At 39.2% G+C, this 128,736-nt stretch overlaps 1 protein-coding gene and 1 long non-coding RNA gene across 3 annotated transcripts; one reads left to right on the plus strand and one right to left on the minus strand.

Moving 5' to 3' along the window:
* The first annotated feature begins 587 nt into the window (after positions 1–587).
* Positions 588–51,984, plus strand: LOC136884241 (uncharacterized). Its single transcript, XR_010861321.2, has 3 exons — positions 588–678; positions 15,228–15,399; positions 50,743–51,984. It is a non-coding gene; the product is annotated as an uncharacterized lncRNA (long non-coding RNA).
* Positions 51,985–52,189: 205 nt separating this feature from the next.
* LOC136884240 (uncharacterized) lies at positions 52,190–102,374 on the minus strand. Of its 2 annotated transcripts, XM_068229771.1 has the most exons (8): positions 102,132–102,374; positions 99,674–99,746; positions 96,750–96,822; positions 90,788–91,032; positions 86,823–86,895; positions 86,600–86,657; positions 72,922–72,994; positions 52,190–52,335 (listed from the first exon to the last, which is right to left on the minus strand). In XM_068229771.1, exons 4-8 carry the CDS (start codon positions 90,844–90,846, stop codon positions 52,302–52,304), a joined length of 297 nt encoding a protein of 98 aa, XP_068085872.1. In that variant the 5' UTR covers positions 90,847–91,032; positions 96,750–96,822; positions 99,674–99,746; positions 102,132–102,374; the 3' UTR covers positions 52,190–52,301. The 2 variants fall into 2 exon arrangements, 1 of the variants encoding a protein (XP_068085872.1); XR_010861320.2 differs by lacking the exon at positions 90,788–91,032.
* Positions 102,375–128,736: the final 26,362 nt, after the last annotated feature.

Raw genomic sequence — 128,736 nt, forward strand, 5'->3', positions numbered from 1 at the left:
TAAGTCCTGTCGATCATATCATTTTTCAGTGTCAGACATATGAACATCACCGTCACGCATTCGTAGCTAAGCTTCTACATGCGGGTTGCCAACTGCCGTTAACTGTTTCGTGTTTAGTGTTTCAACCGCCTTTTCGCGTTGTAGTCTTAATATTTTTATTTTTTATTTTTACCTGTAACATTCAATCCTAACCTTTTCCTTCCCTATAGGTACGACCTTTCGTATCCCAACCCTTATTTGTGGTCCGGTTGAGTTTGTTTGTAGTAAGACGTCGTGGCAGACCACACAGACGTGAAGCATTAGAACCCTGTATCCCTGTGTTTTTGGGTTATCCTAGTTAGTTTAGCCTCCATATTATTTGGTTTTTTCCTCAGTTTTATTATTACCGGATGTCATTCACTTCATTACATAGCTCACCCTTCTATCTTGTAGTGTACTAATTTCTTCTCATGTTGGTACCTCTCCCAGACATTAATTATTCCGCAAACCAGTGACTGGACGTAGCGTCTTACGACGATGTCCAAAAACTAACCAAGAAGAAGAAGAAGCCTTGAGAGCTTTGCATCACGCGACCCATCACTACAGAACAGACTTGTAGCTTCGCACTTCGCAGTCTAACTCGGCAAGTGCTAGGAGTAGGAGTCGGTTTCAAGTGTATTCGTAACAAGAAGATAACAGGTAAGGCTATACATGTGCTCTTTTGAGTCTTAAGATAATTGATTGAATGTAATCTAACATTAATTGCTGAAGGCTGTAAACTTTCGTTCTACGTTAATCTTAGATTTGCAGTTGACCTAAAATATTGCTGCATTGGACCGCTGTGATGTGATTGAAACCTGGAATAGGCCTAGGTTTCTGTCAAATTGGTCTAGTTGGAACTTAAAGAAAATATTCCCATAAGGCATAAGCCTAGTGTAATGCTGTCGCTCGTATAGTACGCGAACCTAACCTATCACTGTTTTTCGGTGAATTACAATTGTTTTCATAAGGGATGCTAGAGGCTTGTTGGCTTGCTTGTCCCCAGACCAATGGTTTTGCCACCAGGCGGACCTAACCAAACCAGACCAATGCTTTTCGTACTTGCCGGACGTACCTCATACTCGTTAAGTTTTGGTCACGTCAGCCGCATTATATCGGACCGTTAATGTCTCTTTTAAAAATGTAAACATACTCTGGGATCGGTTTAAAGCAATTGTTGAGGAATGTGAGAATAGGTTTGTACCGTTGAAGGTGGTAAGACATGGTAAGGATCCGCTATCTATATATATAAAATGAGTTTTGTCTGTACATTGCTCAGAATTTGAAAAGAATGGTATTTCTGTATCGGCCATGTCCACAGTAACAAGGAAATGCAATTTTTACTTTTCCGTAATTTATGTCTGTCCTGTCCTGTCTGTATGTAGGCTATGTACTATACACGCATCACTAGAAAACGGCTGAAGAGAATTTAATGAAAATCGGTATGCGAAGTCGGGGAATAAGTCGCTACAATCTAGGCTATAAATAATTTTATTCACGCTGAGTGAAATGGTAGTTTAGGGGAAGGTCAAAAATTTTATTCTTAAATATTCACGGTATTAGTGGTCCTATCTCATTGAAAATTTGTATGCAAAGTCGGAGAACGAGCCACCAAAATCTAGGCTGTACATAATTTTATTCACGTTGAGTGAAATGGTACTTTGGGGGAAGGCCTAAAATTTAATTCTCAAATATTTATATTAGTGGTCGTATCGATAAATACTACATAACGAAAGCCATATAGAATTAAATTTCCGACCATTTATGTCTTATACGGGTATAGTGCGCATTGGTATCACCTAAATATCACTATAAAATTTGTCACAAATGGAACATAATAATTACTTTTACACATATCAAATGAAAAATCCCTGGCAAATTAAGAAATATGTTTTTTTGGAGAATATTAATACGTACTTTACTACTTTACAAGTACATTTGGTGTTGCGCTCATACCCGTCTTATACATTGATAATGAGAACAACCTAAATGAACACATTGCTGAAGACAATCAGTTGTTTAAATTGGTAACACAATACCCTAGTAAGAGGCCAAATGATGTCAAGCGTGTAAGGGGGGAAGTATGACTGTAGTATCAGGGGCGGTTCCTTCCACCCCTCCTTCCATCCAACACGCAACCCAATGTAATTCTGTAACCAGTTGCCAAACAACATCAGGTGCCTCAACATCTATCTAATACATGCATGCCACACGTAATATTTACATCATCACACTGGTAAGGTTTAATATTTTTATCCCGTAGTATTCTCATTTGTTCATGTCGGAGCCTTTTGTTAATTTTCAATTCATTTCCTTTTTATAGACCATTTTAACGTATTTTCAACCTGGCTGCATAATACATCTATCAACCGAAGATAATGGCAAGACTCCAAGTTTTAACGCAACTTCATTTATTCTTGTACAAATCCAATTGAACTACGCAAGATAGTATTATAATTCCTAGGACACCGCAATTTCACATCATTATACGACGCTGTGTCCAATATTTTAATTTAAATAGACATCATTTTAACACCCATTAACGGTGGATATCGGCAGGACTTCAAGTTTTAATGCAATTTTATTCATCCTTAACTCAACATTTTTGAACTACGCAAGGCAACTTCAAGGACACTGTGAATTCATATCATCACAAGACGTTGTATTTAATTAGACATTAATTAGACTATATTGTGTTTTTAATTTGTACTTGACAAAATGGGATTTTAATTCTATGTTTGTACTATCCAAAATTTTTAAATGTCACATTGTCATACTCATTGTTTTGAATTTTAATGGGGGCCCCCGTATTTTAGTCAGGTCTTATTGTGTAATGAATTTTAATCTACTAGCTGAGGAAGAGAATGCATTATATTCTCGAAACATGTACTAGATGTTAAGGTGAAAGGTAAATAAATGAATAGTATTGACTAGGCGGACTATCTTCCAACATATTCACTGTTACTAAGTCAATACGGATCCAATCCCGACCATCATGGTCAAGATTATTAATAATTATACATTTGTATCGTACTGGCTATGATGATGCAGATATTCATGAATTTGTATTTTTGATGCTAAGTCCATATCAACGTCGAGCCACGAGAAAATGGGTTAACAGAATTCAATGAAAATCGGTATATAGAGACGGCGAATAAGAAACTACAGTCTAAGCTATAAACAATTTTCTTCAAACTGGATTAAATTGTAGTTTAGGGGAAGGCGCCTAAAATTTAATTTTTAAATACCTATGTTATTGGTCCTATCGAAAAGTCCTACATAACAAATGTTGCAGAGAATACAATTTCCGACCATGTATATTTTATTCAGTTTTACCTTACCGACTATGATAGGAGTAGTATTTCAAAGTCGGAAGAAAACTAAATGTGAAGGCCTACAATATCGAAAGCGCATAACATTGATGAACAATAACGTTACATTGACCATTGTTAGCGGCGGTGTTCTTTCTCTTATGCTGCCTCTCAACTCCGATAGATGGGATTACTGCTGCGTACAGAGTATAATAGCCTGACTGATTGAAAATGAAAATGAAAATAGCCGGGGAGTTAGAAAACTTTCTTCTTTAGCATGCCATTCCTCTGGTTCATAAATTTTCTGATACAGCTGGTACGTAACACACCGGTTCATCATAGTATTCCAGCTGTTCGATCCCCACGCTGACGCGCTGTTTTGAATGAGCAGTGTGCGTACTTAAGGTAGAGGCTCACTTATTAGTAGTAGTAGTAGTGCCGAGCTCGATAGCTGCACTCGTTTAAATGCGGCCAGTATCCAGTATTCGGGAGATAATAGTTTGGAACCCCACTGTTGGCAGCCCTGAAGATGGTTTTCCGTGGTTTCCCATTTTCACACCAGGCAAATGCTGGGGCTGTACCTTAAGGCCACGGCCACTTTCTTCCCTCCTAGCCCTTTCCTGTCCCATCGTCGCCATAAGACATATCTGTGTCAGTGCGACGTAAAGCCAATAGCAAAATAATAGTAGTAGTAGTAGTAGTAGTAGTAGGCCTATGGCCTGGTATAGAATAACAATTTAGGCCTATTCGAAATTATAGCACCACAATTCACTAAATGACTCAAATTTCAACCCTGAAAAGAGCAGTTTCTTAAGCTTCTTCCTCCTCACCTTTATTAAATTCTACATTCATTTTATTCCAATTTTTCCTCCGCCAGTATAGTGAATTGATATTTACCCTCTCATTGTGTACTCCTAGGAAATATATTAGTAAAAGGGCATGATTTTTGCCCTAGGAGTCTCCACTATTCGACCTTCTCTCCGCCGAAAAAAAGACGAAGAGTGTTCACGGATCATAGCTGTCTGCGGCTTGGTCATCCCAGCTCTGAAACTTTGGACTGTAATATCGGGAGCTTAGACCTGTTCGTTGAAAGTGAGAAAATGTGTGGTTTGTGATTTGATAGAGTATTTCATATGAAAGCATTGGTTTTAATTGCGGCATTCTTACTGACATCACTGTAATGTTTGTTCATTTCAGTTGTCAAAACCAGGTAGAAAGGCAGGTGGAGAGTGAGTGTCTACCATTAAAATGAAAGCTTCCCAACCTTATTGTGACTGATGGTATGCAAGCGGGTCTACAATTACAGTGAAAATTCCCTAATTCAGTCTTCATATGAGAAAAGATGTTTGGCGACATCGCTCTCGCGTTTCTAGGGTAACGTTAAGAGCTTTGCAATTTAATACAATCTTGCTCACAACGTGTACACTAGCTAACCTAGAATTCTGTATGCATTGTAGAATTCCGTAGCGAAGCACGGGTACATCAGCTAGTATTATAATATAAGTGAAGAGACTAAGGAGGTGCAGGTTGGATAGAAATGGCTGTGGAAGTAAGGAGAAATTGAAGGAACTTACTAGGAAATAGAATCTAGCAAAGAAGTCGGCTAAGGATAACATGATGGCAAGCATAATTGGTGGTCATACAAATTTTAGTGAAAAATGGACAGGTTCCAAGAAGGCCATTCCAGGAATCATTCATGAACAAGGGGAGTGTGTATGCAAGGATCTTCAGAAGACAGAAGTGTGCAGTTAACAGTACGTAAATACTATTGCCTATGCTGCTACCTGCATGGCTTGGTGTGAATAAGAATTCAATAACACATTGCCACTTGTATGATTCTTGGACGACTGGCGTGTTTATAATTATTTATTATGGTGTTTCAGTAAATAGTTTTAAATTGCAATTTACTAATGCAAGTATTATGGCTGGCGTTATTTGTGCAATTCATAATTGCAGCAATTACGGAGTTCTAAACTGCTCAAAGTCATATTTATATTTCCAGAAGACCATAAGACTTTGATGGATAGATTGAGTCTTAATACCTTAACATAACTTTTACAACGAGATGGAGGCTTAACTGATAATGGCAACGTTTCTCTTAATTTGTAGCCGTCAACAATGGTACACGTATGTAAAAGGAGGAACCAGGAACTCTTAAATTTTAGGAGCGTGGGTTGGCGACCACAGTTCTCTTTGCTGAGTCTGACATTGCTTCCACTTGTGGCAGTCTCCTCACCTTCACTTTTACCATTCGACCTTCCTCGGACAACTCTTATTCTTTTCTGACCCCGACGGTATTTGGTTTACGAGGTCTAGGGAGTCTTTCATTTTCCCACCCACTGTAGCCCTTCCCCTTTTATAGCCTATACCGGTACCTTCATTTAAAAAAAAATTTTTTTTGAAGTGTTGGACCTCTTCCATTTTCCCCTCTTTAGAGGTAACAGAGAATGGTTGCCCAGTTACATTTCCTCTTAAAAGAGTAATCAGTACCGCCACCCCGAATCTCGGATTAATTCTACCGCTTCCACCCGTAGGGGGTTGTATATAGGCCTAATAAATAAATAAATAAGTAAATAAATAAACATGCAGGTACAAAACATCAGTGGCCACAAGTTAGTTATTTATTTAAATGTATAGTTCCCATAAATTTTTACATTGCTTTGTTCTTCGTCAATCCTATTCCTTAATTACAGCTTCTCATTTCCAAAACCTTAATAAAACATGTTACCAAATACAGTAGACAATACGCAACACTTCCGGATTTAGCCTTGTTAAAATGGGAGACAATTCGCTAGTGGCGTAACCTGAAATTTAGCGCTAAATTCAAATATCAATGGAATTGCATATACGGAAATGGATAAATTAGATATAGAAAGAAAGTGTTACTAAGATATTAACTTCAAAGTTGCTAAAGCAATTCTGGATAAATAAATGAAAATTTATTTAACAGGTTATTACTTAAAAGAGTGAAATTAGACACATAACAAAGACGTGAAAGGGCTTGACCTTTCATTTATGCATTACTTGTTTACCTTTAGTATTCCTACTTGAACTTTCACGGCTAGATTTGTCTTTTTTCTCATTTAAAAGCATTGAATCATCACATTGAGACACTAACCTTGTCAAGAAAAATATCGGCACATTCCTTACACACATGATTCAATGAATTTATATTTAAGAGCTGGACAATTTTCCTTTTAACTTGAAGCCTACTAACAGAAAGAAAATCTATAAATTTGTCCTCAAGAACATTCAAACTTTCCTTATAAGAAATACGTGCCATTACATTAGGTTAAAGCAAATTTGCATCATCATATTGTTTCAATAAAATATGTACATTTCTTAAATCACCCACATTTCCTTCAGTGCTTGACAATGCATTACGGCATTCCAAATGGGGTAACTTGGAACACAACCAGCCACACACATACGCATATGCGTTTTCTTGAATTAAATCAAAACCCACAGATCACACTTACAACAACACATCGGTATTAAAGGTTAACTGCTGCACTATACAATAAAATAAGATTATATTTTAAACCAGTTAAAATATGGATCGTGCAGGTCAGAAATGTTAGAAGTACTGTATAGATCTCTTTGTAACTGGAAGAATATATATGTGCAAACACAATATTTACTTACATTTTCTTGACACGAGGGAAACGAAAGAAAGACTGCGAATCCTTCTGCATTTCATAGTCATTGAGAGGAGGTATAAAGGAATGACACATGCTACTATTATTATGTCTACTTAATGCAAGCACTTCAATAACGCCAAAAACTTCACAAACATATACACGTGCTCTTATGACAGAATCAGTAACTCCTAGGTCACTCTGCTAGACAGAGCTCTAATCACTGTTCCTTGATGTGTCGCGTATTGTCTCTACTGTATTTGATGTTACTAAGTTATCCACACTGGGCGAGTTGGCCGTGTGATTAGGAGCACGCAGCTGTGAGCTCTCATCCGAGAGATAGTGTATTCGAACCCCACTGTCGGCAGCCCCGAAGATGGCTTTCCGTGGGTTCCCATTTTCACACCAGGTAAATGCTGGGGCTGTACCTTAAGGCCACGGCCGCTTCCCATTCCTAGGCCTTTCCTGTCCCATCGTCACCATAAGACCTATCTGTGTCGGTGCGATGTAAAACAAATAGCAAAAAAAAAAAGTTACCCTCCCCGTCCGGTGCTTTCGGCTGAATGGTCAGCGTATTCACGCTCGTTTCAGAGGGTGGGTGTAAAACAAATAATAATAATAATAATAATAATAATAATAGGGGCCTAATTATAAGAGGCTGGGTGGATCCTCAAAAGAATTTGGCTTTTAATTTCTATGACTTTAATTATACATCAATGTACCATACTAGACTGTAACACCTGTAATGCATTACATCACTCCATATTTTATCCATTGTTTATTTAGTCCTAAATGTAAAATTGTAACCATTTGAACTTTGCATGTATCCTGCCCATCTTGTAACTTCAAGCTGAAGATGTCACTACTATGCGTCGAAACCGATACTTTAAACTGATAAATAACATGCTGTAAACATCTTACGACATACTTTGTATTGAATAGGTTGAACTTTTCCTCAATTCCAGTTGTGAATCTCAGTTCAATATGGAAAAATGAAGTTTTTAACTTATAATTAGTACACTGTGCAGAATACCATGTGTTGGGAGGATGGATCACTATGGATTTACAATACCCACGTATCCGCCACTATGACAAAGGCTTCCCTCTGTCCAGCTTCGGTTAGAACACCCCAAGGACAAAAGAAGAGGCCACACTCTCTTGGACCCAATCGCTATATTCAGAACGGTCTTTATCAAGACCAACACTAACCATTATATCTGTAAATATTGAAGGTTTATCTCCATCTAAAGAAGGAATATTACACCAGCTTTGTCAAACTTACAAATGTGATATATTATGCCTTCAGGAAACTCACAGGGATGAGCAACTACGGCGACCAAAAATAGCGGGAGTGAGACTTGTGGCCGAGATTCCCCACAGACAGTATGGCAGCGCTGTTTTTGCCAAACCAAATTTACAAATTTTGTCTGTTGCAACCACCAATGAAAATCAAATCGAGATAATAACTGTGGAACTCAGTAACTGCACCGTTTCGGGCATCTACAAACCACCAAATGTAGATTTCTCCTTTAAAATTCCAGATAACTACTTCAAGCAAAAGACAAACTTTGTGGTTGGAGACTTCAACAGCCATAACAGTGCATGGGGATATACAGATGATGATAATAATGGAGAAGCTGTGTTAGAATGGGCTGATGATTACCAATTACAACTTATTCATGACCCCAAACTACCTCCATCCTTTAACAGCAGTAGATGGCGACGAGGCTTCAACCCAGACCTGATATTTGTGAGTGAACACGTGGCACAGCAATGTGTGAAATCAATGTGCAATCCTATTCCAAATACCCAGCATCGGCCCGTAATGTGTCAACTTTTCTCTGCAATTCAACCAATAAAGGTTCCGTTTCGAAGGAGATATAATTTCAAAAAAGCAGACTGGGAGAAGTTCAGCTCAACCCTTGATAAAATATCAGATATCCACCCAACACCAGAGTTTTATGATCAGTTTGTTGAAGCTGTGAAGAAAGCTTCCCGCGCTTCCATACCACGAGGATGCAGAGTTAACTATATACAAGGTCTAACTTCAGACACAGCTGCCCAAATGAACACATATATTTCACTGTTTCAGGAAGATCCACTAAGTGAAGACACTATCTCAGCTGGAAGGAAACTGCTTTCCTCAATTGCAGAGGCAAAGAAAGATGCTTGGATCAAACTTATGGAGGAAACTGACATGTCAAGGGATAGCCGAAAGGCTTGGAAGCTTCTCAAACGACTTAGCAACGATCCAACAAAGGGACCAGTCCATGCAAATGTTACGGCAAACCAAATCGCAAATCAGCTTGCCATCAATGGGAAAACAAATCACCCAATAAGGAAGATGGAACATAATATCCTAAAAAGCGAGGTAATGAAGTCCAGTAACCTATCCCGGCCATTTGAAATAACGGAATTACAGAAAGCGATTCAATGCGCCAAAAATGGAAAAGCGGCAGGATTAGATGATATCACAATAGAACAAATAAAACACTTCAGTTCAACCACACAGGCATGGCTTTTAAAATTCTTCAACAACTGCTTTACTTCCCTAAAAATTCCAAAAATATGGAGAAAATCCAAGGTGATCGCATTTCTGAAACCTGGAAAGGAACCTTCGAACCCTAAAAATTTAAGACCAATCTCCTTACTCTGCCACCTATACAAAATAATGGAAAGAATGTTGCTCAATCGCTTAATGGGAGTAGTAGACCAAGTCCTAATCCCTCAGCAATGTGGCTTCCGCCCAGGAAAGAGTTGCACAGCACAGGTTTTACATCTAACCCAGCATATCGAGGACGGGTTTGAAATGAAGAAGATTACTGGTGTGGCTTTTGTGGACCTCTCAGCCGCCTACGATACAGTAAATCACAGGATATTATTACACAAACTTTATAGAATGATTACAGACATCAAGGTAACCAAGATGATAGCTACTCTCCTGGAAAATCGTCGCTTTTTTGTCGAATTCCAAGGACGCCGAAGCAGATGGAGGAATCAAAGGAATGGACTACCTCAAGGCAGTGTACTGGCTCCTGTTCTTTTCAACATCTACACTAATGACCAGCCATTACCAGAAAATACTAAAAGCTTTATCTATGCCGATGACCTTGCACTTACTACTCAAACTGATACCTTTGATGAAGCAGAGATCTCTTTAACTGCTGCATTAGAAGAGCTAGGTAACTATTATGAGAAAAACCAACTCAAACCAAATCCAGCTAAGACTCAAATCTGTGCGTTCCATCTGCGGCATGCGCAGGCCTCTCAGAAACTCAAAGTACTATGGAAGGGGAACTTACTGGAACACTGCTTTACGCCAAAGTACCTGGGAGTTATGCTGGATCGCACATTAACATATAAGAAACATTGCCAAAACCTGAAACAAAAGATAGCTGCCAGAAACAACATTCTACGAAAGTTATCAGGAACAAGTTGGGGAACACAACCACAAACAATTAGAACATCAGCTCTAGCTCTATGCTATTCTGCAGGAGAATATGCCTCCCCAGTTTGGTACAGGTCAGCTCATACGAAGCAGGTCGACATAGCTTTAAACGAAAGCTGCAGGATCATCACTGGATGTTTGAAACCTACACCCATTGAGAAGGTCCAACTTTTAGCTGGTATTGCTCCCGGTGAGATTCGTAGGGAGGTAGCAGCTAACAAAGAAAGGCTCCAGGCATCTTCTTCAGAAGCACATCCTCTCTATGGATACCAACCAGCCACACAGAGGCTAAAATCTAGGAAAAGTTTTCTCCGCACATCAGTCAACCTTGAGGGGAAAGCAGAGAATGCTAGAGTCACAATGTGGAAAGAAAGAATCCACCACCTTTCCAACTGGATAGAGCCAAAGGAAAGTCTTCCATGTGGACACCAGGACAAGTGGACAGTATGGAAAGCCCTTAACAGACTCCGTACAGAAGTCGGCAGAACCAAAGTAAACTTGCGGAAGTGGGGCTTCTCAAGTGATTCATCACTTTGTGATTGCGGAGAGCAGCAGACGATCCAACATCTATGTCAGTGTGTTTTATGTCCTTCAATGTGCACTATGAAAGACTTGATTGCAGCCTCCCCCAACGCTATTGACGTCGCCCAATACTGGGCAAGCATCATCTAGCTCTTGAATATTGTTGCTCTATCTGTGATTGTATAATAGACTTGTATATTTGTATAGTAGAAAAGTAGATGTTGCTTTTTGTTAAATATCTATAAGTAAAGTTGATACTTCTGACACGAATAAAGAAAGAAGAAAGAACTCTCTTGGATGTTTCATAATCTGGTTGTGGACATCGTGGGTCTGTGAATTCCCTGTGATTAGTACCACTATATGAACAACGCTGCGGGTTTGCATTGCTTGTGAATAGTACCCACCATGTGAGAAACCCTGTGGAATAGTATGGGTCCCTGTGATTAGTACAGGTATGTAAGGAACACCACGGGTGTGCATTGCACATTAGTAGCGCCATTATATGAAAAGCACCATAGGTCTGCGTTACGCTGTGCGTAGTACATTACCTGTGAGTAGGACCACAATGTGAGGAACACCACAAGTCTTACTTGCGATAAGTACCATTGAGAGGCCGTTGACCTGAATTTTGGACCGCTTTAGACAATAAGCATCATCGATTCAGGATTGTACTTCGGAAGCAGCCCCCTGGTTAGTAGTAAAATTAAGTTATTTTAGGGGAAGGTGGCGCAGTGTGGGTCAGATCCACTGATTGTTTTAAATTCATAATCATTGTTCTTTATAATAAAGTTTTGAATTCACGTTAGTGGATGAATTTTTTTTTTGCTTTACGTTGCACCAACAGATAGGTCTCCTGGCAACGATGGGACAGGAAAGGCTTAGGAATGGGAAGGAAGTAGCTGTGGCCTTAATTAAGGTACAACCCCAGTATTAGCCTAGTGTGAAAATGGGAAACCACGGAAAACCACCTTCAGGGCTGCCGACAGTGGTGTTCGGACCCACTCTCTCCCGGATGCAAACTCACAGTTGCACGCTGCTAACCACACTGCCAACTCGCCTGATGTGGATGAATTTTGGAATTTTAAATTGTTACACATTTAGTATTTCGTACAAATAGGGGCTGATGACCTAGGTGGTACGCCCCTTTAAACGACAAGCATCATCTATTAAAATACTATGTATTTGTCATATTTGTTCCGGGCAGGTTCAGAGATGTCATCGTTATTAGCAGACTTTTTTTTTTTCTTCAGTGTTTGGTAGTATTTCATGCGTACTGGTTACTCGGGTAGTTTGACATGGAAGAACTGATCTGACTTACATAATTCCATTCTGTATAATAGTTGTTCACCGAGCTCGATAGCTGCAGTTGCTTAAGTGCGGCCAGTATTCGGGAGATAGTAGGTTCGAACCCCACTGTTGGCAGCTCTGAAAATGGTTTTCCGTGGTTTCCCATTTTCACACCAGTCAAATGCTGGTGCTGTACCTTAAGGTCACTGCCGCTTCCTTCCCATTCCTAGGTCTTTCCTATCCCATTGTCGCCATAAGACCTATTTGTGTCGGTGCGACATAAAGCAACTAGAAAAACAAAAATTGTTCTACAGGTACATAGTATTGAACATTTTAAAGAGTTTGGCTGCCTACCTGTGTAAGCATGGAAACCTCTCTAGAAATGTTTTGGTAGAAGTCAAAGATTTTCGCAAGACAGGCAATGATTTCTTACAAAATTGTACAAAACTATTTTAATCCTAGTCTGTACTATATATTTTACGTCCAATTAGGACGAAACTTCACGCATAAATAGACATGTTTCAACCCAGCATTGGGTCACCCTCAGTAAGTATGTAAATTGAATTAAAAACCTAGGAAACACACAAAGCGAAATGTTTGTTTAAAAGTTTTTAAAAAGCATAATGAAAGTTATAAAACCGTGAAATGTTGATCGTTAAAACAGTCTGGAGCTGGAGGTCTTTCTGTTTCAAAGTTTTGTTGTCCTTTGGTGTGGTTCAACTGGTATCTGTATATTGTTGGCTTAGTTGTTGTGTTCCATCATGGGCTGATACCTTCTTCTTCTTCTTCTTCATGTTATCCCACTTCAAGTGGGGTCGATGTTTCTGCCAAGTCTTTTCCACTTTATCCTGTCCCACAAATATCTTCCCCTAATTTCTCCTCCATATCTTCTCGTACATTATCTGTCCACCTCCTTCTAGGTCTCCACCATACATCACTCTCCTCCTCCCTACATAGCTTTCATCCCTTTGCATAATGTCCATTCTATGGAGTCCAGCTGAGAACACAGGTGATATAAGCGGGCCACGTAACACTAAAATCAGACGGTTCAACTTCAATAATGCAAATATATATCAGCCCAACTAACATTTTATTTTGTGTGTTTACATATCTTACTGAGGATGACCCAATGCCGGGTCGTAACATGTCTATTTATGTGTGAAGTTTTGTTTTAATTGGATGTAAATTATATAGTATTGGCTGGGAGGATTAAAATAGTTATGTGCAATTTTGTAAGAAGTTTAACCATCAATACAGATTTAACATGAGATTCATAGTTTGTAAAGACAATGGTTTTTCCTGGATTTGCTGGTCTCTTTGTGGAGCTATAGACCTGGCATACAGTCAGCAGATGGGAAGGGGCTGAGAGTGCTGGCAGGAAGGAAAACATACAGCAAGAAGGAAATGACTACCCTCCTGCAATTGTTTCCACCTGATTGTATCAAATTCCAAGATGTTAGATTCCAAGCTTTCATCAATGATAAAGTAGTTGGTATAGGCCAGATTGCTTTCTGTATTTCCACCTAACTGAATCATTTTCTGCAGCTTTGACTTTCAGCAGGTGATTCCATGTAAACTGTAAACAAAGGTGAAAGATTACAGCCTTGTCTGACCCCTGTTCACAAGCCTACAACATTGTAGTAGCAGGAGGAGAGGTGATACTACCAGGTGGCGTTCAGTTCACTATGGAGGCAGAAAACGAGGGAAAGCTCCCTTTCCTCGATGTTCTGGTAGTGAAGACTGCCGATTTGAACTTGGGACATACAGTATACCGCAAGCCGACCCACACAGACCGCTATCTTCAGAAGACATCCAACCACCACCCACGACAAAAATACGGAGTGATTAAGATGCTAGCTGACCGTGCTAAGAGAATTTGTCAACCTCAGTACTTAAATGAGGAACTCGGCCACCTCAATAGGGCCCTATTCGCTAACAGGTACAACCATAAAGATATCCAGTGAGCACTCCATCCCAGACGTCCAACAACCAAGAAGAAGAGAAGCAGCCGGCAGCTAAAGCCTTTCTCCCGTATATTGAGAAAATAACTGACAGAATAGGGAGGCTACTGGAGTTCCATGGGGTTAAAACCATATACAGGCTGACGAAGAAAATACAGGTACTACTTAGGTCTGCCAAAGACAAGCACCATCCTCTCTCCACAGCAGGTGTCCACAAGATCCCGTGCAACTGCAGCTAGGTATACATAGACACTACCAAACGCAGCATTGCCACACGATTGAAGGAGCATAACAGACATAGCCGGCTGGGACAGACAGACAGATCATCAGTCGCTGAACACTCGCTGCTAGCAGGCTATGGCATACAGTACAGCAACACCGAAGTACTGTCAACTACTCTCTTATCATGCCCAGCCACAGAGGGAAGCCATTGAAATCCTGAAGCACACCAACAGCTTCAACCATAAGGAGGAATCTGAACAGGTAAACAAAGCCTGGTTTCCAGACCTGAAAGCTTTAAATCCTGAAGGACACGATAGCCACAGCAGACCAGAAAAAAGCAACGGATGATCAGTTGCCTGTGTCTGCCAAGGCAGGTCCATGTACACCGGGCTCCCTAATGCTTCAACCACTGGCCGGAGAACAGCTAATCATCGACCGCGGACTCGTTGAGCTGACTCTTACGTAGAGTAACTTTTACATATGAAAATAACCGGCTCATGTTAACAGCTGAAATTCAGAGTGGCGACTGCTAGGTCGAACACGTGCATGCTCCGTGCAAGGTCAAAAATTGTGTGCGCCTTCCATACTGCTGTTTAAGTCTTGGAGATTAAAAATGCTACTGGACAGTCTGGGTTTATGTGGCCCTGTATACTTGTCTGAGGATAATGGTTTCATAGCCTTTCTTTGGAACAACTTTCCTCATACTTTGTTAGAAGTTAGATCATTTTCGTTTGGGAGGAGAGTTTCTTGTTACTGCACATCGTGCATTCTTGAGTCAGCTATATAGGTGTGACTGACTGGTTTTTCTTGTATTTTCTAGGTAAGCTGGACATGGAAGGTGGAATGTTCAGCTCAGAGAAGACTGGAAGAGGCCCTGGTGTCGACAAACTTTCCATCCACACTCAACAAGCTCAATCACCATAGTCTCAAGTTTATCATGTTACTTGCAACAATTTTCATGATGGGAAATGATTTTCTCTGTACAGAAACAGGTCTGTGTTGTTCCATTTTGACTTTTAGAAGTAGCTTTACTTTTAATACCTTGAATAGATTGTTCCAATTTGTTTTTAATAGATTGTACATAAAGAAACCGGTTCTTGTTTTAACGACAGAATGGCATTGGGTGTGTGTAAGCATCTGTTAAGTGGAGATGAAATTTGCTAATAGCCATATCAATATTCTTTCTATTAACATACTACAGTGTCTTTTTCTTTGAGCTTTGGTCGCAGCACCACTCAGAGCACGGCATGGCTGGCGCAATGACACTTGATCGCTAGCCAGTATAATTGAGAGAAGTAAATCAATGATTCCACCTAGTAAGTACTAATTTACTAATACAATGAACACAAAGAATTTAATGATCAATTATGAAAACATTCATTTATTTGGACAAACTCTTCAACAAAGACAAAAATTTAAATGACATTGTAGAGCACAAGTCCCCTGTATTATAATATCCATATTTACATAAAGATATTAGGAAGGAAATATTTCATTAATAACAACATAAACAAGCTAGAATGCTCCAATTCTCAGCTAGAATCTCCCTTCCCCACAAGAAATAGCAAACAACGGAGATGAGGACACGCCTTCTTTCCCCACTTCCCTGCCACACTGCGATAATGAGCATGTTTACACACACACCCCGAGTACAACAGCAGACAGAAGGCAGACAACAGCCAGAAGACTAGAAATGTAAAGGGAAAATAACACTCTGGGTGTTGAGGGGGTAAGTTTTTTTACAGCAATCAAAATGACTATTTTTTTCCACAACAGTTTCCATCATACATAAATATATTTCTCCCATTTCTTCCCAGTTACAGATTGGGTTGCAAACTACCAGCTAACTTATAAATGCAGTCTATTGCCAAACAATCACTAAGATTCTTTTCTGGAATGCAAACTCCAATGAGGTTATAAATTTCTTCGACACGCATTATATAAATATAAATTTTGAAAACTTTTTTTGAAACAGGATCTACTGTCTTAAAAAGATAACTCATCACATTCCCAGGATATCTGAGACTCACGCTAACATAAGATCTACTTAACTTGAAAAACTGCATTGTATATGACATCGAAAGTATTTTTAGCTATAAGCCATTTTTAACTGCTAGAAGTTTTTAAACCATAATTGGATAGTTTCAGCCTATTCCCCTTTCCATAACATATTCCTTAGTTCGAGCTATGTTAATTATTTAAAAGGTTTTCCAATGTCTTGTAGGGGCCGATGCCCTTCGATGTTAGGCCCCTTTTGAACAACGAGCATCATCAATGTCTTGTAAATAGCAGATCTAAACAAGAGTAGCTCTAGTCTAGTCACTAGACAAAACATTTACTACAGTGTTTAGTTTGCCAAAGGCAAATAAATTGGTATCGATTAGGTGGAATTTATTTGTCTCAATAGTATATCACATTGATACGAATCATGAAGATGATAGTTTTCTAGCCGGTATAACGCGCACCTTTCCTCCTCACCACATTGTGACAGTTCATTTCTAGAGAGTTATTTCTAGTGAAACTATTAGTCTAAAACCTACCTGGCATTACATTTGATGTTCAAAATGTTGTCCCCCAACTGTCGGACACACAGGCACCTAGTAAACAGGTTTGCAGACACTTGGCGATTCTCAGCCCGAGTGATGTTTCGAATTAACTTGTACAATGTTCTCTCGTGTGACACATACACTTTCCACTTCAGCATCCCCCACAGGGATTTAAATCGGGAGATCTAGCGGGACAATTAACCACTCGATCTTCGAAAACTTCCCGTATTATCTCCATAGTTACAGTACATGATATCAATTTCATTGTTGGTCCGTGGTGGATATATAGTCTATATAATCAAAACTTGTAAAATAAAAATCCTCCTTTCTACCACAGTGGTAATGTCTTGACTATTTATTTCTACATTAAATCCACATTAATTACAGCATTGTTATTCAAAGTTTGGTACGTGTACCACTCGTGGTTCGCAAAATTGTCGCTTCTGTTTTCAGAGAGCAGTTCAGAAAAGAGTTGAGCCTGCTCATTTTCCCTTTTTGCCTTGCTTGTATCATCTCCTTTAGTCTTACTTCTTTATAGTACCAAGATGGGAACCCCTGGTGTGTGTGGGGGGGGGGGGGGTGCAGGCGAAGAATAAACCCACGGTATTCCCTGCCTATCGAAAGAGGCGAAAAAAGGAGCGACCAAGGGATGATTAAAGTAGAACCATGAGAATAATTGTGATTAGTACAAACATGTGAAGAACACTATGGATCTACGTTACCTAGGAGTAGTACCACTATAGGAGAACACCATGGTTCTGCTTTACCGGAGGGGTTGGTGACCTGGATTTTGGACTTTTTCTGGACAAGCATTATCTCAGAAAAGAAGGCATTGTGAATTGGACCCACTGATTATTTTGGATTCATGGTCATTTTTTCATTTTCATTTCATATTTTAGTCAGTGAAGTTTTAATTATCTTTTCATTTCGTTGCACCTTGTACCATTAGGGGTCAATGACCTGGCTGTTAGGCCCCTTTAATCAAAAATCAATAAGATGGGAAAATCGTAGGGTTGTAAGAAGGGAGAGTTTCAGTGGTACTGGGTTTGCCTCCAATGCAGTCTACAAGGTTGCCATGGAGACCAATCAGGGCTGTCATCATGATCATCAGCCAATGCTATCATTTCATGATGTGGCTTCTTTGTCGTGAACTCGGGTAAGTCTTTAGCAGAACTCTGCAGGTAGAACTGTCTCGCAGTTCTCTGCCAGGTAGCACCAGCTATTCTCTTGATGTCTTTGTCCCATCTGTCTGGAGGTCTTCCTCTAGGCCTTTGATGATCTCTTGGACTAGATTCCAACACTAGCTTTGTCCATCTGTCATCTTCCCTTCAAGCAATATGTCCAGCCCATTGCCATTTTAAGGTGGCTATTCTCTCAAGAATGTCATTAACATTAGTGACTAATCTGATGTCATCTGCTCTCTTCTTATCATTCCTTGTAAAACCGAGCATTGACCTTTCCATGCCTCTCTGCGCTGTTCTAAGTTTCCCTTTCGTAAATTCCTTCAGTGTCCAGGGGCCTGTTCCACGAACGAACTTTGCAACTTTTCAACTTTGCACTTTTCACTTTCCAATTCTTGCAAAGTGCAAAAAGTGCGAAGTCTTTCTGCTCCACCATGAACTAGGCTCAACTTTTCAATTTCTTCGCAAAGTGAAAAGTCTTTGCGAATGAGTGATCCGATCGAGTTTATTCCATGAGCAAACTGTATAGGCCTAATACCCTATGATTTTAATGCTTTACTTTTCGCGGCGAACTTGGCGGTATAATTGTCGTAGGTACCGTTTAAGTTTTTATCATGGGAAAGAAAGGTTATTATAAGAAGCTGGTTGTGCTGGAAGTTGTCAAGGAGAAACTTGACATCCCTTTTTGACAACTTTAAAGATAACCTCTCAAATGATGACACACATCAATGTTAACGAGAGTACCGTCAACACATATACACACAGAAAGACATTCACCCTTCATTAGAAATCCCGTCGCTATATTAAGTACTGTTAGGAAATATTACATTTACTATAACATCTAAGACTTTGGTAACAGTTCTGCAAACAATTGATTTTGATGTCCCATGCATTGCTGTTACACAGTACAGCTGGGTACGATTTACTAAAAAATGTAAACACAAGAATTTGTTCTTTTTCGGAAAGGAATTTACTTCTGTTTCAATAAATGACCGATCATTTCAAGAATATAGTCAGCCTCTGGTGGGATAATACGAAATCACTTGCGATAGTACGTTGAAGTGAGGTTATGAAAATTAATCCTGTCTTTGTACGTTCTATTATTGGATTCTTCATCACTGTCCTCACTTGATGCTAACAAAAGCTCACGTCGTAACGTGTTTATATCACTAAACCAAATTCTACGCCGAGAAACTAATGTACGTACTTGTTAATTAACATATGAAAAGGGAATCATCTCTTTGCAAGATTTATGAAAACTTTTCACTTCATTTCTTTGCACTTTGCATTTCTGTACCAGTGGAGGGACATAACAGGCTTGAAAAGTGAAAAGATTTCTAATTTTTCACTTTTCACTTTGCAAGCTAAATCTGAAAAGCAGTGGTGGAACAAAATCTGAACTGAAAAGTGCAAAGTGAAAAGTCGCAAAGTTCGTTCGTGGAATAGGCCCCAGGTCTCACAGCTATTAAGTCAGCACAGGTAGAATTCACTGATCATAAACTTATTTCTCCTGATTTACTGGCATATCTGATCTGAAGAGAGTTGAATTTCTTCCATAAGCCTGCCATCCTAGCTTAATGCGTCGAAAAATTTCTGGTCTTATCTTACCTTTCATATTCATCAACTCTCCCAGATATTCACTGACCGGCGTGTTGTTGACTTTTGTTTCGGAAGGTTCATCTTCAAGCCGACTGACTCGCATTCCATGGCAAGATTGGTAACTAATGTCTGGAGTTTGTCTCCTTCCCGATTTAACTTCGACACTGCCATCTCCAAAACAGCTGAGAATAGCTTTGGAGAGATTAGATCACCTTGTTTAACACCTCTTCCGACAGAATTCTGAAGTCGCTTCACCGACATTAACAAAGGATGAAGAGGTCTTGTAGATGTTATTGAGAACTCTGATATAAGCCACTTCAAATAAACATTCAACGTATTGGTGTTCAGTACGTATACAAGAGACAGATAGGGCAGCTTACGTGAAATCGAGAAGTTATGGGTTCAGATCCTACAGGTGTCTGGTTTGCCATTTTTGTTCTGCAAGGTATTTAATATCTCTGTACGTAAGGTGATGCATTAAAAAGCAAATATCGCAATCCTATTCTCTTTTTCTAATGGCTCATCACTGCTGCCAACTTGACTAGTTACATATTGAAATCACAAGGCATAACCACCAAAATTATCAATAATGGAGATTCCTTTATGCAATAAATTATTAATTAAAATGTTCATTATTTAAGTCTGTTTTCAAGCTTAATGAGGAATTAAGGAAATAAACACACTTTCTCACCTTCACTAAATTTAGTGTTATATATTTCTGCCTTTATTGTGATATATGCATTACTATAGGCCTAACCGTATTCTTCAGTTTGCCTTGTGTAAATAATTCAGCTCCCTTCTTGAAATTTGCTATTGTCAGAATTACGTGAAACCACGCTGTAATAAGACACACAAGCATATACGAAGGCTGATCAACAAAGACTGAGAATGATTTTTTCCTGTAGCTTCCGTGACAAGTTTCCTATCTGTAACATAAGATATTTGAAAAGAGCAAATTTTTATGTATAACGTCCGTAGGCGGCAGCACTCTCGCATTGGTAGGTTGGTAGTAATGCTCTATTTTGTAGATGCTACGTGCATTTTGCATACCAGACAATGTAGGTGACGCGAGAGGAGCAGTACAGCGCAATCAAGTCTTACGAAAGCTGAAGCAAGCGTACGGTGAACGTGCACTACCTTGTGCAGCAGTGTTTAGGTAGTTCAAGGACTTCAAAGCAGACACTCTTCTGTGCTAAGCAAGGTGGGCCTAGTGTTTCGGCTTCTGCTGTTACTGAAGACATCAACACAGCTGCTGTGATTGTCCGTGAGTCTCAAATCAAGTCATCCAGTTTCTGGCTTGATTCAACATTACCTGTGTACTGCATCCACCTTATAGCCCTGATCTTGCATCCTGTGAATTTTTTAATTCCCATCACTAAAGGCAAAGCTTAGGGGCATTCAATTTGAGAACTCTGAAGCAGTGCCCAAGAAAAGGTGGTTCTCAAGGACCTGACAAAGAATGGTCTGCAGCATGTGTTCAAGGACTGGCAGAGATGCTATAAAAAGTGCACTGAAGTAGGAGGGGACGACTTTGAAAAAGATCATGTAAACATTGAAATGGAGTAATAAACATCTGTGAAGAATAATCTGTCTCGGCCTTTGTTGATCAGCCCTCGTATATTAGATGCACATATGCCGTAAGTCAATAAGGCGAATGAATGTACCATTTCCACTTCTGTTATAACGTCTAAATTCAAAGCTCATTGTTTAAGAAGCCTTCCTGGACAGTCTATTTTCTTCTGATGATGCAGAGCAAGTTCTCTGCGAAACTTAACAAATTTCACCTTACTTTCTTGACATGGCATAAGTCTTACTTTCTGTCCCTATTTGACTGGTCCACTTTACCTGGTGTTCCTGCGAGATGTGCTGCCACAGTTGCTGGAGACTGTACCCCTTGTCTGCGAAAGTTTGTGGTTTCAACACGTCTGTGCACCAGCCCACTTCGATGTTAATGTCCGCGAGTACCTGAACATTTACCCTTATCGTTGCGTTGGAAGGAGTGATAATGTCCCATGTGCAGTGCGATTGCCAGATCTCACACCCCTGGACCTTCTCCTCTGGGATTACCGGTACGTCAAGTTGTTGGTGTATGAAACTCTTGTAGAAAAAGGTCCAAGCTGCCTGTCTCCTGGTACAGCAAACCAGGGATCTTTGAGAGAATTCGGCAGATATTCGTGCGCCGCTGCCATGCTTGCATTTAGGCTGGCGGTCGTCACTTTGAACAATTACTATGCGCTTCGTTGTTATGTAGTGTACTCGGTGTATGTCCATAACACAATAAATATGAATTTCCAATCATTGGCCCCTATCTCAATATAATCAGTTGTGGACCCTCTATTACCTGTTTCAGTTTGTCCCAGAATGTTTGACACAAACTGTATACTGCATGTCCACAATTAAGCTGACAGTAGCCTGGCTGAGTGGCTCAGATGGTTGATGACCCCTGTGGGTGGGGACGGTAGAATAACACCCACGGTGTCCCCTGCCTGTCCTAAGAGGCGACTAAAAGTGGCCCCAAGGGCTCTAAACTTTGGAGCATGGTTTGGCGACCACGGGGCCCTTAGCCGAGTCCAGGCATTGCTTCCACTTATTTGTGCCAGACTCCCCACTTTCATCTATCCTATCCGACCACCCTTGGTCAACACTTGTTCTTTTCCGACCCCAACGGTATTACGTATGGAGGCCTAGGGAGTCTTTCATTTTCATGCCCTTCATGGCCCATGTCTTCCTTTGGCCGATACTTTCATTTTTCGAAGTGTCAGACCCCTTCTATTTTTTCCCTCTGATTAATGTTATATAGAGGGTGGTTGCCCAGCTGTACTTTCTCTTAAAACAATAATCACCACCATCAGATGGTTGAGGTACTGGTCTTCTGACCCCAACTTGGCAGGTTTGATTGTGGCTGTCTGGTGATATTTGAAGGTGCTCAAATATATCAGCCTCGTGTTGGTAGATTTACTGGCACGTATAAAAACTCCTGTGCGACAAAATTCTGGCACCTCGGTGTCTCCGAAAACTGTAAAATAGTAGTTAGTGGGACATAAAGCCAGTAACATTATTATTATTAAACTGATGGTGTTCAGCGTGGCACAGCACAGGCTGTAATGGTCGTAGGTGTCTGAAATTTCGTAGATATGTTAACTAAGCAATGTGCTCATGAATTATGCCACAAAAATTACTACCAGGCGAGTTGGCCGTGTGCGTAGAGGCGCGCGGCTGTGAGCTTGCATCCGGGAGATAGTAGGTTCGAATCCCACTATCGGCAGCCCTGAAAATGGTTTTCAGTGGTTTCCCATTTTCACACCAGGCAAATGCTGGGGCTGTACCTTAATTAAGGCCACGGCCGCTTCCTTCCAACTCTTAGGCCTTTCCTATCCCATCGTCGCCATAAGACCTATCTGTGGAAATTCTAAGTTCCCATGGAGGGAATTAGATTCTTTTCCACCAATAGAGCATATCAAAAATCAGATCAAAAATTAGATGGATGGCTTTTCCGGCGTTTGCTCTATTAACCAGCGTTTCGTCTTAGGTCTGACACTAGACTCTTCAGAGTGGGATGTGTCAGACCCTACCCACTGACGCTGGGGTGTATGCAGGTGAACTTATCAGAAGCTTATTTTATGAAGCACAGTCTGATAACTGCATACTCCATTGTGGAGTTTTATCTCCCGTATGCAGTTATCAGACTGTGCTTCATAAAATAAGCTTCTGATAAGTTCACCTGCATACACCCCAGCGTCAGTGGGTAGGGTCTGACACATCCCACTCTGAAGAGTCTAGTGTCAGACCTAAGACGAAACGCTGGTTAATAGAGCAAACGCCGGAAAAGCCATCCATCTAATTTTTTACCTATCTGTGTTGGTGCGACGTAAAGCCCCTAGCAAAAAAAATTACTAGTTCCATGTCTTGCCACCAGATGCAAAATATGGTGCTGTAATGAGTGGTAGGTTTGCAGAAAAAGGCAGGAAAAATCACACATGAAAACGGTGATTCTAGCATATTTAGGATTTATGGTTACAAACACTGTTCAATATGGCCTCCCAACTCGGCAACAGGCTGCAACCGTAACGCGGCATGGTCGACAGCTGCCCACAGCATATCTGGTGAAATCGGAGTGACATCTTGTTGATTGCTAGCCTTGAGTTTCGGCAGAGACTGGATATGTCCCTGATATCCCCACAACCAGAAGTCGCATGGATTTAGGTCGGGAGATATTGAAGGTTGCGCATCTGGAAAATGCCTAGAGATGATGGGGTCTTTACTGAAGTTTTCTCACAGCAAATATTTCACCTGGTGAGTGACATGTGGTGTTGCCCCATCTTGCTTGAAAATAGTGGTGTGGTCACAGCTGCGTTCTTGCAAAGCTGGAAATGCATGTTACACAAGGTGGTCCCTATAAGGTGCACCTATAACAACCAAGGATCTGACAACGGAATTCCACCAGAGGAACTTAACGTCAAGAGTTGGAAAAATTGCACGTTCTGAGTGCTTGCAACGCCATATTTTTACCTGGTGCAAGACTGGGAACTAATAATTTTTTTGGCATAATTCGTTAGTGCATTGGTTAGTTAGCATATCTACGAAATTTCAACATTCCTATGATCATTACAGCCAGTGCTGTGTTGTGCTGAATACAGTTAAATTGTGAACACCTGATACTATTACAGACAAATATATCTGTAGGTTAACACCACAGTTGTGTTATTTCAACCAGCCTGGGCTGCACACTACTTTACAGTTTTACCACCTTTAGTGTTAGCAGTCATTTGGATGCTCAAGTAAATTATCTAACACTGACATCTGAGAAAAATAAACTGACAATGCAGACATTTATTAGGCTTAGGGCCGGTTCGACCATCTGCTGGTAAAACTAGCTGGCAGCTGCCTGGGAGGTAAACTACCTGGGGGTGTAAATCAGCTGGTACTTTGGCTTGCGTGCAACCACCTCCGCACAAGCGCTACGTAGCTACCCGGAGCTAGACACAAATATACGGAGTAGGCTAGACTGATTTTCAGCTACTTCTCGCTTTCAAGTGTGGTGCTATCTATCATGAGATGTATGAAGCTCATTTTGATTGTCTTACTTTCCTGTGATTTGCTGATAATCACCAAAAAGCCTAATGGGGAGTCTTAAGAGTTATGGACAACGATTTATGTCAAGCTTTCGTGATTTTAATCTATGAGCTTCAAAATCAATACCTAATTGGGATTAAAATCTCGATTACATTTTCTTACGCCAGTTATAACCTGTAAGGCAGCATTTTTGGAAAGTATTCTCGTAGTAGATTGGTCAAGTCATTTGCTCCATTATAGAAGGTACGCAGGTTTTCATAGTCTTTTTTACATTTAATTATTTCTGTTCCCTGCCGTTGTTCTTAACTCTTTTATGCGCTTCCATATACTTACACATCTTCCATACGGACTTATTGCCTGTGAGCATTCTATCTGCAGCCTTCTGTGAATGAAGTATCTCCATGATGCTCTATTTGCAACTACGAGGACGGTTTGAAAAGTTCTTGGAATCACCGCTAGATGTCAGTGCTAGAGCAACGAGGTTCCCGCGCAATAATCACACATCCTTTGTGAGTGAACACGTGGCGCGTCAGTGCTCTAGCTGCAGGAGTGTGGTAGTGACGACTTTGTTGTTGTTCCCGCGTAGTGATTTGTGACAATGGAAAAAACTGAGATTCAAGCAGTGATTAAATACTTTGTAAAGAAAGGTATGAAAGCAAAGGAAATTCATGCAGATTTTCAGAACACACTGGGGGACTCTGCTCCTTCATTTTCCACTGTTGCCAAGTGGACAGAGTTAAATTTGGTTGGGAGAGCTTGGATGATGATCTGCGTAGTGGACGGCCAAAAAGTGTTATGACCCCAGAATTTATTGCAAAAATGCATAAAATGGTCATGGAGTATCGTCGACTGAAAGTGCGGGACATTGCTGAAGCTGTAGGGATGTCTTCTGAGGATGTATAAAAAATATTTGACCATATGAAATAGTGGATCATATTGTATTGTATTGAACAGATGGACTTATAATATTGTAATAATACTTGAGACATATATTTTAACCGAAGAATAGGGTATGAAAAAATTATCCGCAAAATGGGTGCCGCAGCTCTTGACATCGGACAATAAACGCACCAGATTGGAAATGTCCGAACAAAGTCTGGCCCATTTTCAGTGCAACCAACATGATTTTTTGTACTGGTTTGTGACTACAGATGAAACTTGGGTCTGACTACTATACCTCAGAGACAAAACAGCAGTCAAAGCAGTGGAAACATGTTGATTCACCACCACCAAAGAAAGCAAAGGCAGTGTGTTCAGCCGGAAAGGTCATGGCCTCAGTTTTCTGGGATGCAAAAGGCATTCTGCTGATAGATTCTTCCTACTGGCCAAACAATTACGGGGCAATACTATGCAAACCTCCTAGACCAACTACAGGAAAAGATACGCGAAACAAGGCCTGGTTTGGCAAGGGAAAAGGTCATCTTTCATCAGGACAACGCTCCGCCGCACACAAGTGTTATTGCCATGGCAAAACTTCATGAACTGAGGTACGAATTGTTGCCACATCCACCTTGTTCACCTGATTTGGCACCATCAGACTTTCATCTATTCCCCAAGCTGAAAATTTTCCTAGGTGGACGGAGATTTTCTACAAGGGAAGAACTGACAGCCGAATTGGAGAGGTATTTTGCAGGCCTGGAGGAATCTCGTTTTCGAGATGGGATCAAGGCATTGGAACATCGCTGGACCAAATGCATTAGTCTACAGGGAGACTATGTTGAAAAATAAAAGCAGTTCCACCGAGGTAAGATACTTAATTCTAGTACATTTCGAGAACTTTTCAAACCATCTGTGACCTCGTTTAGTTCTGCATGCTTCTATTTATTGGTAATACATTTCATTCTAATGTTTAGCTTTATGAAGATAAAGTTGGAAGGTACTGTATATGTAAAGAACTGGGGTAAATATCCATTCATAGGAAGAGGAATTCAGGAATGGAATAGTTCCCATTTTCTTCGAAATCATTTACAAGAAGACTATGAAAACAACTGATGGGGAATCTGCTACCTGGGCGACAGTCATCCCTATGCTATATTAAGTATAACATCACTTTCTATAAGTAGCACTCATATAAAGCATTTACCTAGTAGACATATTGTGATTAAACATTTCAATGAAATATATTATTAACAAAAGAACGTATGAAAACAGGTTTACAGATTAATACAACGCTAATAAAAATAAGAGATTCTTCATAATGAAGACTTGAACCTGCATACCTCATATTATGAAGCAAGGGCGTTAGCCATTATGCTACGAGAAGGCTTGGGATAAGTAGAATACATACACTAAGTTATACCTGTTGTCTGAAAACTGAAAAAGTGGAAAATTAAAGTCCATTTGAAATGATTTCCAAATAGGTTTTGATTTTATATCCTTTTAGATTTTCTTTGCGAAAGCTTGACGTATAAAATGTGTTCCCTACGCTATCGATGCGAGAGGCTGGTGTGACCGTTGCAACTCAAGGGAAGCATTAATGTTCAAAATCCTGCAATACAATATCGATCACTGTTACAGTATCATGCTTTTTTTCAGTATACTAAGCTAACATAAGTTGTATGTCACCAGAAATACAGCTAATAATTGCAGCTTTCAAAACTTGCCCGCCAGGTAGTCTTACGGGCCCTTGAAGTGGCCGATAAATGACGCGCCAGGTAAGTACGATTTATGCTGCCGATAGCGCTACCTGGGAGTGGTCGAACGGAAACATCCTTTTACGCGGAGGGCAAGTTACGTGCTACTTTACCAGTAGGTGGTAGAACCGGCCCTTAATGATAATGTTTAATGTAGTAATAGATAAACTGTATTAAGGAAAACTATGCATGTATCCAAGAAACGATTTGGACAACAATAAATTATCACTCCCTCCCCAGTTTCAGGAATTAGGGGGATTGGAGTCTTATATTCTGTGCCTCTTGCTAGGGACCTTAGGTGGTTGATTGCAGAGGTTTTTCACTGGGTAATGGATGTGGCATATCCCTGTACAGCAGGGATTCTAACGTTTTTTGTTCACAGCACACACTTTCGCTGTGCTGAGTATAGCGGCACACAACAACGTACAAGTAACTATGCCTGCTTTAGAGGAATTTCGAACGCTACAGAGCAGTCCCGAAAGATTGATAACCCTAGCAGAGGGTACACAAACCACTGGAACGTTAGTAGAGAAACATGTCTATCACTCCCAAACCATAGTGGAGCATATATAAAGCAATCAGTGGTCACCTGCAGTCAGTTCAGTACTTCAATTGGATTCGGAGAGATGTTTAAATTTAGTGCGATTGATTGTCGAATAAGTTGGAATATTTGGGGTTATTATAAAATTGAAGTAAATATACAGAGATTGTGTTCTAATATGAAGTTTTTTAAATAAACAACAATGATTAAAAAGCAGTGCAGAACATCAGAGTGAAAATAGAAAAAGTGAATTACCCGGATTAAGTTTCAGTAAGAAGCATCGTCTGGTGCTGTGCGCAGGTATCAGGATTCTTATTTATGCGTCCGATTTACATTTACTTAATCTGAAAATTGTGAACTTCCTGTGTGTTGTATGTGGTGAAAATTTAAGCAGTGAATGTATGGTTCCAAGCAAACTAAAGAGATTTGAAAATGAAACAGTCACTTGGAAAATAAATATAAAGCTTATTTAAATCGTTTATACTCTCTCATCAAATTAAAGAAGGCAAGGCAATGAATAAAATAATTACAACTTTTAAAAAAGTGCTACTAGCTAGCAATAAAGTACTGTTAGCAGAAATAATTGCCAAGAATATGCAGTTACATACATCCCCCTGTGGGTGGGGGCGGTAGAATAACACCCACGGTATCCCCTGCCTGTCGTAAGAGGCGACTAAAAGGGGCCCCAGGGGCTCTGAACTTTGGAGCGTGGGTTGGCAACCACGGGGCCCTTAGCTGAGTCCTGGCATTGCTTCCACTTACTTGTGACAGGCTCCTCACTCTCATCTATCCTATCCGACCTCCCTTGGTCAACTCTTGTTCTTTTCAGACCCCGACGCTATTAGGTTTGCGAGGGCTAGGGAGTCTTTCATTTTCACGCCCTTCGTGGCCCTTGTCTTCCTTTGGCCGATAATTTCATTTCTCGAAGTGTCGGACCCCTTCCATATTTCCCTCTGATTAGTGTTATATAGAGGATGGTTGCCTAGTTGTACTTCCTCTTAAAACAATAATCACCACCACCACCATGCAGTTACATACAGCAGCAGAAACTTTGATTTTACCTGCTTGTAAAGAAATAGTTAATCCATGTTAGGAGAGTGCTGAGAGAGAGACATCAAAAGTACCTTTGTCAAACGTTACAATTGCTCACCGCATAGGAGACGTGTCAACTGATACTTTAAAAAAGTAGTGGAAAAATTACATGATGGTAGAACATGTGCACTTTAACTGGATGAATTAACATACATAAATAAAAAATGTCAATGAGCTACATTAGATTTTTAAACTAAGAATCACTTACCAAACAGTTCCTATCCTGCAGAGAATTGCTTCTGACTCCAAAAGGATCAGACGTATATAATTCTGCAACAGTGGCATTGGAAGAAAATGGACTGAGTTGGAACAATAAATTGTATTTCAGTGTGCACTGATGGGGCCCCAGCAATGACTAGTCGAATGAGATGTTTTACTTCAAAGTTGAAGCAGATTTTGCACACATTGGTGTGTGGGATTTTTTTTTTTTTAATATCGGGAAGCTTTGTTGGCAAAAGCCATTCCTTCAGATCTAAGGAATGTAATGAGCTCCCATGATTAATTACATTAAAAGTAGAGTTCTAAAAAAGACTTCTCAAAGTAATGTATCAGGAAGCAGGAGCTATTCATGAAATTCTGGTCCTTCACACCTAAATTCACTGGTTGTCCAAAGGAGGTGTACTTCCCAGATTTTATGAACTTAGAAATGAGTTATTACAAATATTTGCCACAGAAAAACCAGAGTTTGCTGACCTCTTTAGTGACAAAACTTGGTGTTCTAAAGTTGCGTACCTAGCTGATATTTTTGGGCATCTAAATAACCTCAAATGCCAGTATGCAAGGAAAGAAAGAGAATATTCTTACATCAACTGACAAACTGAATGGATTCTTAAGAAAAATTACATCAGTTTAGATCAATACACCAATCCAAATTTCAATTTAAATGAAATTACAGACAGAATCAATATTCTTTTCAATATAGTTCCCAAACAAAACAAAAAAAACCAAACCCCTCGGCACTTAACGCCTATGAAAGGGCTTTGGCCTGCCCAGTGACTGCTGCTCAGCCCGAAGGCCTGCAGATTACGAGGGGCCGTGTGGTCAGCACGATTCCTCCTCTCGGCCGTTATTCTGGGCTTTCGAGACCGGCTCCGCCAACTCGCCGTCAGATATCTAATCACTAGGGCCCGGATTTTTTAAAAATGCATATGCAATTGAATATTTTGACATATTTTGAGGGTTAGTGCATATTCTAGACGTAACAGCATATTCCGGGATATGTCTGAATATAAGGATAATTACAAGAACTACTAAAATCTGTTTTGTACATCCCTAGCTAGTTGCCTATTTTATGTGCATCCGTCGCTAGTTGGTATTTTCGACTGTCTGTGTAACGGCACTTTACTTTCACAACTGAGAATGGCAACAGATAGCTTAGGTGTGGGTAGGCAGGCTGGACTTCCCTGAATTCCTTTCTCTACCACAGCAGATAATAATCTTGGGGGGCTGGGCACTTGGTCAGGATAGAAGTATCTTCAGTTCACTAGTTACGTTCCATTTTAGTGCCCTGCATCTCATTTCTAAAAGTGTTAGTTTTTAAAAAATGCTTAAGGAAAAGAGCAGCAGAAGAGATTTACTAAATCAGTGGGTGTCGGGTAATAGGGACTATTCAACAGATGGTGTCATCGTGTACTGTCAAGTTTGCTCAAAGGAAGTGAAATGTCAAAAGAAATTTCAGCTTGAACAGCATTCAAAAACTGCACATGTTAAAGCAAAGGAGGAGAAGAACAGCACACCACAACAACTACTTTTTACACAGGTAAAGCCCAAGTCCTGTAGTCTTAATACATTTTCAAATGATCTTTGTCGGGCTTTCGTGTGCAGCAACATTCCATGGAATAAATTAAACAATCCAGTTCTGCGATCATTTCTCGAGAAATATTGCGTAAATCAAAAAATACCAGATGAATCAACTCTTAGGAAAAATTACCTACCTCCGCTATATGAATCTACCCTGGAATTGATCCGTTCTGATATCGGAAGGAACTGTGTCTGGATATCGGTGTATGAGACAACGGATTCGTGTGGCCGTTACATAGCAAATTTCGTGGTTGGTAAATTACATCCAGACGAACCCGGTAAGCCACATCTTCTTGCTTGTAAAGTACTAGAGAAAACCAACCATAGCACAATAGCAAGATTTGTAAATGATTCTCTGCGACTATTGTGGCCATCTGAAATTGAGACTAATTGTTGTAAAGTGCTTGTACTACTCAGATGCAGCTTCGTATATGTTGAAAGCAGCAAAGGCCCTCCAAGTATTTTATCCAAAACTCATACACATAACCTGTTTAGCGCACGGATTACACCACATTGCAGAAGAAATACGCGCACAGTTTCCAGCTTTTAACAATTTAATTGGATGTGGGAAGAAACTGTTTCTGAAAGCACCAGCTCGTGTCCAGCTCTACAAAGATTCTCTACCTGAAGTTCTTTTGCCACCTGAACCTGTCCTGACAAGGTGGGGGACATGGTTATCTGCAGTATCATTTTATCAGGAACATTTTAATGAAGTGAAAGAAGTGGTTACAAAACTTGAAGATGAACATATTGCGTGTGTCCATGATGCAAAAGGTGTGTTTGAAACTGCTACTGTTTATCATGATGTGAATTTCATTCATGCACATTTTTCTAAACTTCCAAAAGCCATCGAGAGCTTAGAATCTTCTGGTACTCCCCTCCATGAATCACTTGATCTCGTTGAAAAACTGCATCTTCGTTGATTTACGCTCCAGGCGAAATTGGAGAGAAGATTAAATGCAAGGTAGAAAAGGTGTTGAATTCGAACCCAGGACTGAAGAAGATTAAGTTAATTAGTCAATACTTGAGTGGAACTAGGGTATCCTTGCCAGACGTATGCTCCGAAACGTTGGTGCCCATGTATAAGTACTGTCCAATTACGTCAGTTGATGTAGAACGATCATTTTCAGCCTATAAACACATTTTGACGGACAACAGACATAGTTTGTCTCCAGAAAACATTGAAAGACTACTAGTTACCTATTGTGATGCTTCTTTTTGCAATAAATGATACCTGTAAATAGGTAAGTGAATAAAATTGCATGTTTTTAAGAGCATATTTCCTTATTTTCCGTGCAAATATTGTAACTTTAGTGCATATTTGCATGCATATTTTCCGGTTTTTAGTGCATATAAATCCGGGCCCTACTAATCACGTAGGCTGAGTGGACCTCGAATCAGCCCTCAGGTTGAGAGAAAAATCCCTCACCTGGCCGGGAATCGAACGGTGGGCCTCCGGGCGAGTGGCAGGCACGCTACCCCTGCACCGCGGGGTTGGCTCAATACAGTTATCCCTTCCCTAAATAATACTTATCTAAAAAGAATCAAAAACAAAACCCAACTCACATTAAAGAACCGCCAGAAGACATGTCCCGCTCCACTCCTACTCCCTCAACAGCTGCTCCTCCTACCCCTCCACAACCACAAGCATCAGCTTCAGACACACACGAAACGGTGCACGACGTGCTCCCTAGTAGCACATACCAAGATTCAACAACAGCAGTAAGTACATGCACACCTATCCCACGTTGAATAGACATTCCAACCTGGCTGGCGTAGATTTCTTACACTTCATTTTCTTTTTTACAGATACTAAACATGTCCAGCACCACAAAGTGAAGGAGCTTTCACATAACATAGTGTACCCGATAATACTAGACAACAGCTGGAGAACACTGAGACACCTCAGGGGTGCTCAGTTCGCAAATAGGACGCCCAAGCAGAATAACCAAGGATGTTGCATGCGTAGGATAATGAACTGAAATTGTGGCCTATAGTAAAGAAAATGCGGAGTAAAATTCATATATGGCATGGTTTAATAACAAAAAAAATCTGATTGTCATCCTTCAATAACTATGATTATGGAAATGATCACTAATAAAATTTAAAATGCAGCTCTTGACGTACAAACCAAATAATCAAATGGGGTGGTACACGATTTTTCTCCCTATCTTGCTCTAACAAATCACAATTGCACATTAATTTAGATAATTTTGTTCAGGTAAACAGATTTCATTTAATTCACTGAAAGCTCTGGGTTCTGATGTTCCACTCTGAAATTTTAGAAAGAAGAAAATTAAATTAAATTTTGTACAATAATCACATTAAGTTTTCAATTATCTACCCAAAGTTTACATTTTTACCATTACATAATTTGATGCAATAATTTCTCTTTAAAACTTAATCGACTCAACGAAATAATGATCTGTTCAATTACCAATCGCTTACTGGATTAGCGAAATTAAATAAATAACTAAAGTCTGGAAATATCATGATAAACATTTTAAATGGTCTGCCTAACACAAAATTGAACATCACAAATCCTGGATGCGAATATCAAAGAAAGTAACACTGCCCACATAGTATAACATCTGAGACAATAAGATAAAAGGTGAACTCAAAACTACCATAACCATGATAACAATACTGTCACGCTAATATTTACACAATATTTTACAATATCTACACATTTGGCTACACGGAAGATGATCATAGCGTCAGAATATCATCGAATACTTCTAGGATAGCTGAGTGTACCTTAAGGTTTCTAATGTTCAAGCAGATGACCTGGATGCAAGTCCTTGAACATTCTCGAATTCAGGCAGATTCTCAAATATTGTTCCAGAACCACCGTGAGTTAACGCGAACATTACAGTTACGAATTACGGAGAACTCGGGATAGAACCTAATTAGATATAATTCATCGAAGACGTAGCCAAACTCAAATATACGTAGATTCATCATCCTAAATCACGCAAATATTCACCATATTACAATACCTAATTATCACTTGCCTCGATGATCTTCTATAATCGACGTGACTCGATTCAAGATCCAATCCACCTACCGGTTCTAGAGTCTTGATTTAACTATCTCTACTGTACATTTACATACATGGGTTCTGTTTAAAAGTGATTGAATCATTTTTCAAGACTTAAGTTCAAATATCACACACCGTTATATTCCAACGGATACCATATACAAGTACATTCCGCTTCTGTGCAACAACTGTACATCCAGTAAAATCTAATCTACGTACTCGAATGTTCTATCATCATTCTCCACCAATCATGGCTATAATAAATTTATAAGTTGAAACCACGAGAATTATTACCGCCTGATTAACCGAGGATAATTCACAAATCACGTATACCATTCAATATCACATGCCTATCTAACGAAGATAAATATGTGAAGATCATCTATTGGCACTACAATATGGCAAAGTACTACAACTACACAACTGCGACAAACTGTAAGACCATTTACCAATTATAACTACATAACTATCTCACTACAGAACAGATATTATACGATTGCGTTGACTTAGCTTTACGATGTCTTCATGATGCTGGACTGCTGGTCGCCCTCTATAGAACAATTATGTGTCTTCCTCTCAACCCATCGCTGCCAGCTATGGTCTCATAGTTTAGGCCTCCATCTCAGCACCCACGGCGTTAGGTAACATCACCATGATGAGATTCGTAGCTGTCCTCTTCTTGTATTTCAAGCTGAAACTGGTACAATAAAAATAAACTTGGCACACCACCAATTCCTGGAAATATTGTCCAAATACTATAAACTGTAGGGAGCTCAACTTATCTTGACGTCTGTTGTATTATGTGCGTTGACAAACAAAATATTCCAAATGATATGTTTTTGGGGTATACAACTACGTTAAATCAAAGTTAGACTTCTTCAGATCAATCCTCGGGTATACCCGTCCGCTATCAAACCCAAGTCCTTGCCTGAATGTTGTGTCAAAGACTTCTCACGTACGGCGATTCACTGAACCAGTAACCTACTTTCACCCTCAGCCGGTGAGCTGGAGTCCTTGAAGCTTTGCGCCGCGTGCTCAGACTGGAAATCTCGTCAAATTCACAACTGTAGTAATTTCCCACGTTTGTTTTACTCATAAGATAATCAGAAATGTTATCATTATTATAATTGTTATTATTGGAATACACATTACCTTTCCAGCACACTATTCAATAGTATCACAAGTCGTTCACATAGTTGGATACTGCCGGTGTTGGTCTACAGGTTTCATACGAGCGCGAGGCATGCTCTCTTTCTTTCTCCTTTCTTTCATAAACGGGTTCATTCCAAACCGCCGACACCAGTATAAGTCTTATGGCTTAAATCGACTAATTTACTAACTCCACAGGTGAAGTCGATGTGAATGCAAAGAGTACTAACTCCAAGATATACCACTCGGTTCATACATTCGAGCCATCCGGCCTATTGAAACTGTCACAATATGATATGTCAAAATCAAGCAACACATTGTAACAAAAAATAGATAACGTAAAGACCAAGGGAAACCCGTTGTAAGACTAACGATCTATCCATAATTTTACACAAATTCTACTAAGTATGTTTTCTGGTAAAGTTATAATTTAACATGGACTGCAAGCATTCAAATGTAGATCGACAAAGTTCCACATCAAATACCAGACAACTACCTTGACTTCATAAGTGTTAACATTACTTCAAGAAACTTGCACCTTTATACCATAAGTAGACAAACACAGCTGATCACATGATAAAACATAGTTACAGAAGTACAATAGGCCGTATGAACTCATTTGTGCCTCAATGTTTTATTCAATCTAACTACAAGTTTTAATGTGGGGCAGTGAACGTTTATAATTTAAGAACATTGTATTTTAAACATATATCATCCGTGTACATAATAGTAATGTTAAGTTTTAATTCTCGTATCATTTAACGTAGACGATTGCTTAAGCTAGGACGAAGAATATTGCAAATTGACAATGTTTTCACCTATACTATGTGACATTCTTATTGTATAAGTGATGTTTTAATTACATGTTATGTTAAGTCAGCTGAAGATGACCTTCACAAGGTCGAAACTGCTACTGTAAAATAACAATACATAAATAAAGTATTGATTAGGTGGAAGCTTCAAAGCTTCATATCTGTTAATATCAAAAATCAATATGGACATGAAACTTACACATTATGACAATAAGAAACGTAAGCGACTTCTTTCTGTAGACCAAGAATTACAGGTGTGTTTTCTGCGATTCCTACCAGCATCGAACAGTTTTGCAAAAGTAAACAAGCCCACATTTCCCACTAAATTGCATCAATAGTATAATATTAACAGAGCATCTTATTTTTCGAGTTCTTTCTGCATGTTGGCTTATGCCGTTATGTAATTTTAATAAATAGTATTACTAAAATATTGAATACACATGCAATTTTTTCGCGGCACAGTCCAACAATTTCACGGCACAGCAATCAATATTTGAGTGAAAGTTCTGTTGATGGATCCCATGACATGTGCTACTTGTCTATAGTTGGGCCCACGAGAGTTGGAGTCTGACGTTTAGTGCCACCAGCGAGAAAAGGTTTACTGACTCTGCTCAGTGGTCTGGTGCTATGGCAACGATAAGATGCCACATTTAAGGAAGCTGTCGCCATGTTGGCAAATATGGTTCAAACTTGGAAAATGCTAGGATGTCTTTCGCAGGTGAAGCGCAGTTCTCCAGATGCTGGGGGAGCTGGGAGAAACGAACGACCAGCATCACATTGTATCCGAATAGCGACAGTTAACATTCTATCCCTGACGGACAAATCTGAGGAGCTAGTGGAGTTTATGAAAGAGGACATAGCTATCGTAGGTCTCAGTGAAATGGAATGGAAAGGGGGAAAGGAAACTAAAAGGAGGCAAGAAATGCAGTAGGGATGATAAGAAAGGATGTCCTAGAGTATGTGGAGGAGGTGAAGAAGATAAAAATAAAATTTGAGAAGGGGACAAAGGATCTGTTTCAAGTATATGCTCCGCTAACGGGGAATAAAGAGGAATCCTTAGAATAATTCCTTGAGGATGTGGAAAAATATAAGGATAACCCCCCTTTCCCAAACCCCACGGCACTTAACGCCCTTGAAAGAGCTCTGGCCCACCCAGCAACTGCTGCTCAGCTCGAAGGCCGGCAGATTATGAGGGGCCAAGTGGTCAGCACGACGCATCCTCTCGGCCGTTATTTTGGGCTTGCGAAACCGGAGCCGCCATTTCACCGTCAGATAGCTCCTCAATTCTAATCACGTAGGCTGAGTGGACCTCGAACCAGCTGTCAGGTTGAGAGAAAAATCCCTGACCTGGCTGGGAATCGAACCCGGGGCTTCCAGGCGAGAGGCAGGCACGCTACTCCTATACCACGGGGCCGGCTACAGAGGATAAGGAAATAATAATAATAATCGGAAACCTAAATGTTTAAGTGGGAAGAAACAGACAAGGAACAGAGGAGATCTTGGGATCATACAGTTGTGGAAGTAAGAACGCAGAAGGGGATGTTTTAATGGACTTCTGTTAGCGGAACCAATTAATTATAGGGAATACATGGTTCAGGAAGAAAAATAGCCAGAAGATAACGAGGTATGGATGGGGAGATAGAACAAAAACTCTGGAAAAAACCAATCGGAAAGAGCTAATGAATGTTATAGCCATGCTAGAAGAGGCCTTTAGAGTCATCATAGGGCGGTAGCAAAATTAAGAGTGAGAAACGTCGTTAAACTGCGAGAGAAAAGAGGAAGAAGGATTTAAGGTCTGGAGATTAAAAGAAAAGGAGGTTGGAGAAGTTTAAGATTTGAGAGTACAGATACCACTGATGTGGAACAATGGGAAAATTTTAAGAGGGCATTTGTAAGTAGTGCAGAGAAAACATGTGGAAGAACATCAGGAAAAGTAAGAGAAAAGGTGACAAAATGGTGGAATGATAGAGTGAAGGAAAAGGTAAGAGGAGGAGGAGGAATGGAAAACTAAAAACTGAAGAAAGTAAGACAAAATATATAGAAGCAAAAAGATTGCAAGAAAGTAATTGCAGCTGAAAAGAAGAAAAGCTAGGAAGAATTCACCCAGGAAATCAGGGAGAATTTAAATTGTAGGAAAAAATTATTTGGAGTTGTAAAAAATAGAAGGAATGAAAAGGTGAAAACTGGGTTTGTAAATAAACAGAGGAGAAATATTGACTAAACCAGAAGAGATATCAGATAAGTGGAGAAATTACACAAGCAAAGAAAATTGAGGAGAATCAGACATTACTATGATTGAAGTGGAATGGGCAGTTAGTAAAATGAAGATGGGGGAAAGCTGTGGGAATAAATGAAGTGTCAATAGAAATGATCAAAGCAGCAGGACCAGTGGGATTGCAATGGACATACAAGACTTCTCAGATGTGTGTGGAGAGATAAGAAAGTTCCTGAAGACTGCAAAAAGGGAATATTACCAGTATTCAGAAAAGGAGATAGGAAGATATGTGGTAACTACTGAGGAATCACAAGCACCTCACGTATTGCCAAAGTAATAGAAAGAATACTAGAAAAAAGAATCAGAATAAAGGTAGAAAGCCAAATAGAAGAACAAAATATGGAAAAAAAGTTGGGAATATGGGAAGGATATATGATAATGACCTTTATTGATTTGAAAAAGGCGTATGATAGCATCCCTAGAACAAAAGTTTGGGAACGCCTAATAAACAGAGGGATTGACAAGGAATTCAGAAACATGATATATGCAATGTACAAAGATTGCTACAGTAGTGTGAAGAGTACAGTCGGAGATCGAGGTGGCAGCGAATGTGTACGAACCTGTTATTGATGTGTGCCAGTTTTTACCTAAATAAACATACTTCGAGGACTGGACTTGACATAATTTTATTTAATTAGAGAGAAATTGATTGTTTTCTGTTTTACATGTACAGAACCGTTAGGAAATCAATAACCAACAGTTGAACATCGTAATTCAGGGAGACTTCAAAGCTGTCCACCCTTAAAGAAGTGGCTTCTTACCAAGGAAATCAGACCGTACATAACCTTACCGACAGTTCTACCCATAATGTTCCTAAACAGTCGCAGAAGAGTTATGCTTCTGTAATGCAGTTAACACCAAAAAAAGAACAGGCTATTATTATTGATGCTCACGACGGAATCCCAATAAGAGACTACATCCTTGCTGTAGGAAAAATAACAGATCCAGCTAACATACGTTATATATCTCGTATTTCAAACTCAAGAATTTGCATATTCCTATCGAACACAAAAATTGTTCAGGAATTGTCACTCAGTCACCCTGTAATTAGAATCAGTAATATTGATCTTGCTCTCAGACCGTTAATTGTCGCAAACAAGAGAGTGATATTATCCAATGTATGTCCTATTTTACCCAACAGTCATTGAAGAACATTTACAACAACTGGGTATCAAACCAATGTCATCTATATCCAACCTAAAGGCTGGAATTAATATTCCAGGATTCACACACATTCTTAGCTTCCGCCGACAACTATGTTAAACTCGACGATTTCAATAAACTACCGAATGCACTACAAATGTTTTGAAGGAACCTACACTTTGTCAGACGTTCCCACCTGTTTTATTTGCAAAGAAGAAGGCCACCTGGCTCGAGTATGTCCCTCACTACCTGAGATTCTAGAAGAAAACAACCAGCCACCTGATCAACATTCAGTTTCCTCCAAGGACACCTCCAACCCAGCAAATGCAACTATGAATCCTCAGCAAATTATTGAACATTCTAATGACTCATCATCTTCCTCTAGAAACCTCTCTCAACAGGGTGTCTCCTTGAACACTTCAGTCCCAGTATATGAAGTAAATAATCACTCATAACTAAAACTCAAGAATAAAATGACCCTTCCTTTCAAGTGACTCTTCAAATAACACTTCCAAGGCTGATAACTCCTTAGATAATTCTTCTATCTCAGGAGATGATAAAACAGATCCCCTCAGTCTTGAAGAACTACTTCCTGTTAAGGAAGTAATAGAAGCTAATCCCTCAAATTTTATTCTTAATTTCATACAACTCAAAAGTTTATTTGAAAATACTAAAGGAACATCAGCAACAAATATCTTACCTATTACATTATCTTACACTTCCCATATTGAAGATCTTATCGAGACCCTGCATAAACTATTCCCCCACTATCAGGACAAAAAAAATTAAAAACCAGAGTACCAGACTTAAGAAACTACTTACTGCCATAAACGGAGAAAGCAGTAGGCCTGCCCCAGATCAGACAATCCCAATAACTGATAAGGATCAAATCTAGTAAATACATCTTTAAAAAGCCTTCATGAATTCTTGGATACTGCAGTGGAATATGAACGGATTTTACCCTCAGTACGAATATCTACAACAACTTATTAATGAACACCAACCCAAAATAATTTGCTTACAAGAAACTAATTTTCGAGATAACTACGTAGCTAATGAGACATTTCACAGCATATCACAAAAACTGCCACAATTCCATTCATGCAAGTGGAGGGGTTGCTACTTACATTCATGACAATGTTCCTCAAAAAGAGATACCACTGAAAACCAATTTGGAAGCAGTAGCAGTTACTGTCTTTCTAACATTTTCCCTATCCATCTGTAATATTTATTTGCCCAGCAGCCAGAACACGGATTTAATTAGTAGATCTGATAAATCAACTTCCTAAACCATTCCTCCTCTTAGATTTCAACTCCCATAACACCCTATGGAACTGCCTTTACACTAACACAAGAAGAAGAATAATTGAATCGTTGCTAGATTCTGAAAATTTGATCCTAATAGACTTGAATGGTCCTACTCATTATGATATCCAGCACGGAACTTCTAGTACTATAGATCTGTCTGAGCACTGCAGATGCAGCAACGATATATACATCATCAGCTAGCAAAACCCTTTTCGGAAGTGATCACTTTGCTATCATAATAAATGGAAACAAGCAGCCCCACCCAAGTGTATGCCCAAATAAATGGAATACTAAACATGCTAATTGGCAAGAATATAAAGAAAATATTAAGGCAGAGTTATATAGATTACCACCACCTACCCATTTCAAAAATGACAACATTGACTATATTGTAAGAGAATTCACCAATATCATACTTAAAGCTGCAGAAAATTCTGTTCCAAGGACCAACAATACAACTTACAGGAAATCAGTTCCTTGGTGGAATGATTCCTGTAAAGTTGCAATTAAAAAGAAAAACCAAGCATTCTATAAGTATAAACGCCATCCCACTTTACAAAACAAATTACAGTTCCAAGAAAGTCGTGCTGCAGCACGAAAAGTCATAAGAGAGTCAACGAGCATCTTGGCTGAAGTATGTGTCATCTCTTTCTCATTAGACCCCACAAAACACAATTTGGGAACACCTACGAAAAATAAGAGGGCTTAAAAAACCCTCACGTATCATAGCCCCCAATAAAATGACTGGATCAGTCACAACTACACATCACGATATTGCAAATGCATTAGCAGAGAACTTTGCAAAAATTTCAAGTGATACCAACTATGAACAAGAATTATCCTCTTGTGAAGATTGTCCTGATTTACAGTCACACATCCACCTAAGTGCTGACCAATGCTATAACGATAATATCAGTATTACTGAAGTACTATTTGAACTTAGTAGCTGTCGAAGTACAAGCCCAGGTCCTGACGATATTATACATGACTTCTTGAAAGAACTTCCTCCTGAAGGCCTAGCATTCCTCACTGAAATATTTAATTTCATTTGGTCACAGAAAGTCTTCCTGTAGCTTGGAGGAAAGTTATAGTAATTCCAATACCTAAGCCTGGCTGCTACCACGTTACCCAATGACTATCGATCAATAGCTCTAACCTGCACTATGTGCAAATTAATGGAAAAAATAATAAATAAAAGACTAAAATGGGTTCTAGAAAAACAGAATTTCTTCACTGCAGAACAGTGTGGCTTACAACAGTTTCACTCAACAGCTGACACCTTAGTAGTATTGGAGTCAGAAATCCTGGATGCCTTTCATTATGGACAACATCTCCTTGCTGTCTGCCTAGATATTCATAAAGCATATGATATGGTGTGGAAAACTCACGTTACTAAAACTCTACTGCAACATAATATTAAGGGAAACATGATCAGTTTTATCTATAACTTCCTGCAAGACCGACGCATTCAAGTTCGAGCTAATGGTGTCCTGTCCCAAGAAGTCAGTGTAGAAAATGGTGTCCCACAAGGCTCAGTTCTGAGTGTAACACTATTCTTAGTAGCTATAAATGGCATCACGTCACGTGTTAACCCTCCTGTAAAAACTTGCCTCTTTGCTGATGACATGACTATTTTTTGCAGAGGTCGCAACCTGTCAACCACCCAAACAATTATACAAAATTCCCTTGAAGATATTGCCAAATGGGGAAAACACACAGGCTTTACCTTATCTTCAACCAAAACCAAATGCATCTTATTTTCCAAACAAAAGAGTGATAGTAACTGCCCAGAATTGTTCCTCAAGGGAAATAAAATTTAGATAGTAAATGAAATAAAAATATTAGGAATGACCTTTGACAGAAAATTAACATGGAACTCCCATCTAAAAACTGTAAAAAAAAATTGCCTACATCGAATTAATGTACTCAAATCATTGACAGCTAACAACTGGGTAGCAGATCTTCATGTATTAATGTGCTCTTACAAATCTATAATTCGCACCAAACTGGATTATGGTTCTATTATATATAATTCACCTACAGCACCCTCATTGAAAATGCTTGACCCGATTCAAAACACGTCTCTCAGGATTGTCCTGGGAGCATTCAAAACTAGCCTGATCTCAAGTTTATTAATAGAAGCTTCGGACTCGCAGAAAACTATCAACTATGCAGTGAAGATAGCGGCCTCTCCTCACTCCAGAGCACACGAGTATGTTTTCCCACGCTATCAGTCTCAACGCTATTCCTCGCAACAAGACATATACCCTTCCACATTAGGTTTACGCAATACTTACAGGAAATTAATTCTTCAGTTCCTCTGATTGCTTCAAGAACTAAGACATCACATTCCCTCCATGGAAAGCTGAACCACCACCAATAATATTAGATTTAAGTGAATTCAATAAAGAAACAACAGACAGTACCGTATTTAAACAAATGCTATCTGAAAAGTGTGAAAGTCTGCCCAGACACTCCTATATACATTGATGGCTCAAAAACCAAATATGGTAGCGGCTGTCCTGTTGTCCACCCAGATCATACAATGAAGAATGCACTACCAGCTACATGCTCCATATTCACATGTGAACTGTATGCTTTCCTAAAAGCTATGGAATCCATAAAGAGTTCCCCCAAAAAAGAACCTTTTCTAATCCTTAGTGATTCTTTATCAACAGTAAAACTAATTCAAAATGCATCATCCTCAAATACATTAGCCCAAGACATACTGCAAACTTACAATACTGTGAAAAATAAAGGATAGCAAGTTACCATAATATGGACCCGCACATAAGGGAATAAAAGGCAATGAACAAGCTGGCATATCAGCTAAAGAAGCAACTCGTCTTCCTGTACATGATCCAAACTTTCTAATCCCCTACACCGACGTTGCTTCTTTTCTTACTACAAAGATCCGAAAACAGTGGTTAACTGGGTGGACAAGGGAACAACCCACAAGACTTCATGATATCAGGCGTGGATCTACAGATAAATTTGATGTTTCATTCCTTCAGTGTCAAGAAAAAGTGCTCATTACTAGAATACGTATAGGCCATAGCAAACTGACTCATGCTCATATCTTCTCTAAGAAACCACCACCAATATGTGACACCTATCAAAAAAGAACGACTGTTGACCACATTTTACTAGAATGTCATCTATACGATCAACAAAGACAGTTGTGTAATTTAAACCAGAATAATAGAGTATGTCACATCTTCAACAAAGATACTCAGTGTAAAAACATAATTTTTTTAGACAAACAAATCTATTCAATGACATATAACCACTATCTGATCAATATGTACTGTTATTTTTACAATTGTAACTATGTAATCAATGTAATAATCCTGTATGTATAATTATGAATGTCGCGATATGATTTTTCTAAGTTAAAGCTACAATAAACTTAATTTTTTTTTTTAAACTACAGTCGGGGCATCAGAATGGTTTAGAATTGAGAATGGACTAAAACAAGGAAGAGTGTTGTCACCCTTACTGTTTTATGGTAATGGATGACATGAAGGCAGCAGTGAAATATTCCAGTAGGAAGAAGATGAAGGTGATGTTGTTTGCAGATGTGATTTGGGGTGAGGATGAAGTGGAGGTTCAAGAACAGTTAGATGCAATAAATAAAAATATTGAAAAATGGGGATTGAAGATAAATGGTGAGAAGAGTAAAACAGTGGTAATGAGTAGAGGGGAGAAAGAAGGAAAAGGAATTATCAAAGTGGGAGAAGTAGTAAAACACTTCAAATATTTGGGAAGTGTACTGCCTGAAGATGGAAGAATATATTTGGAAATTAACAGAATAATACAACTGGGGAGTGCTTTCTATCAACAGGTGAGAGGACTAGTATGGAACAAGTCAGTGACAGCGCGTCGGCCTCTCACCGATGGATACCGTGGTTCAAATCCCGGTCACTCCATGTGAGATTTGTGCTGGCCAAAGCGGAGGCAGGACAGGTTTTTCTCCAGGTACTCTGGTTTTCCCTGTCATCTTTCATTCCAGCAACACTCTCCATCCTCATTTCATAGCATTTATCAGTCATTAATATATCACTTTGGGAGTGATGACCCCATCGTACTAACAGCCTATATATGCTTCATTCATTACATTCCTGACCTGGTCAATGACTAGAAAACATGGTGTAGGTTTTCAGTGACATATGCAGCAGAAACTTGGACAATGACTCAGAGGGATGATAACAGAGTACAAGAAGCTGAAATTAAGTTCATGAGAAGTATGGTAAAAAAAAACAAGGAGACAGAGTAAGAAACAAAGATATATGGAAAGAACTGGAAGTATAGAAATTAAAGGACAAACTGGAGCAAAACAGATTGAAACGGTTTGGACATGTCAAACGGATGAATGAAGTAAGACTACCAAAACGAGCACTGGAAGGGCGGATGACAGGGAAGAGAGGACGAGGAAGACCAAGAATGCGGTGGATGGACTAAGTGAAGAGTAGCATTAGAAAATGAAACGTGGATTGGAACTTAGTGTCGGAAAAAAGGATGGTGGAACGACAGAACAAAGTGGAGAGGAATCATATTTGCTCCCACCTGGTGTCAGCTGGAAATGGGGAAAATGATTATTGCCATGTGGGTTGGCTTGCTCTGTCACTTTTGTGATATTTGGAATGGTACTGTGTTAGTTGTTGCTGGTTTATGTAATTACTAGCTGATGTACCTGCGCTTTGCTATGGAATTCTAGGTTAGGTAGTGTACACGTGAGTAAGATTCTATTAAATTGCATAGTTCTTAACATTACCCCAGAAGCGTGATGGGAAAGTCACCATGTCTTTTTTCATGTAAAGACTGGGTTAGGGAATTTCCATTGTAGTGGTAAGCCCTCTTGCCTACCATCAGTCACAATCAAGTGGGAGAGTTTTAATCATAATAGCAGATACTCTCTCCACATGCCTTCTTACAACCTCAGAAAGACTGGTTTTCCCAACTGAAATCAGCACAGGTCATTACAATGTCAGTAGGAATGTCTTGATTAAAAGAAAACACACATTTTCTCACTTTTAACAAACAGTACTATGCTGCCACTTGATGCTATTATTCTGTTAAGTTTGCACACTGCTCATTCCAATCAGTGCCTCAAGAGTAGGGATTGAATAGCTGGAATACTGTGATAAACCAGTGTGTTATGTACCAGCAGTATCAGAAAGTGCATGAACCAGATGAGTGGCATGCTAAACTAAAGTATATCATATTACACAATAAAATGTGCTAATTACCCGTTCAGTGATAAAAAATTCTTTGTAGCTTGATTTGCACCCAGCGGCTGCTTTTCAGTGTAGGTTTTCTTGAAACATACTTCCCCCTGAGATGACAATTTTGTCTTCAGAACCATAAATGTGTAGGCCTGAATTCTGTCTGATTTTTCCTAATGCTGAAAACTTTCTGTGGGAGTTACTGTGAGGTACACTTAATACTGCAAATACGACATTAATTAAGGTTTTATACTTAATTTGTCCACTTCCATTTTTAAGCTCTGCAATGTTGCCCAAGATCACATCAATGCTAGGTCCATGTACAATATATTCAGGGAAAGTATCAAACTGGTAAACTGCAAATTCCTCTTCAAGTTTGTCACGTTCACTTTCCTTGACCAAACTTGGGAATCTTCGAACGAAATATTCAAGAGAGGAATAGAAAACCTTCATTCTGAGAGAGATGTCTACAACTTTGGCATGATGAAGAAATTAATCAAGGGGAAATTTTGTGGTAATGTAACTGCAAGCTGCCATATAAAACTCTCTTACATCTCTTCATGGCAGTTATCTTTCAAGTATGCCCTGGCTTTTGCTGCAATTACAAAGTCCTCATTGGCTTTCTGGTATTTCCTCCTCTTGAATTTAACACTAAAAAGGGAGGTAGATTCTGACTGAATAGAATATGGCTGAACAAATCTGACCAATATAGGTCAGTTAAAAGACCAGTAAGTTTCCTCCTAAGATGCATGGCTGTAGCATTTTCTTGTAGAAATAGATTCACTGAGTTAAAGACAGGAAGTGTACTCTGAAGAAAGTAGCAAGACTATTGTGTGAGTCTTGTAAGAAAGATTTTGCAGTTTCAAACTGCTTGGTGCTCTCATTTTTATGGTGGGGCTCATTACAAAACATGTGTCAAAGCTGCCCACTGCTCAAGAAGACTGAAGAAGCGAGAGCCAATGTGTACTGACATATTTCGAAATTTTCTGGACCTCTGTGCCACAAACAGCCTGATGATATACTTTCAGTGTGTTTGGCCTTTTAGAACTCTTATCAAGGCAATAATATAACTGAACCTAAATGTTCTCTACATTGACTGGTAATTGGGAAACATCTTTATTTGCCAAATGAAAAGGTGTTATTTGCAAAAGTTTGCTTATTTTCTTTTTTGCCTCATGCTGTGTATTGAACTAAAGCAGAGGTTTTAGTTCTTGCACAACCATATTTCTGAGATATTTTAGAGTCGGGGAACATTGATCAAATAAATTTCCAGCGTGGTCTGAAACTAACGGAATATTATACTCCAAAAGAAATTATGTGAACAGCAATTTGGCATATGTCACTGCAGTTTCATTACTTTTGATGAATGATGAAACAGACTGGTTTTGTAATTTTGATTTACCATGTGTGATATTTCTTGGATTCTATGAGTCGTCTGCAGTCATCTTGTCCACCATGAGCCACAGAGAAATCACACAAACACACACTGCAGAACACTTGGTTTTCACTAACACGTGAAGCAAGTAGGCATGGCCATTTGTTTGTGTAACTGTGTCTATATTTCTGTAACAATGTCTTCTTAGAAGATGATGCAAGTTGACAATTGCTCCGCTTCATTTTACAAAACCAATCACTTCTTTTCGAATCAACGACTAGGATAATTAGAATTGAAACGCACTAAATATACCTTTCCTGTCTATGCACACAACAAAGAGCCGAACACATGCACTGGAGAACAGCAGAGCAAGGAGTAGAGCCTACTTCACGGCTGACTTGATGTGTCATTTTAGCTAAGAGAGCAGTGTATATCTGTTGTTGCTAGCCGTGATTTCACAACGCTCGCAGGAAACAAAGAATGATGACCAAATAGCTGCCAGATATGTTTAGTTGCCAACTTACAAACATTGAAACAAGGAGGGTTGACCAGTAATGCTCTAAGGTGGTGGTGGTGATTATTGTTTTAAGAGGAAGTACAACTAGGCAACCATCCTATAATACTCTAAGGGGTTGAACATTTTTTTTTTACTTTTTGTAGAAATTAATTTTTATTGTGATAATGTTGCTTTTCCATAATTTCCTCTTTGACTGTAATGCCGTAATCATGAAGTAAAATCCGTAACCATTACTTCCTACCAATATTCAGGCAGGCTGTTATGCTCGGTATGCAGCAGGTATGCAGCAGTAACCCCCATCTATTGGAGATCAGTGGCAGCATAAGAGACAAAGAACATCACAACAAATAATGGTCTATGTAATGTTCTTGTTGATCAATTTTGAGCCTCTGATAATGTAGGCCTTCAGATTTTCATTCCAACTCTGAAGTACTAGTATCATTATAGTCGGTGCGGTAAAACTGAATAAACCGAGCTCGATAGCTGCAGTCGCTTAAATGCGGCCAGTATCCAGTAATCGGGAGATAGTGGGTTCGAGCCCCACTGTCGGCAGCTCTGAAGATGGTTTTCTGTGGTTTCCCATTTTCACACCAGGCAAATGCCGGGACTGTACCTTAAGGCCACGGCTGCTGTCTTCCCATTCCTAGGCCTTTCCTATCCCATTGTTGCCATAAGACATATTTGTCAATGTGATGTAAACCAAGTAGCAAAAAGAAAAAAACCTGAATAAAATATAAACGATTGGAAGTAGTAGTCTCTGACTTTTGTTATGTAGTACTTTTTGATAGGACCAATAGCACACAAAAAATTACATATTGGGTGCCCTGCCTTAAACTACCATTTCATCCAGGGTAAATAAACTTATTTATAGCCTATACTGTAGTTTCTTATTCCCTGACTACATACAGATTTTCATTAAATTTTGTTTCCCATTATCTTGTGGCTCAGCGTTGAAATGGACATAGCAACAAAAATACAAATTCATGAATATCTCTGTTATAGTTGGTACGGTAAAAATGTATAAGACATAAATGATTGGAAATTAATTATATATACCTTTAGGTATGTAGTATTTATTACATGTAAATACTCTCATATTTAGGCCCGTATTGAAATTCATTAAGAAATAATACAAATGCAGTAAAACCTCGTTAATTCAAAGTTGTTGGGATGCAAAAATTGGATTTCGGATTGAACAATTTAAATAACATGGAAAACTAAACCTCATATTTCCGGGAACGAGAGCTTCTTCGAATTACGTGCGATTTTGAATTAACTGATTTTGAATTATTGAGGTTCTACTGTACTTATTTGTTTTCCACCTGTTCAATACATAAACGATTAATTAGAAGTCCATCAAGATTATAACTTAACCTTGAAATGTTGTAATGGCTGAAGACACCAGCAAACTCTTGGCTGTGACATCATACCGGACTGTCTTGTAACGAGTGAAGAGAGGCTATAAAGATGACTGCCAATGTTTCTGTGGTGCGCTCGGTGTCAAGAAGATCCCTGGACAACAACTTCTGTTGGCACTGCCACGGAGAGAGAGAAAGAAACTCTTGGTCATGTACTGGGATTCTGCACACGCAGGGAGCTCCTAAGAAACACGCGGCACCAACAGATCAGATCCTTCCTTGCTGAAGAACTGAGAAAGAAGGGATTCAACGTACATGAGGAGGTACACGGACTGACCATAAATGGTAGTTCGCAGAGAATTGACATCATAGCCTTTAAAGACAGCAGCTCTCAAGGATTCATTTAGATCCGACTGTCAGGTTCGAGCACCATAGCGGTCAGCCAGAGGAGGCTAATCTAGAAAAGATTAACAAATACAAACCCACTATCCCTATCTACAAATCTAAATACCACCTTCAGGAAATCAAAATAATACGGATAATGATCGGAGCTCACGGTACTGTACCTCGTCACTTCGTCGCCACATGGAAGCGCTTCCAACTCCCAGCTTGTCCCCGAAATTGCGACCCTCATCCTCCGAGGCTCCATCAAGATCCTGAGACACCACCTCTACAGGTACAGCTCTGAAATGACATGCTAATTATGCTGTTCCCTTATAATTTAGAGTTTTCTCAATTGACAGATCTGTACAGAAATTTGATATGTTTTACCTTGTCCTTAATGGCATCCTGAAATACAGGCGGTTGTTCCTAAATAAGCGGAAATATATGTATATGTCAAGGATAAAATCCTAACAATAAAAACATTTTATGTATTGAATAGGTGGAAAACAAATATTTGTATTATTTTTATGTAGTGTTATGCCTTGTCCTGAACTACCATTTCACTCAGCGCTAATAAAATTATTTATGGTCTAGAGTGTAGCGACTTATTCCCAGACTTTACATACTGATTATTATTAAATTCTCTTCAGCTGTTTTCTTGTGGTGTGTACATACATACAGACAGAAATTATGGAAAATGAAAAAATGAATTTCATATTTACTGTGGACATGGCTGGTATAGAAATAAAATTCTTGTTAAATTCTGAGCAATGTACAGACAAAACTCTTATATATAGATTTACATGTTTATTTTCTGAATATTATTTCTGTTAGGTTTCTTTAAATTAATCAGTGGCTAGTTGCACAGTTCTATTCTCTATTTAAAACATGTGCATTTGTTCAAGATATTGTCACTAGTGATTATGTAATCTATGTAATTTATTGCCAGTGATGTGTTCTGTCTTAAATGCTGAAATTATTAGCACGATCTTAGGAATGGGTCAAAGTTTACTGAATTGCATTAGGTGTAGATATTTGATTAAACATTCAGCCTATATGAAAGGGTGATATGCTGCAGATAGAGATAACTATAACAACATGGTGTAGTTTGTAGTTACTGCTTGTGCTGCTCAAATGTTGGACTCCAGCTCTTGTGGGCTCAACTATAAATGAACCTTGCCACATTTCTCATTGGTGTGATTGTTTGGATGTATACTGAATTATATACAAAGTAATATTCCAGTTTAAGGGATTAATTTACAAATATATTTTCTTTGTTTCCAGTTGCTGAGAGCTGTATTTTGCTGTACTGCATGGATGAGGTGAAGATTTGGTATGGCAGTTGGAAAATTGCTCAGCAACCAAGACAAAAAAATAGTGGCTTGATTTTACATTCATGAAAATAAGTACGGAGTTGCAAGAAAGTTTAGGGACACATTTCTTCTTATTACCATGCGATACAACAATGTATTTTAACTGTTAACATTGGGAAAATGATGGGGTTTTTTCAGCTGAAAGTAGACTTTTTGATTGTTGTTACTATATGCAGTAAATTTTATACTTTATTATTTTGACAATTAAATGCAAAATAATATAGTAACTGTGGAACAGTTTTATTTATTGTTGGATTGTTTGTAATGTATAATATTTTAAATTGATAATGATATGTCTCTTCAAAATTTTTATGAATGGCTGAAAATTTTCAATAATTTTTCTAGATGAGGGTGGAAGAAATAGTGGAGTAAGTTGTTTGATATAACTTCCAAGGGGCTCATCAGACTTACAGTACTTATCTGTAGTGTCAATATCTTGAGATAATGGTACTAACATTTTTTTATGGAAATACTCTGTTTTGTATAAATTATTTTATTTATTATTTTGAAAATCAAAAAAGTACCTTGAGAAAATAAGATGTACTCAAACATGCTTCATTTGCTATTGTATTTTTGTAAAGTACTTGTCTGATTCTCAAACTAACCATTAGTATTTAATTTGTAGTAGGTTTAAGGCTATTTGTAGTTCCATTCAAGAAAATGAAGTTAGTGCCATTACTGAAAGTGGAAAGACAATGTTAGGGGCTGATGACCTTAGAGGTTAGGCCCCTTTAAAGAACAAGCATCATTATCAAGAGAATGAATGTTATCTTGAATGGTTCATGAGTATTATTCTGCTAAGTTGTTCACCTGAAATAACACAAATTTTTTAGCATCCCAGTATATTATACTGTTTGTTGGAGTGTCTTTTAAAATGTGGTTCATAATGCCAGGGTTGCAAATAGGGCATTTGTTTGTGGTTTTGCTATTCTGTTAAGGTGTTCACTTATTGTGACCTGTTTGTAATAGAAAGCTGGCAAACTGTTTCCTTCCTACATTTTAGAGAACAATTTGTTTTGTCTGGAAATTTTCACAAAAAGTAAACTATATTTATTGTATGTAACACTGAAAAAATTATGTAATAAAGGATAGAAAAACAAAGGACTTGTTTTTATATATATGCTTGTACTTTCCTTTCCATGTAACAAAGCAAGTTAAGTTGATTACACCAAGAACAGCTTTGGCTCAGGTGCCTGTACTGAAATGAATAAAAAAGGACTTAATATTTCTTCAGGTTTTCCATTCTGAATACATGAAAATTATGGAAAATTGGACTTGGTTTTTTTTTTTTTGTTTATTTTTCACAATTGCACTTAAACAATAAATATTTTTAAAAACTTCAAATTTTTCCATTAAATTTATGAAAAATTACAAAAAATAAGCAAATTTTGCTATAAAAACTGCATTTTGAGCAGAAAAACAGCTTAAAAATATACCCTAAGTCCAACACCTCATTTCAAGTGTCCAGGTTCAGCGTCGAAACTTTGATGAATCACGGACTTTCCTGTTCAAGAAAAAAATATATAGGAAAAATTAATATTACTAAGTACATGAAATATAGTACTGCTATTGCACAAGAAGAGCACTTTTACTCTCCCACTTGTGCAATAGCAGTACGAATACATATATCGAGGCACCTACAAAAACTAAACTACTGTGCGATGTCCGAGAATTCTTTGAGGCAACTCTCAGTATTGAACTGTTAGGGTTTTGTTATCTCAAGTGGAAACATTTCACACAGGTGTTTCCGCAGGTGCAACGATAAGCTGTTGTCGTTATGAAAACCTTAAACGTAGCAGTACTGCCAACAATTGGAAGTGTGTATGTAAATAATGGACACAATTGCCTAGTATGAAAATTCTCAGCCTGTTTCCAGTCATTTGAGCAAGTCACGAATGCAATGTCTAGCAGCGAGGGCAGGAACTGTGCCGGCTGCCGAAGCATATCGCACTCCTGGAGCAATAATTAATGACTGGCAGGTGAAATGATATTAGAGTGTGTTGCTGGAATGAAAGAGGAGGAAAACCGGAGAGAAACCTGTCCTGCCTCTGCTTTGTCCAGCATAAATCTCACAGTGAGTGACCATAATCTGAACCAGCGGCGAGAAGCTGGCGCGCTGCCTCCTGAGTCACCAAGGTTTTATAACTGCCTACTAGTGAACTTGCAGAATATTTTATTAACCACTCTAATTTTACCACAGTTTAAAATGGCACCGTTATTTCTTTGGTTTAGTTGGCAGGAGATATTGAAAGGGCATGTGTTTTTCATTCCTTGAACTACTGTAAGTCGTAAGAGACTTATCTCATTGGAGTAGGCCTCTTTTTTGCAAGTGTTTTAACATCGCACAAATACATTGAAGGTTTTCGGCGATGCAAAGATTTGCCCGGTGTGAAAATGGGAAACGCCTGAAAACCATTTTTAGGGCTGCCCTGAACCCGCCAACTCGCTTGGTTAGAGTAGGTCTCTTGCACTGTTAAATGCTGAAGGACTGCACTATTCAGTCAAACTTCCTGGGAGGTCCAAACACCAACAATTTATTTCGTGTTAGTAAATGTAAAGTTTTTATGATAATTTCTCGAAATAGCCCACCTGGTGGCAGTGATCGTTAAGGTGTACTCTGACACCGTGGTTAAGCTGAGTCCTGGGATTGCTTCCACTTACTTGTGCCAGGCTCCTCACTTTCATCTATCCTATCTGACCTCTCTTGGTCAACTCCTGTTCTTTTCCGACCCCGACGGTATTAGTATGGAGGCCTAGGGAGTCTTTCATTTTCACGCCCTTCGTGGCCCGTCTTCCTTTGACCGATGCCTTCATTTTTCGAAGTGTCAGACCCCTTCCATTTTTTCTCTCTGATTAGTGTTATATAGAGGATGGTTGCCTAGTTGTACTTCCTCTTAAAACAATAATCACCACTGACACAGTGGTTAGCCAGTTCGAGTCACACTGGTCGGGGGAAAAATTCACCATCAGAAGGTGGTGGTATACAATTTCTAATTACTAGATTATGTGCCAAAAGCCTGGATTAAATTCTAAACCTCTCTGCAGTGCTCATATGGAATGAGGGCATATGACACTGGTGATTCACCTGTCAGATGGAGACGTTGAGCCTTGAGCAGGCCAATTGGTGCTATTGAACAGAAGTAGGCTATGTGCCAGCACCAAGTTTCACCCCTCTCCCTTCCTATTATCATGTCAGAAAGAGCACCAGGTCGTAAAAAATTTCTTCATACCCGACTCCGTACAGAAACGGGGCAAGGGTTGGACAAACATATTAACTGAACCAAGATTGGTAAGCTCTTAAGATCATTCACTTTAGGTTCAGATTATCTATACCATTTTCAATGACAACTGTTCAACACTTCCAAGAGTTGGCAATACTACTAGATAAAAAAATCACAAACCATTTCTAACAAGTAAGGACAACTTTCTGATCACAGACTTGTGCGACAAATTGGTAAGCCCTCATATTATATTCAGATTTACACAATCAATCATCACTGATCAGCAATTAGGGCAGTCACCCAAGTGGCAGACTCTCTATCTGTTTACCCAGACATTTCTTTCTAAAAAATGCAAAGAATTTGAAAAATTATTGAAAATATTGCAAATGCTCCTCTGTACACTAAGAGTCCAAATAACGAAGGTGAAAATTGAACAATAAATAGCTCTTTTTTCTTTAAATAGAAACTTTGAAAATTGAAACATGATCCTGTAACTTTTACATGAAATTCTAATATCTAACATCCTACATGCACTGGCCACAATATGTGCCTTAGTGGAGAGTCATTTTGACACCATACCTAATATACATACACAATTTTTTTTTTTTGGTACAAGCTTGCAAAAATTAAACAGGAAATATTACATGCTCTACTAAACATTTTGAGATAGGAACGTAGTATCTGAGGAACCAGCTTAAACGTGCTATTTTATTTACATCTGGCTTTTACAGTACCATATCACTGACAAACCAAAACCAAACCCCATGGTACTACAGCCCTTGAAGGGCCTTGGCCTACTAAGCGACCGCTGCTCAGCTCGAAGGCCTGCAGATTACGAGGTGTCGTGTGGTCAGCACGACACATCCTCTCGGCCGTTATTCTTGGCTATCACCATCAGATAGCTCCTCAATTCTAATCACGTAGGCTGAGTGGACCTCGCACCAGCCCTCAGGTCCAGGTAAAAATCCCTGACCTGGTCGGGAATCGAACCCGGGGCCTCCGGGTAAGAGGCAGGCACGCTACCCCTACACCACGGGGCTGGCATATCACTGACAAACTTGAGTTTATGTATAACTTTGCACCTCACAACAAAATGACTGCCACAAACTTCAATGCAAGCACGATATTTGCGTACCCAATCAAATCGCAGGCGACTACAATCCTGGTAACAAATTCCATGTCTTTCTTTTTTTCAAGTTGCCTTACGTCGCACCGACACAGATAGATAGGTCCTATGGCGACGATGGGATAGGAAACTGCTCTAATTAAGGTACAGTTCCAGCATTTGCCTGGTATCAAAGTGGGAAACCATCAGTGGGGTTCAAACCCGTTATATCACAGCTGCACGCCCATAACTGGATGGCCAACTCGCTCGGTCACTGTGTGTGTACCACCTTCAAAAGAAGTACAGTAAAGTATTGAGTTTTCATGTGGATTTATCTTTGATTAGTCAATGCAATCATGAACTCGATAGATTCAGTTCTAAAACATGTTACTTTTAGAAGCCAACAGCGCAGTTAGGCAAGTGACAAGCATTTTAATGTTATTATTACTGTTTTTGTAAACACCCAGTTTTCTGATCACTGGAAATAATATACAGCTAAATACATGTAAAACATCGCTAATAATCCACAAAATAGTGATAGACATATTTATCCCCTTTCTCTTCTGACCTTAGGTTTCCTATCTCAAAATGTTTCCTGTTTAATTTTTTCAAGCATTTAGTGAAGTCTTATTGAATGCTGCCAATACTTTTCAACACAGATGCACAAACTGCATTCCCTTCCTCCTGACATATTCTGTACACTGTTATGATTGGATTCGACATCATCCAGTTGCTTTGATAATTTTGCAATTTTTTAAAAACTTATCTCCATTTCCGAGATACGCATGTAATATGGGCACAAGGTGGACTACAGCGAAACAACTTACACCTGAAGATCAAAATCAGCGACATTGTTGGCCATGATAAGGTTACACCTACAAGTAAACTGAATTACTTACGCTGACCACTTCAAAATGAAAAAGAAATCAATGACCTGCATTTAGGGCTGTTGCCCAGGTGGCAGATTCCATATCAATTATTTATCTAGCCTTCATTTAACATTTTCCTTGATAAATTACTCCCATCCTATAAACAAATATTTGCCCCAATTTGTCCTCTTGAATTCAAACTTTATCTTAATATTTTGATCTTTCCTACTTTTGTAATAATAAACGTTAATCCTTGAGACAAGAACAAGGCAATATCATCTGTAAAATAATATACAATCTAACAAAAGAGCTAACAGAGAGAAAATAAATCAATTAGACAAAGACTTCGTTCATACTTCCTTGGGGAACGAATATAATAAATGTACTTTTGTACCAAAGCAGTCCACAGAATAACACGGTTAAAATTCTCCATCCACACACTGCTTCAAGAAGGTTGTCCATACTTGCTTCAAAATGATAAAATTCCCTTGAATACCTTCGTTACAATGTAGGAACATGAGGAAATGTTTGACATACCATTGTAACAAACAAATAAATCAAGGGAACTTGAAGGACTGGAAGGAAAAAAAACTGAAAGAAAGTCTGAAACCAGTCAGCATAAAGCACAGAAAGAGATTTCTCAAGTTATTCTTCCAACCAGGTTTTAACTACAGAAACGCAATTCAAAATTATTCTGTTTCCAAATCAAATTATTTTAAAGCTTAATTCCTTATTATTATTTGCAGGGCTAACAACAAAAGAGATGAGGAAATGAAAAAAACGTTTTAAACATTACTTTTAAATAAGTTTCTTTTTTACTACAAGGAATTAAACTAGTTTCTCGGAGACCCAGCAATACATCTATATTCTAGCGGTAACTCCATTCATTTCAAAATTATGATTTGGACAGACCTGTGATATCCTAAAACAGTGCTTTCATTATTATTTGTTGACCAATCAAATGATGATAATAGGATTGTTCGACATTAGACTCATCCTATCAAATTATACTGCATCATTGTATGAGAATAACATCCATTTGACTTCCCAGAACTGGTCTCAAAATTAATCACTTCAAAATATTCCTATAGAAAGCTATTTGCCACTTATATCTTCAGTTAAAACAGCTAACCATTTTATGTTACTTGAAATCATCGCTCATTTTTTCCTTTTCTCAATGTTTCCTCCTTCAGCACTAATTTGGACACCATTACAACCTTGGATATAAATAGAAGACTACAGCTACACGCAGAAGCCTTGTACAATCAACCAGTGTTAACCCGACACACAATCTTACGTGCCTGAGCACATTTTATACGTTCAACAACAGTCTACATGTTGAGTGGACTATTTTAAGTTAAAGTGAGGCTGTCGCTTTATTTTATTCTATATAATAAAAGAACATGACCTGACTGACCCACTGATTCATCATTGGCAAACCAAAACTATAGGACATAAAGAAATGAAATTTTGAGGATACATTTATATTACAATGTAGGTGCTCGCTAAGGGAGGATTTTTGGATATTCTGTCGCTAAGGGGGTGAAAGGGGGAGGGGGTGAATTTTTAAAACGAGTGTATCTATATCTCAAAACTTTAAAAGTTTTTTTTAAATAAAGAAACATGTATTTTTTTGTTTTCGGAAAATCCCAACAGGAGGGGTGAAAAAGGGGTTGAATGTCTTTAATGAGGGTACTTATAGGCCTATCTCAGGAACTGAAGATATTACAGACCTGAAAATTGATATTTGGGATCTCCTTTAAAAATAAAGAAAATTTTTTTTTTTTTGTTTTAGGAAAATCCAATTAATGGGGGTTAACAGGAGTGACAAATTGGGGTGAATTTTTAGAAAGACTATATCTACAGCATATCTCAGAAACATAAAATGTTACAGACATAAAAATTGGTTGGTATTTGGAATCTCCTGTGAAAGTAAAGAATCATAGGTGATTTGTTTTCGGAAACTCCACTTAAGGGGTACTAAAAAGGGGGTGAAATTTTAAAATGAGCATGTCTCCACAGTATATCTCAAAAACTTAACATGTTACAGAAGTGAAAAATGGTATTTTTTATCTCTATTAAAAATAAAGAAACATATATTTTTTGTTTTCTGGAAAAACCACTTAGGTGACTGAAAATGGGGTTGATTCTTTTAATTAGGATACTGATATCTCAAAAACTGAAGATGTTACAGACGTGAAATTTGGTATTTGGAATCTGCTTTAAAAGTAAAGAAACACGTATTCTCGAAAAATCCGATGAAGAGGGGGGGGGGGGAAGAATGGAAAAATTAATTCAATTGATTGTATGAGGATAGTTACATCTAATAAAAACTAAAGATGTTACAGACGTGAAAATTGGTATTTGGATCTCCTTTAAAAACAAAGAAAAGCGCATTTTGGGGAGGAAATCATCTTGGGGGGGGGGGAGTGAAAAGGAGTTGAATTCCTTTTATGAGGACGAATATCTCAAAAACTGAAGATGTTAAGAGTCGTGATAATCGGTATTTAGAAGATCCTTTACTATTAAAGAAACAAGTATTTTTTGCCGGAAAATTCACAAAGGGTGGGGGGGGGGGGGTAGTGTGAAAGGAAGTGAAAAAAAAAAGTGAATTCTCTTTATGGAGATACTTATATCTCAAAACTGAAGGTAACAGATGTGAACATTGGTATTTGGAATCTCCTTTAAACATAAAGAAACACGCCTTCCTCTTTGGGGGGGGGGGGTAAATCAACGGCGGTGGGGTGAAAAGGGAGTTGAGACAAACTGATTTTACTGTTCATAATGTACTACTTGATTCTGATCATAAACCGATCATTTTTTATCTTTCCCGGGTTCATTTTCAAGAGCCATCTTCTCCTTTGAAGAACTCAAAGTTAGATTACAGTAGATTCTCCTGGCATATAAATAAAAATTTAAACACATTTGAAATAAACGATAGGAATGATACTGACCATGCAAATTGTTCACCTCTATAAAAAGGTCAATAATGCACGGAAGTATATTATTCGTATCGCCAGAAATCCCTACGCGTGACAATGGTGTTGGTCACATTGTCAGCAATGACAATGGCAACAGATGTAATTTACCACCAAGTAGCGGTCTTGCATCTTGCTGCGCGATCCAGAACATCAATAATAATAATAATAATAATAATAATAACAACATACATACATTGTCACTATAGACTGTCATGCCTTTCAGCATTCAGTCTGCAAGCCTCTGTGAATGTACTAAACATCGCCACAATAATCTACTTGCAACTAGTGCTGTGACCTCATTTAGTTCTACACCTCTTATCTTTAAATCATTAGAAATTGAGTCAAACCATCGTCATATTGGTCTACCTCTACTTCTCTTACCTGCCATAACAGAGTCCATTATTCCCCTAGGTAACCTATCCTCCTCCATTCGCCGCACATGACGCCACCACCGAAGCCGGTTATGCGTACAGCTTCATCCATCAAGTTCATTCCTAAATTAGCCTTTATCTCCTCATTCCCAGCACCCTCCTGTCACTGTTCCCACCTGTTTGTACCAGCAATCATTCTCGCTACTTTCATGTCTGTTACTTCTAACTTATGAATAAGATATCCCAAGTCCACTCAGCTTTCGCTCCCGTAAAGTAAAGTTGGTCTGAAAACAGACCGATGTAAAGATAGTTTCGTCTGGGAGCTGACTTCCTTCTTACAGAATACTGTTGATCGCAACTGCGAGCTCACTGCATTAGCTTTACTACACCTTGATTCAATCTCACTTACTAAATTACCATCCTGGGAGAACACACAACCTAAATACTTGAAATTATCGACCTGTCCTAGTTTTGTATCACCAATCTGACACTCAATTCTGTTGAATTTCTTACCTACTGATATCAATTTAGTCTTCGAAATGCTAAGTTTCATACCATACTCATTGCACCGATTTTCAAGTTCCAAGATATTAGACTGCAGGCTTTCGGCACAATCTGCCATTAAGACCAAGTCGTCAGCATAGGCCAGACTGCTTACTACATTTCCATCCCTCCCTACCACTTTATACCTTTCAGCAGATGATCCATGTAAACTACGAACAGCAAAGGTGGAAGATTACAACCTTGTCTAACTCCTCTAAGTACCCTGAACCAAGAACTCATTCTACCATGAATTCTCACTGAAGCCCAATTGTCAACATAAACGCCTTTGATTGATTTCAATAATGTACTCCTAATTCCATAGTACCCCAGTATGGCAAACATCTTTTTCCTCGGTACCCTGTCATATGCCTTCTCTAGATCTACGAAACATAAACACAACTGCCTATTCCTCTCGTAGCATTTTTCAATTACCTGGCGCATACTGAAAATCTGATCCTGGCAGCCCCTCTGTGGTCTGAAACCACACTGGTTTTCATCCAACTTCCTCTCAACTACTGATTGCACCCTCCCTTCCAAGATGCCAGTGAATACTTTGCCTGGTACACTAATCAATGAGATACCTCGATAGTTGTTGCAATCCTTCCTGTTCCCTTGCTTATAGATAGGTGCAATTACTGCTTTTGTCCAATCCGAAGGTACCTTACTAATACTCCATGCTAATCTTACTACTCTATGAAGCCATTTCATCCCTGACTTCCCAATATACTTCACAATTTCATCTATTCCTGCTGCTTTATGACAATGGAGTTTATTTACCATCCTTTCCACTTCCTCAAGCGTAATTTCACCAACATCATTTTCCTCCTCCCCACCAGCTTGGCTGTTTTCAACACCACCAGGAAGATTTCCTTTTACGTTGAGAAGATGTTCAAAATATTCCCTCCACCCCTCCAGTGATTCCCTGGGATCTATTATGAGTTCACCTGAATTACTCAAAACACTGTTCATTTCCTTTTTCCCCACCCTTCCTAAGATTCTTTATTATTGTCCCGAAAGGTTTCCCTGCAGCTTGACCTAGCCTTTCCCGGTTATTACCAAAGTCTTCCCACGACTTCTTTTTGGATTCGACAACTATTTGATTCGCTCTGTTTCTTTCATCTACATACAAATCCCTGTCCGCCTCGGTCCTTGTTTAGAGTCATTTCTGATAAGCCTTCTTTTTACGTTTACAAGCTGCTCTCACTTCATCATTCCAACAAGATGTTCACCCTTTCCCATCTTTACACACAGTTGTTCCTAGGCATTCCCTTGCTGTTTCTACTACAGCATCCATCTTTCTATATTCTGAACCTGCTTACCGTCTACTGTTCGAAACATCTCACTAATCATATCCATGTACTTCTGTCTAATTTCCTCGTCCTGGAGATTTTATACCCTTATTCGTTTGCAGACAGATTTCACTTTCTCTACCCTAGGCCTAGAGATACTTAGTTCACTACAGATCAGATAGTGGTCTGTATCATCGAAAAATCCCCGGAAAACTCATACATTCCTAACGGATTTCCTGAATTCGAAGTCGGTTAAGATTAAAGGTGTACAAATTGTACTTCAGGCTTGCCTGCCCCAAGCAGCTCTGCAACAAGCGAAGCAGCTTAGCTTGAACGTCAGCGAAGCAAGAGTGCACGCGTACTGAGCGCGCTAGTCTTAGCAAACCAAAACCTGGGTTTCCCTAAGCCTGACAGGTTGCCTGGGACCCGTTCGGACTGCCGGGCTTGACAAGAGTGAACGTGAAGTTCGCTATCGATGCGACGTGGATGTGCCGTTATATGTATTGCGTCGAGTGCAGCTCTGTTGTAGTTAGAGGTGCAACCAGCAGGAAAATGAACAAATCAACCGTAAAGGAAGTCGAAGAAAAATTAAAAAGTGGTGAATTTATTCTAGCAATAAAACAGGGCTCAAATCTAGCATGGGAAAATTTATCATGTGTTTATGAACAGGTATCAAATAAGCCAGTAGGTTACTCGCAATGCAATTTTTGCAAAAAGCTACTCAATACCCATTCAAGGACCTCAAGTATGTTGCGACATGTCTGCAAATTTGACCCAAATTTTCCACAGTTTAAAAATATTTTGAAAGAGGACAAGGACTTGGTGACTGACAAGTGCGTGGAAATGTGCGCCAAGGACTTGAGACCGTTTACAACTATTGAGGGTGAAGGATTTTTAAATTTAGGGCGAACGCTGATAGAAATGGTCAAAAAGTATGGCTCGCTCGATATTAAAAATGTTATACCCTCTAGAGTCACATTTGCTAGGAAGGTATAAACCTCCGCGGACAAAGTGCGCAGTAAAACGCTTCCCGATATAGTACATGCTATTAAATCTGGCATCTGTGCGAGTACCGCTGACCTGTGGACAGATAATTACAAGGGTGTGCACTATTTGTCTGTCACAATGCACTATATAAATGCAAATTGGTCTCTCAGTAAGAATGTATTAATGTGTTCGCCCGTCCCTGACTGTCCAAAAAACTGGTGAAAATATTCGCAGTGAATTGGAAGATAGTTTGAAAGGACATGGCCTTTCTCATGAAGATATTTGCAAAATTACGTTTGTAACAGACCAGGGAAGCAATATTGTTAAGGCCCTCAGCATATACAATCATCTTACATGCATGGCTCATATTATTAATACGGTCTTGAAGCATGTTCTGAGCGAACCCTTTTTGAAAGAAAGTGTTCCTAATGTGTTAGCTGTTATCCATTCAGTGAAATATCTGGTTTCGTACTTTAAGAGAGGAGGCCTATGTGTAAGGTTACAATCATCTTTGAAACCGTATGTTTCTACTCAGTGGAAAGTTATTTTGACATGATGCAATCAGTTCACTCCCAGAAAGATGCTGTGAGAACTGTTTTAGAGGAGGGTGCCTCTGATAAAATGCTCGGTTATGATCAGGATATTACTGGCCTGCTTATAACATTTCTTAAGCCATTTAAGGAAGCCACAATTGATCTTGAGGGTGATGAGGAGCCGACTTTGCAACTGGTACTTCCGTGTTTTATGCCTTAAAAGCCCATTGTACTCTACAGGATGACGATGAACAGGTAATATTTCATTTTCAAATTTTAATGCGAGTCTCCTGATATTTAAATGTGTTTTTTTTCTATTTGCTTTACGTCGCACCGACACAGATATGGGCTGGGATAGGAAAGGCCTGGGAATTGGAAGGAAGCAGCCGTGGCCTTAATTAAGGCATAGTCCCGGCATTTGCCTGGTGAGAAAATGGGAAACCACGGAAAACCATCTTCAGGGCCGCCGACAGTGGGGCTCGAATCCACTATCTCCCAATTACTGGATACTGACCGCACTTAAGCGGCTGCAGCTATCGAGCTCGGTATTTAAATGTAAACATGCTTTCATACTAAATGGATTTTCAGTACTTGAAGCGTTTGAAACAAACCGGTGGTGTCTTCCTGGAGCAGAAAATGGAAGTCACTATGTTACACAAAATTGCAACATTTTTGGTGCCTAAATATCGCACATTAAAGAAACTAAATGCAGGAGAACAAATCGTTTGTTTTTGAGGCAGTTCAGCAAATGTGTGCTGAAGGTAAGATTCTGTGGTTATTTAATAATTATAATTAATAATTATTATTAATAATTTATTATTATTATTATTATTATTATTATTATTATTATTATTATTATACCTATGAAAATTAGATATTTTAATATTCTAACATAAGCATAAAATATCAAGAACTTGGGCATATATATTTTCAGAGCAGCTACCCAATCAAAATAGACAAGACAAGAAGTCCCATCTTCTTCAAATGAAGAAAATTCAGTGTAACGTAAGGAAGCGAAATTTGACAATTTGTCAGAAAATTCGCCAATGATACATGATGAGGTCGGTAGGTACTTGCAAGAAGGGTTTATTAGTGACGAAAATATACTGCGGTGGTGGAAAAATAATTCGCGCAGCGAAAACAGTGCTTAACATACCCGCTACGAGTGCCTCCATCGAATGGGTCTTGAGCTTCTCGGGAAATTTAATCAGCGAACATCGTTCAATTCTTGATGCGCAAAGACTTAATGACCTCATAGTAATGTACACAAACGATAATGTGTCCATGCATTAAATATTGGTATCCAGTATGCACAGTATGAGGCGACCACAAACTAAGAGAGTAAGCGGTAAAATTACACTTCTGAACTGATTAGGTTTATAATTATTTCTTTCGGTTTTGTAGGGAAGGGGTTCCTTAAATGTATTTCAAAAAAGTTACCTCTAAAATTAATACTTACATTTATGACTTGTAGGCCCTACCTACATTATGCATATCTTTGCTTCTAATTTTCTCGAATAATAAATAATATATTATATTTATTGTCATATTTCCATCAACTGTCATTATGTTTATTTAAATATTCAAACATTTTGTTCAGAGAACCTACTTTTTATTAAGTAACTATTTTTGACAGAGAGAAATATTATTTGTTAATTAGTTACATATGACGTCTGAATTACGAAATAAATTTAAACATATCTTTGTAATGATTAACATAATACTAAATAACCATATATAATAATATTATTGTGTTGACAAATCCTATATCAATTCTGGCATGTAACAAACCCTTCCTGTCTGCATTCACGCGAGTCTCATATCACCACAATGAACGAACAAACATCGATTAACGCAGCAGGAAGAAGAAAGCAAGCAAGCAAGCTAACCTGTATCCTGCCCAAGTTGGGCTGAGCTTGACCTGGCCAGGAGTGCAGCAGCCTGCCTGTACTGTAGTTTACGTGCAGCTAGCTTGCTTGCCTACTCTCCAGGCAAGCATGGGCAAGTTAAATGCGGAGTTTGTACACCTCTAGTTAAGATACAGTCTATTATGGATCTGGTGTCCGGCTCCATGGCTAAATGGTTAGCGTGCTGGCCTTTGGCCACAGGGGTCCCGGGTTCGATTCCCGGCAGGGTCGGGAATTTTAACCATAATTGGTTGATTCCGCTGGCACTGGGGCTGGGTGTATGTGTCGTCTTCATCATCATTTCATCCTCATCACGACGCGCGGGTCGCCTACAGGAGTCAAGTCAAAAGACCTGCATCTGGCGAGCCGAACTTGTCCTTGGGCACTCCCGGCGCTAAAAGCCATACGCCATTTCATTTCATGGATCTGGTACCCCTAGCCTCCCATGTGTAGCCTTATGCTTGAAGAATGTATTCGTAACTGCTAAACCCATACTAGCACAGAAGTCCTGCAAACGCTTGCCATTCCCATTAGCTTCCATATCTTCCCCACATTTACCAATCACCCTTTTGTATCCTTCAGTTCTATTCCCAACTCTCGCATTGAAATCGCCCATTAGCACTATTCTATCCTTGCTGTTGACCCAGACCACGATGTCACTCAATGCTTCATAAAACTTGTCAACTTCATCTTCGTCTGCACCCTCACATGGTGAATACACTGAGACAATTCTCGCCCTAATTCCTCCAACTAACAAATCTACCCACATCATTCGCTCATTTACATGCCTAATAGAAACTATGTTACGTGCAATGGTATTCCTGATAAAGAGCCCTACCCCAGACTCTGCCTTTTCCTTTCTAACACCCGTCAAGTACACTTTATAATCTCCTATTTCTTCCTCGTTATCTCCTCTTTCCCGAACATCACTTATTCCTAGCACATCGAGATGCATCCTCTTTGCTGACTCAGCCAGTTCTACTTTCTTTCTTCCATAAGCCCCATTAATATTGATAGCTCCCCATCGAATTCCATTTCGTTTGCCAAGTTGTTTCCAAGGAGTCCCTCGCCTGTCAAATGGGAGTGGGACTCTGTTACTCCCATAGGTCCGAGGCTTGCTTAAAATGTTCTGAGCTCGGTAAATTCATGAAGCAGGATGCTACCCTACTTACATATAGTCCAAGTGAGGATCTCTCCTCTAACGGGTTATGGACCACCGGTGGATTGTATAGTCCTAGTCACCTGAGCACAAGGAGGGCCATGACTCAGAATATGTCCGAGAAGCCCACTCCCATTCTATAGCAACTGGTATCCCAACTCTCAGGACCACTTACTAGGCCACTCAGCTGTTGCCCATGGTTCACGAACTAGGACGTGACTAGAGTAACCCACACCATTATTATTATTATTAATAATAATAATAATAATAATAATAATAATAATAATAATAATCTAAATTCAACTAATATCACCCACTCTAATATTAATAATAATAATGTTCTGGACCGTTGTCAAAATGTGCGGACTGCGCTGGAAAAGGGTCCTGGCTGGGTAATGACTACGAATGCAGTCCAGCCGTGTGTTCAGTACCGCCAAGGCACCCAAGACGACACCACGCCTGAGCTCCTCAACGATTTGATCCATATTGAAAATGCCTATAGGAAAAGATAGCAAAGATTTAGGGACCCAAATGACCGGGCGGAATACCTGGAGCTAGCCCGGGAAGTACGAAATCGATTGCTGGAAAGAAAGATTGAAAAATGGGAGGAACTTTGCTGTCAGATCGCGAATTTTAGCGGATTATATATAAAATGTTAAGCATTCAATTATAAATTTCAGTATAATACCGTAGCGAAGCACGGGTATCTTGGTAGTTAGCATTAAGATTTTAAGCCAATATATATCTCTTGCTCATTGTATTCTTCCTTACAGGACTACCACAGTCCCATTTGACTTCTTTAAACAGACATTCCACCGTTATGTGTTTAGAGAGCTATGTTTCATTGTAGGTTGTGTTTCTTTTAATATCTTCTTTCGATTTACTGAAGATGACCATTACATTGATTGAAACTAGTCCAAAAACCTTTGAATGAGTTAATGCTAATTAACGTATTGATTAGGTGGGATTAAAACTTTTATATTTTATAAATACAGTAGACATTACCAAATCTGTTCACCGATTGCAACAGGGCTTCATGACTTTGGGTATATTGTTCATGAACTCCATGGTCTATCTGATAAAAAAAAGTACACGGTGTACAGACATCAATACATTCAAAAAATTTGATGGATCTCCATTCATTATTAATCCAACAATGATATTTCAATCAGACACCAACCAACCCATGGATGCACTAAGAGAAGAAAAGAGTGCACAATCCAACTGTCCCTCATTGCTTTGAAAGACATAAAAGCAAGAGGACTGACTATATCGGATGCATGGTCGACACAAGGGGAACCATAACATCCTTCTTTAAAATTACCTTTTGCAAAGGTTGCATATCCCTAACAGTACAGGGTGTCTCTTATAAACCCAGGCCGTCCAATGGTGTTTCTACTCTCCGAGACCTAAGCAGCTGTACGGGAGACGCGCGCATAGTTGTTGACCTTGTAAGGAGCATGCACGTGTTCGACCTAGCATCAACAGCCAGTCTGAATCTCAGCTGTTAACATGGTGAGACAGTGGTTATCATTGCAACACCATATTTTCATATGTAAAAGTTATTTTCAGTACGAGTCAGCTCGACGGATTCACGATGCATTTGTTCAGCAATTTCCTGGTGAAGTGCCACCTTCATGAACAGAGATCATGTAATTGTAAATAAATTTGAAACTACTGGCTCAGTGCTCAATTTTAAAAAATGTGCGCACACGAACAGTTTTAACAGAGGTAAAGCTAGATAACATTGGTGCGAATCTTGAACGGTCACCGAATAAATGACTCACAAAATTAGCACAAGTAGGGGTTTTGATTTCTTCTGCACACAGAGCTACAAAGCTGTTACACATCAAACCATACAGGTTTACACGGGCCCATTGTTTTAAAACTGCTGATCCAGCCACAAGAATGAATGGTATCTTGCATCTCTGAATGATCGTTTATTTGACGCACAGATTGTGTTCTTTTCGGGTGAGGCCTGGTTTCATCTTAATGGTTGTGTGAACAGTCATAACTCTTGGTATTGGTGTGCAGAAAATCCTAATGGTGTTTATGAAGTCCCTCATTATGAAGGATGACTCTTCCAGCATCTTTTATAAGGTAAGATTTCATTAAGAATGCATACACGCTTAAAGCAATGCGGGGGGGCCATGCACGACATGAGTTGGGCTGAGGCAGCTGCTGTAGCGTAGAGTACAAACACAGTGCGCTCGGTCTGGGTTTTATAAAAGAGACCCCGAATTATGAAGAAAGTAGCCCTTGCAGCCCTTAAAGGATATATTGCAATACTTGGGCACCACCTACACCAACGTCGTCTTCTTCCATTGCAAGCCACAAGAGGCAATACCTCCCCTCATCATCATCATCATCATTATCATCAATGTCCCACTCCAGTCGCCCGGGTGTGGTTAACAAGCCTCCTCTACTCCTTTCTGTCCTTCCACTTTTCTTGCTCCAACACTTCCGCCACATCCAATCCAGCTTCTCTAATGTCCTTCCAAATCTGATCCATCCACCTTCTTCTCGGTCTTCCAACTGGTCTCTTTCCCTTAACTTCTCTTTCCAATTAATTCCCTTCTTGCTACCCGTTCCTTTCTCATTCTTTTTACATGTCAAAACCATCTCAGTCTTGCTTTCTGTATGTTCTCTGCTAACGGTTCTATATTTAGCTCTTCTCTGATTTTAATATTTTGAATTCTATCTCTTCTTGTCTTTTTAACCGATGTTCTTAAAAATTTCATTTCTACTGCTTGGATCTTACATTCTTGTCTCTTATTACTTACCAGCGTTTCTAGTCCGTACGTTACAATTGGTATGAAATACTGTTTATATAATTATAATTTCGTTCTCTTGGGTACTTTGTCATCCCATAAAGGCTCTCTGACTTGATGATAAAATGTTGTAGCTTTATTTAGTCTGTTATTAATTTCAGGGATGATTTCATTACTTCCATTAATAATGCTACCCAGATATGTAAACTGTTCTACGTCCTCTAACTGTTCTCCGTCTATGTTCACTTGGCTTCTCTTTTTCTCTTTTCCATAGTAAATGACTACGGTTTTCTTTTTACTAATTACCATTCCAAACTACTCCAGATTTTCATTCCAAATGTCCAGTCTCCTTTGTACATCCTTTTCTCCCTTTCCCCAAATCACCACATCATCTGCAAATACCAAAGCATTCACTTCATCTTTACTGATGCTCTGTTTTACATGTTTTATGATTTCATCCATCAATATAATAAATAATAATGGCGACATTTCCTTGCTCGAAACCTTTTTTGTATAAAATACGAAGATGATTTCCTTGTACCTTGATTACCGTTCGTACTGTAAATATCAAGTCTATTGTTGATCTATTCAGTCTAAAGCCAATATTGTTCTTCCTCTAACTGTGTTTCTACTATATCGCTCAGTCTTTTGTCTATGACTTCTCTCCATTATTTTTAGCCCATGTGATAACAGGATTATACCTCTATAATTTTCACATTTCTTCCTATTTCCTTTTTTGAACAGTGGTACAATGCTTCCTTGTTGCCCATTTTCAGGTATCCTTTCATCCTTCCATATGGCATAGAGGGCTCTGTATATCCACTGTAGTCCAATGCTTCCTGCTGCCTTAATCATAGCAGCATTGAATTCGTCTTTTCCACTTGCTTTACCTTTGGTCATTGCTTTCACTGCCTTTCAAGTGCCAACCATGTTATCGGGTTCTCTTCTTTTTCTCCATCTATTATTTCCATTTTCTTATCTCCTTCTTCCTCTGAGCAGTCATCCTCATTATAAAGTGTTTCAAAATACTTTGCCATCACCTTCTGTAGACCCTTTTCGTCATGTACTATGGGTCCATCTTCTCTCTCTAATGCCTTGATTTTTTATTTATTTTAATACTCTGTATCATAGTTTCTGATTTCTTCGACTATCTTGCTCAATTCTGTTGGTAAACTCTCCCCAACATTTCTCCTTTTCTTCCTTGATACTCTTCTTTACCTTTAGTTTCAATCTTTTGTATTCCACATCTATCTTATTCTCATCCCTCTGATACATTTTTTGCTTTTCCTTATCCATTTCTTTCTTCACCTTGTTCCTTTCTTATTTTTTTATTTTGTCTGTCCACCACCATGTCTCTTTTCCCTTAACTTTTGCTTTTGTTTTTCCGCATACCTCAACTGCTGCTTCCACAAATGTCTGTCTTAAATTGTCCCACTCTTCTTCTACACTTCGTATTTCCGTGTTAGGCAACTTCCTTTTTATACAATCTTGGAATGCCATTCTTTTATCCTCCTCCTCCAATTCCCAAATCCTGATCTTTGGTTTCTTCTTCAATGCAATTTCAGGGATTTTTACTTGTTGTAATTCCACAATTAATAATCTATGATCACCGTCCATACTTTCACTGGAGATTATCTTCATATTCATAACGTATCTCCCCCTCTCTCGGTCTGTTATTATAAAATCGATGAGTGTTCCATACTGTCCATCCCAACTATATTGGCTGATCTTATGGCTATTCCTCTTCAAAAACCATGTGTTCTTTATTATTAGGTTATTTCTGACACAAAAGTCCAACAGTTTCTCTACAACTTCATTTCTATTGCCATACCCATTCTCATATCCCATTCTATCAGTTCCTACATGAGCATTCAGATCTTCCATTATCATGGTACCATTTCCAACAATATGTGTTTCCAGTTCATTGAGGAACTCTTCTTTTTCTTCCACGCTACATCCTGTCTGTGGAGCATACACCTGTATTATCTTCAGTAGTTCCTTGTTTACATGTATGTGCATTATTATAATTCTTTCATTTACATACTCAACTTCAGCTATTGGTTCAACATTCTGATTCACTACAAATCCCACTCCATTTCTTTTCTCTTTACTGTTACCCATCCAGTACAAGGCGTACCCCTTTCTTAGTTTCTTCATTCCTTTCCCTTTCCATTTTACTTCACTTAATCCCAGGATCATAGGTTACGATTTTCATTTCCGTGTTGATGTATAACTAATATAATAGAGTTTGAGGGATGTTTCACCATTCAACACAATGTAAAATATTTGAAATTTATTAAGTGAAGACCGGTTTCAACTCCCTTGGAGTCGTCATCAGTTCTTGTAGATAATTAAATCAATGGGAATCTGATAACAATCATCATGGGGATTGCCTACATACATCTCCATAGGTTAACAAAGAATCATGACAAAATTATACACACAATGGCAATTGCCTAAAATACTTATCAATAGATTGTCCTAAAACGTACAACAAATTATGTACACAATGACATGAAACACTTGGCACTTTAAGAAAGATCTTGGATCTGGGTTAAAAGTTTAATGTCGTGTGTTTGTAGAATTGTGTGTTGAATGGTGGAACATCCCTCAAACTCTATTATATTAAACCCAGGATGTTGAGTTTTCATCTCTCCATTAGGTCAATCAATTAATTTTCCTTCCCATTCTTTGTTAAAATATTAAATCGGGTTTTGTTCTCTGATCTAGCACTTGCACGAACATCAGCATTACAATCATATTGTGCAACTGTAGTCAGAGACTTGTCAATTCCATTTCGGTTTTTAAACTTCAATCCCAGGCTTGTATTATAGTTGAAAGCAAGTACAAATTTACTCATCTGCTGACTTGCTAAGCCTAACGCACCTGAGGATTTTCTTTCGGGGCTTACTCCCTTAGACTTTAAAGATCCCTCTTCACCACTTTTTTTTTTTGCTAGGGGCTTTACGTCGCACCGACACAGATAGGTCTTATGGCGACGATGGGATAGGAAAGGCCTAGGAGTTGGAAGGAAGCGGCCGTGGCCTTAATTAAGGTACAGCCCCAGCATTTGCCTGGTGTAAAAATGGGAAACCACGGAAAACCATCTTCAGGGCTGCCGATAGTGGGATTCGAACCTACTATCTCCCGGATGCAAGCTCACAGCCACGCGCCTCTACGCGCACGGCCAACTCGCCCGGTGCTCTTCACCACAAGGCAGTGATTTCCTCTTCTAATTTTCCCCAGAGAGGATGGGTTGCCTCATCCACCATCTTTGCCATTCCGAAGGTCTCCTCTGCCTAAGATGCTATTAAGGTCTTCACCCGTAACCCTGGGCATGGGTTTCACGTTATACCGGCCTACTGATGTGGAGAAGACCCACCTCCGCAACATGGATGCGCCAGACAAGAATTACTCAAGTGAGGGATAGGGAAGATGACCCAATCTCCCTTGAGCCAGAATATCTCCACTACTGGACATAACTGCGAAACTTTCCACAGCTTTAGCTGTTTGTTAAAAGGACAGATCTGTGGATGTACTTTTAAACTGCGATGTTTCATTTATATTTATAATACATATGCAAACATTACACTCTGTCCAATGTGGAAGCCATTGCTTTTAGTATATCACCAGAAATCTTATCAATTCCAGCTGCTTTTCTAGTTTTTAACTTTTACATCTTTTTTATAAATATCTTTGTTATCATAGAAAAGTCTACTTCCTCCACCTGGATATTAGATATCCTTACATTCAATTATCTTTACATACTGCCGACTAAATATTTCCGCTTTCTGTGCTTCGCAGATTAACTTAGTTACAATTTGTTGGTCACGCTTTCCGTCATTCGCAATTCTTTCCAAAATAACATTTGAGATCATCCGAGAAAATCCAGTCCTTTTCCGTGTCGCTCCCCACAAAGCTGATTATTTTATCAAATAACTCTGCATCAGCATCATCCCAAAAGCATCAAGTCGCCTATTAATTTTGGAGATCAGCCTTACATCTAGAATTTAATGTTTCTCATCCTTAACTTTTTCTGTAGCTTACAAATTCCTCTTTCACCAGCATGCATACTCCCCCCCCCCCCCCCCTACTGAATCTCTCCTGTCTATATGATAAACTCTCCAGTTGCATCCCAAATATCCTGGAAGGTTTAATGACGATGACTTTATGTTAACGAGCCAGTTTTCTACATATCACCTATCTTCAAGATACATTTGTGACATGAAAAGTCAGCATTATAGCTCTCCATAAGTTCTGACCAACTGCAAACATCAATAACAACCAAGCACTGTTACAAGAATTACAGGCCGTTAACAGTCAATTTAATAAAATACAATGAACAAGTACTCACCATAACTGTAAAACTTCGCCAATCTGGAGGTTCCAAGTCCATTCTGTTGGCAAATGAGAGAAGACTTGCTGACCTATAATACAAGAAATATTGGTTAGGCCTCTCAGATATGATCAAAAATCCATGTAAGGGTGTTTCACTCTGTACTGCAGATTTAAGTACAGTTGAAACCGTTTATTACGACATCGCTTTGAAGGAGGTATTGGATACAATGGCAAAATCTAACGGTCCTGGCTAAATCCTATATAATCACTGTATTTTTTTAAAAATCGCTTAGTACAGTAGAGTCTCGCTCAACCGACCTTCGCTTATCCGACACTCTGTGTTATCCGACACTGGTAGGCTTAATTTGAACTTTAGGTGGATGCAATTCTGGGACACGGGGTGTGGAGGGTGCGACTGTGGGACAAGCACTGGCAGTCATGCGGTAGGATTGTTCAATGTAGTATTGGTTGGGTGCGGATGTTATAGTTTTCATATCGTCTATGAGTATGGCGAGTAAACGTAAGAAAGTGATTGTTTCTGTAGAAGACAAGTAGAGTGGGTTAAAGAGACTGAACAAAGGGGAAACTCTCCAAAAAATGGCTTCAGATTATGGTGTTGGACGTGTTACAGTGGGAGACTGGAAACATACGAGGGAATAAATTGAAAAGTGGTGCTCTACCAGAGCAACAAGTGATGCACTGAAAATTAGAAAGAAAGAAAAACAATGAAAAGTGTGAGTACGAAAAAGTGAAGCACTATTTCTTTGGTTCACTAAAAACCAGGAAAAGGGCTTGTCAATATCTGGCCCCATTCTGCAAGAAATGGCGGTGTATATTCAGCAGGAGTTTAAAGGGTCCCTAATTTTACTGCCAGTGCTTGGTGGCTTGATCGGTGGAAAAAACGGTACGGCATTGGGCAGCTTAATATCTGTGGAGAAAAACTGTCAGCTAAATCCGATGAGGTTGTGAAATTTAAAAGAAAATTTCGAGAAATAATTCTTGCTGAAGGATTAACCGGTGATCAGATTTTTAGTTGTGATGAGACTGGGCTGAATTTCAAGATGGTGACATCAAAACTCTTGCAGCCCAAGCCAAGACGTCTTCACCTGGCTACAGCCGTAGTAAGAAAAGAGTACTGCATCTACTGTACAATTGAATTAATAAGTCAATAAATAGAGTCCCGTAAAACATAGTACGTAATACAGTATAGCCTTCCTGTTTGTTTTAGTTCGTTTTCAAAGTTATTCTGTATTATCCGACATTTTCGGTGATCCGACGTACTCCAGGTCCCGTTTAAGTCGGATAATCGAGACTCTACTGTATACAATATCTTATAAAACTGTGTATTTTTTTCACATTTTTGGAGAAATGTATTGATTGTAACGTCCAATGTTCTTCTTTGTTATGCGTTTGCGGATTGCGACAACAATGTAAAGCTTAGTATCAAACTCTTGTTTTCAGTAGATCGTAGATAACAAATCAGTCTGTTGTTAAATAGTCAAGACGACCATCACTTTGAAAATGCCGCAAAAGAAAGGGAAAGTGTAAACTATAAGAAATAAATTGCACTTCAATACTGTAACCATATCGGTCATACATTTAATTAATTGGCAATTGGTTTAGGCAGTGGAGACCTTTGTCAAGCTTCTTTGTCCACGTCAGAGTCAACTTACATCACATTGCACAACTCTTCCGACTTGGTGGTGCAAACACAAGTCCGTCATAGCTGGAAAGATCCCCAGAGAGAGAGAGAACGATAGCTATGAAAAGGACAAGGAAGGAAAATACATACTGAAAACTCCACCCACTAAAAATGGCCAAAACATGGTAATGCCAATGTGCAAGTTTGATTTTAGTTGTAATATTCCTAGATAAGCGCATTAATTAGTAAGGGAAGCCTCAGCATATCGTATGTTTTTATAGTAGACCTCTGCCAAAATTATAATTGTTGGTAAAATTTTAATGTGTGGAAAATTACGCTACCGGAAGATTATATAAGCACCAGTAGCGTTCCCACGCTAGTTGAGATCCCAGACTCTGGACGGGGGAACCCCAGAAGAGGCGTCGTATTTTATGCTAAATATCAGATAAACCGCCGATTGATTTGTATTCCACACTTAACCAAATTAGAATTCTGAGCTACAAGTTTGACCGTATCGCCAGTGTCGAACGACTTGTAGAACAGCTGATATGCAAAATGTGGGGGGGATTGCCCTCCATGCGTTCTCCGAGTCGGGGTGAAATTATATAAGAGACCACCATGTTGAGGAAAGGAGGACTTGACGTGAAATATTGGAAGCAGACACACAATCCGCTGGTGTCCTGGCCTTGCCTGTGTTCAGGAGCGCTAATGTACATTTGTCGATACGCTGTATGAAAGACTATGTTCAAGTTACAGATAAAGTTAAACTGCTGAAAGTTTGACTAACAGGATGATTGTATCACTGTAAAGATGACCACGAGAACTGTATTAGAGTTTCATAAACTGGGTTGGTGAAAGTCGTAATTTAGCTGAACGTCATTAACATTAGACTTGTTCCAGTGAAGACGACCCCAGGATTATGAAGGTGCTCAAGAGGACTGGAAGAGGATTTGAACCAGTGATCCATGCCAGCGCCATGAGGGGTTAAACGACGCCGAGGGCCTTCCAAAGGCCGGAGCCATGGATTTCTCAACATGACGATGAGTACATTAAATTTGAAATACTAGTCTTGTAAATGCAGGGTTATTTTATGTAAATATGTAGATCACGTAAGATAGGTTAGTAAATGTGAAATGCATGTGTTTTTGAACTAGGGAGAGGCTTGTGTGTGGTCTTCATATTGTATTAAATAATGTTTATCTAGATGGGAATGGAAATTCTGCAATATGGGATAAATTTTCGAGCCAATAAAATGTTAATTTAAGGTAAAGCATGTGCACATGGATTTATGGATGAAATATCCAAAAGAATGAGAGTGATTTGGATTTAAAGGGTAAAATATAGATTTGTTTTATTGAAGATTTCAAACATACATACATACATACATTATCATTATAGACTGTTATGCCTTTCAGCGTTCAGTCTGCAAGCCTCTGAGAATTTACTAAACGTCGCCACAATCCTCGATTTGCAACTAGTGTTGTGGCCTCATTTAGTTCTATACCTCTTATCTTTAAATCGTTAGAAACAGAGTCTAACCATCGTCGTCTTGGTCTCCCTCTACTTCTCTTACCCTCCATAACAGAGTCCATTATTCTCCTAGGTAACCTATCCTCCTCCATTCGCCTCACATGACCCCACCACCGAAGCCGGTTTATGCGTACAGCTTCATCCATCGAGTTCATTCCTAAATTAGCCTTTATCTCCTCATTCCGAGTACCCTCCTGCCATTGTTCCCACCTGTTTGTACCAGCAATCATTCTTGCTACTTTCATGTCTGTTACTTCTAACTTATGAATAAGATATCCTGAGTCCACCCAGCTTTCGCTCCCATAAAGCAAAGTTGGTCTGAAAACAGACCGATGTAAAGATAGTTTCGTCTGGGAGCTGACTTCCTTCTTACAGAATACTGCTGATCGCAACTGCGAGCTCACTGCATTAGCTTTACTACACCTTGATTCAATCTCACTTACTATATTACCATCCTGGGAAAACACACAACCTAAATACTTGAAATTATCGACCTGCTCTAGCTTTGTATCACCAATCTGACATTCAATTCTGTTGGATTTCTTACCTACTGACATCAATTTAGTCTTCAAGAGGCTAATTTTCATACCATACTCATTGCACCTATTTTCAAGTTCCAAGATGTTAGACTGCAGGCTTTCGGCACAGTCTGCCATTAAGATCAAGTCGTCAGCATAGGCCAAACTGCTTACTACATTTCCACCTAACTGAATCCCTCCCTGCCATTTTATACCTTTCAGCATATGATCCATGTAAACTACAAACAGCAAAGGTGAAAGATTACAGCCTTGTCTAACTCCTGTAAGTACCCTGAACCAAGAACTCATTCTACCATCAATTCTCACTGAAGCCCAATTGTCAACATAAATGCCTTTGATTGATTTTAATAATCTACCTTTAATTCCATAGTCCCCCAGTATACCGAACATCTTTTCCCTCGGTACCCTGTCATATGCTTTCTCTAGATCTACGAAACATAAACACAACTGCCTATTCCTCTCGTAGCCTTTTTCAATTACCTGGCGCATACTGAAAATCTGATCCTGACAGCCTCTCTGTGGTCTGAAACCACACTGGTTTTCATCCAACTTCCTCTCAACGACTGATCGCACCCTCCCTTCCAAGATGCCTGTGAATACTTTGCCTGGTATACTAATCAATGAGATACCTCGATAGTTGTTGCAATCCTTCCTGTTCCCTTGCTTATAGATAGGTGCAATTACTGCTTTTGTCCAATCTGAAGGTACCTTACCAACACTCCACGCTAATTTGACTAATCTATGAAGCCATTTCATCCCTGCCTTCCCGCTATACTTCACCATTTCAGGTCTAATTTCATCTATTCCTGCTGCCTTATGACAATGGAGTTTATTTACTATCCTTTCCACTTCCTCAAGCATAATTTCATCAACATCATTTTCCTCCTCCCCATGAGCTTGACTGTTTGCAACACCACCATGATGATTTCCTTTTACATTGAGAAGATGTTCAAAATATTCCCTCCACCTCTCCAGTGATTCCCTGGGATCTGTTATGAGTTCACCTGAATTACTCAAAACACTGTTCATTTCCTTTTTCCCTCCCTTCCTAAGATTCTTTATTACTGTCCAGAAAGGTTTCCCTGCTGCTTGACCTAGCCTTTCCAGGTTATTACCAAAATCTTCCCATGACTTATTTTTGGATTCAACAACTATTTGTTTCGCTCTGTTTCTTTCATCTACGTACAAATCCCTGTCTGCCTCGGCCCTTGTTTGGAGCCATTTCTGATAAGCCTTCTTTTTACGTTTACAGGCTGCTCTCACTTCATCATTCCACCAAGATGTTCGCCTTTTCCCATCTTTACACACAGTTGTTCCTACGCATTCCCTTGCTGTTTCTACTACAGCATCCCTGTATGCCACCCATTCACTTTCTATATCCTGAACCTGCTTACTGTCTACTGTTCGAAACTTCTCACGAATCATATCCATGTACTTCTGTCTAATTTCCTCATCCTGGAGATTTTCTACCCTTATTCGTTTGCAGACAGATTTCACTTTCTCTACCCTAGGCCTAGAGATACTTAGTTCACTACAGATCAGATAATGGTCTGTATCATCGAAAAATCCCCGAAAAACTCGTACATTCCTAAAAGATTTCCTGAATTCAAAGTCTGTTAAGATATAGTCTATTATGGATCTGGTACCCCTAGCCTCCCATGTGTAGCGGTGAATAGCCTTATGCTTGAAGAATGTATTTGTAACAGCTAAACCCATACTAGCACAGAAGTCCTGCAAACGCTTCCCATTCCCATTAGCTTCCATATCTTCCCCACATTTACCAATCACCCTTTCGTATCCTTCAGTTCTATTCCCAACTCTCGCATTGAAATCGCCCATTAGCACTATTCTATCCTTGCTGTTGACCCTGACCACGATGTCACTCAATGCTTCATAAAACTTGTCAACTTCATCCTCATCTGCACCCTCACATGGTGAATACACGGACACAATTCCTGTCCTAATTCCTCCCACTGACAAATCTACCCACATCATTCGCTCACTTACGTGCCTAACAGAAACTATGTTGCGTGCAATGGTATTCCTGATAAAGAGCCCTACCCCACACTCTGCCCTTCCCTTTCTAACACCTGTCAAGTACACTTTATAATCTCCTATCTCTTCCTCCTTATCTCCCCTTACCCGAATATCACTTACTCCTAGCACATCCAGATGCATCCTCTTTGCTGACTCAGCAAGTTCTACCTTCTTTCTTCCATAAGCCCCATTAATATTGATAGCTCCCCATCGAATTCCATTTCGTTCGCCAAGTTGTTTCCAAGGAGTCCCTCGCCTGTCAAATGGGAGTGGGACTCCATTACTCCCATAGGTCCGAGGCTTGCTTAAAGTGTTCTGAGCTCGGTAAATTCATGAAGCAGGATGCTGCCCTACTTGCACATAGTCCAAGTGAGGATCTCTCCTCTAACGGGTTATGGACCACCGGTGAATTGTGTAGTCCTGGCCGCCTGAGCACAAGGAGGGCCACGACTCAGAATATGTCCGAGATGCCCACTCCCATTCCATAGCAACTGGTATCCCGACTCTCAGGACCACTTACTAGGCCACTCAGCCGTTGCCCATGGTTCACGAACTAGGACGTGACTACAGTAACCCACAAACATGAACAGTAAAATTAATTTCTTTATATGGAATATTCAACCTATATTGGTAATGCATGATGATAGTGTCTCCAAAATGCCAGTATTGGTATGATAATCATGGGGGTAGCAATGCACTCTGATTTTAAACAAAATTTGCATGAGTAGAAGATAGAGATGGATGTATCAATTTGTGTGATACGTGACAAGCCTGGACTCGAACGGACGTCCTCCCATTTTAGATAAGGTTTTCCTTCTATGTCAAGAAGTATATACTTTTCTTTTAATTTAGAAATAAGTTATGGCTACGTTCAGATCAATTTGAGATTTTTGTTTGCGTTCAGATTTGTAGGAAAACCAATAGGCTGATTTTTCTGGATTTTCCATCATACACAATTCTTTTTTTTTTCCCCTTGTGTTCCACGAAATACAGCCAGTCGTATGTGTTTATTGTTTACACTTCTGTTTGTAGTGTGTGTACATAAGCGAATGAAGCTTTTGAATATGATAAGAGGATATTGGTTGAAATGATATATATTTACCATGATGTTTTCTCAGGGAGACTGATTGCCTTGCTTTGGGAATGTTTAAAATAAAGGGTCTCCAGCCAGCATTTACAAGCACGGCTCTGCGACGTTATGATTTGTTGAGAAGGTGAATCTGGCCGCTCTCGTACAAAAGAATTCTGATAAGACTATTGTTCAAGCGTGTGCACCAATACGGAGAAACTCAGGGGTTCGCAAATATACGATCGCATTTAGAAGATTTCCTTTTAATTCTTTCATGATTATCTTTGTAAAGTAACTGGAACGCCAGAATAGTATTGTTTGTTGATCTTTTGAATAATTTAGATAGGGATTTTCAGAGACCCATTTGTCGGTGGCATCCTGGAGACCACCGGTTCGAAGTCCAAGGCAAACCCTGAATTTTCCATCACACACACATTTTTTTTTTTTGTGTTCCACGAAATACAGCCAGTCATATGTGTTTACTTCTGTTTGTAGTGTGTGTACATAATTTTTTTAATGTGTTCATCGAGATTTATTTCATGTTTGATGTCTGAATTCAAGAGCAGGTTCTGCCTCGTGATTTTGTCATCAGGTTCATTGCGATGTAGGTTCGATTTCGGACCTGACATCTGTTTAATTCGTTGTTGGTTGCGATACTGTCTACTAGTGCTAGTTTATTATTTTTGTTTACTAATTAGGAATGTAGTTAATTAGTTAGGCGACAACTCAAAGTTGTCTCCGATTTTTGCATAGATAGTGTGTTTCTTCTGATAGTGAAGAAAGTCTTTGATGAGAACCATCACATTTACAAGGATATTCCTGTAATCAAGAATATTTCAAATCAGTGTGTGTTTAATGAGCTAGGTGTAGTCGTAATCATGTCGTAAAAGAAAAGAACTTTCAAGTTGATTTAATTTTCAATGAACGGAGTCATATCTCCGAGTTTATGTGTTCAGTCCATCAGACATTGTACATTTTTTATTGTACTGCTATTCAGGGTTACAGTGAATTAATTTATGTGTTTTATCAAGGTATATTAAATAGGGGTTTTAAAGTTTGTCTGCCGCTTAATCCAGAATATTGTGTGAAGTCAAATGGGGTCACGACGCTCAGCAATGCATTACACGACTTATGATGATGATGCTTATCATTTGCCGAAGTTGAATGCATCCCAGTTTTCCTCCGTTCACTTATGCCTTTAAGTTAGTTTTAGTGTTGTACTTCGATATTATGCAGCAAACGCACCATGGCCCTGGGAGGCCGGAGGTTGTATTCTTAGAATGGAGGGAATGCAGTCGATCCTTGCACAGTCAGAAGAGCATTTGTTCACCCATCAGTTCAGATTATACATGATTTTGCTTTCCACATGAGGTGGCATTTGACTCTAGACTGAAAAGGTTTCATACCATCAAACACCTTGGCGTATGGTCCCGTATGGCGATAGACCAGTTTTGGGGAAATGTAGCTGTTGTATGGTCCCATGGGTCAAATGGGGTGGGTGGTACAGTTCCAATACAAAACAAAAATGAAATTTATAGCTTATAAATAAAGTAAAAACTACTAAAAAGGAACTGTGGCAGCACTGCACCAAGCTTCTTTCAAGCTAACAGGAAATCCATCTCCATAATGCAGACATTGCCTCAGCCTTCAGTGAAAAATGTAAACAGAATTTCTCCCAGATACAATCAGTTGGGAACATGGATATAACACCCCTCCCTCTCTCCAGCCTCTACTACTCGGAAGTTTGAAGAGGATTTGACCTCATGCGGCAAAATGCCCTGACAAAATACTCCGTGACTCTGTTGAGTCAGTGACACCATCTCCCTGCGAACTTCACTGTGGATCACTGCCTCAAGTTTGGAAGTGCTGATATAGTTCCGATTTCCAAGAAAGGGTACAAACTGTTCATGGACAACTATCGGCTGGTGTCTCGCATCCCATGTATGTAAATGTATTGAACGACTGGGAATACTTCCGGGAAGGTAATCTGCCAACTGTATTACTTTATTAACAAAGGCAGTTCTCCCTGGAGAAATCTAAAATTGTTCAGGTAGACTGCGTGGCTTTTGACCAAACCCGGCATGATTGCGCTCATTTCGCAAAGGTCGAACTCACCATGATGTGTTTGATGGAGTTTGATCTTCGACTGTTAAAGTAATCTCACGAGTATGTCAAGACACCGTCTTGGGACCTTTATTATTTAATGCATCATCTCTGATTTACCTACACGTGTAACGTCAACCATGGCCCAGTATGCTGATGACACGGTAATGTACAGGGATATACAATGTGCAGGTGATTGTCTGAAGTTACAGTCGGAGCTGGACACAATAGCGGTGTGCTGTTACCTCAACAGTCTCAACATTAATGCTGGCAAATGTACATACATTAGGTTAAGTAGGTCTTGAAATACAATAGAATGTTTATATAACATTAAGGAAGTGAGATGCACAGCTGCCAGGGTGCTCGGTTTTATGCACAGAAATCTCCGTGGGTGCAAGTCGAATGCCATACCTGACACTAACACATGGTCTACCAGCCTGGTACCGTGCCATTACAGCTAACCTTTACAAACTAGAAGGAATCCAACGTCACGCTGAATGACTAATTAACAAGAACAGCTCCCATCAATCGCCTCCTTGTGTAAATAAAGCAACGTCACCTTCTTACACAAGTCCCTCACGGGAGCCACTCACCTTTCATCTGACTCTCCTTATACTACAGCTCCATCCGCAGGCCAAAGGGGTGTGACTTATATGCCCCTTTCAGTGAACTGAGTTGTACAAACAAAGTTTCTTTGCTCGTTCAGCGAAGCTTTAGAACAACCTCTCCGTCAAAATTAAATGCAAATATAGTTGAATGTTATGTTAGGAAAAGAGCCTCCGTGGCTCAGGGGGCAGCGTGCCGGCTTCTCACCGCTGGGTTCCTTGGTTCAAATTTTGGTCACTCCATGTGAGATTTGTGCTGGACAAAGGGAGGCAGGACAGGTTTTTCAACGGGTACTCTGGTTTTCCCTGTCATATTTCATTCCAGCAACACTCTCCAATATCATTTAATTTCATTTGTCATTCATTAATCATTGCCCCAAGAGGAGTGTGACAGGCTTCGGCAGCCGGCACAATTCCTATCCTCACCGCAAGATGGGGGCTTCATTCATTCCATTTCTGACCCGGTCGAATGACTGGAAACAGGCTGTGGATTTTCTTTGTTATGTTAGGGAGCACTGTGATGAGAAAATGTATAAGAATTGTTGGAAAAATGAACCAGGGAGTGGAGGATGTGTGCAAAATGAGAATTATGTATAAACTGTACTTTGTTACTTTACCTGTTAATAGCGTATATTATTGTTTTTGTACCGGGAGGTACATCTCTACGCCGCACATTTAAATCTTGCGCCTAAAAGAACTCCTCTACTGGAGGAACCGTGAACTTGAAATTAGACCTACTTAAACCTTTACTCAGAAGATGTCACTACAGAAATCTGATGAAGTTTTGTTATTGTGAAGTTTCATGTACTGTGTGAATTTCTACTTGTTTTGTTTGCCATTCATCAAGAAGTTTCGACATTCTCTCATAGATGTCACTGCGAGAAAACTATGATCATTCACTCTGGTGCAAAGTGAAGGAACTTTGATTTGAAGAAGTTTTGTATTCATAAGTTGTTTGTTTTACTAAATGATGCTCATTTATTTTGGGGTTGGCAATATTAATCTTTTCTTTCCGCCAGTTTTGAATCCAGCCAATCCCTAATTTCTGTAATTAATTTTCTACCAATCACCATCATCTTCTTCTTCTTCTTCTTCTTCTTCGATCTTGAGTGTAACTTAGAAACTGCCCAATAAAATTGAGAGGGTGTGGCTGGTTTATTCGTGAAAGGTCTCAAACTTTCCCCGAGGGTTCATAAACTGCGGATTTTCTCGTCTCTTGGTCAATTGATCGTCATCTGAACTAGTGTGTGTGTCAAGCAGGAGGCGGGAGGCGCCTCTTTCATCAGGCAGCAGTACACCGACAAGGTAATGGCCACATAACATCTTTATTTCTTGCTGGCTCCGCAGTTTAACCCGAGGGAAAGGTTCGAAACCTTAACTATGTAACCAACTTCTCTAAAATGTAAATCTCCTTTTGGCTTATGTAAAAACTTCATGAAATCTTTAACTGTAAATCGGGGATAGAGGGTGATGTACCCTCTTGAGCTCCCCGTCATTTTGGTTTGAGGTGATTACGTTTTGTGACTGGTTTTCTTCCCTTCCGCAATGTCTTAATTCTTATACGAGTCACCTCCATAGTTTGGGAATAGCCCGTTTCGTCGGCCTAGTGCCCTTTAGGTTTTAAGTACAGTATTCTTATCTAGGAGTGCAAGTACGCGCCTCCATTCAATTTGTGTTTTGGGCCATTTACTTAACCTGTTCTTTTCCGCTACGGCCCAATAGAATGGGTACTAGATACCCCTGTTTCAAATTTTGTAAGTTGTGCCTTGGTAGCGAGTGATGGTAATTTTCTGATATTACCTTGAATAGGCTTGGAAATCTGAGAGCACATCAGCTCCTTTCAAGTGTTGTAAAAATGCCTCTGGGAGGCTTAATATTGTGAATTGGGAGCAAGCGCTCCATATATTGAGGGATTTCTGCCCTTGTGTAAATTTGTGTCTTTTGTAAATTTGAGGTAAGAGCTCAAAAATTGTAAAACTAGGGGCTTGTAGCCCAAGTGTGTTGAAGTTCCGAAATCTTGGATTTTTCCTAAGTCTTGTACCTGAACTGTCTCACTAAGTGAAAAGTTGTTACGTTTGTTGTTTTTCAAAAATATAACCTTCAGTTAAGTTTTTAAATTCTTTTCTTGATATTGTAGTTAGACCCATTCACCCCAGCACCTTCTTTCACCTCTGCGTTCCACGGGTAACCCCGTAACAGTTTTAGTCCGGGATTTAGGTGATTATTTCAAAGGGTCAGGGGGCACTACGTGTGGGGGGCCAGTCCTTTTCCCCTGGCTTTCCATAGATGCTGTAAATGATTACACTAAATAAATAATGAACGTAAGCATTGCGAGGGAATTGTGTGTATCGTATTCAACGATTTCTACAATCTGGAAGGACGGAGAGAACATCTTGAAAACTGTGTGCGATATTCCTGATCAATTTACGGTGTTGCTACTTCTTTCCTCACTTATTATTTTGCTAGCATACCTACCATGTAAACATCAGAAGAAAAATTCCTGTCAGTCCCACTCCACAAATATCATGTTGCAAATACAGTTCTTTTTTAGTTATGTTTTTAGAAGTTTTAACCCTCACCCCTCGTCTGTCGGGTGAGGCCCGACATTACGATATTCCCGTTCCGGTCGCATCTCAGGCGAGACCCGACGTGACAGTCGACTGCCGTTTCTTAAAGATAAAAATTTCATTGTTCCGTATTGAAATTATTGATGTTAAAAATTAAATAACTGGAAAGGAGGTCCAACCTATTCAATACTCAAAAGAAAGAAACGTAGCAATCACATTTCTATTTAAATGGGACCGGTTTCGACCTTAGTCTAGGTCATCATCAGCCATAAAAAACATGTAAAATGTTTATGAATGTTGGAGGTCAGTTACACACTCTGTTAGGCACAAAGACACGACACCACATTCTGTCCTGCACAAAGTCACAACACTAACAATCAACATACGAAGATCAAAAAGGCTTGAATTCGCAGACGAACAGATCTGTAGTAGAAAGCCGCCAGCTCCCGGTGACCAGCGCGGCACACTCAAGGTCACGCGCTGCGGCCAAACACCAAAGTAGAGTGGAGAACATTTCGAAGGTCCAGAACCTGTCACGGCTGCGGGAAGCCAAGTACGTATATAAAAATATATGACGCCAATTAGTACAACCGAATGAGCACCCGTACTCCAGCTAAGTTCTTGGTAAACAGCCGACAAAATACACGATGCTATACCATACTGCCATCTTTTGGTTCAGCGTGGGAATTTGTAAAATCCAGATAATATTTGGCAGTCAGTCAAAAATCTATTATTTAGATGGCAGTGTAGTAGTCAGCTGTCCACTCACGCACACGAAAGCTCGAGCGATGGTAAACAAGCATGGTCGCCATGTGCTCTTCTAGTCATGTATAGTTTACTGGTCAATGTTGTATATGTCAGGTAACACACAAAACCATAGTATTTTCACACCTCTACTCCTTCCTGAAGGTGAACTGGCGATGGTCAGCTTGTGTACCGTAACCCACTCTGCTGGCACAATTATAAATCAACAGATCCAGATTTCAAGAAATCACCGTTTACAGCGGTTTCAGCCTACAAACCACCGCGAGGTATGAAACCAGAGACTGAATTACAATTTTTCGATTGGTTTTTACCAATATTTGTTCAGTGAAATTATTAATGAAACCAATCAGTATGCAATAACGATAGTAGTAATAATAATAATAAAAATAATAATAATAATAACTTTAAAAATGCGAAACGATTTGTCTTAAATAGCACATATTACTTTTATTTGTTCCAGTATAGCTTGCTGTAAACGTGTATAGCCTGAATATATCATTTAAAAGCAAGTGTTATCTCCAAAATTGTGGAAGATGAATACAGGTCATATAAGATAGAAATTCACATTTAAAATGCGAGTAGTAGAGACAACACAGAGAATTTGAATGCGAGGGCTAAGGGTTAACTTTATTATGTTAACTAACCACATAAGTATGCAGCCTGAAACCAACAGATTTGACATTTATAGCAAAAAAGAAAAAAGTCTGTGTGACTATCGCCTATAACGACTAACGGTCCCTTCAAGTCGTCATAACCTATCTCGACTGTATTTCTATCTCTAGGAATCTCGTCTTATACTTTCTTATGTTTAATGAAATACAATTTACAAGTACTCACCTAAGAATCTGGAGGTTCCAAGTCCAATCTGCTGGCAACTGAGAGAAGACTTGTTGACCTAAAATAACCCAAAAAATTATTACTTATGTTACAAAATCCCTGCAACGGAGTTTTATAGCATATACCAGATCCATTTTTTTATTCTAAGAACGTCTTAAGAAGTGCCCACTACTGAAGGTTCGTAATGTTTTATAAAATGACTTTCAATTTTGCAAGTACTCACCATATATTTAATACCACACCAATCTGAATGTTGTAACTCCTTTCTGCTGGCAACAGAGAGAAGACTGGCTGACCTACAACAACCCCAAAAAATATCAGTTATTAGATATGATAAATGATCAATGTACAAGAGTTTTACACTATTATCAGACATATGTTCCTTTATTTCTAGGAATGTCTAACCCACCCACTCTGAAATTTCTTAATCTTTTCTGACCCAGCCAACTTGCCATTCTTAAAACAATGAAGCTAGGACAACAACACAATGATAAAGAAAAATCATGTAACAGGTGCACTATGCAGGATGGAACAACACTACAACTAGATTCTCAATCAAAACTCAATAGGGAACCTTAATTTGATTTCACCGATTAAGAATATTTATATTGGTATTAAGAATATCAATTCAACAAGACGCTGCTTCATAGGAATACCTACAAAATATCCTGTAGAAAGGATCATGGCCACAACTATAACTAAAACTTTTGTTTGGGGAAATAGGAAATAATATTCCAGTTCTTGGTTTGAAGATCTGTAGTGTTGTTGATAGGATACCTGCATCACTTTCTATGCTTACATTCGTGTACGTGCTAGGCATGGTGTTTCGCATAGTACTTCTATCACACCTATCATGAAGGAAACAATTTTTTTAATCGAATTGGTGAAGGAAGAGCACTGGTTGGGCATCATGCAAGATGGCCTGCCTCAATTGGGCACACGCTGCAACACAGAGGCTTGCTACAAGAAGCAAAGAGGAGGAAAACCACGATGAAGCAAGAAGTGGGAGCTTGCACTTTTGGCCATTAAAATAGAAGGTTCACTCTCTTGAGAATTGGAGAGCTGTTATCAGAGGTGCAAACCCGTCATACAGCTGATACACTACAGGGTCGTACAGTATAAATTTCATTCCGTATTGACGGTTTTTTAATTACATCAATTTAAATGTAAAATATCTTCCTATTCAATAAATCGTAATATATTACCTCTATAAAGATGATATATCTACATGTTTCGACCCACTTTAGAGCCATCTTCAGTGGAAATTAAGTCTTAAAAACATAAGTTTCAAGAAAACACTATTTCTGAATAAACTATTTAACATGTGGCAGTGTTCTGGTAACATATTATTGACACATAATTAATATCGCTGACTTCTATATATAAAAACTGGGTGTGCAGATCAAAATTACTCCATTTATGAGTTGAATTTCATCATAACTTGATTATTGTTATTTTCAATGATATATAGCATTAGGGAGATAAGTGTTATCTTACACATAGCTGCGTGCTGTTGGAGGTATTCTATGTTATCCGCAATGGAAATGATCCAGTTCATAGTATATATTGAAAATTTTTAAATAATTAATACAATACCAGTAGCATTGTACAGCTCCCTGGCTGACTGGTCACATACCGGCCTTCGGTTCAGAGGGCTCTGGGTTCGATTCCCGGTCAGAGATTTGTTAAGCCAGTTACTTAATTAAATTAATTCAAGTAAATCAAGGAAAGATGTCAACATTCTTATTTCCATTCATGATGTGCCACTCCAGCAGGTATCTTCCTTTAAATATTTGGGAAGAATAATATCTGAGGATGGTTACCGTCACCAAGATATCAAGGTGCAGCCTGAAATAGGAAGAGCAGCGTTGAGCCTAGAGCTGGGGAAACGATTTCTTAAAATATTTGTTTGGTCACTGGCGTTATACTGTAGAGAAACATGGACGCTGAATGCCAGCTTTACTAGTCGTATTCAGGCACTTCAAATGTGGTAGTGGAGACGCGTGCTTAGGATTCCTTGGACAAAATGATTCACAAATGCGTTACATGCTCAGTTCTTAAAAAAACTGAGGTTAACATTCGGCCCATCCATTGAGACTTGCAAAGCATTGCCTAAAGGTAAGGAGAGTCCACGTATAAACCCATCTAACAGGTGATCCGCAGTTGCCCTGCCTAAACATACACTATTCCAATACCTTGTTGCGACTATTTGAGATTTACATCCCTAAACATTACACACAAGTCCATTTGTCCTCTTTGTACTACTTATTATGTTCACAATATGATCTGTGCACTTAATACGAATTGAAACGATGTTCCTTACTGCTACCTAATAAAATAAATACACTACAATTCTCAGTTTAATTTGGTGTATCCTTATCATAATAATAAGAATAATGTTATTGGATTTACGTCCCACTAAAGACTTTTACGGTTTTTTGAGGTGCCGGAATTTAGTCCCACAGGAGTTCTTTTACATGACAGTAACTCTGCCGACACGAGGCTGGCATATTTGAGCACCTTCAAATACCACCGGACTGAGCCAGGATTGAACCTGCCAAGTTGGGTCAGAAGGCCAGCGCCTCAACCGTCTGAGCCACTCGGCCCGGTGTATCCTAATTATCACAGGTTAACTGAAACAGTAGGCCTGGAGTTAAAATTAAATACTTGATACTTAGACGGTTATTATTTCATTTTCTACCTACGTGCTAAGAGAAATTAAAACTGCCCTAATTGCTGAAATATGAAAAATAAATCAGTGAAAATATAGGAGAAGACGTTTAAAACAGTTGACTGAACAACTTTTCTCAAACTATGCCTGAGAATTTAACTACAAATGTAGAATTATCCGAACCGGTAGATTTACTGAACTGAATGGAAAGAGAGGAATATTTGGTTCGACGAGCAGCAATGATCACTAACAATGAATGACCATTAACCATCGTAATAATACCTATGTATGAGTGAAAATCAATAACAGACTTACATGTTCGACTTATCTGTCCGGAAGCTGCTTGTTCAAAAGTCATGTTCCGCGGTCGAGCCGATTCACGCTCGGTCTCCCTCTTCTGTTCAGTCTATCCCAGTAGGTCCGCTAGTAAACAGCAGTGCCAAACATTAAAATGCCTTTTTCAATCGAATCATTAATTAAAATTGCGTTGATTTTGGACGAAGAAGAGGAGAATAGGCCCAGTCGGAGGTTCTGGGTGCATCAAATGCTGACAAAGCGAAAAGGAGAAGGAGAATTTTTCACCTTATTTCCAGAGTTAGTTGACGATGAATCTAAATTCTACCAGTACTTCCGTATGTCGCATTACGATTTTATGCGGTTGTTGGGGTTCATAGAAGCAGATATTCAACAGATGAATACTTCGTTCCGAGAATGCATCACGCCGGCTGAAAAACTTGCTGTATGTTTGAGGTAAGTTAACCAAATATTTGTTTTTTGTATAGGGATGGTTAGGGATAAATTCAGGTAAATGCCATTGCAAAGTCTAAAAATTAACTTTATTGAAATATATTAATGATCACATTACAGAAAAAATACAGTAAAAGAATTAAGTGCTTGTTGAAAAATGTAGCCTATTTTCACTCATTCTCTTGAAATGCTGCTATAAAACGGATAAGGTCCCCTTGGGCGGGCGGTTGCCCAACAGATGAATCCGAACGGGCAGAAATTTGGTTTTGATTCTGTGGGTAGCTCGCTGGTATGAATTGTGGATTGGAAGATGATGGCATCGATGGTGAAGTGAGCCTTTCCTGAGGTGAAATGGGTGATGGTGTAGAAAATGTGTGCTCCGAAGGAGTTCTTGAAGAGGGATGGTAATAAGGAGGACGCTGAGGTTGCTGTTCGCTATACTGAGAGAAATGTTGTGACTGACATCTTTGTGCTTTAATATCTGTTATAATTTTGAAGATTTGCTGCTTAGCTACCAATTGATCGAATTTGGAAAATTTCCGGAAGGTACCCTTCATAGACAAAAAAAAGTGGTCTATCTCATCGTCTTCTCTTTCTTTCCTTTTTTCTGTTTCCAGAACATGTTTCATCAGCACACTAGTTGCAGTTTGCTGTGTTCGTTGTTTTTTATTACTTTGAGTGAACGTTACTGGAGTTTTACACTGTGAAGTAGATGGGCTGCTACTAGCTATAGATGTTGCTTTTGAAGAGTGATCAAGCTCCTCATTCACCTGTGATAACTGATTGGTACCCTCGTCCTCTTCACCTGGGTGAAATTCATGTTCACCATCGTCCCTTATGATGGATGTTAGTCTTTTTTTGTCCCTTAAATAAGGACGTAGAAACTCCATCAGTTCCCCGTATTTCCATTTGGATGGTGAGTTAGCTTCCTGTCCAGTTGTGGCTTTTGCGCTGCGTGTATGTTTCCGGTATTGAACCCTGAGGGATTCCCAGCGTCCTTTACATTTGTGCGGTTCTGCAAATAAAAGACAATCACTTTTCAGACTGTTGAAGATATTGACAAAAAATGATATTTTGTGATGTAAGTAACAAGAAAAGGTCGTCATGTTGGACGAATGTCAGTGAGACTGACGAAATTTGACTAGTCTGTCTTTTTCTCATATTGGGGGCCATTTCAATGCATAAATCTGGAATTTTAGAGAAATGTATCTGTCTGTTTGTCTTTCTGTCTGTGACGCGGTACAGGTCGAAATTGGGCACGCTAAATTCGCTGTACAGTTTTGACGTGGAACTACTAGTATAGGCTGCTGTCGAAGATTGTTGATAGATTAGGTTCTTTTAATATATCATGCAATGGATGTATGTTATAAGAAAGAATAATTTAATAGGTACGCAATTATAATTTCGGGTTAAGACAAATGCTTGGGCTGTACCTTAATTAAGGCCAAGGCCGCTTCCTTCCCATTCCTAGGCCTTTCCTATCCCATCGTCGCCATAAGACCTACCTGTGTCGGTGCGACGTAAAACAAATAGCAAAAAAAAATCGGGTTAAATTACAATTTCTGGTCTATTTTTGTTTCAGATTTCTTGCAACTGGAGATTCGTTCCGAACCATTGCGTTTAGTTACCGTCTTGGGCACTCAACAGTGCATGCGATTGTTCGTCAGGTGTGCCAAGCGATAATAAATAATTTACTATCAATCTACATACCTACTCCGCGCAGAAGTGACTGGGAGCGGATTGCAAACACATTTCGGAATGTCTGGGATTTTCCCAACTGCATTGGCTGCCTTGATGGAAAGCATGTCGAAATAATGGCCCCTTCTAATAGTGGTTCCAATTATTTTAACTACAAGAAGACCTTTTCTGTGGTTCTGCTTGCTTTAGTTGATGCTGATTTATCATACGGCAAAAACAGTGACGGTGGCATTTTTTTGTCTTCTCCATTAGGAAATGCATTTCATAACGGGACCTTTAACATTCCAGAAGACTCTGTACTGCCCGGATCAGATATTTCAGCACCTCACGTGATTTTAGGAGATTCTGCATTTCCGCTAAAAACCTATTTAATGAGGCCCTACCCCGAGAATCAAGTGCAAGATAACACTGACAGACGAATTTTCAACTACCGACATTGTCGTGCGAGAAGAGTGGTGGAAAACGCATTTGGTATTCTAACTCAGAGGTTTCGCATTTACCTAAGAAAAATTAATTCTAAGCCCGATTATGTTGAAAATATAATTCTGACCACTTGCATCCTCCATAATTATTTGCGTTATGATCGACTACATCTCATGGAAAGTGCGCCATCAAATGAAGAAACTGCAAGTGCTTTGACTAATTTACCACGTCTCTGTGCAAATGCCCAATAAGCCGCGTTTAACACCACAGAGAAAATAAGATGTACAATATAATAGGGAAGGATCCACCTTTCAATACTCCGTAGTAAAAAGTAGTTACAACCTGTTTAATGGGACCGGTTTCAACACATTTAGAGTGTCATCATCAGCCAATTAGCGAAGATCTTAACAATAACTAACATATTAAACACAGGCAAAATATTAACATTGTATCACATCGTGGCAATTCAGTTAATGTTCAAAACACAATAATCACAGTCAAGAGAGTAAACAGAACATCACTATCACATCACATAACAATAAACAGATTACCTTCCTCATTATCATATATGATTTATAGAAAACGCACACATACAGCTAATACCATAAAACAAGACTCTTTTCACCCACAGTCACATAAACGTGCTTCATACAACAGTATGGTTAACCGCGCCTTCAAAATTCCGCTATCAAAGGAAAACTTAAATAAAGAACTAAACATCATCCGCTCTATTGCCAAATTTAACGGTTATAATTCTTATTTTATTGAACAAATCATTAACAAATTTAGACACCGCCCTAACACAACACTCTTAAAAGACATTCCCAAACCAGCTGCTCACACCACATTCACATTCAATACAAACACCTATAGTATAGCTAATGTCTTCAAAAAACACAATACCATGATTTCTTTTCGAACTAATAATAGAAACCTTGAATTATTACATAACTCCTACTCCTTAAAAAGAACAAGTGTCTTTTCTAAATCAGGTGTATACCGTTTTAAGTGCCACAACTGTAATTCTTCTTACATAGGTCAAACTGGTCGCAACTTCAAAATTAGGTACTTTGAACACGTTAATGCAATAAAGCACAACAGATTTTCGGCAGTGGGACAACACATACATGACACAAAACATGCTTTCACTACAATAAACCAGGATATTGAAATTCTCAGCACTCTAAATAAAGGCCCTCTCCTAGACATCACCGAAAACTGTTTTATACACCTTGACCAGTTTTTCAATCCAAATCTTAATCTGAATGATATTTCTGAGAAACCCAATGCCCTTTTCGATTTTCTCATCTCCTTTTTAAATAACCTGAAGTCAACAAATAAGGAATCAATCTTTCACAATTTACACAATACCCTCTCATGCCACTTCCCCCTTCCGCAACACCCCCCTTGATCCTCCTTAGTTCCCCCCTCCCCACCCAAGGGGCTCTGAACTTCGGAGCGTGGGTTGGCGACCACGGGGCCCTTAGCTGAGTCCTGGCATTGCTTCCATTTACTTGTGCCAGGCTCCTCACTTTCATCTATCCTGTCCGACCTCCCTTGGTCAACTCTTGTTCCTTTCCGACCCCGACGCTTTTAGGTTTCCGAGGGCTAGGGAGTCTTTCATTTTCACGCCCTTCGTGGCCCTTGTCTTCCTTTGGCTGATATCTTCATTTTTCGAAGTATCGGATCCCTTCCATTTTTCTTTTCTTCCCACCCTCCATCCCCCAGGGGCTCTGATCTTCGGAGCGTGGGTTGGTGACCACAGGGCCCTTAGCTGAGTCCTGGCATTGCTTCCACTTACTTGTGCCAGGCTCCTCACTTTCATCTATCCTGTCCGACCTCCCTTGGTCAACTCTTGTTCCTTTCCGACCCCGACGCTATTAGGTTTCCGAGGGCTAGGGAGTCTTTCATTTTCATGCCCTTCGTGGCCCTTGTCTTCCTTTAGCTGATATCTTCATTTTTCGAAGTATCGGATCCCTTCCATTTTTCTTTCCTTCCCACCCTCCATCCCCCAGGGGCTCTGAACTTCGGAGCGTGGGTTGGCGACCACGGGGCCCTTAGCTGAGTCCTGTCATTGCTTCCACTTACTTGTGCCAGGCTCCTCACTTTCATCTATCCTGTCCGACCTCCCTTGGTCAACTCTTGTTCTTTTCCGACCCCTATGCTATTAGGTTTGCGAGGGCTAGGGAGTCTTTCATTTTCACGCCCTTCGTGGCCCTTGTCTTCCTTTAACCGATATCTTCATTTTTCGAAGTGTCGGTTCTCTTCCTCTTTTTTTCCTCGAATTAGTGTTATATAAAGGATTGTTGCCCAATTGTATTTCCTCTAATAACAATAACCACCATCACCACCCTCTAATAAACGTCTCCCACCCCCTTTCTCTATTTATCATTTCTTTATCAATTACTACGGCAAGTTGTTTCGAGTTGAACCTCGTATTTCTTTCATTATTTCTTCCCATTTTTAATATATTTTTATTTGGCTTTATTCTTTTTTAACGTTTTAAATTATTTTAAAACCTATATATCCACTTTGATTTTGACGTAATTAAATCCTACACTGTTTCCCTAAGACTTCATTCACGTCACCTTTTACTCTTCGGCCGGAGAAACAAATAAAAAGGCAAGATAGTGATGTTCTGTTTACTCTCTTGACTGTGATTATTGTGTTTTGAACATTAACTGAATTGCCACGATGTGATACAATGTTAATATTTTGCCTGTGTTTAATATGTTAGTTATTGTTAAGATCTTCGCTAATTGGCTGATGATGACACTCTAAATGTGTTGAAACCGGTCCCATTAAACAGGTTGTAACTACTTTTTACTACAGAGTATTGAAAGGTGGATCCTTCCCTATTATATTGTACATCTTATTTTCTCTATTCAATACGGAACAATCATGAAGTTTTTAACTTTAAAAAAAAACCACAGAGAAATTCAAGACATACTTCAATTCCCCCGCAGGTAGTGTACCATGGCAAAATGACAGAATATAGTCTCTCATTTCACTTACAATTAGTAAAGTCCCTCGAACTGCATTAATTAACTAAATAATTTGAAATTTATTTCTTAGTTTATCTACAAACATTTTAAATTAATTACAAATTGAAAAACTTCAGTCAATGTCAAGTGTCAAAGTGAAAAATATTAATCAGTTGATAACGTGTGTTTGGCTCCGATTTTTTTTACAGACTCTTATAAAAATTTCAATTTTGTACGTTGATTCAGTTTATACCATTTTTACAGAACTATACATGTATTTTCTTATATGTTCGTACGTCTTGTTGTACATAATTTGTATGTCCATCAGCAATTTCAATTTAAAATAAAAACAATTATTGTCTCTCTTGTTTACTTACCTTGTCCAACTTTCTTGGAGATTTCGGACCACAGCTTCAACTTGTGGTTCATGTCGCTGTATTTTTTGTGCGATAAAACATACAGTTCTTGATAATCACGCACGCACTCAATTAATCTTTTGTCTTCCATGGTTATCGCACAAGTGAGGAACAGCATCCTGTTGATTATTCGCCCTTGGCCTTTCACGCGTTCCCACTAGATGGTCATTGACGATCCCAGCCGAGCCGTTCCGGTCTCAGATCGGATGGAGACCGATGAGATGGTCAGTTGATCTTTCCTTGCACGGCTCGGAACATGAAGTGAGAACGATTCCATTAAATTACATATATGCGATTTTTGATCAGTCTTGCTCAGAACGGCTCGGCACATCTAGTGTGAACCGGGCTTTAGTCTTGCCCACAGTAAAGTTTTCAGCAATTTTACTGTCTGGGAACATTGTTTTGAATGCTGCGGGGGTGTTTCATCACAAGAGTTGAGAAACATCTTTCCAGTGACAACCTGGAGAGTCCATATGACGTCATTTTTATTCACACTGAAAATCTTTAAACTTGTCTGAATTGTTCCTGGCAATGCCAATTGCTTTGTAGCTGTGGATGTAGTGCTACCTCTTGGCTGCGTATCTTCAAGTGAAGATGGAGCAGAGGTATTCTTTGCAAAGAAAGACATTGTTGGCCGGGAAGACTTAGCTTTCATGTATATTATATGAGTAGGTCCTTTAGCATGAGAAGTGACTGCTTTTTTTACCCATATTACTAAGTTTGAATGATTTACAACACATTTTACATTGCATCATTTACCAATATGTCCAACCAACCACTTAGTTCGAGAAACACTTTACTGTCTAGCCAAAGTTTATTAAATGAACACTGCTTGTTAGCCATTGTCATGGGTTTCAAGAAAGCATCCTAGAACTGAAATAAAAAAGAATAACAAAAAAATGGTTGGAAGAAATGACACAGGGCACAACAAAAATTTAGAATTGTTATGCACTTCTTTTGAAAAAATACCTGAGAAAGGAAATGCTACAACAGCCTGGGTTACAACAGACTAGATCCTAAAATTATCCCCTCAAATCCATCTTTGGGGAAGATTTCCCTGGCTTTTCAGATTTTTTGTCTATTTCCCTGACTTACCCTAACCAAAAAAAATTTCTCTGACTTTCCAGAATGTGGACACTATGCCAACACTGTTACAAGAATCACAGGCCTTTAACAGTCAATTTAATAAAACACAATGAACAAGTACTCACCATAATTTTACAACTTCACCAATCAGGAGGTTCCAAGTCCATTCTGTTGGCAAATGAGAGAAGACTTGCTGACCTATAACCCAAGAAATATTAGTTAGGCCTCTCAAATACGATTTTAAAAAATCCATTTTTACATTTTTCAGTCTATACTGCAGATTTAAGTACAGTTGAAACCGTTTATTGTGACATCGCTTTTAAGGAGGTATTGGATATAACGGTGAAATCTAACTGCCCCGTCTAAATCCTATATAAGCACTGTATTTTAAAAGGTCGCTTAGCATGACATAGCTTATTATCATATAAAACAGCATATTTGTCTCACGTTTTGAAGTCACCCCTTCTAATATTGTAGTAGCTGTGTCAAAGATGAAAAACGGCAAAGCAGTTGACCATGATGATATTCCAGCTGAACTATGGAAAGTCCTAGGAGCCAAAGGAAATAAGGGGTTGGCGAAATAGTTCAAGGAAATCCTCGCTGGATTTCCAATGCCAGAACAGTTCCGTCAAAGCTTCTTTGTGCCCATCTACAAACAATAAGTTGATGTCCACGAATGTGAGAATTACCGAGGCATCAAACTCACTTCACACACACTCAAAATCTGAGAGTGTGTCACAGAAGACTGCATCAAGGGTTTGATTAACATCTGCCAGAACCAGTGTGGTTTCACACCAGGTACGTCAACAAGTGACGAGTTTCAGACTCTGCGGATCTTGAATGAGAAACAATGTGAACCATGTAAAGACCTCCATAGGGTATTCATTGATCTGGAAAAAACCTTCAATCGCGTTCCTAGATATTTTGTCCGGGCAGCACTACAACATCAAAAAGATCCTGAGGTGTATGTGAAGATGATCCAAGATATGTACCTTACGTCCATCTACTATGGTGAAAACCACTGTAGGTCTTTGAGATAGTTTCCGTATTGACGTTGGTGTACATCAGTGTCGGCACTGAGCCCAGTACTGTTCAACATTGTCATCAACTGCCTGACGGAACAGTTGATGACAGACCTGCCGTGGACCATACTTCATGCAGACGATATTGTTTTGGTTGGTGAGTCACTTCAGGAGGTTGAGGCAGTCTTGATACAATGCCGAGTAATACTAGAGGCAAATGGATTAAGAATAAGTCGCAAGAAGACCGAGTACATCTTTTTCAACTTTGCGCAGCCAGGGCAAGCCAGTCCACACAACACTGCCTTCCTTGCTGCAGAACCACTGATGATGACCGACAAGTTCAAATATCTTGGATCAGTCATCAGATCTGATGGTAATAATAATAATAATAATAATAATAATAATAATAATAATAATAATAATAATAATAATAATAATAATAATCATCATAATAATAATAATCGTATGGCCTCAGCTACCGTGTGCAGACATTTCAATTTGACGCCATCTGGCTGTCTGCTCGTCAATTTCGACGTTCCGTTTTACTCTAGGTCCGCTAGATGGCAGACAGAGTAAACAGGATCTCTCTTGGGCATCTATGGCTGAGATTTAATTAATTTTGTCGGGTAAATACCAAATGTATCACCAGAGATCTTTTACATGCCGACATCGTACGACATGGAGTGTCGTACGGACTTTTTTCCGCCCTTCAAAAATCCGACTACCTCTGCCGGGTTTGAACCCGCTATCTTGGGATTCGGAGGCCGACACTCTATCACGGATCCACAGAGGCAGCTAGATCTGATGGTAATATCGATGGACATGTCAAGCGCCGCACCAGTGTTGGCTGGATGAAATGACGGTCTCTTACTGGTGTTCTGTGCATTAAGTGGATGCCAGTCAATTTAAAGGGGAAAGTGCACAAAATCACTGTGTGGCCTGCCCTCATGTATGGCTCCGAACGTTGGGCAAGGCAGAAAAACCATGACCAGCGAATGCATATCACAGAGGTGCGGATGTTGCGATGGTCGGCGAGAGTCACTACGCGTGACAAAGTGCGCAGTGAACACGTGCAAGGATCCTTTAAAGTTGTGCCCGTCAGCGACAAGATGGAGGGAAAACAGGTTTGCTGGTGTAGTCTCGTCAGAAGAAGAAATGAACACCATTTAGTACAGAAAGAAGAGCAGAAGAGGGCATCCTGAGCCTGCTTTACGGCAAAGTGAAGTGCCTTTAGATCTGGTACAACAACATCGGGCATACTACCTCCGGGTCAGGCGAGCCGAGCCGACCCTGAGTGAACTCGGGAGTGCCCGTTTTATGGATGCATATACGGCCAGGAAAGAAGACGAAGATAAATGTATTGGCTGTAACGTCCAATGTTTATTTTTCTTTGTTATGCATTTGGGGATTGCTGACAACAATGCAAAGCTTATTTTCAAACTCTTGTTTTCAGTAGATTTACATCAGTCTCTGTTAAATAGTCAAGGCATGCATTGCTGCGAAGATGTCGCAAAAGAAAGAGAAAGTGTTTTGAAGAAAAGACACAAATAATATGATTACAAAATGGGGAAACAAACGTCGGCGTCGTGAAAGAATTGTGTGAATCATACACAATGATTTGTACAATCTGGAAGAACAGAGAGAACATCCCATTTATTAGCCAAGACTGTGTATGACATTACTGATCAATTTACATTGTTGCTACACTGCTGTACATAGTCTCAGACCCACTCCACAAATAGTGTACTGTATTGCAAATAAATTACTTATTTTTGCTTTGTTTAAGTTATAACTTTATTCTGTTAATAATCATGTAAGTGTGCAGCCCAAAACCTACATATGACAGTTTTAGCAACAACAACAAAAGATGTTTTTGTGACTATCGCTTTATAACGACTGTTAATTAACGGTCCCTTCAGAGTCGTCATACCCGGTTTCGACTGTACTTCTATTTCTAGGAATGTCTAAAGTACTGTCCTCTACTTTCTTATTGTACCTATAATAAGATACAACTTACAAGTACTCACCTAAGAATTAAAACTTCACCAATCTGGATGTTCCAAGTCCAATCTGCTGGCAACTGAGAGAAGACTGGCTGACCTACAATAACCCAAAAAATATTAATTAGATAAAATACATTATATTGTAGGAGTTCATAAGTACTTTATACAGACAGTACGGTACTGTCAGGTTCATTTTACTTTACACATATCTCAGTGTATTTAGTATTTATTTAGACCCTTGATGTATGATACATATTGCGATGTTCAGAATTATTAAAATTCAACAGCCTGCACCAGGAGAAGTGATATTTGTCACAGAACTGATCACACAAACTACATAAACAGCCTTTGCTGAGTTCATGCTATTTCGTATTCTTGCATATTCTGTGGTGGAATCCATGTATCGCCAGCCTTGTTCAGTGCAAAACACATGTCGTGGTTTTCTTTTGTCCATCTTCTGTCATTCATGCCGTCTGAAGAGTAGAATTTTTCTTCTATTTTCATCTGCTTGTCTCATCGGGGGGTCGGTAGTTTCCTCTCTTGACTGGTTGATGGCAGCATCAACTGACATTTCAAGTCCTCAATGAAGAAGGTTTCTCTTGCAAGTTCATATGCAAGCCTTGAGGGTGCATTTTTTTCCTATTCCGAGGGCTCTTTTTAGGAAGCAGGCTTTTACTTTTTCTACTGTCTCTAGATCTTTGATAGTTAGGAATTCCCAAATCAGTTCCAAGCCGTACGTGATAACTGGTACTATTTTAGCGTTGAACAAAGTCATAGCTGTATTCAGAGAGAGCTTTGTTATATTCTTCAGATCGTACATGATTCTTATTGCAGTAGTAGCTCTTTCCCTGATGCGGATCCTGTATGATGTTCCTGATGTCTGTAGAGTTAGTCCTAAGTATTTGAATGAATTTACCAGATCTATTAGTTTTGTTTCTAGTAATATCTTGTCTTCGGCTGGTACCCTTCCCCTTTTCAAAAAACCATACATAGGTACTGTTTTTTCCTGGTTTATGACAAATTTATTGTTTTCATCCCGAATGTTCAGTTTGTTTAAGGCTTCTTGAATGTCATCTTTGGTCTACGAACCTAGGACCATGTCATCAGCGTATATATAGAATAAAGAAGTTTTCCCAAAGACAACATATTAATCTTTTAAAATCAACAAGAGGAGTTTAAACATTTACACTGTGAATTTTAATACAGACAAAAGCAAGATGATGTTATGACAGACAATTTACTGAGTTTTTAAAATAATGCTTTCACCCAATCATGTTACCCATCATTTTATTTATTCATAGATTTTTAAATGTTATTCCATTGTTTCTGTTAGCCTAATTGTATTTGATGATCACAAAAGGTCAAAACATGTACCACAGAAAATATGACTAAATTTATCACTTAAACTGTGAGCATCGAAAGGTGGGCCTAAAATTAAAATTTGTAAGAACTGAAATAGGTGTACACCATGACAACTTGAAACTGAATGGTTTTCTTATTTTCAACGAAGGTGCAGGCAGCCTTGTTTTTTCCTTTTTTTTTTTTTTTGCATTGTACTGACACAGATAGGTCTACAGCCCCTGCATTTGCCTGGTGTGAAAATGGGAAACCACGGAAAACCATCTTCAGGGCTGCCGACAGTGGGATTCGAACCCACTATCTCCCGGATGCAAGCTCACAGCCGCGTGTCCCTGACTGCACGCCAACTCACCCGGTGGCAGCCTTGTGGGCACACATGATGTGAGCTCTATTGGAGGCAACAGAAAACCCAAGCTGGCCACCAGAAACACAGAAAAAAGTTTCAAATCTGAGATTTACAATGCCCCCTTTTCAATTCTCCCATGTAAGTAATAATACTTTTTGGGGCAGGTTGGTGGGTCCCTAGCAAGCAGAAAGGAAGGATCTCTCTTCTATGCTACTTCAGGTATCATTTTACGTCATTTTCACATGCCTTTACACACACTTACCTACAAAGGTTCTTGGGAAATAACACCAGAACCTGAAACGATACAAGTCGATGACAATGACCTGCAGTTCACTTATTTAAGCAACTAGTCACTGACCTACTCACATACTGTATTTAGATACTACAGTAAAGCACATGAACAGTGGGTGTTACTATCATTCTCATTCACTGGAAACTAAATACTCATCTCGACCAATGGTGAAATTTAAATGTAGGTCTATATACCATATACCATGGTATATACTATATACCATAATTACAGCAATATTATGGCAGAGTATGCCGAATCCATAGAGCTACCTCAATTGAGAGGCAATAGTAAAATATATTATATGTGATCTTCAATATCTTTATATCAAAGGCCTCTTTCCTTTACCATTATGCTTAACAGTGATTACTTTTCTTTTTTTTTTTTAATAAGGGAATGAAAAATAAAAATAAACATCGTTAACGACGCACTCTTAACCCTAATGCATGATTATTAATGATTAAAGTACACCGTAATATAGTACTTACAGCAGCAATTATTATTCAGTGCAAATTCAAAGTTGATGTTGATGTTGATAATTCTTGACTTCGCAAAGCCATATCACGTCACTTAAACAGGAGTATTTCAGATTAGCAATACTACACACACACATTTATTACTGAATAATCATACTAACGATATTGGCACTATAGTATTTACTATAACCATATAACACGTGTATAAACAGATAAATTTGAGCATAATATAGCCAGAATGCATGTAAATATGACTTCTTCTTCTTCTTCTTCTTCTCGTTTAGTTTTGGATCACTGCCTGCTCGATCTGCATCCGATGGCTGCTTATACTGCCTGCTCATTACCACATTTTAACATGGCACTAAAAGAAACACTCCGTTTACAAATACCCACAGCAGATGGCAGCACCAACCGGCTCCTGAACTGTCGGTATGAAATAGCGGGAAATAGGGTAATAGTAGTACTGTATTTGTTTACAGTGAAAATGGTGTACTGCTGCGTGCCTTCCTGCAAATCAAAGAAAGGGAAACCAGAATGCCGTGGTATTTCATTCCATGACACGGGCTTTTTCAGGAGATCCAGTTGAAGCCACGTTTAGTTCTATAAGAATGGGAGAAGGGTGCAATGACATGACTGACTCCCAGGCTACTCAGAATTCCATAAAAATAATTCTGAAATCCGGTATTTTAATGTCCACCGATGGTGCTAACGTTGTCCACAAACAAAATACGAAATTTTCTGCCTCAGTATCCTCTCCCGGACTTGACGAAACAGAACCAGTGATGCCCGCTGAGTATGTACTTGATTTACTGGAAGATGTCCGTGAGCCCCCCTGAGTCAGTGTGTGTCACTTTGGAAACTGCTTCCCATGCATTAGTGTGTGGTTATTTAGTGCATGTAATCGAAGAAAAAACAATGCAGCACGTGCTAGAGTAACGTTTCCCCCTCAGTTAATGCATCCCCATTGATGAACATAATCAGACAGTCTGATAGAGGAGGCCTGCGCTATCCCCAGCAAGGATTTATTGGCCTAAGTATGGGGCTACAGAATTTGTTGAGGCAGCTCTACCGTACTGCAAGAAATCTGCAAGTCTGCTCCATTCTATAAAAAAACTATGTTCTACCCTCTTTAAATGATAATGATAATGATAATAATAATAATAATAATAATAATAATAATAATAATAATAATAATAATAATGTTATTTATTTTACGTCCCACTAACTACTTTTACGGTCTTCGGAGACGCCGAGGTGGCGAAATTTAGTCCCGCAGGAGTTCTTTTACGTGCCAGTAAACCTGCCGACACGAGGCTGTCGTATTTGAGCACCTTCAAATACCACCGGACTGAGCCAGGATCGAACTTGCCACTCAGCCCGGCTCTACCCTCTTTGTGCCACTGTAATATTTTAAAGTATGTTAGTAACAATAAGCACCAGGAACTTGTGTCAGAAACTGTGGTGGCCAAATTCGTGAAACCTCTACTTAGTAATGTAGGGAAGTACCATACAAAGTTTACAGGTTTTCTTATTCGCCGAAATCTCTTTCTCGAAAAGTCCTGAAGCTATCACTCTCTAGAGCACCACTTTATGCATACAATTCTTTAATTTTTCTGTTACTTTCAGATTTTAAATTTTGCTTGTATGCTTATCTAGCTGTATTCACGCGATAACTGGGTACGTCTGGTGCTGCGATCTAGCGGCAGATTGTTTGTAAGTCGTGTTACACGTTTGAATATGGAATGAGCAGGCAGTATAAGCAGCCATCGGATGCAGATCGAGCAGGCAGTGTTTTGGATGTAAATATGACCACGGCCACCTGGATCCCTCACTACATGAACGATGCATCAAGCGGGCCGTGGATAAACTCTTCATTATTTCAGAAATAGCCGTGTGAGCGCTAAAGGTGTGGTTTGAATACGAAGCGGTGTGGACAGGACGGCTGCGATCGACGCGACGTCCACACCGCTTCGTGGTTTGTATGCGCCATCTGTTGGAATTCAACCAACCTATTGGAATGGCGGCAATAGCCGACGATGTGAATTTCAATCGCGTTCTATTTATTAGCAAATTAATTTTTTTACCGCGTTCTACTTCCTAGCGATTAGCGTATACTCATTTTTATTTAAACTTATCACCTGGTACATCAACAGTTTCCAGAAATTACATGTTTTAATACCGCACATGGTTCTTACACGGTATTTTTTTCATGTCAACACCATTAGGAATGACATATACCTAACCTCAATTTTTATTGATAACAAATTTCATAACGGTAATAATTATAAATGTGTTCATCAAGTAACCTATATTAAGAAAACTATGTACTATGTACACAATGTGTTACTATATTATATCAATAGTACTGTCGATTAACAACAGTTATAACACCGACCACGAAAACTGGTAGAAAGAGCCAAGTGTAGTAAGTATTTCAAGCTGGCTCATTCAACTAGAGAATGAAACTCAGGAAAGTAAAGAATTTCAAGTTTCCCAATTGCAACAGTCAAGTTTTAGGGAGGAAGGGATTCCGAGACTGCTCTTGGTAAACTGTCCAAGTATAGTAAATAAGCAATTAAAATACGGTACATTGATGGAATCTTATGAGATTGTTGTGGTGATAAGAGTGGAATCATGGTTGAGAGAAGGGATGGGTAATAGACAAGTATTTCCAGAGGGTATACAGTCTATCGTAGTGACCAAAGAGATAAAATTGGGAGGAGATATTTAATCTGGTGAAGGAAACTTATTGCTCACATGAATAGTTTACCGATGAAAGGGATGAAATACTAGGGATATAATTAGTTTGTGATAATATGAAGGAGGTGGGAATTAAAGGAACATATAAGTTAGGCCTGGAAGAGAGGAAAGTGACATGAAAATATTTGAGAAAATAATATATTAATACGATAAACACGAGAGATATGTTGGAGCTACTGAACGGCCTTTTACTTGCCGTGCGGGAAGTATGTTCCGCGGCCATAGAAAAGAGCTTATTGAAGGCAGTGTGGTCACTGTTTCTGTGACAGAGATTGGCCTGGTCACTCCTACAAAGTAACAAACAAGTGATCCACTCACATTAAAGATACATCGATTGCAACCAGAGCACACCATAACAATTTCAAACTTCATAGTTTTCTTATTTTCACTGAATGTAACAACTTTATGACTACTTAATATGAGCTCTATTGGAGATAATATGATTATTTCCTTAATCACAACTGACCAATAGAAACAAGAAATATGGTCGCATTACCCCCATTTTACATTGTCTCACTTTTAATGTTTCTATATAGGTAAGAATACTTTTTTAGGACAGGTTAGTGGATCCCTGCCAACTACAAAGGAAGGATCTCTCCTCTCTGCTACTTCAAGTATCTTTTTTTTTAATTTGGGGGGTAGCAAATGAGTGGCAAAAATGTCATCGCCCACACGCGAAGCGATTGTCCCATTAATGATGGGTACACAGCTAGTATTTTATATAAAATTGTAACTATGAAGCATGTCTTTAGGATCCAACATCCCCTAGGAGCTGTCATTTCCTCAAAACAACAATCATCACAACTACTCTACAGTGTTGCTACTGGGAATATAAGGGTAAAACATTTTGTCAAAAACATTCAGGCAGTTCTTGTAGATTAGGTTTCCGAATCAATGATCAAATCTACATTTAATGCAACTCTTATCAATCACTGGCAGTCCTTGTAGATTAGGTTTTGTTTAACAACTGTCCCGAATCAATGAGCAAATCTACATTTAATGCAATCAATCACTGGCTTGAATAACTGGTTTTTGTTTTCATATTAAGGTACCGATAAAGATAACCAATTCTTTTTTCCAGTTGTTTCCACTTTGTTGGTCTTGCTATAGGAAGAATTCCATGTTGAAACATTTTCTTCTTACGAAGGAGAACCTGATATTCATTCTCTTTTACGCCTCTTAACACTGATGGTACATTGTACAAAATCCTGGTAGGATGTAGCTTCTCACTGCCAAGAATATCGATGTACCATCATTCTGTCCGAACAGAGCACGTTTCTTGTTCCAAGCATCCTTAGGTCGATATTGTAGCATGGGAAGTGGTTTTCCAGCATTTACACGGGGTACTAAGCCTTTCTGGAGTATTTTTTCTTCGTAACCATACCGCCGTAGCAGAGGTCCCTTGGCTATTTTATCTGCATGATAGCGAAATCGAACAGTTGTCAACTGACACCAAATACGTTGCAAACTCTGAGCCAGGCTTGATACTAAGCCATTAATTGTGAAGAAACTGGAAATCAAGAAGAGCAGAACATAATATTAAACAAGATTATTGTGCACTTAACTCACCAAAACCACAATTCACTATATAAAAAATATATTTTTAAAAAGCAATTCCATCCTCAATACACTACCAACCCCAAGAGAACTATATGAAGATTAATTGATTCTTGAATATTATGTATATTTTTCACAGTAATCCCAACTTCTCATAACAACATACAAATTAAAAACGGCATGCCTTTACAATCTTAAAAACATGTGATACAAACACGGATCTCTATACATGGATGGCTGGTAGCTTGGGTAGCAGTAAGCCGAAGAGAAGATGACTGGCGCAGTAAGATGGCAGCGAGCGCACGAGGGGCGCGCTTGATTTGTTTCACGGCCTACTTGATGCGTCGCTTTAGCTAGCTCCTTACCGGCCTTGACAATCGGGTCCACGCACTGTAATCGGAGTAGTTACACAGCTCGACACATGGCGCTGGTGGCCGACCTATTTGCGGTAGAAATGCATACTTCTTTATAGAAAATATATCGACTTAGATTGTCGATTTATCGTAATTTAGAGTTATGGAGAATGTTACATAGGTTAACACTGTTAAAATGATTAATCCTAGAAGTTACTTTCGATGATATTTGCCAAAATGATGTGAAATGAAACTGCGGGGAGATGACTTAGTCCAGCTGACGTTCTGATATTGACTCTGATTGCCGATGTATCTTAATTTAGGGAATAAAATAGTATGCTACATTGACTAATATTGTTAAAATGATTAATCCTAAAGGCTACTTTCATTGATATGTGCCAAAATAACGTCGTGAAATGAAACTGCGGAAGATGGAGTAGTCCAACTGACGTTCCTTAATTGTGAGGAATAATAGTAATCGTTTTTATTATCATGGCATTTAGATACATAGCAGAACTTACCACAATACTTTTGTCTTCTGATGTTAATATTGAGATTAAGAGTTATTGTTCAATTAGAGTTTTAAAAATTCTTCAAGCGCTGCTCTCAGGAATGGCGCTGGACAAAATATAAAAGTCTTACTTTTTCCATATTCGTTGTATGCGTAAGTATTTTGACTCAAACATGTTTAAATTTTAATTTCAATATATAATTATATAGTTTCAGATTACATTTCATTCATACCTTTCACTAGAATATTAAATACCGAGCAAGTTGGCCGTGCTAAATTCAGACAATAATTTTTACTTGAAATGCAGTAGGGTGGAAAATGTTGGCCGCGCGGCATGCAGCTGTGAGCTTGCATCCGGGAGATAGTGGGTTCGAACCCCACTGTCGGCAGCTCTAAGGATAGTTTTCCGTGGTTTCCCATTTTCACATCAGGCTGTACCTTAATTAAGGCCACGGCCGGTTCCTTCCCACTGCTAGCCCTTTCCTATTCCACCGGCGTCATAAGACCTATCTGTGTCGGTGCGACGTAAAACAAATAGCGAAAAAATAACAATAAGAATAATTTTATATAAAAATTCAGTGAGAGAAAAGTATTTTGAGTAAATACATTGTAAACTGTTCTCTGCTCGATGATGATGATGCTTGTAGTCTAAAGGGGCCTAACATCTAGGTCATCGGCCCCATTGCTCAGGTAACAACACTTCATACGTTGGCCTTACCGTCATAGCAGTAGTGATTCTTACTTGTCAATGTTTAAATGTTAAAGTTCAGATTTTCATGGATAAAAATGTGTTCTGTTGCTGTCATATGGCAAATACGACACATCCTAAAGGATTATTCTATGAAAGAAAATTCATGGGTAAAAATAAATGATTAGCGCGATTAGCTGCCACGCGCGGAGGCCCGGGTTCGATTGCTGGCACTGCCCCGAAATTTCAAAGTGGTACGAAGGCTGGAACGGGGTCCACTCATCCTTGGGACGTCAACTGTGTAGAGCGGGGTATCGGTTCCCACCTCAGACATCCTCGAAGTGGTTTTCCATAGTTTCCCACTTCTCCTCCAAGCAAATGCCGGGATGGTAACTAACTTAAGGCCACGGCTGCTTCCTTCCCTCTTCCTTGTCTATGTCTTCCAATCTTCCCATCCCCAACACAAGGCCCCTGTTCAGCATAGAAGTTGCGGCCGCCTTGGCGAGGTACTGGTCATCCTTCCCAGTTGTATCCCCCGACCCGTAGTCTCACGCTCCATGACACTACCCTTGAGGTGGTAGAGGTGGGATCCCTCACTGAGTCCGAGAGAAAAGCCAACCCTGGAGGGGTAAACAGAGTGAGAAAGAAGGTAAATACCCGAAGCAGAAACGGAAAACTAAGATAAGAGTGCTACCTGCTTTTAGCCACTCCGTAGTTTTGTCTTGGTCTACAGAGAATTCGTGAAATGATAGTGTCCCTTTGCTCTTTTTTCCTGTTCGGAATACAAAAAAGGCACACAGCAATATATATTCGAATATATGCTAACACAGTTAAAGAAAAGCAAATCACCACACCATTAAAAAACGAATTAGCACATAAATTAAAATCCTTGTTCAGGACGAAGTTACAGCGAGAAATCACTTTGTTCTTGTTTCCATACAATTTCTGCTCGAAGTACGAAAAGGTGCACAAGAATGTCACAAATTCCAAGATTTGTAAACACAATTTAAAAAATATAATCACCACACTACACAATAAAAAGTAAACTCACTAGAGCATAACTATCAGATCTCAATATCAAGCCAACAAGCACCTCATTGCGAACACATTGCCAACATTTACGACAGCAAAACCATATAAATAAAACTGGAAATGCGGCAATTTGCGGTATACAGCTTCCTGTCAGTGGGTAGTAGGCCAACGCTCCAGCGGCATTACGGTGAAACTTTCCAATTACAGTTCTATGCTGGGCTTCACAAGCGATTGTCAAGACCGGTATAAGGAGCGCAGCGAGGGATCCAGTCGGCCGTGATTTGTTTACGCTTAGTTCCTTCGAGCATACAAACAGATAGAGAGGTCGCTCCCTATGTTTCTACCGGCCGAGCGTGGCACCAATATCAAGCTTTGAGCGATCAGCTGACGTAGGGCCAAACAAGGCGGTACTCCATATGAAGAGCATTAGGGAGTATTTTTAAATCCAGATTTAAGCGTGCTCCTTAAGATTAATTGATTTTAACTATTCAAGATGGTGACAAATGCTATTCCCTTGGAATATTTCCTTTCCATTTTGTATGAAAAGTGTTAAGTATCACTATATATGTGTAATATTTGTATGTGTTTACATATCAGTTAAGCGTTACGGTGGCGTGATTAGGCCTTACGTGGCTAACACTATAATTACCACTTTTCTATACACTAAAAACGACGCACTATGAACTCTACGCTATAAATCACACATTTACAAAGGAATTAAAATGAAACGCATTAATAAAAATTCACTAGTTCAGATATTTCACTCGCTGAATTGAAACCACATGTTACTTCTGCATGTTAGTAAAATATAAACAAACAAGGGAGCCATGCCTGTACTACTACGATTAACACAAATCGAATTCCTAAATGTAAACAAATAATACAAATACAGTACATAATATATTTAAACTATCAAAGTATACATGTGTGGCAGATATAAATTGAGTTATATTTGGAAGAGGTACAACGTTCTCTCCGTCAGTTCAAATTAAAATAGGTTAGGAGCGCGCAGCTGTGAGTTCGCATCCGGGAGATAGTGAGTTCGAACCCCACTGTCGGCAGCCCTGAAGATGGTTTTCCGTGGTTTCCCATTTTCACAAAGGCAAATGCTGGGGCTGTACCTTAATTAAGGCCACAGTCGCTTCCTTCCCATTCCCAGGCCTTTCCTGTCCCATCGTCGCCATAAGACCTATCTGCGTCGGTGTGACGTAAAGCAACTAGAAAAAAAGCAAATTAAACTATTTCCTAACTTAACGTAATTGTATTGAATACGTAGTAAACAAGTGACTGTCAGCATGCCCAGGTGTACTTCTACGGTAAATGCGCCGTGAAATACTTGAATATCCAGCAAAAAACACACAGTAAACTATCATTATGCCATTAAAGGAGAAGTGGGTGTGGTTCTGGGCTTTTAAATGAAATGGCTTCTACAAGCTTTAAACAAGCCGGAACGACTAAAATAAAAACATTTTCTCAAAGAGGAAGAATTGGGCTATTTTTGTATGAATAAAAAGAAAAACCGAGTTTTTGGCTCAAAATACGAAAAATTCAGTTATACCTCCCATTAAGAATGCATAATTTCGTGGCATACATGTATACAATTTACAGCAATGTTTCCAGGAACTGTTTTTTTCACACGTATTGTGTTACCGATCGCTAATTGCATGTATACAGCAACTATGTTAAAATTTGTCGGCCGTTATTATACACTCATTTTTATTGCTATCCAGGAGATTTACTGACCTCGGAATGACGTGTCAGTGTTCCCAGTGTCCTTATGCTTTGAGTGAACATGTCCCTATATTTTTAATTATTTAAATGCGCCATTAATTGCGATTTAAAATTGATTATACTATCATTGCTTCACCATAGGGAGAGCTCTAGGATGGGTACATCAACATGGCGGACCGCGCGCTCAACTTAGCGTACTTTCTTCTGCGGCGGAGAGCTGCCATCAGCGATCCATGTATAGAGATCAGTGGATACGAACGATGCAAGTGAATTCGTGAATACGAATGCAGTGATGGTAATATATGAAAAATAAAATTAGCTGAGCTGTCTCAATGTAAAAGTAGTTATTAAGTGAAGTATAAGAATACTTTAAAGGTTTTGCCTTTTGTAATTAGAGGAGATGCATGCATAGATACATCTCTCTCTTCTTAGTAGCCTATACACTTATTTTATTGCTACAGTATTTTAAAAACAAAAACGACTATAAATATACACCCGCTAATTTTGGAAAGAGTGACAAGGAGCAAAGAATACATTTATTTTGTTTACATTTCGTAGAATCTTGTTTCCTGAACTGACGTAATCTCTAAAACAAGACACAATGTATTGATATAATGACATAATGTTCAGCGTCCTGTATCACATTTCTGGAATAGGGAAGATAGATGGCACAATTTGATGTTCACTGAATGAGTTCGTTACGTGGAGCTGATACCGTACATTGCGTTTAGAAGATAATGAACTCGAAGTTCACCGTCGGTAGAACTAAAGATGCCTTATCCCTTTCCAGCACTGCTGGAACTTTCCTGTGGTAGTGTGACGTTTAACAGCTAGTACTGAACCCTATGTTAATCCTTCACAGTGTCAGGTTTTAAAGACTACAATATGGTAGGCCTGTGTCTGAAACGTGTGGTGGTGATTATTGCTTTAAAATGAAGTACAACTAGGCAACCATCCTCTGGCAAATGACAAGTTTTCCACTTGGAGCGGAAAACACGCCAACATGTTAAAAGTGTTAACCTCAACGTTATGAGTTAACATGCAAAATCAATTGGAAGACGCAATGAAAACGCGAATGTTGCCGAAGTAGTGCTTACATCTCAAGAACAACGAATTGACGTGACCCCCCCCCCCACAAAGAAACATCTCTATTCATTATTCGACGCCTTAAAAACCATTAAAAGTAAACGTGTTGTGTCATGTCTCAGAATTGCTAATTATAGAATTGGGGTACGATGCACATTGGTATCACCCAAATATCACTATAAAATTTGTCACAAATGGAACATAATAATTGCTTTTTACACATATCAAATGAAAAAACTGCGGCAAATTACGAAATACCGTCGTTATTTGAGAAATATGAAAACATACTTAAGGCTTGTAGACAGGACTGGTTTATGTCGTACTCCGCTGCTGGTGCCGTCTTTTCTTACTTTCTCCAGGTCCAGGGCTAGCACCGTGGAATGGGAGTGCTATGTCTGTAGATTCTCATTATCTTTGTCCATATGACTAGAGCGGCCAGTTCAAAAAGCAAAATGGAGAAAAATAGCATGATCCCTGGACCAATAAATATTTTTATTTCTGTTCGAACGAAAGTAGCTCGATCCCTGGACCAATAAATCACTAGTCTACTGAATTTTTCTTATGTACATTGGCCATACCATTTTGTCGCCTATTAAATATTGCATATCGCGATACAATTCATGAAATGATGTCATTGACAAGTGAAGCAATGAAACGAAAGCAAAGAACTTCTGTGAACACAGATATCACACACGAAATTCTTGAAAGTGTAAGACAAAAGACATACTGTGAGCGTAACACCAAATGTACTTGTAAAGTGGTAAAGTACGTATACATAATATTCTCCAAAAGTCAAATATTTCTTAATTTGCCGCAGATTTTTCACTTGATATGTGTAAAAGCAATTATTATGTTCCACTTGTGACAAATTTCATAGTGATATTTGGGTAATACCAATGCGCACTATACCCTAGAATTGAGTTGTACACTGTAGGATCAACGCATAAAAACAAGATATTCTGAAAAGAATTATTCCTATTCTCGGATTCATTTATTTCTTCCTAAAGACCGGTGTCCACTGATTAACATTTAACACCAACATGTTAAATTGAACATGTTAGAATTGGCATGTACAGTATGTTGTCATTGCGCCTTCCAATTGATTTTGCATGTTAACTCAGAATGTGGAGGTTAACACTTTTAACATGTTGTGTTTTCCGCTCCAGGTGGAAAACTTGTCAAGTCAATTCTTTGTTCGTGAGATGTCGGCACAGCTTCGGCAACTTCCGCGGTTGAATTAATAAACGCGGGCGAAGTCGCGGGCACCTGCTAGTAACGAATAAATTAGTTACCTATATTTACCAAGACTTTTTTTTTTTTGCTAGTTGCTTTACGTCGCACCGACACAGATAGGTCTTATGGCGACGACGGGACAGGAAAGGGCTAGGAGTGGGAAGGAAGCGGCCGTGGCCTTAATTTAAGGTACAGCCCCAGCATTCGCCTGGTGTGAAATGGGAAACCACGGAAAACAATTTTCAGGGCTGCCGACAGTGGGGTTCGAACCTACTATCTCCCGAATACTGGATACTGGCCGCACTTAAGCGACTGCAGCTATCGAGCTCGGTTTTACCAAGACTGTCACACTTGACTTGCATAAACAATTTCCCCAACCAGGATGAAGGAAAAATGAGCACAAACTAACTTACACAGTTTGTGTAAGACCTGCTGGCTAGACAGTATGTTGACCTTCCCCCACGCCACGGCCCCCCCGCTATGGCTAGGTGAATGACACGCTGTATTTTACTTGTAGGTGTTCTATTTTTAGTGCTCCCATTATTATTATTATTATTATTATTATTATTATTATTATTATTATTATTATTATTATTATTATTATAAACGTAAAGTTGATATACCTACACGCGCATTCGCTCGCACTGAGAAGTAGGCTATATAAGCGACCATTTTTTTCAGAGTTAAGGAGCTATGATCACACTAAGCAAACTTATTCACGCAATACTGCCCGTGTGATGAAGTCTTAGTATAGCGGAAGATATCAGTCACGTTCATCACAGAAAGTCACTTCCGAAAATTGTCCAGGATGCAAGTTAAAATAGAATGGCATGTTTCATTCTTGAAAGAAAATCATCAATCCATCAAATCACACTCAATTATTTAGAAACATATAAACATGTATGTTTATTTCTGTTTAAATACTTAGGAATTGTTTCTCTGTCAGACCTACTGGTTAGACAGTACGTTAACCTTCCGCCACGCCATGGGCTCCCCTCCCCCTCCCAGCCATGGCTAGGTCAATGACACGCTGTACTATACTTGGAGACATTCTATTTTTAGTGCTCCCATTATTATTATTATTATTATTATTATTATTATTATTATTATTATTATTATTATTATTATTATTATTATTATTATGTCCTCGTATTCTTCTTCTTAATATGTTTACCCTCCAGGGTTGGTTTTTCCCTTGGACTCAGCGAGGGATCTCACCTCCACCGCTTCAAAGAACGTGAGACATTGGGTCGGGGGGATACAACCTGTACTTCACCTGCCACGGCTATGCTGGACAGGGGCCTTCTGGGGAAATGTGTTATTGTCCTGGGACCTGCCTGGCGCGTCTCACGCGGAAGATTGGAAGGGAGGGAGGGAAGCGGCTGTGGGCTTAAGTTAGTTCCATCCCGGCATTTGCCTCGATGAGGACTCCTCTGGAATGATATCAAATCAAAATCGCTTTATTTGCTAATGAGGTGTCTACCTCGGTGGCAAATACTACACTAAAATACATTATTGTCAAGCACTAAATTTTAAATTAACAAGACAAGAAGAAAATTTTCCTAGAATACAAGATTAAACTATTTACGCTAACATTTGTTATATTAAACACACAGCTCATCCTTAATAAATTTATATTATTTACAAAATTCTGCTTATAATATCTCCTGTACTTACAAACATAGTCAACTCATGTAGGCATACAGTATGTGCAATTACAACTGGTATAAGATTAAAATTTACATTGCATTTACTTATTTATTTTTAGAATTTTTGGAACCTAAGTAGTAGCATGGTTTTAGGGAAGGCTTATCCTGCGAAAGTCAGCTCTGTTCCGTACGTCAAGATATATCGGATAAGCTCGACAATGGGTCAAGGATTGAAGCAATAGTAACTGATTTTCCTAAGGCATTCGATCTTGTGCCACATGACATCCTCCTTAACAAGTTAGCGCGTACGGGTATTGGCAGAGTTGTGAAATGGATACGAGAACTCCGAAATGGAAGAACTCAGAGGGTGCGCGTGGGAGAAACGCTATCTTCTCCAATAATCGTTACTTCTGGTGTGGCTCAGGGTAGCGTTATTGGGACAATTCTTTTCATACTTTTCATGAATGATATGCCTGATTAAATAAAATCGGAAGTGCGCCGCTTTGCCGATGATTGCGTCATATACCGGGAGAGAAAGACAGAGGAGGACGAACTATTGCTTCAGCAGGATTTAGATACGATTGAAAAATGGGCGCGTGAAAGTCAAATGAAAATCCACCGCAGAAGAAACAAGAAATTGTATTTCAGTAAAAAGAAAATGACAGGAAAAAGGGATTACGAAATTGGAGGAGAAAGTGTTGTTGAAGTTGGTAGTTGTAAGTACTTAGGTGTTACTTTTAGAAAAGACTTAAACTGGTCAGAGCAAGTGGAAAATGTAGTTAAGAAATCGTGGAGATAGTTGCATTTTATTATGCAGAATCTCAAGAAAGCTCTTTCTGGTGCCAAAAGTAAAGCTTATAAATGCTTGGTAAGACCGATTCTCGAATATGTATCTACGTACTGGAATCCGTGCAGGGTGGGTTTAATAATTGAACTAGAAAAGGTTCCAAGAAGAGTGATGCGTTTCGTAACCGGGAATTGGAGGAATTCCATTAATTGGGAAAGTCTTGAATCTAGAAGAACTAGAGCTCGCCTGTGTGTTCTTTATAAGAGCTATACGGGAAGGGCTGCCTGGAGTAGTATTAGGAATAGGTTGGCATCTCCCTCATACTTATCGAGAAATGATCATAAGCAGAAACTAGCATACGGACGTGGACAAGTTTACCTTCGTAAACAGGATCATAAGGGACTGGAATAAATTACCTGTAGCAGTCTTTGATAGATTCCCTTCCGGTATCAATCATTTAAGCAGACCATTACTGCTAGTGTAAATTGTAAAGTATAAGTTGTAAATTACGGACACTGAATTTGTGATTTTCTGCTTGGTTTAGATTGTGAAACTAGTAGTTTTTCTTGTGGTATTCTCTTTCCAAGGAATTGCTTGTTGTACTTATGTTGGTGTAGTTGTTCTTGTTGTTGTTGTTGTTGTTGGGTAATTGCGTATGTTTTTAACTTTATTTTCACTTCTAATGTTAAGCTAGTAGTAAGCTCAACTATGGTACTGTAAGCTGTAGTGTTAAGCACTGGAAAATACTTAGTTGTGTGTGATTTTGTATATGACGATGATGGATTTAGAATTTTAAACTTAAACTAGTAGTATTTATTGCATTATCTTATTTCCAGTAATTTGCTTGTTAAACTATTGTTGTTGTTTTCTTCTTGTAGAGTAATTATGTTTTTAACTTTACTTTATTATCATTGTAATGTTAAGCCAGTAGTAAGCTCAACCTATAGTATTGTAAGCGGTAGTGTTAAGCACTGGAAATACTTAAGTTGTGTATGAAATTTTCAAAATCAAATCAATCAATACTGATCTGCATTTAGGGCAGTCGCCCAGGCGGCAGATTCCCTGTCTGTTCTTTTCCTAGACTTTTCTTAAATGATATCAAAGAAATTGGAAATTTATTGAATATTTCCTTTGGTAAGTTATTCCAATCGAATGAATATTTTCCCCAATTTGTCCCCTTGAATTCCAACTTTATCTTCATATTGTGATCTAACCTACTTTTAAAGACGCCACTCAAACTTATTCATCTAATAATGTCATTCCACGCTATCTCTCCGCTGACAGCTCGGAACATACCACTTAGTCGAGCAGCTCGTCTTCTTTCTCTCAGTTCTTCCCAGTCCAAACTTCGCAACATTTTTGTAACACTACTCTTTTGTCAGAAATCACCCAGAACAAATCGAGCTGCTTTTCTTTGGATTTTTTCCAGTTCTTGAATGAAGTAATCCTGGTGAGGGTCCCATACACTAGAACCATACTCTAGTTGGGTCTTACCAAAGACTTTATGCCCTCTCCTTTACATCCTTACTACAACCCCTAAACACACTCATAACCATGAGCAGAGATCTGTACCCTTTATCTACAATCATATTTATGTGATTACCCCAATGAAGGTCTTTCCTTATATTAATACCTAGGTACTTACAATGATTCCCAAAGGGAATTTTCACCCCATCAACGCAGTAATTATAACTGAGAGGACTTTTCCTACTTGTGAAACTCACAACCTGACTTTTATCCCCGTTTATCATACCATTGCCTACTGTCTATCTCACAACATTATCGAGGTCATTTTGCAGTTGCTCACAATCTTGGAACTTATTTATTACTCTGTACAGAATAACGTCATCTGCGAAAAGCATTATCTCTGATTCCACTTCTTTACACATATCATTGAGATATATATATAAGAAAGCATAAAGGTCCAATAATACTGCCTTTAGAAATTCCCCTCTTAATTATCGCAGGGACAGATAAAAGCTTCACCTACTCTAATTCTCTGAGTTCTATTTTCAGTCACTCTTTTGTCAAGTCCAATTGCACTCATTTTTGCCAATAGTCTCCCGTGATCTACCTTATCAAATGCCTCAGACAGGTCAATCGCGATACAGTCCAATTGACTTCCTGAATCCAGGATATCTGCTATATCTTGCTGGAATCCTACAAGTTGAGCTTCATTGGAATAACCTTTCCTAAAACCGAACTGCCTTCTATCGAACCAGTTATTAATTTCGCAAACATATCTAATATAATCAGAAATAATGCCTTCCCAATGCTTACATTCAACGCATATCAAACTTACTGGCCTGTAATTTTCGGCTTTATATCTATCACCCTTTCCTTTATACACAGGGGCTACAATAGCAACTTTCCATTCATTTGGTATAGCTCCTTCAACCAAACAATAATTAAATAAGTACTTCAGATATGGTATTATATCCCAACCCATTGTCTTTAGTATATCCCCAGAAATCTTATCAATTCCAGCCGCTTTTCTAGTTTTCAACTTTTGTATCTTATTGTAAATGACATTGCTATCATGTGTAAATTTTAATACTTCTTTAGCATTAGTCTCCTCCTCTATCTGGACATTATCCTTGTAACCAACAATCTTTACATACTGCTGACCAAATACTTCTGCCTTTTGAAGATCCTCACATACACACTCCCCTTGTTCATTAATTATTCCTGGAATGTTCTTCTTGGAACCTATTTCTGCCTTAAAATACATATACATACCCTTCCATTTTCACTAAAATTTGTATGACTAACAATTATGCTTGCCATCATGTTATCCTTAGCTACCTTCTTTGCTAGATTCAATTTCCTAGTAAGTTTCTTCAATTTTTCCATACTTCCACAGCCATTTCTAACTCGATTTCTTTCCAATCTGCACCTCCTTTTAGTCTCTTTATTTCTCTATTATAATAAGGTGGGTCTTTACCATTCCTTACCACCTTTAAAGGTACAAACCTGTTTTCATATTCCTCAAGAATTGCTTTAAACCCATCCCAGAGTCTGTTTACATTTTTATTTACCGTTTTCCACCGATCACAGTTACTTTTTAGAAACTGCCTCATGCCTACTACTTTTAAGACCTTCCTTTCTATCACATTTATTTTTAACTATGACAAAAACAGCTTCATGATCAGTAATGCCATCTGTTACTTCGGTTTCTCTATAGAGCTCATCTGGTTTTACCAGCACCACATCCAGGATATTTTTCCCTCTAATTGGCTCCATCACATTCTGAACCAGATGTCCTTTCCATATTAGCTTATTTGCCATTGGTTGGTCATGCTTCCTGTCGTTCGCATTTCCTTCCCAATTGACATTTGGTAAATTCAGATCTCCCACTACAATCACATTTCTTTCCATGTCGTTTCCCACATAGCTGATTATCTTATCAAATAATTCTGAATCCGTGTCAGCGCTACCATTTCCCAGTCCGCACACTCCAAAGACATCAAGTTGCCTATTATCCTTAGAAATTAGCCTTACACCTAGACTTTCATGTTTCTCATCTTTAACTTTTTCGTAGCTTACAAATTCTTCTTTCACCAGAATGAATACTCCCCTCCCACCATTCCTATCCTATCTCTACGATACACTCTCCAGTTCCGCGAGAAAATGTCTGCATCCATCATATCATTTCTCAGCCATGATTCAACTCCTATTACAATATCTGGTGAATATATATCTATTAAATTACGTAATTCTATTCCTTTCTTTATAGACAACCCCGTTTCCCAGAATGTACCTTCCTATTACCCTTACAAACAAATTTCCTAACCTATATGTACCACTGCGGTTTAAGTGAAGGCCATCTGAGCCAGGGGCGTATTATCCTTGAATACAAGGCATTCATTGCATGCGTTATGATAATACAAAGAACTGTCTGAAGTACGATTTTAAGTTGTTTCAAATAAAATATTAACGATTTCAACTCTCAGAAGTCCAAAAGTTACGCGCAACTGTACTAGTTCCGTTGCTTGACTACGTGTGGTGCTGGTGTAGTCTCGACATCTGTTCCACTTTAGAAAGAAAGAGACAGCAAACGGAGGAGTTAACGATGTAAGGCATTCAATTTTAAGATTGCATTCGGTGGCATACATTGTTCTGAAACCCTCCGAATGATGTCGCTGAAATTGAAACTTGGCCAGACTTTGTCACCCCATACACGTGCTACCGTCTCCCATCTATTAGCAACTTGGAGAAAGTCATGTCCAAATTTACGCCTAACGGGACTCACGGATTACCCCCAGCGAGAACCCAATGTGATGAAACTGACCAATGCCACTGGGGTGACTTAGACCTACCTCCTGTGCTTGAGTTCTGGCTGACTAGTGAGTTCATTCATTGTGTTTTTTTGCTGATTAGTGAGTTCATTTTGTGTGTGCTGTTCCTGTGCAATTCGTCGTTTTCGGTGTTCTGTTATATTTTATGCCTGTGTGGTATTAACGATGGATGAGTCTAAAACGGATATAATTGTAAATCTGTTTGAAAAGCCATTTGCTGGCCGTTCGTTTGATGAAAAGATTCAAATAGTTAAAGCCGGGAGACCTCTTCCTTCCCTCGCAAATTTAAAAACAGAAAACAAGAACCTCGTTCGCACGTTCAATCCAGAAACTTACAGTAAAACGGTTTGGCTCTGCGGCTCTGAGTCACTAAACAAATTATTCTGTTGGCCTTGCGTATTGTTTGTTGCTGAAAATTCCCCTTGGAACAGCAAGAAACGTGGATATGCAGATCTAAACAATCTGCACACTGCTATTGTGAGGCACGAGAAATCAGATTGTCATATCCACGCATGGATATCCTTAGGTACCTTTGGAAAAACTAGGATACATTTGCAGTTGGATAAGCAAAAGCAGGAAAATGTTCTAAGGCATAACGAAGCCGTTAAGAAAAATAGAGAAATTCTGAAACGGCTGACCGCGGTGACATGCTTTTTGGGGAAGCAAGAGTTACCATTCCGTGGGGACAACGAGGCTAGTGAATCCAACAACAGAGGGAATTACATAGAACTAATTAAATTGTTAGCCGAGTTTGATGAAAAATTAGACAGTCTCTTCACAACAGCGAGTGTATTTACAGGACTCTCTCCACTCATCCAGAACGATTTAATTCAGAGCATCTGCACCGTAATGACCGCTGAAATAAAGATTCAGGTTGGGGAAGCTAAATTCGTAGGAATTATGATCGATGAGACTTCTGATGTTTCGAACTTTTCACAGTTATCTATTGTCCTCAGATACGTTCATGATGGTGGTGTTGTTGAAAGATTTGTTGGTTTCTGTACCGGGCGGTACACCTCCACGCCGCTAATTTAAAATGTGCGCCAGTTGAAACTCCTCTGCTGGAGGAAGTCTGAACTTTATCGACGGTATTAATTTTCAAGTTTCTCAGAAGATGTCACTACTTGGAAAGTTTGGAGTTTTTGAACTGTGCCACTTTTGATGTATTTTTGTTTTACCGGTAGTAAGAAGTGTGAACTTTCTCTTCTAGAGGACACTACTGAAAAACTACAATGGTGCACGCTAGTGCGATGTGAAAGAACTGTTTTTTGGAGAAATTTTTATTTCAAAAGTTTGTTTCTTGTTAAAAAAAATTTCTGTTATTGTTTAAGTTGGCTGTATACCCCTCTCTTTCCCCTTGTTTTGTATTTAGCCAATCCCGAATTTCTTTAATTAATTTCTGACCAATCTGATGTATCTTCCCCCAACTTGAATATGCTGCTTATCCCTAACCAATAAAATCCTTGGGGGAGGGTGTGCTCATTTCAAAAACGCCTCGAACCTTCCGCGAGAGTATTTAAACTGCTGATTTTCGGGTCTCGGTGCCACTTCAGTACCATCGTTCAGTGTGTAAAGTACATAGCAGGGGGCGGGAAGCGCCTCTTTCTTCGGGGAGCAGTTCTACACCAAGGTAATGGCCTTTTAATAACTTCTTTTCTTGCTAGCTCAGCAGTTTAACTCTCGGGGCGGGTCCGAAGCGTTTCTATCATGTAACCTTTTCCTAAAATGTAACTACTCTTAGCATCTATTATCTTTTAAAGCTACATATTGGGATAGAGAGTGCTTAACCCTCTCGAGCTCCCACTCATTTTGTTTTGAGGTGAACTTATTTCTCACAACCGATTCTTCCTTAATTGTAAAGTAAATTGTTCTTTTCTAAAGTCACCTCAGTAGTATGGGATTAGCCCTTGCATTAGTGGCCTAGAGCCAGATTAGTTTTTAAAACAAATGCGTTAGGAGTGCAGGTCGCCTCCTCTCAAGTGGTTATTTTTGAGGTCATGTAATTAACCTTTTTTCTTACTTAGTAGACCTCCGTAGGTTGGGTATTTTACCCCTGTATCTATGTCCTTAGAGGACAACTTGAAGGTGGAGTTTGGTATGGCCTTTAATAGGCTTAATGTTGAGAGCGAGTGGCTCTTTCTTGAAAATTGAGTGTTGTATGCCTCGAGGAGGCTTTTCTGTGTAATTTGGAGCAAGTGCTCCTGAGCATGAATGGGGTTTTCTGCCCCTCTGTTAAAGCTTATTTTGAAGTAAGGTTGGGCTGATTGCCCAAGAATTGTGAAGTCGGGGCGCGAAGCCCAAATCCGGTAAATATTGTAACTACATTTTGTTGCCTTGCTACTCTGTACCTGCCATGCTTGTTATTTCTTTATTTTGAAAAGAAAATATAACCTTGTTAATTTTACATGAACTCTAATTTCGTAGCTTGAGACCCGTTCACACCCGCACCTTCTTTCACCTCTAACTACCGCAAAAACACGGTAACAGTTTCTATAATGTGAGTTCTGATAGGACAGCGAATGCATTGGTGAGACTTGCGATTGAGTGTCTGGATAACTTTGACTGCCGCGAAAAGTTAGTTGCGCAGACTTTCGATGGTGCTGCGGTGCTTGCAGGTCAGCTGAATGGTGTGCAGGCTAAATTAAAAGAAGTAGTTCCTGAGGCTGTATTCACCCACTGCTACGTTCACAAGCTTAATTTAGTCCTCTCTTAAGCCGTATCATGCACAAAAGAATGTCGTATATTCTTCGCAACGATGAGTGGCTTTGCGACATTTTTTAGTAATTGTTCTAAGAGAACTAACCTGCTGGACAGTGTCCTCAAGAAAAGGTTTCCTAAACTAGCTCCAACAAGGTGGAACTATTCTAGCCGTTTAGTACAGACCATCGCGGAATATCGTGCTCCTCTCCAAGAGCTTTACGAAAGCATTTTGGAGGAACCTGGGAACTGGGATAACAATACAATTAATGAGGCAAGCGGGTTTCTCGCGAAGTTAGTAGAATTTCAGTTCAATTTTCTTCTGAACGTTTTTAATGAAATATTTTCAATGACTGATGTTACATATAACATCCTTCAATCTAAGACACTAGACATTGCATATTGTACCAGAGAAGTGAGTTCTTTAGAAACGAAAGTATCTATAATGCGAAACAGTGGATTTGCTAACATCTGGGACAGAACAGAAGAGAAATGTGAGCCACCAAGGAAGAAAAGAAAGGAAGAAACTTCATTTTCGGTTAAAGATGAGTATAAGAGGGTTTACCTGGAAATATGTGATATTATTCTAGCGCAGTTAAAATATCTATTTGTTCATTAGGAGATCTGTACTTCATTGAAATGCTTGATTGTAAGAAAATTTCATTTTTTCCGTCGATTTTCCTGAAGAGCAATTCAGTAAATTGATTGAAGTTTATGGAAAATATTTTGATATAGTACGACTTAAATCCGAATTGAGGGCAATGTTCACTTCTGAACACTTCAAAGATAAGACTGTGGCTCAAATCCAAAAATTCCTATTGACTAGTGGTCTCCACAGCGGTCTTCCCGAACTTTATAAGTTGTGCACATTGATTACAACTATTACCGCTACATCATCATCTGTAGAACGCTCTTTCTCGGCTCTAAAGCGAATAAAATCTTTCGTCCGCAATTCTCAAGGTCAGAGTCGTCTCTCTGCATTAGGAATGATGTCTATAGAGAAGGACCTTCTTGCTGAGATGAAAACACGTGAGGACTTCTACGGTGACGTCACCAAGGAATTCTGCAAAAAGAATCGCAGAGTCGAGTTCACCTACATGTAATTAGGGTGAGTAGTATTGAAATTTACTTAATATATTGTGTCACTGCATGGTTACAAGTGCATGCCTTGGTGGAGATTCCAGGATACGCCACTGATCTGAGCGCAGATACCTATCTCCTACCCGCCGATTAAGATCTAGAAATTTCACTCCCAGTTTCCCACATACCCACTCCATAGTCTCATTTAAATCCCCGATCACCCTCCAGTCAGTATCCCTCCTACACAGTATTCCACTGATAACAATCTCCGCTTCCTGCTGCATTTACTAGATCCCACACATCCCCAACTATGTTGGTACTTATATCAGCTTGCCTTGCGTTGTTGGTACCAACGTGAAACACTACCACCTTCTCCTTCTGATTATCTTATCAAATAATTCTGAATCCGTGTCAGCGCTACCATTTCCCGGCCCGTACACTCCAAAGACATCAAGTTGCCTATTATCCTTAGAAATTAGCCTTACACCTAGACTTTCATGTTTCTCATCTTTAACTTTTTCGTAGCTTACAAATTCTTCTTTCACCAGAATGAATACTCCCCTCCCACCATTCCTATCCTATCTCTACGATACACTCTCCAGTTCCACGAGAAAATTTCTGCATCCATCATATCATTTCTCAGCCATGATTCAACTCCTATTACAATATCTGGTGAATATATATCTATTAAATTACGTAATTCTATTCCTTTCTTTACAATACTTCTACAGGTCAACACTAACATTTTTATGCCATCCCTACTTGACTTCCAGATCTCTGTACCCTTATCACCGCTCCCTAGACAACCCCGTTTCCCTGAATGTACCTTCCTATTACACTTACAAACAAATTTCCTAACCTATATGTACCACTGCGGTTTAAGTGAAGGCCATCTGAGCGCAGATACCTATCTCCTACCCGCCGATTAAGATCTAGAAATTTCACTCCCAGTTTCCCACATACCCACTCCATAGTCTCATTTAAATCCCCGATCACCCTCCAGTCAGTATCCCTCCTACACAGTATTCCACTGATAACAATCTCCGCTTCCTGCTGCATTTACCAGATCCCACACATCCCCAACTATGTTGGTACTTATATCAGCTTGCCTTGCGTTGTTGGTACCAACGTGAAACACTACCACCTTCTCCTTCCCCTCCTCCCTCTCTTCTACTTTCCTCAATATCTGCCTCAACCTAATTCCTGGATAACACTCTACGCTGGTTCCCTTTCCTCCACACACTTTCCCCACATGTCTAGCGATGGAATCCCCCATGATCAGAGCCTCAACACTACCCACCTCATTTTGATCCCCTCCCCTCCTGGTCAGCCCTATCTTTCCTAATAGCTGCAGAAGCTACTTCCTCTTCCCTTTTCTCCTTCCCATGACCCTGTTCCACCTGTCTTTTTCTATCCTCTACTCTACATTTCCTTTTCCTACCTTTTCCCTTCGTCTTACTTCTACACATCTCAACAACAGTTCCCTGTTCCTCAACTTCCCTCTATTGTTCTACCTGGAGTGATTCGTACCGATTTCGCACAGACACCTGTCCTGAATTCTGATCCTGAATAGAGCCCTTAGCCTGCAATCTCCTTCCTCTTAGAACATTAGACCACCTGTCTTCTACAACTCCCCCTTTCCTTCCTCTCCCTCTTGTACACCTACTGTAACCTGTACATCGTAATTAATATACGACTATATACGACTACACTACAGTACTACTTAGTCGAGCTCTACTTTTATCCGACAACACCCTAACAGGATAAATACTGCTGTTAATTACTGAATACTGAAAGGAATACACAATAATTACACAATTCTAAACTGCAATTAAGCCTATCCTAATTACAACAACAGAATTTTAGTAAGAGAGTTTCTACGGATACCTCTACTATACCGGTACTACACAAATATTTTACAATAATAAAAAAGCACCGCTAAATTCTAATAAGATATTACTCGTATACTACTGTACAGTACACTACAATAAGTTTAAACTACGTTCAGGTGTATCCTAATTACAATACCTGTACCGTATTGTACTGGTAACGGCGGTACAAAACTAAGTCCCCGTAATAGAAATTTTAAAAACTTACGCGTTACGCTCCAGGCCGGCTGCGAAAGACTGACTGGACGGCGAGCAACAGCTGTGTGCGTGTGACGTAGAGAGCGGGTGATGTCACAGCATGCCTCACCACAACAGAGCCTAGACTGATGTGGAATGTTCTTCGAGTTTCTATGGGTAATAACTTCCCCACAATAATAATTAGTCAAATTTAACAACATCATCGTATAACCCGATCCCTTATCTACATTCCTGCCGAGTTTCACGTAAATCTGACATGAGGCGATGAAGTTATGGAGCGAGATGTGAAGGCCAAGATCAGATATAAATACAGTACTGCTTCGCTCAGCAGAGCAGTGTGTGGCCTGAGTGTGTGGCCAGAGTGTGTATGTGCACGCTAGGCAGTGGAGTTCATACAGTCGGTTCGCGAGGACCGTGATCTAGCGTGAAGCGGCTATCAATCTTCGAGTCCGTGGACTTTAACCCAATCGCGTCGAATATGGACTTGTACGAATTTCTTTATACTGTGAGTGATAAACTTTTACTCCGACGGGACGTGATATAAATTGTGTTTCGTCTGAACATTATCAAGTGACTGTTTATTCTACACGAGTGTCTAAGACTTGCGAATGTTTTCGAGTGCTCGTAATTTGAAGTTTAATGTTATGGACAGGACTTAGGACAGTTTGCTCCTTACAGAGTACTAAATACTTCAAGTTTATGAGACTGTGTTTAAATCCAGATTTACTCGATTGCAAGCATGACTACGTCACTAATTTACCATTTCATGAACTGTGTAAATATTTGTAGGTCATGAACTGTAAACTGTGCATGTGTGAACTGTGCATTTCAATTCTATTAAACAGCACATTTCAATTCTACGAACATTCAGTTGTGCGTTTCGATTTTACGAACAGTCGAACCGAGGACTGTCAATACATGATTACTTTCGTCTTTTAATTTCATGTTATTATCAATACGTGAATGAGTTCGAATTCACGAGTGAAACATCTTTATTTTCTAATCCAATTAAATTACGTTGAACAGTGCTCCAGACTAAGAACTAAGTCGTGCGGCATTACTTTACATTATGCCAAGTGCCACAAACTTCAAGTGACTGTTAAAATTCGACGATAAGTTTCGAGTGGACTTTTATTTTTATGAGTATTCAACTTACATGCTCATTCGAGTTTAGTGTCCTTCTTTTCATTTAACACGGGACAAAATTTAGTGACATTTCACCGTGTGACAAACTCCCAAAGATACATTTTTTTTCGTGTTTGAACCTTGTTAAAACCATTGATAAACTTTCCTCTCATCTGTGCAGAAGCAGTCTTTGCATTAACTCGCCCCAAGGCTTAACGATGTTCATCACGTTCATCGTTCACGAGGACTACCTCAACGCCCTTCATCAGCACCGTATGGATCTTCAAGACGTTGAATGGATCTTCTAGAACTTCCATCGGGGGAGGAATGGTGGTTCACTGGTATGGGAAAAGGAGGAGCTGCCGGAATCCAAGGACATCGCCAGCCCTAGGACGAGGAACATTTTCTACTCTATCTGCTGTACAGAGGTGACATGACTTTGAATTTATTAATAAACTCAGAGGAAAAATTTTAAGATTTATTTCTAAACAAACCCTCTCCCTCTGTACGCACTTCAACGAATGGTACACGCCCTGCGTCTCATGTCTACTGAAGTACCACATTTACTGTTACAGAATGTCACTACTAAGCACAAACAGAAATGAAAATTGCAAGTTTGAAATTTGCAAGAAGTACTGTACTCAAAGATTACGAACAAAGCTAAATGCTTAGACAGGTTATTATTAGTACTATGCTCTAATAGATTCACACGAATATAGCAGGCAAGATACGGTACTATCTAAACATACTGTATCTACACTACAATTCTCAGCTGAAATGTAGTTATATGATTTTTTACCGCTGGCGGATTACTATTATTTTCTCTACTACGCGGGGCGGAGAATAAAAGTGTCCTTAAATGCTGAAAAATAAGAGGTTGTCTACAATAATTTCTGTCAAAACTACGCCGGGCGCTTGAACTGCAATATTATTGGGATATAGGAATTTGATTATTAACTTTAACTCGTTGAATAAACAAAGATGGAAAGTACAAAGTATGTAGGGAACTAAGACGACAAATTATCGGAATAAAGTAATCAGCTGATTTTGTATTTATTTACACAACTACCACGTGCATGTAGCAACAATCGTCAACATTTCTAATAGAATTGTCAACAACCCTAAAACTGTTAAGTACCGTAATTATCCAGTGAAATTACCGTTTATTCTCTTTAACTTCTTTTTAAATCGAAGTTTACAGACGTATCGTGTTATTTAATTTAATAAACTATTACCTTCGTGATAGTTTGAACGGATATCCATACGAAATATCGGAAAAGTTGCGGCGGAAGTTACAATGAGTTACAACTCCTTATGATAATCTGCCTTTGTAAGTATTATACCAACGAACCTACAGATATTTAAAAGTATTGTTTTAAATTATTTACCTAAAGTATTTCCTAAACCTAAAGTCGAAACAAGGTACACCTACAGTAGCTAGTCTACTTAACCTGAACTGAATTACTTGGTAAAAAATTCAAATAAATATCTCTACTCCCAATTTCTACCAACAAGCATTAAACACCAATATATAAATAGCCGTAAATGGAACACACACACACAAAATTTAAACAATTTCAATAGGTATTAACTACTTTGTTACTACAATAATGCAAGAGCTCTCTCAACAGCCAATATTCGATGATGCTGGATTTAGAGTGTTAAACTAGTAGTATTTCTTGTAATTTTTTTCCTTGGAACTGCGTTTTGTACTCGCGTTGTTGTTGTTGTTGTTGTTGTTGTTGTTGTTGTTGTTGTTGTTGTTGTTGTTGTTGTTGTTGTTGTTGTTGGGTAGTTATTTTTTAAGTTTACTTTATATTGCTTTTAGTGTTAAGCTCAACCTATAGTATTGTAAGCCGTATTGTTTAGTACTGGAAATACTTCAGTTGTGTGTGAATTTGTATACGATGATGCTGGATTTAGAAAGTTAAACTAGTAGTATT

Source organism: Anabrus simplex, chromosome 12 (assembly GCF_040414725.1).
Source record: "Anabrus simplex isolate iqAnaSimp1 chromosome 12, ASM4041472v1, whole genome shotgun sequence".
In the NCBI taxonomy this organism is placed as follows: domain Eukaryota; kingdom Metazoa; phylum Arthropoda; class Insecta; order Orthoptera; family Tettigoniidae; genus Anabrus; species Anabrus simplex.

Excerpts from the sequence above, each read along its gene's own strand:
- LOC136884240 (XM_068229771.1), bottom strand. The coding sequence starts at position 90,846 with ATGGTGAACATGAATTTCACCCAGGTGAAGAGGACGAGGGTACCAATC. Across the intron at positions 86,896-90,787 it reads GTACCAATCAGTTATCACAG|GTCAGCCAGTCTTCTCTCTG; the intron begins GTGAATGAGGAG and ends GGGTTGTTGTAG. Across the intron at positions 86,658-86,822 it reads GGTGTGGTATTAAATATATG|GTCAACAAGTCTTCTCTCAG; the intron begins GTGAGTACTTGC and ends GGGTTATTTTAG.